Source organism: Cervus elaphus, chromosome 5 (assembly GCF_910594005.1).
Source record: "Cervus elaphus chromosome 5, mCerEla1.1, whole genome shotgun sequence".
NCBI lineage: Eukaryota > Metazoa > Chordata > Mammalia > Artiodactyla > Cervidae > Cervus > Cervus elaphus.
The window spans coordinates 11,658,443-11,797,668 of NC_057819.1; the positions used below are offsets into that span (position 1 = coordinate 11,658,443).

The 139,226-nt window shown below is 51.9% G+C and overlaps 5 protein-coding genes, 1 long non-coding RNA gene and 1 other non-coding gene across 19 annotated transcripts in view; 4 read left to right on the plus strand and 3 right to left on the minus strand.

The window, feature by feature from the left end:
* Positions 1-1,215: 1,215 nt before the first annotated feature.
* RASAL1 (RAS protein activator like 1) lies at positions 1,216-33,277 on the plus strand. Of its 7 annotated transcripts, none has more exons than XM_043901706.1 (23): positions 1,216-1,310; positions 1,762-1,972; positions 6,424-6,480; positions 7,945-8,122; positions 9,382-9,495; positions 9,653-9,714; positions 14,568-14,697; positions 16,667-16,748; positions 16,899-17,030; positions 19,725-19,813; positions 20,364-20,481; positions 20,581-20,773; positions 21,162-21,226; positions 21,524-21,636; positions 23,473-23,665; positions 25,903-26,040; positions 26,797-26,941; positions 28,367-28,539; positions 29,976-30,113; positions 30,199-30,334; positions 31,054-31,174; positions 32,133-32,209; positions 32,490-33,277. In XM_043901706.1, exons 4-23 carry the CDS (start codon positions 7,983-7,985, stop codon positions 32,627-32,629), a joined length of 2,499 nt encoding a protein of 832 aa, XP_043757641.1. In that variant the 5' UTR covers positions 1,216-1,310; positions 1,762-1,972; positions 6,424-6,480; positions 7,945-7,982; the 3' UTR covers positions 32,630-33,277. The 7 variants fall into 7 exon arrangements, with proteins under 7 accessions (XP_043757641.1, XP_043757646.1, XP_043757643.1 ...); XM_043901708.1 differs by having other exon boundaries at positions 1,217-1,310; positions 20,620-20,773; XM_043901712.1 differs by having other exon boundaries at positions 1,218-1,310; positions 9,382-9,490.
* Positions 29,123-29,193, minus strand: TRNAG-GCC. The gene has a single exon. It is a non-coding gene; the product is annotated as a tRNA-Gly (tRNA).
* Positions 33,278-34,212: 935 nt separating the features above from the next.
* DTX1 (deltex E3 ubiquitin ligase 1) lies at positions 34,213-73,165 on the minus strand. Its single transcript, XM_043901713.1, has 10 exons — positions 72,988-73,165; positions 71,471-72,489; positions 53,464-54,142; positions 38,077-38,138; positions 37,551-37,712; positions 37,252-37,313; positions 36,583-36,741; positions 36,326-36,487; positions 36,149-36,238; positions 34,213-35,492 (listed from the first exon to the last, which is right to left on the minus strand). Exons 2-10 carry the CDS (start codon positions 71,727-71,729, stop codon positions 35,268-35,270), a joined length of 1,860 nt encoding a protein of 619 aa, XP_043757648.1. The 5' UTR covers positions 71,730-72,489; positions 72,988-73,165; the 3' UTR covers positions 34,213-35,267.
* Positions 72,731-76,586, plus strand: LOC122693831. Of its 6 annotated transcripts, none has more exons than XR_006341023.1 (3): positions 72,731-72,890; positions 74,593-74,972; positions 75,103-76,586. It is a non-coding gene; the product is annotated as an uncharacterized LOC122693831 (long non-coding RNA). The 6 variants fall into 6 exon arrangements; XR_006341019.1 differs by lacking the exon at positions 75,103-76,586 and adding an exon at positions 73,737-73,791 and having other exon boundaries at positions 74,593-74,978; XR_006341020.1 differs by lacking the exon at positions 75,103-76,586 and having other exon boundaries at positions 74,593-74,978.
* Positions 76,587-87,360: 10,774 nt separating this feature from the next.
* PLBD2 (phospholipase B domain containing 2) lies at positions 87,361-107,730 on the plus strand. The gene is made up of 12 exons (XM_043901720.1): positions 87,361-87,705; positions 94,821-94,914; positions 97,085-97,243; positions 99,066-99,166; positions 99,376-99,590; positions 101,510-101,607; positions 103,934-104,094; positions 104,684-104,779; positions 105,040-105,111; positions 105,944-106,096; positions 106,607-106,769; positions 106,877-107,730. The coding sequence occupies exons 1-12, from the start codon at positions 87,416-87,418 to the stop codon at positions 107,042-107,044; spliced, it is 1,770 nt and encodes a 589-aa protein (XP_043757655.1). The 5' UTR covers positions 87,361-87,415; the 3' UTR covers positions 107,045-107,730.
* Positions 107,731-110,261: 2,531 nt separating this feature from the next.
* SDS (serine dehydratase) lies at positions 110,262-118,344 on the minus strand. Its single transcript, XM_043901721.1, has 8 exons — positions 118,157-118,344; positions 114,721-114,875; positions 114,403-114,442; positions 114,061-114,200; positions 113,871-113,962; positions 112,875-113,102; positions 111,980-112,104; positions 110,262-110,898 (listed from the first exon to the last, which is right to left on the minus strand). Exons 2-8 carry the CDS (start codon positions 114,868-114,870, stop codon positions 110,693-110,695), a joined length of 981 nt encoding a protein of 326 aa, XP_043757656.1. The 5' UTR covers positions 114,871-114,875; positions 118,157-118,344; the 3' UTR covers positions 110,262-110,692.
* Positions 118,345-131,114: 12,770 nt separating this feature from the next.
* The window catches only part of SDSL (serine dehydratase like), an 11,976-nt gene continuing 3,864 nt past the window's right edge, over positions 131,115-139,226 (plus strand). The window contains exons 1-5 of one of the 2 annotated variants that reach the window (XM_043901722.1): positions 131,115-131,288; positions 135,545-135,739; positions 136,039-136,078; positions 136,781-136,920; positions 138,413-138,501. In XM_043901722.1, coding sequence (XP_043757657.1) covers positions 135,566-135,739; positions 136,039-136,078; positions 136,781-136,920; positions 138,413-138,501 — 443 coding nt within the window. In that variant the 5' untranslated portion in view covers positions 131,115-131,288; positions 135,545-135,565. Of the gene's footprint in view, positions 131,289-131,483; positions 131,660-135,544; positions 135,740-136,038; positions 136,079-136,780; positions 136,921-138,412; positions 138,502-139,226 lie in introns of those variants that run through there. The other variant, XM_043901723.1, reaches the window with a different exon arrangement.

The following is a 139,226-nucleotide window of genomic DNA, read 5'->3' on the forward strand; positions in this document are numbered from 1 at the left end:
TTTTGGGTCCGCTCTACTGGGCCCATTTCACAGATAGGATAACTGAGGCTCAGTCTTTGGAAGTTGGAGGACTCACCAAACAGTGGCCAGCCAGGGAGAGAATTCCAGGGATGTGAATTCCTCACCAGCCTGGCTGGGGTGCTGGGTGGGAAGAAAGGGAGGGAGATAGGGAAGCAGGTCATGGACTGCTCCTGCGGCTGGGCAGGGCCCTCCCAGAATTGCCGGTCTGGGTGTTGCTTCCAGAACAACATAAATAGAGCCTACCCATTGGTGCCCAGCCCTGGGTTGAACTGATCAGAGTGAGTCAGGCTCATAGCCAGCCCTTCTGAGAACTCTTGGGCAGCTAAACAACAAACTCATGGGGAGAGACAGGGTACATATTTTTCTGTTCTAGGACAGGCCCTTCCAGTTACATTATCTCACTTAATGAGATGTACAAAAAATGTACAAACCTGGAGCTGTGGGAGCAGAGAAAAAGGAAAGAAAGCCTCTGCCTGGCATGAGAGGCCATCCTGGAAGACTTCTTAGAGGAGGTGATATTTGAGCTCTGCCTTGAAGGACAATAATAGCAAACACTTTCTGAAAAGCTTCTTATGTGCCTGTTGGTGTTCTGACACCTGTTCCTGCTTCCTTTCTACTTGCTTTATCTCATCTAATTCTCTCAAAACCCTGTGAAGGAGACACTATAATAACATAGGAACAGATGAGAAAGCCAAACCAAGGTACAGAGAAGTTAAGTGACTAGCCCAAGACCACACAGTTACCGAGTGGCAGAGTCAGCATTCAAATTCAGAAAGGCAAATCAGTTACTGACTGTAAGATCTTCCAAATGCTATGTAATCCCTCTGAACCTCAGTTTGTGTATCCGTACAATGGGGGTACCGGTACAAAAGTAAGTAGCACATAGAATGATGGTGAGGAGGAAGATGAGATAATGCGTGTAAAACGCTTAGAACAGCGCCTGGCACACAGTAAGTGTTCAAGCACTTGGGGAAGGTTTTTTATCGTCGCTGTGGTGGTGGTTATCTTCAAGCCCTCCCCTCCCCCTCCGGCCGCAGCTTCCTCCCCCGCAATGCCAGCCCGTGACGTGGAATCTGCCGCACGCACAGTCTGGATTTAATTGGGAACTAAAAGAGATGGAAGGGGATGTTCGAGGCCCCTCCCTCTCTGGACTCGAAAGGACCCCCCAGGGAGGGTGTGACTTTCTCTAGCGACGCCTCCCGGCGATCTCGGACACTGCTCCGGGACGGCGCGAGGAGCTCGGACCGAGGAGGCTGTGCGGGGCTGGCAGGCAGGGGAGAGCCGGAGAGGTGTGATCGCGTTGGAAACAGGGCAGGCAGGGGACACGCTATGTCTTCTGTGCCCAGTGCCAACTCAGCAGGAGCCTGCCGCCACGCCCATCATGGCCGTGGGCCGCTCCCCACCTGGCAGTCCCAACCTCCGCGAGCCCGGGGCTCCGCGGCGGGTGCGCTCTGGCACGCTTGGCTGGGGTGCCGGCAGAGGGCGCGCGAGGGGGGCCCGGGAACTGGCGGGAGGGGGACCCCGCGGGAGGCGGGATTGCGGGGAGGGCCGTGGCCCACCCCCCTACCGCCCGCCCCGCCTGCCCAACCAAGAGCGCCAGACTAGAAGGCAAGGGCTGGCGGTGTGTCCCCCGCGCGCTCTGCCAGCTCGGCGCCCGGCTCCTACCTGTAGAGTCCGGGGAGGGAGGCGCCCCCTCCCCGGTCACTATCGTCTCTCCTCCTTCGGAAACCTCCCGTCCAGCTACCCGCGCGTTTCGGGCAGGTGGCCCGGGGACTCCGAGAGAGGGTGCCAGGCTCGCTGCGGGTGACATGTAGACGCCCGCCCTGCCGCGGTCCAGCCTCGGAACCCGGGCGCCCTCCTGGTCGGAAAGTTTGGGGCTGGGCGCCATGGCCAAGAGCAGCTCCCTGAACGTCCGCGTCGTGGAGGGCCGGGCGCTGCCCGCCAAGGATGTGTGAGTACCCCCGGGGCCAGTCGGGGATGAGGGGCGTGCCGGGCATGGATGGGGAGGGGGTCGCCCATTCGGCGTGCCAGGGCAGGTCGTGAAATGAGAGAGGGGTGCTGATCGGAGTCCTGGGGGCTGATCCACCGTCGCGGGGCGAGAGGCCCCCTGCCCATCGTTGTCCTGGTGGAGGGGGCACTCAGATTTAGCAGATGCCCCGCCCAGTCGCCAGGAAGGGGGTGTCTTTGTTCCTGGGATATACCGAAGGGGGTCTTCCAGGGCCTCAGCTCTGGGGCTTATAGGATCAGATTCTGTCAGAGCTGGGGAGGTCATTTAGGGGTGGAGGGTTCCCTTCCTTAGTCCAGGCAGGTGTTGGAGGTGGGGTTTCTCCAGGCCTGGGTGGGCACCGGTTCAGAGGACTCTGGGAGGGGCCCCAAAGGGCCTGGGATCCAGGAGACCCCAGCATTCCTCTGCCAGCATCTGGTGTTTAGGTTTGCAGAGTGTCACCAGGTGGCCCACTGGCCAGGCCTGGGGGAAACGGTTCCTCTGGACCCAGAGCCCCTAGCGCCTCAGCCAGCAGCGCCCAGCCCCGTGGGGGGCCTTCCCTGATGCTAAGCTGCTTGGAGAGCCAACTTCCCCCTGCAGCCCCTCCCCAGCCAGGTGATGGGGTCCCCGCAGTACCAGTCCTTGATTATGCTTTCCTCCGGGCTGAGTCAGCAGTTGCTGAATCAGCAGAATGGAGGGAGGGGGTCCCCCTCCTGCTTCGGCTTGGAGCCCAGAAGGGGCTCTGAGGGTGTGGGTACCTGGAGCAGGTGTGGGATCCTTGACGGGACATTGACTGTATGACCTTGAACCTGATCCTCTCCAGGTCTGGATTTCCCATCTGGGCAAGGGGAACCCTAGACAGGGAGTCTGAAAGCCTCGTGTAGTTGTGAGGGTAGAGAACCACTTAGGATTTACCCTGGGGCCAGGGGGAGCAGGAATGTGGATTCTGAGCCTTTGCACAGGTTGGGGCTTAGCTCTGCCCTAACACCTCTGGCTGGGGGTTCTAGTGAGGAGGGTATCCTGCCTTTGACTTCATGAACCTTCCCCTTCCCCAGTCCAGGAGCTGTGTCAACAGGGAAGCTCCTTAGAACAGTTCTAGCTGCCCCCATCCTCATCAGTGACCCCCAAAGCAAGCTCCTGAGGAAAGCAGAGAGCTCCCTAGCTGTGCCAATGCAGAGTCTCGACAAGCCCCCTGTCTCCCCTCTTCTGAGATGCTCTTTCAGAGCCCCTGAGCATTAGCAATTCTGGGACTGTTGAGGCAATGAGGTCACCTGGCAGCTGCTGGGCGGTTGATATGGGAGACTTTTCAGAAACAGGTTTCCCTCTCTTGGTGCTCCAGCCCCTCCACCAGTCCTGGGTGAGGGCCATGAGGGAGGGGTGGGTGTTGTCCTTGGACCCAGACACAGCTCGCAGGGCTCCCTCTGCTTCGCCTGGGGAGGGAGTTGACTCATACTTGATCCCTGAGTCTCTTGGCTGCCTCTCTTCCCCCCAGTTCCCGGGCCAAGGTGAGCTCTAGGTGGGCCTCACCCCAGTACCAGGGTAGGGGGAAGTGACTAGGCCCTAGTGGGGATCCCGCCAGCCTGCCTCAGTTTCCCTAACTGGTGGTGCCCTTCTCAGAGGGGCTCACTCAGAGCTTGCTGAGATCTCCATGCCCATGGGGACTCTTAGAGGGGGTATGTCCTCTTTCCCCTCTCCTAAGGGAGAGGGCCCAGAATCTTCTGGAAGCCTCCCCAGGTTTGAGAGGGCTCCAACCCTGGCTTGAGAGATTTGAGTTATTTGTGTCATTCATAATAGCAGCTGTGTGTGGTTGAGGGCTTCCTATGGGCCAGGTCCTGTGCTTAACACTTCTTTGAGTCCTGTTGGCATTGCCATTTCATGAATGGGCAGACTCAGGCTCAGAAAGGCATAGTCACCTGCCCAGGGTCACACAGCTGGGATTTGAATGCTGACTGCTCCCAGGCACCCACCTGCCAAAGCAGGTGATATATGAGATGTGGGTTTGATCCCTGGGTTGGGGAGATTCCCCTGGAGAAGGAAATGGCAGCCCACTCCAATATTCTTGCCTAGAGAATGCCATGGACAGAGGAACCTGGAGAGGGCTCCAGTCCATTGAGTCACAAAGATTTGGAAATGACTGAAGCGACTTAGCATGCACACACCAGGCAACAGGCAGACGGGGCAGGCGATCGCCCGGGGGCCTGCTTTCCCACACTGGAGGTGGGGCAGGGGCCGTGGGAGAGGCCGAGGGTCTGGAGAGATCCAGGGTCTGGAGGGGCAGCCCCTCCCGCCGCCACAGCCCCTACCTGATAGGAGTCTGATAAGGCCTCTGTGCGTCAGAGTCCTGGAGCTGACGTGCTCGGCTCCCAGAGGGGCCCAGGGGTCAGGCCGGGTGAACAGGAGGGGCGTGGCTCCCAGCCCTTTTCTAGTGGATTCCAGCCTGTCTGTCCTACATCTGCTGTTGGGAAAATCGAGGGATGGGAGCCTGCCTAAAAGAGGCTCAAGGATAGAGGATGTGGAGAGAGACATGAGAAGGAGGGTGTGTCACCCAGCCATGGGCATCCAGAGGGGAAAACTGAGGCTCCCAGTGTTACTCAGCCCAGTGGGCTTGTAATAGATCCAGATGGGTAAACTGAGGCCTGGGGCATTATGCCAAAGGGAGGCCAGAGAGGAACGTGGAGGCACAGGTTGCCGACCAGACTGAGATGTTCAGGGATGGAGGGCAGACAGGGAAATGAAGGCACACTCGGCAGAGGGAGCTGAGGGAAAGCGACCAAAGAGGAAACTGAGGCCCATGGGGGGCTCAGCCAGCAGACGGGGCTGGAGCAGTTCCTGGTGCCATGTCCCTCTTTCCCAGAATCCCCGAGGCGTTTGTGGATCAGTGACAGGCTGAACGGAGGGAGGGTGGAAGAGAGAGGGCGGGAGCTGGAGTACTGGGGAAGGGGGCCACGTGGGGAAGGGGTCTTGAGTCGGAGTGCAGGTGGCGTTGGTTGGGAACATGTATGCTGAGCCCCACAGACCCGAGTTCAAATCCTGAATCTGCCAGGCTGTGGAGGGAGGGGGACGGAGGCACAGCTCCTCCCCCAAGGATCTCAGCGTTCAGAAGTGGCAGGGAGCCGTGGAGACAGACACGGAGCGGAGAGAAACACGGGAGCCCGATGACTTCACGTGCTCAGAGGGATCGGAGGGCAGTGTTACAGTCCACTGTCGGAGGACTGTCCACTCCGAGGCAGTGACTTTGTGGCTGAGGTTTGAATGAAAAGATGGAGTCATTCAAGAACAGAGTAGGTGTCTTAGGATGGTGGAACAGCAAATGCAAAAGCCCTGAGGCTGGACTGAGCTTGGTGCCTCCGTCCCCCTCCCTTCCACAGCCTGGCAGATTCAAGGGAAGCCTGTGTGATGGGATGAGGGCAGGGGTGGGGGGACCACGAGGAACCCTGGTCAGCAGCTTGGGATGGACAAGTAACTTTTATTACGAAGCAGGGATGGAACTGACTTTGGTTGGCCAATGACTCTTTGCTACTCAAGGGGTTGCAGCCTATCTTGAGATGGACTAGTAGATCTTATAATGAAGAGGGGATGGAACCGGCTTTGGTTGGCTAATGGCTCATGGCTACTCGAGGGGTTGCAGCCCATCTTGGGATGGACTAGTAACCCTTATTATGAAGGAGGGATGGAACTGGCTTTGGTTGGCTAATGGCTCATGGCTACTCGAGGGGATGCAGCCCGTGTCTCCTACTGGTTGAGTTTTGAGGTCTGGCCTCCCTGGTCTGTGCTTGCAGTGAGAGCATCCACTGAGGTCCATCCCCGCTGAAGGCTGAGCTATGCAGCGTCCCCTCCCAGGGAAACTCCCAACGGAGGGTGCAGCACATACCCCGAGGCTGGGGTTCAGGTGTCTGTGGGAAGAGCTCTGGGGTCAGCTGTGATGCATCACACCACGTGTTAGCTTCTTTAGCTCCTTCACCTGCCCTAAGAGGGGTGTGGAAATATTATACCCAACTTACAGAGCAGAGAAACTGAGGCCCACAGAGGGGCGAGGACTTGCTGGGGTTCCACCGTGAGCAAGCTTGAGGCCAGGGATGACTCACCAGATAAGTACATGCTCTGGACCAGTCCTTTGGGCTTCCTGGGCCCAGGACTCCACCTGTTCTGGTTTCAGATCTCAGTGTTCTGTTTCTCTGGGTGGAAGCCCTGGGCCCATTCAAGGAGGTCAGGCATGCAGCGGGTGGCTGCTGGGCAACCATGGCATGGTCTGATGGTCCCCAGAGGTCCTGCCTCTATTGAACTTGTTGTGTGACCCTGAGCAAATCCCCTCCCTTCTCTGGGCCTTAGTTGCCCCCATCTATAAAACAAAGATGGACTGGGATCCCCGCTCCGGTCTACCCTCTCAAGCCTGCTCCCCAAACCTTCTCCTTCTGCAGGTCTGGGAGCAGTGACCCCTACTGCATAGTGAAAGTGGACGACGAAGTGGTGGCCAGGTGAGGCGGGGAGCAGCCAGGCATGGGGTGAAGGAGACAGGGGAGTCCAGGTATAAGAATCCACATTGAAAAGAGGCCTTGGGGGCAGACTTACCCTACGGATGGACTCGCTGGCCTGATGGCGGGTGTTTGTGCCCCGGCAATGGGGCTGGATGGTGGGGGCTGCTGGCTCCTCTATCCCTCTAGTCCCACCAACTGGCCGCCACCTTCCCCCTTGTCCTGACGATGTCCCTGCCTGCATCCTGGGGCTGACTCAGCGGCTGCCAGCTTGTGCCTTCCCGGGGGCGGGAATCTCACGCTTGGCTGGGCTAGCTGGTTCTGGGCCTGCTGGGTGCTGCGGGCACTGGTGTGTGTGTGTGTGTGTGTGCATGCCCAGCTGGACCTGCTTGTGAGTGTGTATGGTGTGTGGGGAAGTGTTGGAGGGCTGGTGTGAATGCCTGTGATCACCGGTGTGTGTCCCCATGGGTGTGCAGACTCAGAGGCTTACCTTGTGTACCAGCGTGTGGGGTGTGTATGCGTGTGTGCACACGTGGGCTGCCGTGTACATGCATGTGTGCACCGATGCCTGCTTATTTGGGTACACAGGCGCCGCTGTGAACATGTGAGGATGTGAAGATATCTGGTTGCGTGAACCAGTCTCGGGTTGGGCTGGGCTTGGTTGCCGCCCCCGCAGGCCGAGGGACAGCTCTCAGCCCCCGCAGGCCTGAGGGGTGTGGGTGGGCGGGCGGCTGAAGCCTCGGTTCCTATGGAGACCAAGGATTCAGGATCCTCCTGGCGCCAGTTCTGGTCCAGATGGGCTGGGAGCTGGGGGCAGGGAGCCCATGTGGGGGAGGGTCAACCTGCAGCACCCCAGCCGATCTCTGGGTTTATCCCCATCACTCTGGGTTTACCCTGACCCCTTACCACACTCTGTGACCCCACGCCCACAGACTGACTTTCTGTGTGACCCCAGGCTGCTGTCTCCCCCTCTCTGAGTTCTGAGGTCTCTCCAAGTTCAGGGGCTTGGGAGCCTGGGGGGACTTCCAATTGGAAAGAGGGTGGGGTAGCGGGGATGAGAGTATTTGGAAAGAAGGGTGGGTCTGATGGAGCGGCTCTGGTCTGTCATGTTCACACTCTACTGGGGAAGAGTGTGGTGGAAGCGAAGTGGGGATTGAGTTCCCAGCCAGAGATTGAGGCCAGGTTGTGATGGTGAGAGCACCAGATGCTCATCTACTAGACCAGTGATCAGTGACAAGGGCCCTGGCCCTTGGGCTTTGCAGAAAAGAATTCCCAAAAAGATGGAAAGTAGTGAAGCAAGTCAAGTATTAAGAGGGCAAAGAGTACACTATGTGTGGTGGATAGGCATAAGGGCAGACTCAGAGGGCGGGTCCCTGAGTTGCACCCTTGTGGTAGTTTGAATTACTTTTATGGGGCATTTCTTCCAGGTTTTCTTTGACCAATTACTTTGATTTACCTGGTCCACAGTGTGTATTTCGTGTATCTCAGGATCCTTCCATGTGTGCATGCATCTCTTAGCCAGGATGGACTCTACTGAAGAGGCCTGTGGGTCGCCTGGCCTTAGTCAACATCGTTCCCCTTTGACCTCAAGGAGCCTTTCTGCGCATGTGTGGTCACAGAGGTCTCCTGACTTCCAGAATGAGAAGTATGTGGTCTGGGCAGGGCCCAGCCTCTCCCTTAATCATCCTGCTATTGTCTTGGAGTTTTAGTCCATAGGGAATGAATCTCCAATCGCTTTACCCTGAAGGGGGCCCATCTACCTCCTGCCTCAGAAGGAAGAAGGCAGAGGCAGGTGTGTCGGCCAGATTTTGCAGCTGTAAACTTGAGTGTGTGTTGACTGGGCAAAGTGAGTTCTCTTTTTGCTGTTGGATAAAGGGCAGTGCATCTGCAGAGGTGTTGGGATGAAGAGGTGTGTGTCTGTTTCTGGGTCTGTCTTGGTCCCCAATCCTTCTGGGGTTCCCTCTTGCTGAGAGTGCTCTGGCCCCTGCTGACTTCATGGTCCCCTGGCCCCTCACACTTTCCTGCCTCTCAGCCACCATCTTCTTGTTCCTCAAATTCACCATTCCTGCCTCAGTGCCTTGGCACATGCTCTTCCAGCCATCTGGATTGTCTTCATCCTCTGCTTTGCCTGACTAGCTCCTGCGGGAAGCCTTTCCTGACCCCTCCTGTCCTCAGCCCAGTGGGCACTGCTGGGCTCACCAATCACAGGACTTCTCTCATTGTGTCATAAGGGTTCGGGAGGGAGCCCCTTTCTGCTGGGGGAGCTCTGTGGGGGTGGGGACCTTGGCACCTCTTCCTCTGATTCCCCATAGCCCCCAAGACTTGGCACATAGTCAGGGTGAGTGTTTATGGAGTGAATGAATGAATGAATGGATGGATGAATGGAATTGTGTGTCTTGTCTGTTACTGAGGGTTTGTGTGATCTTCTCTGTGTATCTCTGCCGGGTATTACTCTGTGTATGTGAATGTGTGTCTGTGTGTCTGTGTGTGTCTCCATGTTCTGCGCATTTCTTTTGTTTGTGTTATCTGTATGAATGTTTTCTCTGTGTGGGTCTGCCTTGTCTGTATGTAGAAACATATAGTTGTATGTTTCTAGAAATTATTGAAGAGGCATATGAGTATCTGTATATGTGTGCATGTGTCTCTTTGTGTCTCTGGCTTCCTTGGTATATCTATGAATGTTTGTTTCTGTGTGTGTGTGTGTGTGTCCAGGTCTCTGGGTATGTGTTATGGTTTGTGTGTGTATCTGTAGCTCTATATCAGGGTTCTTGGGTCTATGTGAGTGTGTATGTGTAGCTGTATTTGTGTTTGAGTAGCTCTGGGTGTGTATGTGTCTGTGTGTGTGTGTCCCCAGGTATCTGCTGCCCGTGTGGCCCAAAGACCCCCCTGTGCCCCCTTTTGCAGGACAGCAACCATCTGGCGGAGCCTGAGCCCCTTCTGGGGGGAGGAGTACACCGTGCACTTGCCCCTGGATTTCCACCATCTGGCCTTCTACGTGCTGGACGAGGACACGGTGGGGTGTGTGTGCTGGGGACCCAAATCTGGGCATCTGAGGGAAGGCGGGACACCCGAAAGCACAGTACCTGTCCACCCAGCCATTGACATCTGCACCCACCTCTCCACGGGCGGGGCAGGGGTCCCTGACTTGGACCCTCACCTGCCTGCCTTTCTGCAGGCACGATGACATCATAGGCAAGATCTCGCTGAGCAGGGAGGCCATTACAGCGGACCCCCGAGGTGGGTGAGGGTTCCAGGCAGAGGGAAGGGGGGTGGCGCTTGCCGGGGCATAGCAAGCAGCACGGGGCAACTCAGAGCCTTCGGAGGAAATTATTTTGGTTGTTGCTTTTGTTATGAATTTTATTTTTTAAAAAATTTGTATTATTTAGTTTTTTGCATGTGCTGGGTCTTCGTTGCTGCATGGGCTTTTCTCTAGTTGCAGCGAGTGAGGGCTACTCTCTAGTTGCCATGCACAGGCTTCTTATTGCAGTGGCTTCTCTTGTTGTGGAGCAGGGGCTGTAGGGCACAGGGGCTTCAGTAGTTGTGGCTCCTGGGCTCTGGGGCACAGGGTTAGTAGTTGTGGCACATGGGCTTAGTTGCTCCATGGCAAGTGGGATCCTCCCGAATCGGGCACTGAACCTGTGTTTTCTGCATTGGCAGGTAGATTTTTTTTTTTTTTTACCACTGAGCCACCAGGGAAGCCCAGACTTGAATTTAATTCATTTATTGAGCAGTTAACTTTTTTACGTTCAATATTCAAGAGAGACAGTTAGCAGTGAGACTGTCCCTCTTACCCCAGCTACTCCATTCGCAGCCCCGTGTTGTCAGTATCTCGTGTGTCCTTCTAGGGACATTCTAAACCGACGTAAGCAAGGGACTTCCCTGGTGGTCCAGTGGCTGAGACTTCACACTCCCATGCAGGGCCCCCGGGTTTGATCCCTGGTCGGGGAGCTAGATCCCATATGCCACAACTAAGAGTTTTTGTGCTGCAACTAAAGGTCCCGCATGCTGCAACTAAGATCCAGCACAGACAGATAAATAAAATAAAATAAATATTAAAAAAAACATATGCAGGCAAGTAGCAACAGTAATAGCAGCAAACGTTTATGTAGTGCTTACTGTGTGCTGATCACTTTCTAAGTGCTTTACACGTATCAATTCACTTAATTATTCTAATAACCCTAAGAGGTGGGTACCCTTGTTATGCCCATTCTGTGTGCACATGCTCAGTCATGTCCAGCTGTTTGCGACCCCATGGACTGTAGCCCATCAGGCGCCTCTATCCATGGGATTTCCCAGGCAAGAATTCTGGAGTGGGTTGCCATGCTCTCCTCCAGGGGGATCTTCCCGACCCAGGGATTAAACCCACGTCCCTTATGTCTCCTGCATAGGCAGGAGGGTTCTTTACCACCAGTGCCACCAGGGAAACCCTATGCCCATTCTATAGGTGAACAAACTGAGGCACAGGGGGTTAAATAACTTGCCCAAGATCCAAAGTGACTAAGTGGGACAGCTGGGATTTGAAGCAAGTGGTCTAGTTGCAAAGTCTGTGCTCTTTCTACTATATGTGTTTTGTTTTCTGCTTATAGAAATAGGGCTTCCCTGGTGGCTCAGACGTTAAAGCGTTTGCCTACAATATGGGAGACCTGGGTTCAATTCCTGGGACGGGAAGATCCCCCTGGAGAAGGGAATGGCAACCCACTCCAGTAATTGCCTGGAAAATCCCGTGGACAGAGGGGCCTGGTGGACTATAGTCCATGGGGTCGCAAAGAGTCAGACACGACTGAGCTATTTCACTTTTTTATTTTTTATAATAGTAGGACTCTATTAAACACACTGTTCTGTATCCTGTCTTTTCACTTCGCTGTGTATCTTGGAGATCTTTCCATATTAATGTCTCAAGGGCTTCTGCATTCTTTGCTCTTAGTATGACTTCATGGCACTCCGTTTTGTGGATGTACCATCATTTATTTTGCTAAGTGCCTTCTTGATGTGCACTGGGTTATTGACAATGTTTTCCTAGTTCAAACAATGCTGCAATGAATAGCCTTGGACAAATGTGATTGCACACATGTATACAAGTTTATATTAATTAAAAAAAAAATTGGCTGTGCAGTGCTGTATGTTGGATCTTAGATCCCCAACCAAGGATCGAACCCATGCTCCCTGCATTGGAAGCAAGGAGTCTTAACCCCTGGATCGCCAGGGAAGTCCCCATATATGCCAGTTATATCAATCAGCATAATGAATTACTAGAGGTGGATTTGCTGGATCAAAGAGTATCCACATTAGCACGTTTGATAGTTATAGTCATTGTTAAGTTACTCTCCAGTTACTTAACAGTAAGTGATTTAATCTACCCTTTAACCTTGTCAACAAATGCCATACCTTTGGATCTTGAATCCGATAGGTTAAAAAATTGGCTCGTTGTGTGGGTTGTTTTGCATTTCTGTATAAGTAAGTTTGAAGACCTTTTTATATACTCAAGAGTCTCTTTATTTCCTTTTTTTGTGTGTCTATTGTCTATTCACATTGTATGTGTATTTTTCACCCACTGGGTTGTTTGCCTTTTCTTAGTTTTTTTTGTGGGGGATCTTTTTACATGAGGAAAATAAACATTGTCACATTAGCTGCAAAATTTTTTTTTCTCCTTTGTGGCTTATATTTTGACTTCACTTATCATTTTTTCCAGTAGAAAATTGGCTTCTTTTTCTGTAATCAAAATTTGCGTGTGGGGGGGCACTTGATTTTATGTAACACCTAGAAAGTCCTTCTCGGTCCTGAGATTAGGACAGATTGTTTTATATGATTCTTTCTAGCAACAATTTGTTCCCATTTTTTTTTAACAGACAAGTCTTTGATCTATTTGGAACTTACCCAGATACAAAGTATCCAATAGGGATTGAACTTTACTGCTTTGGTCTAGATGATTCTTAGTTGTCTTGACACCATTTATTGAATAATATAATAATATATTTTTGCATCAGTGAGCATTAGTTGACAGCACACTATGTGCCAACCATTATAATCATCACTTCTATTTAGTGAAGGCTTATTATGTGCCAGCCACAACGCTAAGCACTTTACATTTAGTCTAGACAATACCAAGTGAAGTGAGGTGAGATGGAACTTCACTTTTCTAATTTGATTATTGCAACAGATACCTAATCAAGTTAGAAACAGCTTATGGTATCCTGGACTTGGGAGTAACAAAAGAGATAGAGAGGTAAAGTAGAACTTATACTTCCGGCAGCATGGGGGACTAGATCCACAGAATGGCTCTCTGGCCACATACCAGTGAGATCCTGAATTAGATGCAATTCCTAACACATTATTGGAAGGATGTGAAGAGCATTCAGCATTCCTCTCTTTGCTTGCAAGCTTGTGTGCTAAGTCTCTTCAGCCGTGTCTGACTCTTTGTGACCCCATGGACTGTAGCCGCCGGGCTCTTCTGTCCATGGGATTCTCCAGGCAAGAACACTGGAGCGGTTGCCATGCCCCCTTCTATGTCTCCCTCTACTCCCGGTGAATCATGAGCTAAAACCTAACATGGAGTGGTGAGCAAGAGCTAAGGGACTCAGGAAGGATTTCCCTGAAAGTTAACGTCAATATCAGATTCACAGTCAACAGACTAAATCTTAGGCCAGGGGGAAGATGGCTATTACTGAACCTGAGAATTCCCCTTCAAAGGTCCTAAGCAACTGCCACTCCTCTCCAGGGATAGGCGTCCTCATGTTAAATTTCCCACAGAGTGAGCTCAAAGATCATCACACATACAAGGAAGTGAGCCACCAAGAACAAGGGTCAGCAGAAATGATGACCATCAGATTTAGACCTGTAAAGACTTTAGACTTTGTATTTATGATATATAAGAATTTTTAAAATTCAATAAATAAAATTTAATCACCTGGAAGGGCCAGAAATAACCATGATAAATTAAAGCAATACATTAAAAAAAATAGACTGACTTGGAAGATAACCAAATCAAATGCTTAGAGATAAAAGGTACAATTGTTGACCTTAAAAACCAAGTGGATGAGTGGCACATCATTCTTTAGAGCTGAAGTCAGAATTAGTGAACTGGGAGAGAGATCTAAAGAAATTATTTAAACCTCAGCTCAGAGAAATGAAAAGCATATAAGAGAAGCTCAAGACATAGAAAATAACTGAGAAAGTCTCTAACATCCATTTAATTGGAGTCCTAGAAGCAAAATATAGAAAAAGCTGGGGAGAGGAGATGATTCTAAAAAATTGATGACCTAGTAAAACAGGGTTTTTGTTGTTGTTGTTGTTTTTGTTTTAAATCCTTACCTAGATATACTGTGGGGAGACTGCAAAAAACATCAAAGACTTAGTCCTTAAACTTGGAAAAGATAGACCATTCATGCAAGATCAATTATTAGGCTGAAATGACTTCCCAGTAACTACAACTGAAGCTGGAAGTCAGTGGCACAGTATCTTAAAAAAATTTTATTTATTTAGTTTTAATTAGAAAAAATTTCTTGGCCATGCCACTTGCTGTGTGGGATCTTAGTTCCCCGACCAGGGATCAAACCCATGGCCACCCACCCCCTGCTGCGTTGGGAGTGCAGAATCTTAACCACTGGACTGCCAGGGAAGTCCCTGGAACAGTATCTTTAATGTGTTGAGAGAATGAGAGACAGAGAGAGAGAGAAAGAAGGAAAGGTTAAGATTGAGAAGATCAAGACTGACTTGACTGATTCAGGCCAAGAGCCTATAAGAAGTCTCAGAGATAGGAATGCCCAAGTGTTTCTTTTTTTTCCCTGAGGGGAGAGTAAATGATGGAGGGCTTCATATACTAGGATGAAGAGGTGATAGTACATGGTTAGGAGCACTGGCCCTTAGAACTATGCCACCTGCATTTGAATCCTAGCTCTGCTGTTTACTAGCTCCTTCCTTGCTGTGCCTCTTTTTCCTCATCTGGAAGTGGGGATAACTACAGTACCTATAACAGAAGGCTAATGAGAGGTCCATGACTCAATATCTTTTTAACGTTAATTGAATTTTTAAAGATAATGCAATGCCCAGATGGTGGTAGGTGCTTAATGAATGTTGGTGCCTGTGCTCTCCAGGAATCGACAGCTGGATCAACTTGAGCCGCGTGGACCCAGATGCAGAGGTGCAGGGTGAGATCTGCCTGGCCGTGCAGATGCTGGAGGACGTGCGGGGCCGTTGTCTTCGCTGTCACGTGCTCCAAGCTAGGTATGGTCATGATGGGGGTGAGGATGTGGTAGGGGGGTGGTCTGAGAATGAGCAGGAACCCACTGGACTCCTCCCAGCTACCTTGAGACCACCTCACTCCTGAGATACTTCTGGGCTCAAAACTGACATCCTTTGTAAGGCAAACAGTCCAAGCTCACCAGGTTGCAAGTTTCTTGGGTTAAAACATGAGCAAAATCTTTGTTGGGTCCCCAGTGACCAGCAAATACTCAGATGATCAGGCAGATGGGTGTGGAGATGTATTAATCAAATCATAAGTTATAGACACCCAATTTATACTGGCTTAAGGAGATTGGCTCATATGAATGACATGCAGCTTCAGGCACGGCTGGATCCAGGTGCTCCAACAGAGACATCAGGAATCTGTAGACATAGATTCCTTGGGTGTCTTTTGTATTAACTTTATTCTTAGACAGTTTCTCCTCAGGTAGGGGCAAAGCTGACCCTAACAGCTCCAGACTGGCATCCTACCAATTTGGCAGCTCCAATGGAAAAAACTATCTTCCACCATTTCCAACCAATATCCTGGGACTAATTCTTATTGACCCAGTTTGGAGTACCTGCCTATCATTGAACCAATTCCACTGACTCTGATTGGTCAGACCTGAGTTGCAAGCCCCTTCCTGGCAGAGAGGGAGGAATCAACCCACTCAAGTCATGTGGGCTGGGAGAAAGGGAGGGGCAGGTCCTGTCCCAAGGAAACATCAGAAAAAAGACGGATGCACTCCTGGGATACCCATCTTCCCTCTTGTCTATTTATCACTCCCCTCTCGTTCTCAGCTGCCCCGTCACTATTTCCTTGACTATTTCCACTCCTTTCGCCCTTCCACGTCTTATTTTGTTTTCTGCCCATGTTTTTCCCCACACCTTACTCCCCTTATTCTTACTCTTAGGCCAGTCCTCACCCAAGTTGGACTAGGTCTCTATTTCTAGTTTGCTCTGTGACCTTAAAGCCTTTTCTTGCCCTCTCTGTGCCTCTCCCACCACTTCCAGATTTCTACCCCCAGCTGGAGCTCCCTGGAGATTGACTGGAGTAGCAGGCAGGCATAGGACAGGCAAAAGGACTTTTTCTGGGGTAGGGACTCCTCACTTACTCTGTGCCCATGGCCTCCCCCCCAGCTACAAAGCTATGCAGGATCCTTGCAAGGAGGAGAGGGACCGATTGCTGTCGCTTAGCAACTAGGCTGGCTCCTAGGAAACCAAAGAAGGCTTTGGATGCCAAGCGGGGTGGGAGAGAAACAGCAGGAGGAAACAAGCAGCCCCTGGGTGTGGGGGGGAGAGGGTCCCTGGATTTGGGGGACCTTGGGAAGGAGGGGTGGGAGAGGCTGAGACTTGGGTTGTCATGGCAACCAGAGGCAGAGGGTCCCTTCCTCATGCCTTTTCTTGGTCCTAGTGTGGGTAGGAGTGTTTGTTGAGTGAATGAGTGAGCTGAGCACTCTCCACATGTCATCTCATCCCTTGGCCCTGTGAGGTCAGTCTGTTATTACTCTGATTTTCCAGATGAGGAAATTGAGGCTCAGGGAGGTGAAGTGACTTCTCCCAGTGACAGCCAGCCAGTGAATGGGAGAATCCGGGCTACGAACCCTGGCATCTGGCATCTGGTCTCCCATCCATGGGCTCCAGGGAAACAGAGGCTCCCTTTCCCTTCCTCACTGCACCTTCACCTGCTGCTTTGTGATGTTCAGCTTCACCTTTCTCTGCTTCAGTTTCCTTACCTAGAAAATGTGGGCATAGTAATGTGTCCTCGTAGGGTAGCATTAATCAAAAGGAAGATACCAGGTTTGGACGGGCCTGGTGAGGGATGCTCTTTGCTAAATCCCTACGATGTACTCTTTTGTTGTCTTGGAAATCAGCAACATTTGAATTGTCTACCCTGAACCCCTTCCCCAAGGCTTGGGTCTTGGTCCTCAAGGGTCCTGTGATCCCCACTCCTTACCTCATCTGTCCCCAGGGACCTGGCCCCCCGAGACATCTCTGGCACGTCTGACCCATTTGCGCGTGTGTTTTGGGGCAGCCAGAGCTTGGAGACTTCGGTAAGTGGTGGAGAGGAGCTGGGAGACTGGGACATTAAGTGACCTTGGGAAAGCCACTTAACTTCTCTGAACCTCAGCCTTCCCATCTGTAAAATGGAGACAAGAATGGTCCCAGTAGCTCTCTCTGTCTCTCACTCCCTCCTCTCCCAGACCATTAAGAAAACTCGCTTCCCACACTGGGATGAGGTGCTGGAGCTGCGGGAGATTCCAGGTTCCCCATCCCCTCTGCGAGTGGAACTCTGGGACTGGGACATGGTTGGCAAGAATGACTTCTTGGGAATGGTGAGCACCCCCTAGACACCCTCCATGGCTCACCACTGCCTCCAAGGGGGACTGGGGAGAAGGGCTGGGCATCCAGGGGCTCACTTGGAAGGGTAGATGTGACGTTTGCCTTATGAGGAACCTTGGCCAGGCCTGCATGACAGAGTCCCATGATCCCATTGGTGCAGGAACCTACCTAAGGTCAAGGGTGGGCCCAGATTCTTATTCCGGGATGAGAGTAGCCAGGGTGACTGTGTGCTTCACTGTGCTAAGTGCTTCTCCAGCATCACTTCATTTATATAACCTTGATGGCCACTGTTAAGAGGCTGGGACCATTGCTGTCTCTATTTTACAGATGGGAAGACTAAGGTTCAGAGAGGTGAAGTGGCTTTCCCAAGGTCATATGATTAAGAAATGGCAGAGTCAGGATTTGAGTTCAGGTCTCTCTGAATCCAGAATCTAACTCTTATTTCTGGATGCACTGGGCTCAAGGTCTTTCTGTTGGAACTTCAGTCATCCCATCTGTAAAATGGGTACTATTTTTCTTGCCTCTCAGGAGTAGTGAGTGGATGTATACTCAGCATTTTTGTTTTGACAGCTTTTTTGTTTTTTTGGCTAGGTCGCATGACTAGGGATTGAACCTGGACCGTGGCAGTGAAAGCCGAGTCCTAACCACTAAGCCACCAGGGAAATCCTGAAGCTGCCAGTTTTTAAAAGGAGGCAAGATTAGAGTAAATAAGAGGGAGACTTGGTCATGGACCTCACTTGAAATGACCACATGCTTCACCAAAGTCATCAGGGCATGTAAAATGGTGTTGCTGCTTTGGAAAAATCTGGCAGTTCCTCAGTAGTTAGAGTTACCACATGACCCAGCAATTGCACTCTTAGATATGTCCCAAAGAGAAAGGGAAACACATATCCACACACAACATTTTACGTTAATGTTTATAGCAGCATCATTCATAAATAGCCAAAAGTAGAAACAGCTCAAATGTCTATCAACAGATGAATGAAGAAACAAAATATAGTATATTTACCTAGTGGAATATTATGTGGCCATAAAAAGCAATGACATCCTGACACATGGATCCTGTGACATTCATCCTGACACATTCATCCACACAACATGGATGAATTTCGAAAACACAATGCTAAGTGAAAGAGGCCTGTCCTAAACTCCCCACATATTACATAATTTCATTTATCAGTTCAGTTCAGTTCAGTTCAGTCGCTCAGTAGTGTCCGACTCTTCGTGACCCTATGGACCTCAGCACACCAGTTGTCCCTGTCCATCACCAATCCTGGAGCTTGCTCAAACTCACATCCATTGACTCAGTGACAACATCCAACCATCTCATCCTCTGTCATCCCCTTCTCCTCCTGCCCTCAATCTTTCCCAGCATCAGGGTCTTTTCCAGTGAGTCATCTTTTTCCATCAGGTGGCCAAAGGATTGGAGTTTCAGCTTCAACATCAGTCTTTCCAATGAACACTCAGGACTGATCTCCTTTAGGATGGACTGGTTGGATCTCCTTGCAGTCCAAGGGACTCTCAAGAGTCTTCTCCAATACCACAGTTCAAAAGCATCAATTCTTTAGCACTCAGCTTTATAGTCCAACTCTCACATCCATACATGATCACTGGAAAAACCATAGCCTTGACTAGACAGACTTTGTTGGCAAAGTAATGTCTCTGCTTTTTAATATGCTGTTTAGGTTGGTCATAACTTTCCTGCCGAGGAGTAAGTGTCTTTTAATTTCATGGCTACAGTCACCATCTGCAGTGATTTTGGAGCCCCAAAAAATAAAGTCAGTCACTGTTTCCACTGTTTCCCCTGTTTCCCCATCTATTTGTCATGAAGTGATGGGACCGGATGCCATGATCTTAGTTTTCTGAATGTTGAGCTTTAAGGCAACTTTTTCACTTTCCTCTTTCACTTTCATCAAGAGGCTGTTTAGTTCTTCACTTTCTGCCACAAGGGTGGTGTCATCTGCATATCTGAGGTTATTGATATTTCTCCTGGCAATCTTGATTCCAGCTTGTGCTTCTTCCAGCCCAGCCTTTCTCATGATGTACTCCGCATATAAGTTAAATACAAGAGAATCTATAAAGACAGAAAAATTAGTGGTTGCCAGGGACTGGAGGATGGGGAGTATTTGCTAATGGATATAGGCTTTCTTTGGCCAGAGTAGCTGATAGTAAATGGTCTGAAATTAGTGGTGGTAGTTGCACAACCTGTGAATATACTAAAAACCACTGAATTACTTTAAATTGGTGAATTATATGGGATATAAATTATATATGTATAAAGTTGTTATTTAAAGAGAGAGGGAGGGTGGGACTTGACCTTCTAGACTATCTTTAAGCCTTTTGATAGATGCAAGTTTTGTCCCTCAATGGAGCTGAAAATACACTCACTCCAGACATGCTATCTCTAGTCGCTGTGTGACCTTAGGCAAGTCACTCCACCTTTCTGAGCCTCAGTTTCCTCAATTGTAGATTAAGTGTTCCCTGGAGGCCTTCAGTGCCCTGGCAAGAGCTAATAATTGGGGACTGGGGGACAGAGTGTCGACATCGTTGTGTTGATAGAACACGGTGGGGGAGGAGGAGCTGACCCTGGGTGGGCTTTGCCACCCCTCCTTGGGTGGGCAGCCCAACTCTTCTTCCAGGGCCCAGCAGGGCAGAGCTCTGCTGAGGGTCTGTGTGTCGCCCCACAGGTGGAGTTCCCCCCACAGGTCCTGCAACACAACCCGCCCAATGGCTGGTTCCGCCTCCAGCCCTTTCCCAGAGCAGAGGAGGATTCTGGGTAAATGTGGGTACAGTGGGAGGAGGCCGGGCTGGAAGCATGTTGGGTTCCGTCTTCCGCTTGCGGGCCAGGCCTCATGGGCGCCCACATCAGCCCACACGCCATCACCACGTCCCTTCGTTCATTTAACAAACGCTTACTGAATGTCTCACCATGTGTGTTTACATGTGTCCAAATGAGTTCACCTTATTCCCATCCACCTGCAAACACACCAGTTGAATCTGGTGTGTGTGCCGGATTTCTGGTCCCTCCACACCTGTCCACACACCTGTTCACACCATCCGTTCCTGTATACCTGTGTTTACACTGGCCTCAACTTTCTACATTGGCCGGATCTGTTTACACTGCCTGCCCATGTCCATTCCTGTTTATACCTGTCGATATCTGTTCACCCCTGTTTATACTGCCCACACCTGTTCACACCTGCCCATACCTGTCTTGTTTGACAATTATCCATGCTCTTCACCGGCGCTCACACCTGCCTCTCTGGGCTCTCTGCACCTGCCCATACATACTTATGTTCCTTTTCCTGTGTTCTGGCCCCGGCCAGCGGCAGCTTGGGTGCTCTGAGGCTGAAGGTGCGTCTGACCGAGGACTGTGTCCTGCCCTCACAGTACTACCAGCCACTCAGGGAGCTGCTCATGGAGTCGGTGCTGGGGCTGGCAGAGGTGAGTGCGTCACTGGGGGTGTGTGTGGGGGGGATCTGGGTCATGGCCACCCTCTGCTTTAGGGATGTCTAGCTGAGCTCTTCTGTTTTGGGGTCCCAGGGCCCCAGGCCACCTCTCCTGCCTCCTGTCCTTGTGCAGGAGGATGCCGCCAGCCCTTTGGCTGTCCTGGAGGAGTTGACCTCGGGGGACTGCCGCCAGGAGCTGGCCACCAAGCTGGTGAAGCTCTTTCTGGGCCAGGGCCTGACTGGACCCTTTCTGGACTATCTCACCCGACGCGAGGTGGCACGGACCAGTGAGTTGCCTGCATGACCACCCCCAGGCATCACTCCCCAAGGATGGGTCTGCAGAGGGTCTCTGAGAGAGAACTGGGGAGCTCAGGCAGACGGCAGGGGCTGCTGTGTCTTTGTGTGTTGGGGCGACAGGGGCTGGGAACCCCCAGCCAGCTGGGAGCATGGTCTTGGGTTCAGGACCCGGTTTTACTACTCATGTGCTGTGTGACCTTAGGCAGCTCACTTAACCACTCTGGGCCTTTGTAACGTGAAAGGAGTTGATGTGGCAGATCTCCTTGATTCCTGAGGCCGGAAAGATCATGACCACTGCCCCCTCCCAACCTTGGGTGGGGGTGGTGAGATGGATCCAGCCCCCTACATCCCAGCAAACGCTTCTCTCTGTCCTCTCAGCTGACCCCAACACCCTCTTCCGTTCTAACTCCCTGGCGTCCAAGTCAATGGAACAGTTTATGAAGGTGAGTAGGTGAAGGCCTAGGGGGCTGGTGGGCGATCCAGCGGCCGTTTCCTCACGGGGACTCCCTTCCCAGTGCTTACTCGGAGCCCAGAGCTTGGCTGGCCTCAGGTGGTCCTGGGCAGCCAAACTGGGGGGCTGGTGGCTGGCCTCGCCCTGAGTTGCACCCCCAGCACAGCCCAGGGGCAGGCCCCCCGCCTCTCTCTGAACGTCTCCCTGCATGGCCCCCCCCGCCCCCAGCTCATGGGCACACCCCGGCCTTGCCTTCAGCCCCGCCCCGTATGGTGCCCCCTGCCCCCAGCTCGTGGGCATGCCCTATCTGCATGAGGTCCTGAGGCCAGTGATCAACCGCGTCTTCGAGGAGAGGAAGTACGTGGAGCTGGATCCCTGCAAGATGGACCTGGGCCGCACCCGGTGAGCCGGACCTGAGGGGTGAACCCGCCACAACCCCCCGTCTGCCTGGCAGACCTGTCGGGCCCGGTCTGTGCCTTCTGCCACCCCACCCCTCTTCCTGCTCGGGAGCGCTAGTTCTACAGTCTCACAGCCTCCCCTGAGAGCAGCCAGCCCCTTAGACTGTGTGGTGCGGTGGTTCCAGGCGGGACTCTGAGACGTGAGCGCCCTGGGTTCAAATCCCAGCTCTGCCATTACTGGTGGGCAGGTTATTTCAAGCCTCGTGAATATCTACCTGATGGGCTATCGGGAGAATGAACTTAGTCATACACACGAAGCCCAGCACTAACCAGTACTCCGGAAGTACTAATATTTCTATTATTTTGGTGGTGGCTGAGGCCCTTGGGGGAGGGTCTGTGGAGGGGTTGGCCTGCTGCAGTGCTTGATGTCATGGGGTTAGGGGGCAGGGCAATGACGGGGTTGGGGGGTCATTCCATGTCTCCTGGGCTCCTCTTTTCTTTCCAGGACTTTTTTTTCCTCCAGCTCAGGCAGGTGGGCTTGTTCTTACCAAGCCATCAGAGTTGGCTGCTGGGCAGTCCACAGGGGACCATGGTGGAAACAGGAGAGGTTCTTTCCTTCTCTTTGGACGTTGCCCAGCAAGTGCTGCCCACCCCTTCTGACCACCCAGAAGCAGGCATTAGGACCCCTTTTTACAGACAAGGAAACAGCCTCAGAGAGGGGAGGTCACCTGCCTAAGGCTGCACAGCTGGGAAGTTGCCAAGTGGGGATTTGAATGCAGCCCCTGAATAGAAGGGCAGAGTCCATCTGTGAAACCCCAAGGCCAGGGCTTTTCCCAGGACAGCTGGCAAAGACAGTGGGACTCAGCGGGTGCCCGCAGGGAACAGGGGCATCTGGGGACTGGGCAGGGCAGGGTGCAGACAGACTCTGGAACTGGCAGCCCTGAGTTCTAATCTATGTTCTGCCACCTATTGGCAAGGGGACTTCTCTGAGCCTCAGTTTCCTCATCTGTTAAATGGGAACAATCAGGCTACTTAAGGTGACATTGGTGGCTCAGAAGAATACGCTTGCAATGCAGGAGACCTGGGTTCGATCCCTGTGTCAGGAAGATCCCCTGGAGAAGGGAATGGTTATCCACTCCAGTATTCTTGCCTGAAGAATTCCATGGACAGAGGAGCCTGGGGGGCTATAGTCCATGGGGTCGCAAAAAGTTGGACACAGTTGAGTGACTGAGCGCATCCCCCCCAACACACACACATGCATGTATGTGCCAAGCACTAGGCTGAACGCTGAGTTTGTATCAGGAAACAAATGGACACAAATCTGTCTTTTGGGGGGAGACAGGTAATATTAATAAACTAAAGAAGGTTCTTGCAGGTGATTAGTGAAATGGGGGGAAGTAAAGTGAGGGAGGGTCATGGGAAGAGCCAGAAGCAGGGGAGGGGCTTGTGATATTCCATAGGGAGGTCACAGGGACAGCCTCACAGAGAAAGGGATGTGGAGTCTAAGCTTGGAGAAGGTGAGGGAAGGAGTCGTGTGCAGGTCTGCTGGAAGATGTTCCAGGCAGGGGAAACAGCAAGTGCAAAGGTCCTGGGGCAGCAGTGCAGTCTGGCGGGTCTGCACTGAAAATGCAGGGAACCCGGGTCCGTGATGGTGAGCAGTGGGGGAGAGACGTCCTCTTTGAGGAGGTGACTCCCCGCAGCGGGAATGGACCAGTAGGAGGGGAGGCCATGGAGAAGGGATGGGAAGGTGGGTGCTCTCTGAGCTTAGTAGGGGCCAGTAGAGGGTTTTGAGTGGGCAGATGCTGGGTTCTGAGGCACAACCCTCCACTTGCTTCTCCAGGAGAATCTCCTTCAAGGGTGCACCCTCCGAGGAACATGTGCGGGAGGCCAGCCTGGGGCTGCTGACGGGCTACCTGGGGCCTATCGTGGACGCCATTGTGGGATCCGTGGGGCGCTGCCCGCCCGCCATGCGCCTCGCCTTCAAGCAGCTGCGCCAGCGCGTGGAGGAGCGTTTTCCCCAGGCGGAGCATGAGGTGGGCCAGGCGGTCCCATTGGGCAGATGGGGAGACTGAGGCTGACGAGGGGCAGTGGCTTGGCCAGGGCCGCAGGGAGAGGCAGGGGAGGAGCGGGACAGAGCCTGGGCTGCCCACCCTGAGGGGCTGTGTGTCTTGGCAGAAGTGGGGACAGTGTTCTGGCAGGATCTGGGGCCCAGGGGTGATGATAGTGGTGATGATGAGGATGATAATAAAAGCAGCAGCTAGCACTGCATATATTGGGACTTCCCTGGTGGCTTAGTGGTAAAGAATCTGCCTGCCAATGTAGGAGATGCAGGACATGCAGGTTCCATCCCTGGGTTGGGAAGATCCCCTGGAGAACACAGCAACCCCCTCCAGTATTCTTGCCCGGAGAATCCCACGGACAGAGGAGCCTGGCGGGCTACAGTCCATGAGGTTGCAAAGAGTCAGACATGACTGAGTGACCAAACAACCACCACAACAACACTATATACTGCCCTGACTAGGGGTCAGACTTTGTTTTGCATATTTATTACCTCATCTAGTCTTCACATCCACCCTGTGAGGTGGGTGCCAGTATTATCCCATTTTACAGAGGAAGAAACTGAGGCCCAGAGAGGTGAGGTGCTTTGGCTAAGAGTTGTGGACTCAAGGCTCAGCCTCCAGACTCCCAGGGGGGAATCTCTCCCTCCTCCCCTCATCCTCCTCCTCAGACCTGAGCCTGGGCCTCCAACTGGGATGAGGCTGATTTACACCCCACACTGTGGGGCTCTTGCCTGGGCCGCTGGAGGAGGTGCTAAGTGGGACACATCCGGGGTGGGGTTGGGGGAAGCGGGAGCCCAGCTCCCCAGACAGCCTGGCCCTTGTGGGAGGAGCCCCGATCCATGACACCCAAGTGTCCCCCAGTGAGCAATGGCTGCGGGCAGGGAACAGAGACTTCCTCATGCCCACGAAGATGGAGGGGGTCAGAGGGACCCAAGCAAACCCTGTCTCTGCCACTCTGACACCTGGTCCTTCCTTCTCACGAAAGGAGGAAGTTAATGAGCTGACATCAAAGGCTAAAGTTACCCAGGAATGTGGCAGGCTGAGGTGGGGGGCAGCCTGGGGGCAGTTTGGGGTTCCAGATCTGTGGGACCTCCTCCCCCATCTCTGAGCAGCTCCAGGGACCCAGCTTCTGGCAACGCTCAGTGTCAATGCAGAGGTGCCCTGGAAAGTTGGCACATACCCAGAGAGGGTATTGTTTTATGTGTGAATACAACCCCTAAATAAACGCTGCAGCATATTCTCGGGGGCTAAATATAGCTTGGTGAGTGTGATGGGTAGGTGAGGAGCCATTTGGAGGGGGTCAGTGCCCAGGAGAGAGACATGCCTCTTCCCAAGTCCCCTCTGGAGCTGGGGGAACCAGCCTTATGTGCAGGTGGCCCAGGCCTGGGTCTCACACGAAGGGGCACCATGCTTTACAATTTGTGGAGGGCAGAGGCTGGGACTGGGGGTTGTGCAGGGAGCCAGCTGAACTGGGTTTGCTACCAAGCCTCAGTTTCTTCATCTGGAAAATGGGGATAGTAGTACTACCCCATGGATTGCTTGAGGAATAATCATGACAGTGCAGACTTAGTTTTTGACACCCAGTAGCTAGTATTGAATGCAGGACAGTGTGATGAAGAGCAGAGTTCAAATTCTGCCTGGGTTCAAATCCTGGCTCGGCCACTTATTGCTGTGTGACCTTAGGCAAGTGACCCTCCCTCTCTGGGTCTCAGTTGCTTCCTCTGTAAAATGGAGACACAGAACCTCCAAGGGTGAGTGTTAAATAAGCAAATACATGGAGAAATATCTGGCCTGTTGCTATTCATGATCAGAAATCACAGATCTGGGTTTGAATCCCGCTTCCTCTGCTCACCAGCTGCGTGACCTGGGGCAAGTCAGTTGACATCTCTGAGCTTCTGCTTCCTCAGCTGTAAATCGGGAATAATGATGACTCCTCCTGTGCCCTTTGCACAGTGCCTGGCACAGAGCAGACTCTGAGGATGTTTGGCTAAGTCTGAAGGTGCAGAAATGGTATTATCACTCCATTTTCCAGGTGGGGAAACTGAGGCCCAGAGAAGAAAAGCCTCCTTGGCAGACAGGATGGCCTCCTGAGCCTTGTCCCCTTCTACTTCTTCTCCCAGAACCACCGATCCCTTGTCCTTGCTGTCCCAGTTTCCCCAACTGGGAAGTGGGTTTGGAGGACACCCCTCACCTGCTGCTCCTCTCCGCAGGACGTGAAGTACCTGGCCATAAGCGGCTTTCTCTTCCTGCGATTCTTCGCACCTGCCATCCTCACCCCGAAGCTGTTTGACCTCCGGGACCAGCACGCGGATCCCCAGACCAGCCGCTCACTGCTGCTGCTTGCCAAGGTGCAGGCAGTGGAGGGCTCCACCCCCTCCCAGATCCTGGGTGTTCTTAGCCAGGGAGGAGCGTGGGAGGACCAAACTGGGAGGCCAGACCCATGGAAGACCCAAGTGAGACCCAGAGACATCTGTTTGACGTGGCACCTTCAGCTTTTTAAAAATTAATTAGGCTGTGCCAAGTCTTAGTTGTGCCATGTGGGATCTTTAGTTGCAGCATGCAAACTCTTAGTTGTGGCATGTGGGATCTAGTTCCCCGATCAGGGATTGAACCTGGGGCCCCCCACACTGGAAGCATGGAGTCTTAGCCACTGGATCATGACGGGGAAGTCCCAGCTTTTCATCCTGAGTGTGAAGGCTTTCTTTTTGCTCTCAATTCCCTCTTTGGAATGAAACCCCTCCCCTTCTGGGGGAAGGTGGGAAGCAGGCTAGCAGTCATTTACACTCTAGTATGAATCAGACCATCATTCACAGAGGGGCCACATTTGGAGGTTCTGATGGGCTCAGGTATGTATGATGAGATCAAGCAGTCCTGAATGAGGTTATCTGGGTTCTAGATGGGGGATAGAATAAAAGCACTGGGGATACACATCTGTGCACAGAGAGGAACAGATGTCTTTTCAGGCAGGTGCTTCTATCACTTTCTCCTTTTGTTGAGCACTGAGTTGGCAGCCAGGACTCTGGGGCTCCTCTCTGGGTCCACAGAGGCCCTTCCCCGCTGCAGTGACCTTGGCCCTGGCAGCACCCCCTGCTTCTTTGCTCCAGGCTGTGCAGAGCATCGGAAATCTAGGCCAGCAGCTGGGCCAGGGCAAGGAGCTATGGATGGCCCCCCTACACCCCTTCCTGCTGCAGAGTATTTCCAGGGTGAGAGACTTCCTGGACCAGCTGGTGGACGTGGATGGGAAGGCGGGTGAGTTCCCATGGCCTTGCCACAGCCAACTTGTCACTTTACGGGACCCTCAGGACCTACCCGTCTGCCACCCCTCCACAACCCCAGCACTCACTGAGACTGTGCACCTGTGGGTCAGCTAGTCAGTCAGCGAACCCTTCCTGGCATATGGCCCAGGGATGAACAGATACAGGCCCTCCAGACTGTTTCAGCCCCTGTGGAGATGTGAGAGGGGATCATGGCATGGTACTCACTCCACTGGCAGAAATCTATTAAGTGCCTGCTAAAAATGTTCTAGACACCATTCTAGGGTCTGGGGACACAGCAGTGGATGAGACAGAAGTTCCTGCTCATGTGGAAGTTTTATTCTGGTGGAGACAACCGGCAGTAAACAAGATGAGTTAGCAAATCATGTGGTGTGTTAGGGAGAGATAAGTGCTAAGGAATAAAAATAAAGGAGGGAAGGGAATATTGGGCTGGGGGTGGCAGATCAGCCTTTTAGAGAGGGTGGCCAGGAATGGCCTCCCCAGGGTGATATTAGAGCAAAGACCTGAATGAGGACAGAGAGCAAGCAGTGAGGATCCTGGGAAAGTGTTTCGGGATGGGGACAGGATGTGCAAAGGCCCTGGGGTGGACAGTGCGGCGGTGGGGGGGGGGCAGTGAAGAAGAATGAACGAGAGGGAGTGGAGGAGCGGTGAGGGGGCAGGTCATGTGGGGTTGCTGGAAGCATTTTGGCTCTTACCTGGAGTGAAGTGGAACCACAGGGTAGTTTTATTTTGTTAATATTTAAGTATTTATTTATTTGGCTGCGTCAGGTCTTAGTTGTGATACGAGGGCTTCTCTCTAGTTGTGGCATGTGGGCTCAGTAATTGTGGCCTGCGGGCTTAGTTACTCCGCGGCATGCGGAATCTTCGTTCCCCGACCAGGAATCCAGGTTGTGTTCCCTGCATTGGCAGGTGGCTTCTTAACCACTGGACCCCCAGGGAACTCCCCATGGGATGGTTTTAAGCAGAGGAGTTAGGGACGAGTCTATATCATAATGTGGGGCCAGGTCATGAGATACTTGGGTCTGAATCACCTAGGAGCACCCTGTGGGAATGTGGGGGCCTGGTTGTGACCTGGTGGGGTCCCTGTATGCCGGGGGTGGGAGGGCCTGTGTCTGGACTCCCTAAGGGTAGCTAGATCCAGGGCCCTTACTCCCTGGACTGACTCCTGCTGGTGCCTGTACACCCCTCAAGTTGGAAGGGGATCACCAAGGCCAACTTTGGGGCTCCCACTCCCTGCCACCCCCATTCCCTACCCCAGCCCTCAGTAATACCATTCCCTATGGAGAAAGTACAGTCCATCTTACTCATCCTCCCGCCTCTCGGGGAGCCGAGAATCCCGCTCCTCCAGGAGACCCTCGGAAGGTGGAAGGGTTCTAAATCCCCCCTCTCCACTTTCCAGAGGCTGGGGGCCCAGCCAGGGCCCTGGTCCCGCCTTCAGTGACCGTCCGAGAAGGCTACCTGCTCAAGCGCAAGGAGGAGCCCGCCGGCCTGGCCACACGCTTTGCCTTCAAGAAGCGCTACTTCCGGCTCAGCGGGGAGATGCTCTCCTACTCCAAGAGTCCCGAGTGGCAGGTGGGGCTCCAGCCCGCGGTGGGGGGACTTCCACAGTGGCCTCCCTCACAGAGCTGCCTCTTTGTACCCAGGGGGATACGGAGGCCCAGGAGGGGACAAAGACTTGCCCAAGGTCCCAAGGCAGCTTAGCAAACTCAAATTCTAAGGCCAGGCTCTGCTTACACCTGTGGGTCCAGGTGGGCACAGAACAGGGACAGGCAAACACCTACAGGCACCATCAGACAGTCTTCAGCATGTGCATCTGTGGTGGCTGGGACGTACCCGCCCAGATGTGGACACTCCCAGGGCAGGGACGATGCTTAGCCCTCCTCAGCTGTTTCCAGGCAGGTCTCTGCCCTCATACCATGCATGCTAAGTCGCTTTGGTCGTGTCCGACTCTTGTGTTAGCCTATAGACGGCAGCCCGCCAGGCTCTTCTGTCCATGGGATGCTCCAGGCAAGAATACTGGAGTGGGTTGCCGTGCCCTCCTCTAGGGGATCTTCTTGACCCAGGGATCAAATCTGAGTCTCTCTTGTTTCCTGCATTGGCAAGCAGGTTCTTTACTACTAACCCCACCTGGGAAGCCCAAAGGGGATGCTGTGGCTGCATGGGCTGGGAATTGAACCTGGGCCTCCCGCGTGGCAGGCAAGAATTCTACCATTGAACTACCCATGCACCTACGTACCATAGAGGCTCATAGAAAATTGGATCTCTCATCCAGAGGTATATGCACTCATGTCCAGGCATTCATTCACCCATCCATTCACCCATCAAGCACTTATCGAGTACCTACTGTGTACCATGCAGTGTTCTAGTGCTGGAGATAATGCAATAAATAAAACACAAACTCCCTGCTCTCATGGGGCTGCCATTCAAGTCTAGCTCAAACTGAGACACCCACGGGGATCTACCCATTTCTGTGTCTGCACACCCGCAAATCATAAAAGCTACCACTGGAGATGGTGCCTACACTTATTCTTTCTACTTTATCAGCAGAGTGTAGATTCTAGAGTTCAACTCCCTGGGCTCCATTTCTGGCTCCACCAGCTGAGTGGCCTCTGAAGGGTCCTTTATTCTCTTATGCCTCAGTTTTCTCATCTGTAAATTGGGAGAAATGATAGACCCAGCCTCAGAAATCTGTTGTCATGATAAAATAAGTTGGTAAACGTAGAGCGCTTAGAACCACATCCCAAGTGCAGTAGCAGGGGTTGCCATGGTGATGGTGGTGATGATGGAAACTGATGCCCAGAGAAGTTATCACTGAGAATGATGGGCCAAGACTGCGGGACTCACAGGGCCGCCAAGTGGACACACACATAGGACAGATGCACAAAGCTGACTGTCCCCATGCCGGAACACACCGCCGGAGGCACACACCCACAGGAAAGCTGTCCCCGAGCCCGGTCTCCCTGGCCCCTGTCCCTAGCCCGCCCTGCAGCGACAGTCCTCTCTCCCAGATGCGCGCCTCCATCCCCGTGTCGCACATCCGAGCCGTGGAGCGCGTGGACGAGGGCGCCTTCCAGCTGCCGCACGTGATGCAGGTGGTGACGCAGGACGGCGCAGGGGCGCTGCACACCACCTACCTCCAGTGCAAGGTGAGGCGCCGCCAGGATTGGGGAGGAGAAGAGGGCGCCTTTGGGCTCCCAACCCATCTCTGACTGCTCCTCCATCTCCCCGCAGAATGTGAACGAGCTCAACCAATGGGTGTCGGCCCTGCGCAAGGCCAGCGCCCCCAACCCGGACAAGCTGGCTTCCTGCCACCCCGGTGCCTTCCGCAGTGGGCACTGGACCTGTTGTCTCCAGGCCAAGCGCTCAGGTGAGGAGGCAGGGCGGACTCAGGCTCCGCCCTCCACACCTGTCAATCACAGGGTGTCCCACCTCCGCCTGGGCTGGCCCTGCAGCCTTGAGCAAGTTACTTAACCTCTCTCTGCCTTAGTCTCCTCAAGTGTAAAATGGGCCTGATGATAATGCCCACCTTGTAGGGTTGCTGTGAGGATTAAATAAGTTGATATATGCAAAGCAATTAGAACACTGCCTGGCACACAGATACTTTTTTTCAAGTGCCTACCAAATGCCAGGCTTGTTCTCAGGAAAATAAATGAATAACCAGACAATTGTAATACAGTGTTACAAGTGCCAAGATGAGGCTTTTGAGATGCCAGTGAACCCCTCTGGCCCAGCCCCAGGGTAGGACAGCAAGAAGGGCTTCCTGGAGGAGGTGCGGCTCAAGTATGACCTGTGAGAAGAGTAAGAGTTAAGTAGTGAAGTTGGAGAAAGGGACGAGGAAGAGTGTTTCAGGCAGAGCAAAGACAGGCTGAAGGATCGAGAAAGGTCTGTGTGGCTGAGCCTAGAGTGTGGGAGGGGCATGGAGAGAAGCAAGGCTATTGCTCTGTTGGGTGAAGGCAGAGGCAGTGTGGCTGGAAGGAAGCAGTAGGTTTGAAGAGTGGTTTTAGAAGTCTAAGGGGCAGGGCTTGGCCATGGAGGCTTCTGGAAGGGGAATGCAAAGTTACAGATGATGTCGCTGTGTCGCCCCAGCTTCTGGCTGCAGCCGCACGCATTCGGCCGTCACCCTGGGGGACTGGAGTGACCCACTGGATCCTGATGCTGAGACCCAGATGGTGTATCGGCAGCTGCTTCTGGGGCGGGACCGGCTCAGGTGGGTCCCATCTCGCAACCCACGTCACTGTGTCCTCTCCATGATCACCGGTTCATTCTTCCCATGTGCCTCTGATGAGCTTCTGGGTGGGGCCAGGCTCTAGGGGAGGACTGTTTTCGTCCTCAGGTGGGCTCTAATACAGAACTAGATCTTGGGACCTTTTTTCTTTTTTTCCACTTTGGCCATGCCACATGGCCTTAGTTCCCCGACCAGGGATTGAACCCTTGCCCCCAACATTGGAAGCTCAGAGTCTTAACCACTGGGCTGCCAGGGAAGTTCCATGGATCTTGAGATCCTTTCATAACCAGGACTCCTGAGACACAGGCATCAAGTGTGGATGTGTGTCCCCAGCCCCTCTTGGCTGACCTCAGGATCACTGTAACTCAGCGGTGGAGATTTGTTCCAGCTTACAGTGTGAGTGCTAAAGCTGGCCTGCCTGGTTTCAAGTTCTGGACTGGCTGTGTGACCTTGGGCGAGTTGCTTACCTTCTCTGTACCTCAGTTTTCTCAGTCTGGAAAATTAGGGTACCAACAGTCCTTACCTCATGGGGTTGTCCTGAGGACCGAATGAGCTTATACAGGTAAAGCACTTTGTAAGTGCCTGGACACATAGTTAGCTTTCTATATAATAAAAACATAAAATATAATACCCTTTCTAATAATAAAGGGTAACAATTATTATGCTGTGCAACCTTAGGCAAGTTACATCTCTCTGTCTCAGCAATCATCTGTGTCATGGAGCCACAAGTATCCACCTGTGTTTTGTGCTAATTAAACGAATTTATACATGGAACAGGCTTGGAATAGCATCAGACACTCTATGTTTGCTGTGATGATGATGGCGATGATGATGGTTTAGTGGGAGCCTGTAATGTCTCCTTCAACCAGCAGAATCTCTGGGTTCGAGAGCAGGACTGGGACTCAGGGACCAGCCTGGTTTTCTCCCTCTTAACTTTCAGGATGAAATTCCTGGAGGATTCCAACATGCATACAACTCTGGAGGCAGACCCAGAGCAGGGCTCCAGGGCCATGGAAGGTAAGGGGATAAGGAAATCCCTTTTCTTTCTCTTCTTTGATACCTCCCACAACTTGCCAAGGACCTCCGACCCCAGTCTCCGTGCCCCCTTCCCCCCACCCCCACCCCACTCTCCAGTTTGCAATCCACCAGCAGGTTGGGGAGCTGCACGTGCGGCTCTGGCACATCTTAGGATTCTCGGGGCCCTAGGCACATCCGGAGCCTGAGGCAGCCACTGGATCTGAACTAGAGCAGCCTGCCATGGCCTGGCTGAAACCCTATGGCCTCTTCTCTCTCCCAGGGGCCTGTACTGATGCCCTGGCTCGGCAGAGGGAGGCAGCTGCCCGCCTGCTGGAGGTGCTCGCAGACCTGGACCAAGCCCATGAGGAATTCCAGCAGCAGGAGCAGGGGAAAGTGGTTTGGGGCCCCCTGAGGCCCTGAGGGGATGCCAGAATCAGCCTGGAAGGAGGAGGAAGGAGCCAGTGGGCCCTTCTCAGCATCCCCTGGCCCAGGAATCTCCTCGTGGCTGTCCTGTACCTCACTGATGCTGTGGCTTGCAGGTTCCTAGAGATATCCTAGTCCCATGTGTCCTAAGCCCAGAACCCAGGCATGGAACTCTTTTGGCTGGGAACCAGCCTTGCACTGAATGAATCTCACCCTCTGGGTTGAGGCAGACTGGAGTGGATGGAATAAGGACTCTGACTGACTTGGCTCAGCTTGAGGTCTCTGCTTCACTGGACTGGCCTCTACCCACACTGACAGGGGCAGCCTGGCCCTGAGCTGCTAGATACAGCTGTACCCGAATCCCTGATGCCCATGTGGCCTTGTTGCCCCAGATAGGCACTAAAATGGGCTCAACCCTTCCTATTTTCATGCCTACCAATCCCTGTAACCTCATCGATCCTCCTGAACCCTGTCCTTGGCCAAGAATCCTAACCACAAGCTTCTACAATCAGGAGCCCTCAGGAATAACTGAGGCCAAGAGCCCAGTATGCCTGACTCAGACCCTTGAAGCCTGAGAGACCTCAGGCCAGACTCTTTCCTTCTCTTTGAGCCTCAGTTTACCCTGGATAAAATGAGTGACTGAGTTGATATGTGTGATTTTCAAAATGGGTTCCATGGCGATAGTGTAGGAAACAGGGAGGGATTTCTCAGACTGTGGTCCACAGCCCATCCTCAGGGTATCTACTGGAAATGCAGCTTCCTGGATCAACTGAATCAGAATCTGAGGGAGCATGAGGGCAGGCATCGGGGTGTTCAGCATGTTCCACAGGTGATGTGGATTGCACGTGAGATTTGAGGATCACGGGGCTGGGCAATTTTATATTGAGGTGAGCTTTTGTTTGAGAATGAGTCACAGAAGGTAAAATGTTGGGGAACACCCAACTGGCAGGATTGGAAGGGTCTCCAAATATTCACTTCCTGTTTTGTGTAACTAGAGGGTAGGACAGAAACGTTAAGGACCAGGAAAGATGCGGTGCTATCCCAAAGGTGCCCAGCAGGGGTCGCCTGGAGCTGCAGCATCCACTACAGCCTCCCAGCCTCCTGGGATGTGAGAGGTTGATAGGAGACTTGCTGCAGATCCGGGACAGGTCCTTGTCTCTCCCTAGACAGAACCTGGTCCTCCTCCCCGAGGGCAGAGACCGGGGTTCTGAGGTTCCCGCAAGCCATTTCGGCGTCTCCCAGCTCCCCCATTGTTTCCTGGAGGCTCCCAGCCTGAGTTCCTCATTCCTAGTCATTGAACCCAGGAACTGCGTGCATTGCCTTGCACCTGTGCTGGAGAACAGAACTTCAACTTGTACCCTCTTGGGGACTAGGATTGGGAGGGTCTGCCTCCGCCACCATCACACCCCCAGCCCACCCCAGGACAAGAGAAGCGTGGGGACCCTCCATCTCCAGCTGCCCGAGCCTGACAGGGACAGTGGGCCTGGGTCACCATTTTGTTGCAAGCTCCCCCATGGGATGGACTGAAGTCCCCCAGAAACAGAGCCACCCACGCCCCTTCTTGACAGGAAAAGACCCAGTTGAGGAGGAGAAAGACCATTTATTTCTCCACCCACAGTGGGACTGGTAAGATTTTCAAAAGAGCAATCGCTGGCGTCCCTTTAAATCTTGGCTGACTTCCACCATGGCAGCCAATCAACAGAGGCGGAGCTGGTGAGTTGCCTGAGCAACAGGCCCCTGGTTGGCCGAGGCTATCAGCCACCCCACTGCCCACTCCCGAGGAAAGGGAAATGGACTCTTTGCTGTCTGGTCTGCTTTTTAAACCTGCTGGCCTAAGCCAGGCCTCTTTGTCTCGCTCCTGAAGCCAGAAGCTCCAGCCTTTGGATCTTGATGTTGGGAGTGATTTGGTGGAGAGAATGGGGTGGGGAGGAAAGGAAAACAGTGCCTTTATCAGGGACAGACATAGGCTTGGGGATGGGAGGGGAGGAGGTCAGGGTCCCAGAAGGATGAAGAGACATAAGCACAAAATAAGATTCTTCTAGTCTGTCTCCCTGGCCTGCCCTTTTGCAAAACTGCTGAATAATCTGGGGGCTTCCACCCCGTGGGCCATTAGTGGGTGGCAGAGATGGGGGGAGACTGAGCTTCCCAAATGGCCCCTTTTCTCCTGGAGCCCCATTGGGCCCCCAGGTGCTAGCCCTGAGCCCCTGCTTGCAGACAAGCCTATGCAGATGCGATAGAGACACAGATGGGAATCCACATGGGGTATCACAGGGGTCTTTCTGTCTCTTCCCCCCCAGTCTGGGGGTAAGTAGAGGCACGTGGGTGTGCGTGCATGTGTTCAACAGGACACGTGTGTTTGTGTGAGGGGGTGGGGCTCTGTCTTTTTAGTAGGGAGGTTGCTATGTTTTCCGGTAGACCCTTGCGACACTCTCAAAGAGCTAGGGTCGAAGCCGGCTGGCCTGCCATCCTCCCATCATCCCAACTGCTACCAGCCAAATCCCCGGAACGCTCCTGGCTCCTCCTGCAGGCTCCTCCCCAGCCCTGAACCTGGGCCGCCAGGACACACCCGGCGGGCGGAGGGAGGCATGTGCCGGACCAGGGGCAAAGCAGGAGGGAAGGTGGGTAGCCTCGGACCTCAGGCCTTGGCCACAGCCTCAGACACACCCTGGGCTGTGAGCTCCGCCAGCACGTTGTCTAGGTAGCTAGCGTCCGGGTAGCCATGGCCCGTCAGGTTGGATCCAAACTCGGTCTTGTGGTGGATCTCATTCCACACCACGGTGTCCGACTCGCCTGTGGTGTTGGACGTCCCTATGGTGAAGATGAGTCTCCGTTCCCAGGCGGTGATGAGCAACCTCAGCACCTGGAGGGCGTGGCAATGGGCGGGGCAAATGGGGGCGGAGCGAGCAAGGGTCACAGGCAGCCCGGCAGGCCCACGGCTTGAGTCCCTCGCCGTCCACCCTGAGGTTACCCTGCAAGATTCTCCGTGGCCACCCAGCGTGCTCACTTCCTTCCCTAGACTGACTCCCACTCTGAGCTCCCCCAGTAAAACCACTTTCCATGTTATCAGCCTATTTCTTTGGGGTGAAGAGTCTCAAACTGATGACCCTCAGCTGTGTTCGGTTTGAACCTCACGCTGTATTAAATAGCCGCTTCGTTCCTTCGTTGGCAGTATTCAATAACCTGAAAGTTTCACGTGAAAATCAGAATTTCTGACTTCTTTTGAAAAACAAAAAGTAAAAGCCGACACTCTTCTGGTGCGGCAGTGAAGAGTCTAGACTACTTGGGTCAAATCCAGGCTCCTGTGTGACCTCGCTGTGTGACCTCGGACAAATGACTTGCCCTCGCTGAGGCTTTGTTTGTCTCTAAAATGGTGTTAAGACCTTGACCTCAGCGGGCTGCTAAATGAAATGAGGTTTTGAGGCCACTGGCAGGGCTAGACACACGCACACTAGTTGGCTATGCCCAGTGCTGGGGCCCTGGCCTGCTCCCACACCCCCTTGCCCTCGCGGCACCCACCTTCCGGCCCTTCTCGTTGTTGGGCAGGTAGCAGTGGCGTGGGAAGCCTCTTGCAGTGAACTTCTTGCCTGGGTTGGGGTGCTCAGGGCCCTGTGGGGAGGGGCAGCAGGGGGCTTGAACCTCAGACGGCAGTGGGGAACCGCTGCCGAGTTCAAAGTCAGGGGCCTGAGGGCTCACCTGGATGCCGGTGGGGATGTCGTAGACGATGCGGATGGTCTGGGTGTCAGCGAAACCGGGCAGCGAGTGAGGGATGAGGTGAAACTCCATCTTCCCGGGAGGCTGAGTGCCCGTCTTCTCCCCGTAGATGGCCTTGCAGGTGGGGCACTGCAGGCTGCCATCCTGGGGCGGGGAGGGGGCGTGGCTGTGAGGTTCCCAGGCGTCCGGGCCCCTCCCCAGCCCTCCTGCCTGTTCCCCCCCCCCCCCCGCCAGCCCACCTTGTTGCCATTGGAGTACATGGCCACGAGGCACAGCAGGTGGTACATGTGGCCACAGCGGCCCAGGCGGCCCACGAGCTCAGGTCGCACACCCTTGTGCCGAAGCACGCCCTCGTAGCCAGAGGCCGTGACCAGCCGCTCCATGCAGATGGTGCAGTCCTGGGGTCAGGGGGAGCACAGAAGGGAGACTGAGGACTGGGGGGGGCAGGACACCCCCAGGTCAGCACTGCCCCTCAGCAGGGGCCAGACCCTCACCCCACCCCCAAGGGCAGCAGGCCGCCCCCTCTCTGGCCTCCATCTGTCCAAGGGAGGGGACACTCCCAGGTACTGAATTCAGGTGCATGGCAGAAGAAGAGATGGCTCCCTCACACCCCCTCCAGACAGATTCAAGACTTAACTGTTGAAAACAAAGCTTAAATACGTTTGTTGGAAAAATATGGGTAAAAATAAGATGCAAAAACTGTTATCAAAAGGTTGATAAATGTGAGTCTGTTAAATGTAGCATTGGTGTTTATCAAAAGATGCTGTAAAGACAGTGAGAAGGCAAACCCACAAACTGGAAGAAGAAGCTGTAACACATAGAACCTCACAAGGAGTGGGGTGCTGGGGTCTTCATCTCTGGAGGGGAGGCTGCCTGCCCTCCGCCCCCCTCCTTGCTCAGGGGCTCACCTCATCAGGTGGATTCTTCACCTTCTGCATGTACCTTCGAACCACATCTTCAGGGTTCTTACCTGCAAGGACAGAATTGAGCTGGGCTTGACTGTACCCCGAGTCTAGCCCTGAGGGCATGGCTCAGGACAGGGTCAGTCAGAGGGATAGGGTCAGAAGCTGTAAGAGCTGGTGGGAGTCACATGTCAGGGGTTGCTTGAGGTTTTATGTAATCGGAGTTGGTGGTGGATGGGGCCAGAAGAGCTCAGATGGGTTAGCAAGGTTAGTTCAGGGGTCAGGGTCTAGCTTAGGAGGCCTACTCTTCTTCAGGTGCTTCTTCTTGGTCTTGCGGCACACCCCGGGCACGCCAGGCACGGGCTTGACGTCGCTCTTGCTCACCGGCGGTGGGTGCAGGATGGGCTTGGGGGCCCGGGTCAGGCAGACGGGCAGCCCCGCGGCGCAGAGCAGGATCCCAGTCATCCCTGCGGGACGCCGGGCAGCGATAGTCAGGGGGCGGGGTGCTCATCCAGGCCCTGTCCACCCTGCTCTCCCATCGTCGAGAGGACCCTTAGGGTCTCTCCCCAGACTCCGCCAACCCGGTACACCCAGGAATCCTCGGATGGGTGGATGGGGTGTATCCCATGGACGGTGCCCACTCAGCCCCACCCAAAGTTGGAGCCAAGTTGAGAGCCTTCTGCGGGCCCCGCCCACCCCAGAGTTATAGCCCAATGGTAGGGGATGTGCTATCTGGGCCACGCCCACCAAGGGGCGGAGTCAGTGGGCAGACTGGTGGGGCTGCCACCTTGTGGGCCCCGCCCTTCTTTTCCATCCTCCACTGGACCTCACCTGCCAGGGCTGGGTGGACTGGCCCTGTACCATTCAAGTTCTTCACCGGGAGGGCGGGGACCCTGAGAGGAGAAGAGAAGAGACTGTAGCCTCCCCAGACCAGATCAGGGGACCCTTCTTTGCCTTCTGTCTCTGGCTCACGGGCATGCTCTGATTCCTTTCTGCCTGTCCCACTCATCTAGAATGACCACTAGAGAATTCCATTCCTACTCTGAAACCTTCTGTCAATATTATGGGGTAGGGTGTGGCCAGGACCTCTGCCCCCCGTGATAATGTAATGAACCCCTAGACTTCGTACTGACCCTCTCCCACTCCACAGCTGACCTCTTCCCAGGTGAGAGAAGTTGGCTCCCAACTGTTCCTTTTCATTGACTATTGTGTCTGAAACCCAACTATTCATGACTTAGCCAAACTTCTCTCAAAGTTTGCTGACGATACCCATAAAAGTTCTGGGAAAGAAGGATTTAGGGATCACCAAGGATCCACTTCACTGTCTCCCACTAGGACATTCACAACGTATGTGAACGTATTAAAGGCTCTGATAAGTCCTGCATAAGGAAACAGGTTAGCTGTGGCTAATCCAGGTTTTCCAGAGACATTGGATGATGAACGTTCTTCCCCCTCTGGAGTATTTACTGATGTCAGTTCTGGTGACTAACGCATTATCCCCTCTTCAAATGAAAAGGTCTCAGGAAAATGTAGCTTGCCTTCCATCTTTGCTCTTCCTTCTGAAGAGATCTAGCTTTTGGAATCATTCAGAGCTGCTTTCATATTTCAGCTCAACCATTAAGCAGCTGGATGGAGAAGGAAATGGCAACCCACTCCAGTACTCTTGCCTAGAAAATCCCATGGACAGAGAAGCCTGGTAGGCTACAATCCATGGGGTCACAAAGAGCTGGACACGACTGAGCGACTTCACTTCATCACATGGCACATCACCACATCTCTTATAAATGTGCTTCCTCATCAGTTAAATGGGCATAATATGGCACCTCCCTTTCAAAAAGATCCCTTGGAGAAAGGAATGGCTACCCACTCCAGTATTCTTGCCTTGGGAATTCCATGGGCAGAAGAGCCTGATGGGCTACAGTCTATGGGGTCACAAAGAGTCAGACGCAACTAAGCAACTAACACCTTCACTTTTTTTTTTAATGGCACTTCCCTTACATATGCTATGGAGAGTCAGTGAAATTCTACATGTAAAAGGCTGAGCACATTTCCTAGTACCTACTAGAGACTCATAGTTTCAACCATCATCACTACCATCATTGGGCTTCCCAGGTGGTGCTAGTGGTAAAGAACCGGCCTGCCAACACAGGAGACACAAGAGAAATGGGTTCAATCTCTGGGTTGGGAAGATCCCCTGCAGGGGGGCATGGCAACCCACTCGAGTATTCTTGCCTGAACTGCAAAGAGGTCAAACCAGTCAATCCTAAAGGAAATCAATCCTGAATATTCATTGGAAGTACTGATGCTGAAGCTCCAATACTTTGGCTACCTGATGTGAAGAGTTGACTCATTAGAAAAGACCTTGATGCTAGGAAAGATTGAAGGCAGGAGGATAAGGGGACAGCAGAGGACGAGATGGTTAGATGGCATCACCAACTCCATGGACGTGAGCTTGAGCAAGCTCTGGGAGATGGTGAAGGTCAGGGAAGCCTGGCATGCTGCAGTCCATGGGGTCACAAAGAGTCAGACATGACTGAGCCACTGAACATCAAGCACCATCATATCACCATCACTGTGTAATCCTGGTTAATTTCACCTCTCTTGCACCTCAGCCCACTAAGTCATGGTATAACTTCTCTCCATCTTGGAGAGGAAACCACAAAGGCATTGCAGGGATAAGCTTGGGAGAGTCACTTAACCCCTGTGCTCCTCAGTCTCCTTATCTGTAAAATGGGGATGATAATACCTGTCAGGAGGGTTAAAGGAGGAGGCCTGCTGTGATCTGTACAATGTGCCCACCTGGGTCCAGACTTCAGGGTTTAGCTTTGTGGGTGAACTGGTATCTTGCTGTGGATGGGCATGAAATCGGATGGGGAAGTTTTGATAAGGAGGAGTGTCATGAAAGCCAGGGACCAGGGACTTCCCTGGTGGTCCAGTGGTTAAGATTCCATACTCTCAATTCAGGAGTCCTGGGTTTGATCCCTGGTCAGGGAAGTAGAAGGAAGATTTCACATGTGGCAACAAAGATTCCCCATGTTGCAAGTAAGACCTGACACAGCCAAAAAAAAAAAAAAGCCAGGGGCAGTGTGAAGGCCTGGGGTTGCTGCAGGAGGAAGTGCAGAAAGGGGTGGGGGCAGGGACAGCTGGGGAAGGCGCTGCAGCAGCCCCCTTGGCAAGCCTGCTCAGGTCTGACCCGGTCAGTGCTGTTTGGACACCTGCCCCCCAGGCACAGTCGGCACCAGTGAGCTGGGGGGAAGGTGTCTTTAAGCCAATGGTACACTTGGCAGGTTTGCGTGCCGCTCCAGTGGGTCCAGAAACACACACACACACATACCCCCTCGGAACGTGGGCTATATATGCATGCACATGTATAGGGAACATGCCAAGTGCAATAGAACACAGATTTATGCACACATGGAAAACACTGCACAGACCGGCACACACCCCTGCAAACGTGCCCCTGGCTCCATGTACACACACACTCCAGGGATCACATGATAGTTACACGCACACACAAATGTGCCCACAACCCAGGAGGCCCCCTTCCTGTGTAGAGATACAGACACAGATACACGTATACTTGGGGAACGTGCCACACACTCTTGCACGCAAACACACAAACGCACACACACACCAGGGAATACACACCATGCACACATACACACAGACACACCTCAGGGAACACACTCCACGAACACACACAGGTCTGGACATAGACACACACTTCTACACAGAGAACACCACAGAAACATGGACACACACACTCCAGGGAACACAGAGCCCAGAGAGATACCCACGTGCAGACACCACAAAGACATTCATTTGGACAGGAGAAGCCGGGTGGGACAGACTGGTCCACACACTCTGACCTACACTCCCCCACACTGACATGCAGACACTTGGCTGGGAGGCTCCCACTTTACACACACAGTAACACACATATGCACGGCACACAGCCCTCATTTTGTGCCTGCCCAGCGTCACAGGCTTATACCCAGTCAGCCAGGATACCCCTCCCAGACCCCTCCCCTGAGGAAGGTGGCAGCATCTGGAGCAGACATCGGGGTCCCCAAACACTCTGGTGACCTGGAGTCACTGAACACAGCTCCTGAGGGAGGTGCAACAGAGGAGAGGTACCATGGAGCCCCCAGGCTTGGGTAGCTGAGGTGTGACAGGGGAAAGATGCTGTGCCTCAGTCTCCCCATGTGTAATGGGAATAGAGTCTTGCAAAGGTTCAATGGGATAAAACATGCAAAGCTCATAGTCTGTTGCAGGGGTGAGAGTGGGCATGTCTTGAGTTTCTCCTCCTTGCAGGCTTCCAGGACCCAAGGGATGGGGGATCCATCTCCCCCTTCCTGGCATCTGTCATAATCCTCCAGGACATTCCTGCAGGGAGACCATCACCCTAATCTCATCCCCCCTACATCCTCTTTTTTTGTTGTTCTTGGCCACACTGCACAGCATGTGGAATCTTAGTTCCTTGACCAGGGATTGAACCCACACCACCTGCACAGTGGGAGCAGAGTCTTATCCACTGGACCAACAGGGAAGTCCCCCAATCCTCTTATAAGATAGCATGGAGGCACCTCTGGCTTCTCCTCTTTCTGCTGTCCTTTGAAACATTTCCCTTGTATCATTGCTGTTAATATTATTGGCATGCAGATCTTAGTTCCCTGACCAGGGATTGAACCTATGTCCCTTGAAGTAGAAGTGTGGAGTCCTAAGCACTGGACAGCCAGGGAATTCCTTAAAACACTTCCAGTATAGACACACTGTTAAGGTCCTCTCTATATCCAGGGCTTCCCCATCCCCTTCTTCCTTCCTTCCTTCCTATCTCATGAGAAAACAATCCTTCCTTTTCTCCAGGGCTATCTGTAAAGTGGGTGGAAAGAAAAATATTTAGCATGAGGACCACCACTTCTTGTCTCCTACCTGTGGCAGACATCACTAATCCATCACAGCCCTCTCTCGAGCCAAGTAGAATCATCAGCACAGATTTCTAGGGAGCCTCTACCAACCAGCAAGGACAGTTGGCTGCCTCAGGTCTATATAAAGCACAAAGTCTGGTCTGGCTCATGACACTGGTCATGCTGAGCCTTTGGCCAGGGAGTTAGGGAAGGGGCTGAGGGGACCCCAGAAAGGGACTATTTTAGATCTTAGCAGTCCTACAATCTCTGGCACCCTTTAAAAGCCACAGAGCTCTGGGTTACAAAGATGTCTTGCTCCTGGGAGGAGGGTTGTGAGTAAGGTGTGATGGTGGGGCTGTTTTGTATTTACCCATCGGCAAGCTGGGGGACAGTCCCCAGGTGGCCCCCAGCCTCTCTCAATCTGCAGGCCCCCTGCGAGAACCCAGGGTAGCAAGGTTCCCACGATGCCGGAGCGTGGGAACCACCCAGGCCCCCTTTTGATGTGGGATGCACTGTTTCCTCCCAGTCAGTCAGTGAGAACATCCTCCTGCCCTGGACAGGAGACCGCTGCCCGCAGGCCTCCGGGAAGGAGGGGAGGGCTTTCGCCCTTGGCTCCGCCCTCCCCCCTCACCCACCTCAACGCCCCCACATGGCAAAGGGTCAGAGGAACCCTGCAGGCCTGAAAGCTGTTCTGACCAGAAGCTGTCCCAGGGCAGGGCTGGGTCCGATGCCTTGCCCATCTCTGTGCCAGATCCCGTTCCTCCTCTATCCTCAGTCCCTCCTGGCTCTTACCTTGCTAAGAGTAAATTCCAGCCTCTTTACTGCATGGGCTTTCCCGGTGGCGCTAGTGGTAAAGAACCCGTCTGCCAATGCAGGAGAAATAAGAGATGTATTTTTGATCCCTGGGTCAGGAAGATACCCTGGAGGAGGGCACGGCAACCCATTCCAGTATTCTTGCCTGGAGAATCCCCATGGACCGAGGAACCTGGCAGGCTATGATCCAAGGGTGGCATAGAGTGGGACATGACTGAGCAACTTAGCACGCACACATTACCGTATGCAACACAGCCAGTACCGATCCCTTGAACTCTACTTTTCCTGTGCTCCCCCCTCATCCACTCCACCCCAGCCTCCTGGTTTCCCTGGGACTCTGCAAACAGGCCAGGCACATCCTCACCCCAAGGCCTTTGCACTAGCTACTGCTCTTCCAGAATGCCCAGTTATCCTCATGTTCTAATCCCTCACTCAACATAGGTTTCTGCTCAAATGTCATCCTACTGGAGACCTTCCTTGCCACTTTAGAGAGGCCTCTGCCTTTGCTCTTACCTTACTTAATTTTATAATATGATATATAACTGATATAATATTAATATTATATTATACATAATTAATATTATATATATATATATAATACCACAGTCTGATATAAAAGTCTATAAAAGACTTTATAAAAGTCTCCCATATAACCAGACCTTCCCTGGCACTGTAACCTCATCTCTTACTCTCTCCATCTCTGTACTCTACATGCTTCTGCTGCTGCTCTAAAATGCTGAGCCCTGCGACTTCCCCGGAGGTCCAGTGGTTAGGACTTTGCACTTTCACTGCAGAGGGCATGGGTTTGATCCCTGGTTGAGGAACTAAGGTCCTGAATGATGCACAGAGAAGCATACACACACACACACACACACACACACACACAATAGATGAGACATTGTTATATATATATAATAGATGAGATGTTATTCTCTCTATGTATAAAATAACAGTGTCTCATTGATTAAAATAATAATAACAAATGAACTGCTGATCCCTTCTGAGGCGTGCGCACTTGCTGCGCCCTCCGCCTGAAGGCTTTTCTCACAGAGGCTGCTGTGATGCTGCCTCAGCAGGAAGACTTTGCTCACCACCCACTGTCTCCGCTAGAACATGGCATGCAGTAGATGTTCAAGAAAGACTTGTTGCATGAAAGAAGGAAGGAAGACTGGATTTTTCGGGGATGTTCCGAGGCGATGCTCGGGCATAATCTCCCAGTGAATTTTTTTTTTTTTTTTTTTTTTGCACACATTGGAAGTGAGCCTTGAAGCAGATGCCCAGAGAAGCCTCTCTGTAGCCTCTGGTCCCCTCGGAGACTCTCTGCCAATGTCCATTCGAAAACGAGCACACTGGAATTCCCTGGTGGTCCAGTGGTTAAGACTCTGCCTTTCCAAGGCGGGGAGTGTGGATTTGACCCCTGGTCAGGGAACTAAGACCCCACAAGCTGTGCAGTGTGGCCAAACAATTTTTTAAAAAAATGCTGTGAAGTGAGCACGCTTTGTGGGCATCCGTGGGAACAGCCCGAGTAAGCTTTCTCTAAGAAATTTCCAGAAATGCTTCGCATCCTTCTCAAGGCAGAGATTCCATGGCCAGGCTTTGAGGAACCCTGACCTTTCCTGGAAACTCTCTCAGGGAACACGACTCACAGAGATGGCCTGGGGAGGGGGCCAATAATTTCAAGAGCTCGCTATGTCCCAGACTTGGCTATATATCCTCCCTCCGTCACCTGATCGTCCCATTCTATAGAGGGGGAAACTGAGGCACAGAGAGGTGAGGTCACTGGCCAGTAAGTGGTAGAGCTCAAATGTGAGCCCAGAATGTCAGATTCTAGTCTGTGCTCTTCTCCACACACACAAAACCAAGTTCTCTTACCCTGGTTCAGAGACTAAGACAGGAGGCTGTATTTGAGAAAAAAAATCTCCCCAGAATGAGTCTGGAAAAGGGCATTTGGCTCCTCTCTCCTTCTTTTGTCAAAAGACAAGCAAAGAGAGATGCCTTCTACCTGCTCTGGCTGGGAGGGCAGTGTTCAAAGGCAGGATGAGATACCATGGGGAGGGTTTCCTAGATGCTGTTCCTCACACTGTTCCCTGCCTGTTCCTATTTGGCTATCTTTGCCACACTGTACCCACTGACTGTCCATATTGTCTATTCTCAATTCACCTTTTCTCTTTGAAGACAAGGTCACCAGCTTCAGGAGGCTTTTCTGATTTACCCCCAGTGAATACATAACCACTCTTTTTTTTTTTTTTGCCACACCATGTTGCATGATGGATCTTATTTTCCCAACCAGAGATTGAACCTTGTGCCCCCTGCTTTGGAAGCCCAGAGTCTTAACCACTGGACCACCAGGGAAGGGAATGGTTAGGGAAGCCCTAACCATTTTTAATTCCCAGGGGAATGCGTTTGTCTTTTCTTTGAGGACACAGACGTATCCTGTCTTCCTTTCTAGCTGTGGAATTCCACCCCATCTCTTCTACCAGACTACAAGCTTCTGGAAACTTGTCTAACCTGGCTCTGTGACCCCGGGATTGAGGATGAAACTGGGCATAAATGGGTTCTCAGTAAGTATTGAATACAGGAGTTGAGCCAACTACGGAATAGATCTATTTCTTCTGAGGTATCTTCAGAGGGAGGCCTGGTGTCCTTAGAAACAGTAGCTCTCATACCAAATGTGCTCCCAGAGACAAGGTTGGAGCAGGGATGGCAAACACATGACACGTGTATTAATGCTAGTACTGCACCCATGGCAGACATCACCAATCCATCCCAGCACTCCTTTCCGCTAAGCTAAAGGACTCCAGAAAGTCATTCCCATTCAAGCAGAGACGGCACATGAACTGAAATCTGTTTGTCATTTATCCTGCAGATGATGGAACTGAGGCACAGAGAGGGGAAGTGACTTCACGAAGGTCACCCAGCTGGTTAGCAGTCCTGGAGTTTCTGAGTCAGAGGCCAGGGCTGAGCCCACCAGGCTGATATGTGGGGCCATCTGGAGGTGGGCCAGCCTTCTGAGTCCTCTGTGCCTAGAGGTGGGGCAAAGCCTTTGACCTGGACCCTGGAGCTGGCTCAGGCCTAGGAGGGCGCATCGGGGGCTGCACGAGTGGGTATATTTGCCTGCTCTGGTTGCTCCTTTCCGTCCCAGGCAACAAGGGGGTTCAAGACCCCAGGGACGCAGGAAACCACGCTGACACTCCCTATAGTTTCCATCCACCTACCTAGGCTGGCCTTCCTGCCCTCTCCCTCCCCTCCATGTCTCCGGCAGGCTCCAGACACGTCACAGTCTCTGATGGTGGTTTCAGGTCCCCCGATGGGCCTCAGGCCCTCCCTGGACACCTGGTGCTTACGCCATGACCCCTTGGGGAGCCCCTGGAGGTTCAGGCCTCAGCTATTTGGGTCCAGGTGGGTGAGGACAGGGCAGGAGTGGGAACGCCACATCGTGGGGAGAAGGGAGTTAAATAACACTTGGCACCTACCTCCCTGGACCTGCTCCTGTGACCTGCCTCCCCATTGAGTGCCCACTCCTTATGTACCTGAACTCTTGTCCCCCACAGTCCGGGGTCAACCAAGTCCCCACCCCCACCCCCCACAGAGCCAGAGGGCTGAGAACATCACAGCAAGCTCCAGGGAGGTGCCCCATGGGGCCAGCCAAAGCCACAGACCATCAACGGCTGCCCTGGCCTGGCTCGCTTCCCCTTTGCTCGCTCGAGCACCCCTCGGGCTGCCTGAACAAGCCGCTGACCTTCTACGGGCCTCAGTTTCCCCCTCTGTCAAATGGGTCCCCTCGTCCCTGACCCTGTCCACTCCTAAGGATTTCAACAGTACCAAAATCCCCTGGAGCGATATTTTGAGGGGTGGTAGTCAGTTAGGGCCCAGGTTTATCTAGAGGCCTGGGGCTCTAGGTCACCTCCCCCACCCTCCTGGTCTCTAGCCCGCTTTGCTTGCTTGCTCTGGTGGTTGGGGGGTGGTGCGGGGAGCCCAGGCAGGGGAAGGGAGGGGAGGGGAGGGCTGGCGGTTCCCACGGCCTGGGGCAGCCACTGGGGCAGCCGTGTGCTGACAGGAGTGTGTGGTTTGGCCTCCCAGGGAGCAGGGCAGGAAGTGCTTCAGGTCTGGGGGGGCAGGGTGGGAGGGTGGGGGGGATGGGGGTGTTTGGTTTGACCTTGGGCGAGGTGCAGGAGGAGCCCAGCAGCCTCGAGGGAAAAAGCAAGGTTACAGCCACTGCCCTCCAGCAAGGCCAGGAAGAGGGGGAGAGTGGGCAGCCCAGAGACCCCACGGGGGGACACGGTGTGGGAGAGACTTTTCACATGGTGCCTTTGGGACTGCTGTTTTCTGAAGCATTAAAATGTAATATCTAGTAAAGAACCGGAGAAACAAAATGTGAATGCTTTCAAACGTAAAGGTAAAATCACTGCAGGAAATGAAAAGAAGAAGGAAAACACCCAAACACACCAGCCACATCAAAGCCCACCCCCCACCCCCCCCCACCTATCCTCCATGTCCAGAGTGAACCTGCGACAGCAAAGTCATCCCGGCCTGTCTCCAGCTCACAACACCAGCTGGCTCCCATTTCCCACAGAGGAAAAGCCAAAGTCCTCGACACAGCCTTCAGGGCCCTACAGGACTGGCCCCATTTCATCTCTGACCTCCTCCCCCACCGCACACCCCCGGTTGCCTCTGGAGCCACACTGGACTTCTCACACAAACCACGCCTGCTCCTGCCTCAGGGCCTTTGCACAAGCTGTTCCCCCTGTCTACAGTGCTCTCCCCACCCCCACACCCCAATGCAGTTCTCTGCATAGCTTGCTTCTTAACCTCCTTCAATCCTTGCTCAAACATTATATTCTCAGTGAGGCCTTTTCTGACCTCTTCATTTCCAATTATATCCCTCCCACTACTCCCTACACCCCTTCCTCTCTTTATTTTTCCTTGGTAGTCACTACTACTCTCTATCACATACTAGTATTTATTTATTTTGTTTATTGTTTGTCTCTCTCTAGAAATGTGAGCTTCAGGAGGGCAGGGATTGTCTATTTTGTTCATGGCTAGATCTCCAGGGCCCCCAAAGCATCCTTGGCATATGGTAGTTGCTCAATATTAATAGAAGGATTAACTAATTAAAAAAACAGACCAGCATAGGCTATAGAGAAGGTAAAAAGAGGGACTTCCCTGGTTGGTCCAGTGGTTAAGACATCACCTTCCAATGCAGGGGATGTAGGTTCGATCTCTGGCTGGGGCACTAAGATCCCACAGGCCATGGGACAGCCAAGCCTGCATGGGGCAACTGCTGAGCCCAAGCCCTCTTGCTCTGGAGCCCATGCACTGCAACTAGAGAGAAGCCTGTGAGCTACAAGGAAAGAGCCCTCATGCTACAGCAGAAGGAGCCCTTGCAGATCAATAAGAAAGCAGGAAACAGCCCTAGAGAAGGAGAAGCAAAAGAAATAAACAAGTGATTGGTAAAAGAAGCAATCACGGGTGGCCAGTAAACAGGAAGAAGTTCTCAGGCTAAGAACCAGAGGTTTGAAAACGCAAGCAGCATCTCAATGACAGCATCTTACCGGTCTGATAGGGATGTGCTCGTGGCGGCGGGGTAAGCCCCTCTCCCACTGCTAGGGGGTGGATTTGAAATGCAGGCAGTTAGATATGCCCCCCTCTTGGCCTTTGTTGCCAGCCCCACTGCACAGGGTGCAAAAACTGAGGCCCAGAGAGGGCAATGGGCTCCACTGGGGTCACATAGTGAGAGGAGACAGGGAAGTTGGCCCCAAACTCAGCTGCTGCGGGTCCCCCGACCCCTTGGACCTCCAAACACCTTGGGACCCTGGTCTGAAACTTGGAGTGGGCAGCCAGGGGGCCACCCCAATACCGTGACCGACTGGGATTTTTGAATCAGAGTCCTAATTGTGTGACCTTGAGCAAGTGCCAGGCTTTCAGAGCCTCAGTTTCCTCATCTGAGAAGTGGGGATGTTAGGACCTACCACCGTTTCTGTGCACAGCAAGAGAGGCGATGCAGGTAAAAGCCGTGAGACAGAGCCTGGGACATTGTGAGCGCTCAGTAAATGGAAACAGGCCTGCAGCTGTTCCCCCCTCCCTCTCCCCTCCACCACGTGGGCTGGAAACTCTTAGTCTGACCCACAGCTGTGTTCCAAAGTGCTGGACACTGCCCTCTCAGGAGACAGGGCGGATCTTCCCCACCCCTGTGTCTCCGTCCCCCAGGCATCAGCTGCCAGCTGGCTTCCCACCTCATCACATGGGGGAGTGGAAAAAAACCCCAGCCAGGGGGACACTGTAGTCCCGCTGGCTGTGTGACCTGGAGACAAGTCAGTGCCGCTCTCTGGACCTCCGTCCTGAGCTGGGGACGGGAGGTAAGAAGGATGACAAAGAATGATGTCTGAGTTCACCCCTCCTTTGTGCACTGATCATGTGTGGTGATTTTAAATACATCTGCACACCCATCAGTTCTGATGAGCCAGCATACATGGACTGGGGTGATTTTAGCTCCATTTAACAGATGGGGAAACTGAGGCCAGGGAGGAGAAGCTATGCACCTTTCTCTGCAGGGGAGATGAAGGGTGGAGAAAAGGGAACAGAGAAGAAGAGAGCTGCTGAGAAGGAAAGAAAAAGGCAGGAGAGAAGGAGCAAGAGACAGACAGAGACAGAGAGACACAGTCACAGAGACAGAGACTGAAAGAGAGGCTAAGACTCAGAAAGCTGTAACAGGAGAGTCCCAGACACACTGCTGTGTCTTCAATTGTGTCTGGCCCTGAAACTCACACATTGGAGTCCTATTCTTGTTATTCAGTTGCTAAGTCATGTCTGACTCTTGTGACCCCATGGACTGTAACCCACTAGGTTCCTCTGTCCCTGAGATCTCCCAGGCAAGAATACTGGAGTGGGTTGCCATTTCCTCTTCCAGGGGATCTTCCTGACCCGGGGATCGAACCTGTGTCTCCTGCATTGGCAGGTGGATTCTTTACCACTGAGCCACCAGGGAAGTCCCCGCTGGAGTCCTAACCCCTCTCCAAACTCACAGACACTTGGAGACAGGGTCTTTGCAGAGGTGATCAAGTTATGAACGAGGTCATTGGAGCAGGCTCTAATCAATAAGCCTGGTGTTCTCATAAAGAGGAAATTTGGACACAGGGATACAGAGGATAGATGATGTGAAGACAGGGGGAAGGTACCTGTCTGTAAGCCAAGGCCTCACAGGAAACCCACCCTGCCAACACCTTGATCTCTGGCTTCCAGCCTCTAGAACTGAGACAATGCATTTCTGTTGTTTGGGCCTCCCCAGTCTGTGGCACTTTGCTATGGCAGCCCAGGCACACTGAATGACTTAAATACAGAAGCAGAGAGACTGTGGGAAGGGCCATGAAGGGCTCTGGGTGTTCAGGAGGCCAGGGCAAAGATGGGAGGCCTGGTTCCTCAGAGACACTGTCCCTTTCCCCTCATGGGCTGCACCGAGACCTCAGTTGCCTGGGCAATGGGAAGCTTCACTCTGGAGGAACTAGGGTCTGCCATCCCCATGCTTCCTTCCTCCCATGCCCTCCCTCAGCAGCAGACTCCACGTGTCCTGGGCCCACCCCCCTACTCTGAACCAGGGCTATTTTTAAAAAATGTGTTTGGTCACAACCTGAGACATGCAGGACCCTAGTTCCCCTGCCAGGGATCATACCTGTGTCCCCTGCATTGGAAGGCACAGTCCAAACCAGTGGACCGCTGGGGAAGCCCCTGAGTCAGGGGTATTCTTAGCTGATGTTCCTTGGCTATGCACCTCCTCCGCAGGGTCAGCCCTGACTACTCCCAACCACACCATCCTGTCCCATCACCTGTCTAGTGCTTCCCTGTCTCTCCAGCAACTGTGTTCATGTACTCATTTGCAGGCTGTATGTCCAGCAGTTTGGACCCCATTTATCAGGCTCTGTGAACATGACCCACAGTACATATTTAGAGAATTGATACTGAGCAATAAAAACTGAGCAACCCCCAGCTTGCCCTGAAACAGCCATTTTCAAAAATTTCATCAGTGACTGAGAAATTCATTTCACCTGGCGACCCATGAAACGCATGTAGAAATCATGCAAAAGGTTCCCAGAGCAATTCTTACTGCGTATGACACATGCCAATATTTTCTCTTCTGTTCTCTTCATTTGATTCTATTCAGCTCTATTCCATCCCATTCTCAGAAAATTTTGGTTACAACCTTCTGACTTCATAATCCACTAGTGGGTTTCAATGATACAGCCCTGGAGAGAAGGTTCTCGAATTCTTGCTGCAAAGGCACCTGGGACTTTTCTGCCTCTGTCCCCTCGCACATCTACTCTAATCTTGTTTTCTACTCTTGTCATCCTAGGGCCCTCCAGCCCGGCCAGAGCCAGGTTGTGATCTGCAAGGAGCCACATGAATACCCGTCTGTGATTCCCAGATGGGTGAGTCCCTTCTGCAATGTTTCCCCAAAATGCTCTCCCAAACCTCCACTGGCCTCCTCCCTGTGGGCACTGGGATGCTGGAGAGGAATGATCTGGAGGGGAAGGGGGAGAGGAAGGGAGGGCTAGGCGGGCAGGTGGCAGCTGCTGTAGTCCTTCCGGTGGAAAATCACAGCTCCCCTGCCCCCTATACCAACCCTCCTCCGGAATAACATTAGTAGTCCTGGCTGCCACCGAAGGACCATCTCAATATAAGCTCTATGATCAGGCACACAACTCCCACTTGACAGATGATGAAACTGAGGCTCAGTGAAGGAGAGGGACTTGCCCCAGATCTCACAGCTCAGAAGTGGCTGCCAAGAGGGCATTGGAACCCAAGCAGCCAGATTCTCAAAAGTTCGGAAGCCAGAGAGATTCAGAAAGTGAAAGAAAGTGTTAATCGCTCAATTGTGTCTGACTTTCCGACCCCATTGACTGTATGTAGCCTGCCAGGCTCCTCTGTCCATGGGATTCTCCAGGCAAGAATACTGGAGTGGATAACCATTCCCTTCTCCAGGGGATCTTCCCGACCCAGGGATCAAAACTGGCTCTTCTGCATTTCAGGCAGACTCTTCACCGTCTGAGCCACCAGGAAGCCCAGAAAGATTTTGAAGGGCAGCCTAATTCAGGGCCCCAGGCCTCAGTTTCTGTTGGTGAAAGGGAAGACCTGGATATGGTGATCTCAGAGGTTGCCTCCACATCTGACCTTTGCATGACCACTCTCCTGGGTCATGCCAGAGGGACGCGAGCAGAGTTGACTTTTGGTGCCCATTCCTGGTTTTGGGCACCACAGCCTACACCCCACCTGCCCTTTTCCCTTCTGGTCTATCTCAAGGTCAAGGTCTCTGCCCCTCCCTCATTCCAACTCTTCCAGGGTCGGGTCCTCTGCTGAGATCAAGTGAATCTGGACTCCTGGGTGGGAAGCTGACATGCTCACTAGGTCCATATCCTGGGGCATGGGTGCCTTAACCCAGGCATTTCCAAAGTTGGTATGATCCAGGTTCCCTTCCTCAGTGAAATCCTGCTCTGAAAACCAGTTAGCAAAAGAGATTCCAGAAAGGGCTGATCTCTTAAAATGAAAGCAGAGGCTGGCTTCTTGGCCAGCCCCCCTCCTGCCACTAGGCCGTGTTGTCCCAGGGGTCCCTAAAGCCCGGCTTGAAAACCATAGAATTAGCCCCATGTAATGGTGATATTTCAGGTGTGGCCTTTAGAGCCACAGATATTTGGACAATATTGGCTTGCTTGAGCCTCCACATGAGATGGGTATGGCCTGGGGCAGGGTATGGAAACCTTTACAACTTCAAAGACAACACCGCACAGACTCCAGGAATCCTACAGGTCTGAATTTCAATCCTTGCCCTCCACCCGGGTGGCCCTCAGAAAGTATCATACCTCTCTCAGCCTCTGCCTCTCCATCTGTAATAGGGACATGATAGAATTGGGGGGGGGGGGGCGGGCGGGTAATAAATGAGATGGTACAGAAAAAGAATTTAGTAAATAGCAGACATGGACTATACACCATTGTGGCTTCCCAGGTGGCTCAGTGATAAAGAACCCGCCTGCCAATGCAGGAGATCCAGGTTTGATTCCTGGGACTGGAAGATCCCCTGGAAGAGGAAATGGCAACCCACTCCAGTATTCTTGGCCGGAAAATCCCATGGACCGAGGAGCTTGGCGGGCTGCAGTCCATGGGGTCGCAAAGAGTCGGACATGAGTGAGCGACTGAGCACGCGCGCGCGCACACACACCAGTGTAGCTGGGGCTATGGCTCCATCATTTGTGAACAGCACAATCCGGGATGTGTTACTAACACTCCCCGTGCTGCAAATTGTTTGTTATCTGTAAATTGGGGCTGATGACGCTCCCTCCCTCATAGGGTCCTCAGTCCTGGAGATAAACGAGCGTTAAGGTGCTTAGTTAACTCTTGGCACAAAGTGAATACTTAATAGACGCTAGGTATTACTTATGATTTTTATAATTACTGTAATTCTTTGTTCCTAGCCCTAGTGGGCTGCCACCCCTGCGCCCAGGGCCCGGCTTACCCCGGCGGGATGGAGGCGCGTGCGCTCACGCTGGTGGCGCGCTGGGGCCCGGGCCGGTTGAGGTTGTTCTGCCCCGGGGTGGGCGTGCCGCCGGGGGCGCTCGGGCTCCGTGGGGGCGCACCAGGGGGCTGCGCGGGCTCGGCGGGGCCGGCGGCGGGCGCGGCCCAGAGCGCGGCGCCGGCGAAGGTGGCGCTGGGGCGCACGGCGAGCGTGCCCGCTGGTCCTCCCGGAGGCGGCTGGGGCGGCGGGGGCGCGGGGGGCGCCTTGCGGCGCTGCGAGGCCAGGATGGCGTTGGAAGCGGCGCGCGTGCTGTTGACCAGCAGGCACTGCTGGCACGAGCAGGGCTGGCCCGAACTGGCGCCCACAGGCCACGACTGCGACTTGGGGATGGAGCCGACGGTGAGCGGGTAGGCGAGGTCCAGGCGGCGGCGCAGGCGGCGCCGCCGGCGCGTCTGGCGGTTCATCTGCGACATGCTGTTGAAGTAGATGAGGTAGCAGAAGCCGAGCGACGAGAGGTCGAGCCACGGGTGCTGCTTCTCGTAGGCGTTCTGGATGGTGATGCAGATGTCCATGTCGTAGGCCGTCCACGCGCCGCCGTCGTTCTCCCATTCCCACACGATGCCCTTGCCTGGCGCCGACGACGGGTCGTAGAAGTTGCGCCGCACTGGCCGCATGGTGCCTGTGCTCACAAGGGGGGCGGGAGTCAGGACGCCAGGGCGGTGAACCTCCGCGGCCGGGCCGGGGCGGGGTCGAGGTCGGGGTGGGGGGTGGTCAGGGCAGGCCAGAGGGGCGGGAGACGACCCGGGGGCGAGCTTGAAGGTCAGCGCAATATGGGCTGGGGCCAGCGGAGCGCAGGGTGGGGGCGGAAGGCAAGCAAGTGGGGTATCAAGACAGCACGGGGATGCCAGTCAGGAAGGGGAGGAAGGGAGGCAAGCGGCCCCACCTTTCAAGGGTCGACACAGGCACCGAAGCAGTGGCCATCACAGGCTGAGGGGTGGGAGAGGGGGCGGGGAAGAAGGGCGAAGCCGGTGTGGGATCTGTTTAGACCAGGGGGGAGCTGGGAAACAGAGTCAATGCCTGGGGTGAGCGCAGGGATAACAGAGGCCACCACCGTGCAGATACCAGTGGCCCTTTTTTCCTTCATCCGTCCACTCATTCAGTCATCAGTCCATCCATTCGTTGATTACTTCAAGCACAAATTCATTTATACATTCTTTCATTCCTTTATTCATGTCTTGGTTCACACATTCATGTATTCCTCAGTTCATTCGTTCAATAATTCTTTCATTAGCCCAATCACCCATGCCTGCCGCCGTTCATACCTGCGTTTATTCTCCCCCGTCAACGTTATCCATGATTTCAGTCATTTCTTCACTTACCACCATCTTATGTAAAAATGTGCACCACCTCTACATACCATCTTTCCCCTCTACATACCTTCTTTCCCCTCCCCTTCCCTGCTCGGGTTTTCTCCATCTGGTATACTTTATATTTTACACATCTATCTTGTTTTCTGTTTGTCTCTTCCCGCTAGAATGTCATTGCCACAAGGCAAAGACTTTGTTTTATTCACTGCCGTATCCCCAGTGCCTGCTCACAGTAGGTGCTCACTAGATAGTTGCTGAATATATGAATGAATTCATTTAGTTCAGACATTGATTCATTCGGGATTCAGTTATTTTAATCAGTCATGCCTTTTGCTATCCTTGCATTGATCCATTCCTTCATCCACTTATTTATTCCTTTTTTCCGTACATCAGTTGATTTGTTCGTTCTTTCAACAAACACACTACCTGTCTGCCCTGCAGAGAGCTCCGCGCTGAGAGGTCATTTAAAATGAATATAACCATATAATAACCTCAGCCAGGTGGGTATTCGTGCCCCCATTTAAAAAAAAGAGGCCCTGAAGTTTGGCTCCCAACCTTTGCTCCATGTTTCCCAGTTCTAGATGCTTCTGAGAGCAAGGCTCCGTGGATACTGGGTTAAGCAGCAATGACCATCCAGGCTGCAGGACTTCCCAGTGCCTTTAGCCTGCTCTGTGCCTTGCGGCCAGTGTGGAGAGATTCTTTTGCATGGTTCACGTGACCCACTGGCAGGAAGGCTGCACCCTTGACTGCTCCTCAATTGTGGGCAAATCCCTTCAGTCTCACTAAGTCTCGGGGGCCTCATCTTGAAAATGAAGGTGATATTAATCCATAAGCCACCCCTCCCCTCTCAAACCAGCCTGCTGGGAGGATTCAGTGAGAATAGCCACAGAACACAAGGTCTGAGTGGGGCCCCAGGGCTGGGAGGCAGGCAGACCTCATTTCAAATCCCAAATGCCTAACCTCCCAGCTCTGTGTCTGTGGTCAGGTGATGCAATCACTCTGAACCTCAGTTTTCTCATCTCTAAGATGGGCGCAAGCAGATGGTCTTAAAAGAATCCATCAAGACAAATACTGTCTGTACTCTGATGATTCCAATATCCTCTCTCCTGAAAGCCAGACTTGTGTCTCCAGCAGCTCCCTCAGCAGCTTCCCGTACAGGTTCAACAGGTTTCTCAAACTCAGCTCGGCCATAGCACAGCTGTGATCTTCCTATCCCTAACCCCAAACCCGTTCCTCCTGAAATCTTCCTTGTTGCAGTTAAGCAACTTCATCTTTCAAGCTGCTCAAGCCCCAAACCCCCAATCCTTGGACCCACACCTGACTTCTCATGTCACACCCTAAATCCAACCCAACTGGATTAGTAAAATCCTGTCATCTCTGTCTTCAAATACATCCCACACCTGACCACTTCCCCCTCTCCCCAGCACAACAAATCTATCTGGTCTAAGTCACTATGTCCCTTCTGTCTGGACCATGGCAGTAGGCTCATGACTGTTCTCCACTTCTGTCCTTGCCTTCTGTAGGGTCTGTTCCCTACACCACAGCCAGAGGTATCTCATTCAAGTCAGATCACATCTTCTTTGGCTCAAAACTTTCCCACGGTTCCCTGCTTACTTGGAGTCAAAGTCAAAGTCCTGGCCATGATCTACAAAGCACGGCATGGTCTATAAAGCTCCTGCAAGGCCCCGTGGGTCTACAGAGTGCCCCCTCACTCACTCCCCGGTGTGCTGCTCCTCAATGACCCAAATCAAGGTCCAGCCTCAGGGCCTTTGCATATACTGTCCCCTCCACCTGGAATATGACCTTGCGACTTCCACACATTCTTACAGTTTCCTCCCGCCTTTCTTTTAGGTCTCTGTTGGAACATCCCCTCTTTGGAAAGACCACCCTTCCATTGCCCTCCCACTGCCATCCTTTTCCCTTTCTCAGTGTCTCTTCCTGGCACTCAGGGCTGCCTCGTGATACATTGATCTACAGACGTGCTTTACTCTCTGTCTCACCCCCGAGGTGAGGGATCCTGCCTGCTTTACTCCCTGCCTCACGCAGTGCCTGGCACGCAGTGGGTCCTCTCTATCTTGAGGGTGTTTCTACTGTTAACTGGCACAACCCCAGGGCGCCTGGCCCTGGAATCTGCAGCCAGATGGATGAGGGCCCATCATGGCCCATCCCGAGGACCCCTTCCTCCCCGTGCCTTGCTCCGGTTTCTCTCTTCTGGCTCAGACTATGCCCGACCTTCAGTGGGTCCCTACCCAGGGCTGAAAAGGCTTCTCTGCTCTCTCCTTTGCTTGCATCCCAAGGGCTATGGATGACCCATGGCCCTTGCCAAGCGCCCAGAGAGCTGGGGAAGTCGAGGCAAATTGAGGGGGGCATGGTGGGCATGGGATCCCCAGGCTCCTATAACATCTAGTCAATTACATGACAATTCCCCCCCTGGGCCTCCTCTTTCTCCTGTCTGCTTTATCATTTTAATTGAGTGTTCGAAAATTGATTTTTTTCCTTGACAATGGGCAGGCCTGTGAGGGGATTAGTTAGAGGGAAAATCCGGGATCCTGCTCTGGCTCTGCTCCTGAGGCCTGGTCTTCCTCTCTCAGAGCCTCAGTTTCCCCATCTGCAAAATGAGAGTTCATGACAGATGACCCTCATGTCTGATGGGGCTCCCAGTAAGGGTTAAGGCGCTGTGTTACTCGGAAGGTGTAACCCCTGGATGGGAAGGGAAGGGAAGGGGTGGGAACTTGCCATATTTAAGCACCTCTGTGTGCCAGGTCTTGAGCTGGGTAGGGCGGGATCAGGGGCAGAAGATGTGGAGTGAAGTGGTTGAGAGAAACGACTCAGACGTCTCACAAGCCATGTGCAAATTCTGGCTCCACATTTAGCCTCAGTGTCCTCATCTGTCAAATGGGGGTATTAATACCTACCCCCCCCCCCCCCAAGGAATTACTGTGGGACAAAATAAGATAATGCATACTATAGGTGCTTGGCAGAGAGCTTGGCTACAGTAAGTCCTTGATGAATGTTAGCTAAGATGCCATTATTATTATTTACATTACCACATTCACCCTTTCCCACCCCTCAGTCACTTGGTAAACTCCTATTCACCCAACAAAACCCTCCACATGCCCACCTCCTCCAGGAAGTGCTTTTCCATTCTGCTGTTACAGCTAGCACATGCTGCTTTTTATTGTGTGTCTGTCCTTGCACTGTCAATAAGCTATTTGTTTTTGTTCTTGTTCTTAATCTCTCTCACTGGTTGATGACTTTCAGGAGGGCAAGGATTTGGTCACATCTATGTTTTTGTTCCCAGCACTAGGCACAAGGCATGTCCAAGGACACGTCTGCAACTGAAACAAGCAACCTACTTGGCACAGGTCAGGGCTCAGAGGGAGTGGGAAAGGGGAGGGGCTGGTCTTGATGGAGAGGGAGTGCAGATGTGGAGGGCAGGAGCCAAAGTGCACATGGGGTCCCGGGAAAGGCGGGGACAGGGTTCCAAAGGTCGGCGTTGGCCAGCTCTGCAACAAAGGACTCCGGGAGCTTCTCCCAGCCAGGTCAGGACCAGCCAGCCCAGGCATCCCTCTCTCCAGGGCTCTATTTACCAGGTATCGATTTTCCTGCCTGTTTACTGGTAGTTATTAAAGGCTGCGTCCCTGGAGTCCTTTTCAAACGAGATCGGAACCTGGCGAGCTGGAGTAATTAGGGCAGCTGCCGTTCACCCCGCCTGGCCCCGCACCCCGCAGCGCCCAGTGCTGCCTGCCCATCCATCTATCTCCTCAGCTCCCACTGGCCTTGGACCAGGCCGAGGGGCAGCGGGGTGCCAGCTGGTTCCCTGGGGACCTGCCTGGGCCACGATCTTGAGATGTGCAAGGGAGCAACTGCGGAAACACCCTTTCTCCTCCCCAGTGGCCTTGGCCTAGATTTTTGGCCAGAACAATGGGTCTAAGATGAGAGGCTGGAGGTTCTTCAGCCTGGGAGACGGGAAGGGCCTCAGACTAGTGGGCTGGATGCACGGCTGATCTATCTAACACCCACCAGCTCTGCTGGGTCCACTCCCCCTTCTCTAGCCTCCCGGGCACCCAGCTGTGCTGGTCACCAGGGTCTGTGTCCCCACAGTGGTGAGGAACCTGTGTCAAGCACGTACTATTTCTGGGCCGGTTTCTGTGTCTGCTTTTGTTCCCCGTCCCCCCACACCCCCTCCTTCGTTTCTCAGGAATGTTTGGTTGAAAAATTCCAATCTTGTTCCAGCTGAACTGAGAGGAAAGGGGCTTTGGCCAAATGTCAGCTGGAGGATTGCAGGAGCTGGGCCCCCAGAGACGGGGTGTGGGGGCGGCTGCGGTCACTGCAGCCAGTGACCAGTTCGTGCCTGGGACAGAGACAACCAAAGAGAGATGGAAACACGGGAGGAAGCAAGAGAGGGAAGGAGAGAGAAGCTGGGAGAAACATACGTGCACTGAGGGCCGAGATCAAAATGGGACGTGCAAAGGTAGACACAGCAGAGTCGGGGGCAAAGAGACATAAAGAAACAGAATCCTGAAGCCCAGAGGCAGAGGCAGTCATGGACAGTCGGGGAGAACCAGAAAGCCAGGCCAAGAGACAGGGAGGAGCAGAGAGGGGAGGCAGTGGGGGTAGCCAGCAGCTACGGCCATAACAATAAAGCTAATGTTGACTGAGTCCCCACTGTGTGCCAGAGGATGAGTTCAACACCTTCTTTGCACTAACTCATTTTATCCCCATATGGTTCCTTCCAGGGAAGAACTAGAATTGTTCCTGTTTTACAGAACACAACTGAGATCCCAGAGAAGTGAAATCTTGGGAGACTTGGGGAATGACACCTTATTCATGGAGTAAAGAAAAAGCCAGGTTAGACTGGTTCTAAGGCTGGCTTAACTCAGCCAACTGAGAGTCCAGTTTAGGACAGCTCCAGCGATGGGAACTCACTACCTGTTTGTGCTCCGTTGTTTCGCCATTGTGAGAGGCTTCTGCCTGGAGAACGTGGTCCTGATCTGACCCCCCTGCCTGAAGGTGGGGTGTGTGGGTGTCTCAGCCCCCAGATTTTGGCTTTAAGAAAAAGCTGACTCTGTAGAGAGTGGGGTGGGGCGGGGGGGAGGTTCTAAGCCCTCCTGTCTGTCCCTCTAGCCTCCAAAGGGTTCTACTCTGGGCTGGGCCAGTCCCAAGGCCCAGCAATGAGCCCCTCCCTCTGGGGGTGGCTTCCCGGAGGGAAGTGACCTCAGTTTAGGGGCACCCAGACCCTGACGGGAAGAGGGGGCCTGTGGGAGGCAGTCATGGGACATCCTGTCAGGTGGCGGGGAGGGGGGGGAATCCCACTGCCGACTGAGGTCTATGACAGAGCGGGGGGTGGGGGGCAGCGGGTTAAGCATGAGTTCAACACCCAGTGGATGCTGGGCCTGATGAGATAGTTCACTGAATCCTCCACCAACCCAGAAGTCACCATAGTAACATTCACACTCGGAGAATACACTTTTGTGGCCAGGCTCATAACTCATTTAATCCTCACAATGGCCCTATGAGGTCGGGATATTACCATCCCAGTTAATTTTATTTATTTACAAAAAAGTTTGTTTTGGCCGAGCCCCACGGCTTGCAGGATCTTAGCTCCCTGACCAGGGATTGAACCCGGGCTAATGAAAGTCGCAAGTCCTAACCACTGGACCACCAGGAAATTCACCATCCCGTTTTAGAGGTGAGGAAAAGGAGGCACAGAGAGGCTTAGGAACCCCTGAGGTCATCTGCAAGGAAGTGATCCAGTAGGAACCCACCCCGGGTTGCTCGACGCCAGCTGTCCCCTTCACTGCCCTACTCTTACCAGCCTGTGTTCCAGGGGAGGGGACTGAGGCATGGAGGTTTACACAGCAAGTAAGGGACACAGCTGACGTTCAGACCCAAGCTGTTATACGGCCTTCTGGAATAGCAGCTGCCTCCCTGATGCCTCGACTGATTATCTGAGTGGCTGGCCAACTCCCTGACATCGACAGCGAGAGCCATCCTGGTTTATTGAACGCCAGCTATTGTGCTAAGAGCTGATGTGTACCGATCAGCCCTTGAAAGAGCCTGAGAGGTTTTGTGCACCGTAGTTAGCCCCATTTGGCAGATGGGGAAACTGAGGCTCCTTGGGAAGATTTGGAGGTCCACCCGGGGATGGTGGCTAAGCTGGGATTTGAACTGCAGTCTGTGGACCCGGGGCGACTCCCCCTCCCTCCCTGTGATCAATATTCCCGCCGTGTTCTGTTTCCCTCCAAACTCTCCCAGGGGACTCGTCAACTGAGCCGCGGCCCATTAGCGGTTTCTGCACGTTTGAAGCTGGCCCAGTCTCCCTAAGCTCTGTGGCAGGGGAAGGGAGGGGGTCTCCAGCCCTGCCTGGAGGAGGCTGAAGAGCTGTGGCGCATTTGGAGAGGCTACCACCCTTAAATTGGTTTCAAAAAGCCCTCCCTCCGGAGGCTGCCGGCAGCTGCAAGCTGGCTGTGCCCACTTTATGAGCTGTGTGTGTGGCTTCCCGGTCACATGGCTTCTAAGACACTCAGGTTCAGGACCCCCCGGCACAGCAGCAGCAGCTGAGAAAGGGAAATGATGGGGTAGGAAAGAGAAGAAGCAGAGAGTCATCTGTCTCCTGGAGCGCTCAGTGCTGTGGGGCCACTGCCCTGTCCCTTCCACGCCTCTACTTTCTCATCTGTGAAATTGACATCTTCCTCTTCATCCTGACTATAAACACTCACAGAAGACCTACTACGTGCCAGGTACTGTGCTAAGTGTTTTACATGTTAATGCTTAATCCACATAACACTCTACAGAACAGGTACCACTATTATCATTGCCTTGCACAAATGCCAGAGAGGTGAAGTGATTTACCCCAAATCACACATGTAAGCTATTAAGCTGGGATTCAACCCGGCCAGATTTGAACTTCTCCTCACTTCCATCACCACCACCCTGGTCCAAGCCACCATGACTGCTTACCTAGCTGACTGCAGCAGCCTCTGTCCTGTGTCCCAATCTGCACCCTTCACACCCTGTAAGGCATTCTCTTGCCCAAGGCGGCCAGAGGATCTTTCACAAACTCAAGTCTGACCACATTACTCCTGATCTACACCCATCAGTAGCTCTCTAGTGCCCTTCAGAATGAATCAGTCTAAGTGCGTTAGCTCATCTTCGAAGCCCAGCTGTCTACACAGCCCCACACCCTAACAGCACCAAACTCCTAGTTATTCCCTGAACACAACATACACAGCTCTGCCTCCGTGTATTTGCCCGTGCTGTTACCTCTGTCTGGAATGTCCTTCCACCCACACCACTCCATGTCCCTCTCTGGGTTCCTGCATACTTGTCAGGGTTCAGCTCAACCAGCGTCCTCTTAAAATCTCTGCCATCCTCAGGGAGAATCACTACCTCCTTGGGACTCACAGCATCTTGCACCTGCAGAACCGCCGTTAAAGTACAGAGCACAAGCTCTAAATGTTGAGGTGTCTGTTCTCTCCAGCCCAGAAGCCTCTCAAAGGCTGGGGGACTTTCAGCCACCCTAACATCCTTCCATAGCCAGGAGCACAGGGAGGTGGGCACTGGGAAAATGCTAGCTAAATGAATGAATGAATGAATGAGTGAACGAATGAGCAAATACACACAAGTGAAGCCACCTGAGTACTACAGATGACTAGGCTGGAGATTGCAAAGTGGAGGGTGATGTGACTTTGTTTGCTCACCACACTATTTACATCTTCTAAGTATAATGACCAGGCATTTAAAAATTGGGGTGGGGACTTCCCTGGAGGTCCAGTGGCCAAGACTCCGCTCTCCCAATCCAGGGGCCCGGGTTTGATCCCTGATCGGGGAACTGGATCCTACCTGCCGTGGCTGGGAGTTCAAATGCCGCAGCTAAAAGATCCCATGTGCCACAACCAAGACCCAGCACAGCCAAATAAATAAACATTAAAAAAAAAAAAAATGAGGTGGATTCACTCAAGTCTGGATTTCAAAAAAATCCCCAAATATCCAAAGAGGCAGTGACAAAGATTGGCTTTCTTGGCAACGGTTAGCAGAAGCTGAGTCACAGTCACCCTGTTCATGTTTTCAAGTACTTATTGAGCACCTACTGTGTACCAGGCAGTAGAGAACAACAGTTAAACACCGTTGCCTTCCCAGCCACTGCACACACTTCTGTTGGCTGCCCCAGCCCTGGAAGCATCCAAATTCTCAGCCTCTTTTCTAGATGGGGAAATTGGGCCCCAGAAAGAGAAAGGGACTTGGTCCAAATCACCTACAGCATAGAGGTAGATCTTGACCCCTGGCTCCTTGACTCATATTTTCATGGCCCCAGGTGACTAACACCTTGGCATAAATGAACCTTTGTTCCCCTTCTAGAAGAGAGGAACCTGGGGAGGGCTCCATATCGGTGCCATTTCAGGTGAACCCCATGCGTCCCCTGGTGTGCTCCACTTGCAGTCGGCGGGAGAGGTGACAAAGGCTCTGTCACGGTGGAGCTCAGCTTGTCATCAGCAGAAGAGGTGGCTACGCTGAAGCTGCTGGCAGGACTGTCCTGGCCGCCAGTGCCGCCTCCTTTGATTGCCTCCTCCTTTGTTCTGCATTTCAGGGCATTCAGCTCTAGGGCCCGGTGCCAGACTCCCTCCCATAGCCCATCACCCGCCTGCCACTACCGTCCGGGCAGGTGGAAGCGGCAGCCTGGAGCAACTCCAGAGGGATAACGGGAGGAGCCCAGAGAGAGGCACTTGGCTAGAGTGGCACAGCCAGGATGCAGCTACACGGGACCCAGGGGAGACTCAGCCTCCAGCCTGGCTGCTCCTGGGGCCCCCAAATCAAGGACACCCCCACATCCCGACCTCCTCAGTGTCTAGCCTCCTGTACTAGGCCCATCACTCCTACCAAAATAGAAGGGCTCTGAGGGCAGCCATTTGTATGTGTCCTGCTCACTGCTGCCTCCTTAGTGCCTAGGACAGTGTCTGGCCCATAGTAGGTGCTCATTAAGTTTCTGCTGAATGAACAAACTAATACTGATCAAACTCTTATGAGATGGGGACTGTTGTTGGGCCCATATTACAGAGGAGGAAACCAAGACTCATGCAGATAGTGTGGTTTACTCAAAGTCACAAGTCAGCACCCCTTCCCATCCTTACCCCATCCCCACAATTACCAGAGAGCTGCGAAGAAGGAAATTTAGAGCCTGGACCTCACCAACAAGGCTCCCCGAGGTAGCCACTTCAAGATTGGGGGCCCCATGCTCTCAGCTGGTATCAGTCAAGGGTAGCTGGGGATTGGTAGGGTACCTGCATTGACTGGGAGCCTGAGTGGGTTCATTGGTCGGGGGGTGATGGCTGTCTTGGGACCTGGAGGTTGTCCTGGAGTGGCTACCACTGGGTGTGATGTAGGAGTAAGAGGGAGGCCCAGGGAGACACAGATATGGGGGGGGGCGGCGGGGAGCCTGGGAAGGCCCCAGGCACCCTCCATACCCTGGGGAAGGACCTAAGGATCCCATTGCTCACAGCCTGAATGGGCTGCTCCTGTGTGACCGGTCATCACCTCCCCATCCTAGCCCCTCCTCATTATCCTCCCATCATGTCTTCCATCACCCCCTCTTTAGAACCCTTATGCCTCCCCCTTCACTCCTTATCACCTTCTTCACCACCCTTCATCACAGTCCGCCCAGCACTCCTATTGCTCTCCCTCCATGACTGCTGCTATGACCCTCCCCATCACAGTCCCCTTTATCACACCCCCCCACCCTACCCTTAATAGCTCCAATCATAGCCCCATCACCTCCCTGTCCCCTCCCCGCCCCCATGGCTCTCATCACCTTCCCTATCACCTCTCCTATTCCAGCCCCCACACTTCCCCATCACAGCTTCCACCACCTCCCTCATCTCTAGGTCAGACTCTACAGCTCCCTTGGACTGATGAGGATGCGGGGTGGGGGGAGGTTGGGAGAGAGCAGGAAAGGACGGAGAGGGGAGCAGCAGGGGCAGGGTACATGACAGTGGAGAGAAGATGCTACGAGGAGGACGTGACCCAGCATCTCTCACCCCCACTTCCCACAGGAGTGGTCCAGCCATGGGTGGCGCTGTCCAAGGTGCTGGGGCAATCAGGCCTGGCACAGGGTGGGCGCTGCAGGCCACCGGATCTGAATCTCTGATCCACGTCTTCCTAGCTTGGGCAGGTGGCTCTCCACCCTCTGAACCTCACCTTGGCTATGTATAAAGAGGGCTAATGCCTGCTGGCTGGGAGGAAGGAGCCCAGCCGGACTGTTGGGAAGGGCCTGCATCAGCCCCTGCCCAGCGGGCTTCACCTCTGGCCTCTGAGGGCCTGTGATTAATGAGGCTGGTCTTGCAATGTGGCTCTGGGTCCCCTGGGGCCTGGCCACTAAAGGATGACAGCTGGAGGCCCAGTCATGCCCGGTGGGACTCAAGAGGCCTCCCTTACCCTCCCTACCTCTCCTGGCTTCTGTCATTGCCTCCGTCTTCCACTCAGGCCTGGGCTGCCTCCAGCCAAAAGTGTTCCTCAAACCATACAGACTCTTGGAGAACTCCTCCTCCAGGAAGTCCTCCCTCTCAGAGGCCCCTGGCACACACTGTCCATATCATCTGGCCGGGCAACCTGTACCTCTCCTATGAGGTATTTAAATCTTTTTCCTACTTGAACATGAGTACTATGTGCAAAGTAGTGTTCTCTATGCTTTTACCTACATTATCTCATTCAATCCTCATGATAATAATCCTCTCAGGTAGGGACTATTCTTATTCCCATTTTGCAGAATAGGTATCTGAGGCTCAGAGAAGTTAAGGGGCTAGCCCATGGTCATACAACCAGCAAAGGGCCAAGCTGGAATCCAGATCTATATCTGAATCTGAGAGTTTGGCTGCCATTCCCATGATATGTACCTGCCTTTGCCTTGACTAGACTCTGAAACCCATTTGGCAGGGGTCTTGTCCATCTTTCTGAGTTCCAAGGAACCAGCCCAGAGCCTGGTACTGAGTAGGCACCAGTGATTATCAAATAAAAGTGATGATGAATGTATGGTACCAGAGGAGACTCCAGGAGCCAGACAAGCAGCCGGAGGCAAAAGGATGGATCCGTCAGGGTGGAGATGCAGGCAGTGCAACAGGTGGTGGTGGGAGACACCCTTGGATGAATCAGCTGGAGCTGCAGCCACCAGCGGACAGACCCCCTCCCAGTCCAAACACATATCATCCTTCCTGCCCCTGGTGTCAGGCCCAGCCCCCTGGGGGCCCTTCAGGTTGCCTGGGAGAAGGTCCCAAGAGGTTCTGTAACCAGGGAGCTCGGCCCCGGAGGCCTCTGGGGTTGCACAAGGCTGTTTCTACTTTGGTACAGAATAAGGCAACAAGCCCCAGCAGAGCGCTCAGGGAGGCGGGGAGGTGACTCTCTCGGCAGGCTTGTTGGATGTAACCTTAGTCTCCATCCTTGAAGCCTGTGTGAGCGACCTGGTTCCAGAGGAGTGATCAACTGTGTTACCTTGGGCAAGTTACACACCCTCTCTGGGCCTCTCTTGCTTCATCGATAAGACAATTTGCCTAGGGGTCTAAATTCTGGCGGTGCTTTCCCTGGTGACGGCTGCTCCTTTCTCTGGGCAGCCCCACCTGGTCTCCGACAGCCTCAGTGTTCAGACGGGATGTTCCATCAGGGCTCCCGGGCTGAGTGGAGCACCAGCTACCCAGAGAAGGGATTGAGGTTGGCTTGGGAGATGCTGAAACCAGGCGCCACCTGTCACTCCAGCCTGACAGCTTGGGAGTGCCAGGCACAGCCGTGCTCTGAGCTGTGGGGACAGCAGTTGTGGATGGTCCCCAGGCTGGCCTCCCCCAGCCTCAGCTGTCCCATCTACAGAATGGGCAGAAGGTGGCCAGGAGTGCCCCCAGCAGCAGAGGGAGAAGAGAATGGGTGTCACCTGTCAGTTCATCACTCCCCCAGCCCCTACTCCCAGCCACGTGAGCTCAGAGAGAAATCTGGAAATGGCCTGGGGAGTGGTTAGCTCAGATCTCTGTCCCATGAGAGGACCAAGAGAAGGATCCAGGGTCTGGGTGAAGCCCTCAGTGGTGGCTGCCTGCCTCCACAGCAGCAGGGAAGTGGCTCTCAGCAGGTGACCTCTCATGGGGGACAGGCGGGGTTCCCACATCTTTCTCCCACTGCTGGTGGGAGCCAACACCTTCCTCCGAGAACCCCTCTGGCTCCTGGACCCAGCTCCGCCACCAGCTGCTCTGCCCACCTGGGCCAACCCCTCCGCCTTGGTTTTCCCATTTGTGAAATTCTGGTTTGGTTGGCTCAAGACAAAGGAAGACTGGGAAAGCTATGGGGGACCAGTGCCACGCTGGCCCATTATCACCCACAGCGCAGCAGACGTGCCTGTGGAAGGAACGCCAGGGTCCAGGCATCCCTGCCACGTGGGTTCCAGATCTGCGGGGCTTCAAAGGGAAACTCACCCCCCGTGGCGAGTGATGAAAACAGCCCAGCAGGGGAGAGGTGACGGGGCACCGGCTGAACAAACAGCAGCCCGCATGGGACCAGGGCTGGCCCTTCCCCTGTGGTCCAAGCCTGACACCTGGGCTTTCTTTCCACTGGCAGCACGACAGGCTTAGAGACAGGGCACTTGGGTGTCAATGATGTACAGGCGGGGCAGCGCTGTGTGTGTGCACACACACGTACACCTCGGCACACGCCAGGAAGCGAGTATTTCATACAGGCCACACTGAGCATGCCATGGCATCTGCAATGTCCTACTCCATGGGCAGGCTAAGAATATATTAGGAGTAGGTGAACTGCGGCCCACTGGTCCAGTCCACCGGCTGCCTGCTTTCTCACAGCTTGTGAGCTGAGCGGTTCTTAAATTTTCAAATGGTTGGTGGATGGGGGCCAGAGGGGGGAGAGAAAGGAGAAGAATATGTCATGACCCGTGAAAATGATATGAAATTCAAATTTCAGTGGCTGCAACTAGTTTTACTAAGGCACAGACCCATTCATTCATTTGCATACTGTCTGGCTGCTTTCAAACTAGAGCGGCAGAGTCAGGCTACAGCGGCAGTTACGATCCACAGAGGCTAACCTATTTCTATCTGGCCTTATCAGAGAGTCTGTGGTGCCAATGTCAGGGTCACTGGGGCATGTTGCTACCTCCCACAAAAACTTAGAGTTCTGCTGCAATGAATTTGTCAAGAATCTTACAATTAGAAAATCTAGGGGACTTCCCTGGTGGTTTAGCGGCTAAGTCTCTGCGTTCCCAATGCAGAGGGCCTGGGCTCGATTCCTGATCAGGGAACTAGATCCCACATGCCATAAAGAAAAGACCCCGCATGACTCAACAATGAAGATCAAAGATGCCATGTGCTGCAATGAAGACCCAGAGCAGCCAAGTAAATAAATAAAAATAGAAATTAAAAAGAGAAAAATCTAAAGAGAGGCTGTATTCATTTCAATACATACATGCGAGCTTTGGGTTTATAACACAACTTTATATTGTTTTCTGTGTGTGTGTGCCACAATCTTCAAGATTTAGGATCTCCTCCTCATCTCTCAGGTATCTGTAGTGTTCAATACATGCTGGATACATGGTGGGTAATCAGTTAGTTAAGGTCTGTGGGATAAAATAAGGTGTGTGATTCTCTCCACCAACTCAACAACCATGCTGGCAAAACGATACTCTTGGGCATCTCATGGATGTGGAAACTGAGGTCTGGGGAGGTGACAATGGCTGCTCCAGGCTCTTCCCTGAATCATGAAGGGTGAGGACCAGATGTCCTCCCTTGATTTTGTATTGATCCTGGGAGAAGTGGGCAAGCACATTATAACACTCCTGGTGGGAGACATCTTGCCCCTCCCTCTAGCAGTTATCCAGGCATCCTAGGTCTCCTGCTGGCCCCAGAGGTTTCCAGGCTTTCCTCCCTCGCTGGGGGGTCTTGGCAGGCTCCCAGGAGCCTGTGGAGGGCTGAGTGGGTTTTTTCTTTTTCTCTTTTCTGGCAAATAGGGGGCAGGTGTGGAGTGAGCAGCTCCTGGAGGGGGCAGTGGGAACATGACTGACACTGAACTTCTGGGGGATCCAGCAAGGCTGACCCATAAAAGGAATGCCATTAAGAATAAGGGGCCCCTGAAAGGGGGAATGGAGGGAGTTTGGGGCGTTGGGAGCCCAAGTGAGGGGGTGGGAAGGGAAAAGGAGCCCAGAACAGAGGTGTGGGGATCATAGACAAGCTGGCCAACTTGGCGGCCTCAAATGGGGCAATTCCTGCTTCTGAGGACTACCTGTCAGGCCCTGGAAAAGTCTCCCCATGCCCAGCACTAGCTCTGAACCTGTAGAATGCTTTGTCAGATCCCTGCCCTCCACCAGAGATGGTTCCAGAATAAGCCAGAGTGAATGGGGCAGGGGATGCCCAGCAGTTCTTCATCAGGGACTCTGCCTCTCTGGAAGGATTGGCACAAGAGCTCGACGGTGACTTCTACCCTCAGGATAAAATCCAGAGCCCCTTTCATGGCTTTCCAGGGCTATATGTCCAGCCCCTGCTCGACCTTCATCTTTTTTTTTTTTTTTTTAAAGGTTTTTATTTTGTATTGGGATATAGCCAATTAACAACTCTGTGATGGTTTCAGCAAAGGGACTTAGCCATACATACACATGTATTCATTCTCCCCCAGTCCAACCTTATCTCATACCACCTCCCTTCATCCACCGCACTCCAAATGCAATGGGTCTGAACGTACTCTGCTCCTTCCTGCCACAGGGCCTTTGCACTAGCTGTTCCCTCTGTTGGGAAGCTGTTTCCCTCAAACATTCTTTAGATTTCTAGTCAAACCTGACTTCCTCAGATGAGCCTTCTGTGACCACTACTCGACCAAGTTTATTCCATGTTCTGAGACCTGCAACTGATTATCTGTGTGGTTAATGTGTTCCTGTGCTTGCCAACTAGACAGGGGTCTCCTGCATAGGCCCTCCACAAATAGACCTCTACTCTGGACCCCGGCTGTATTTCTTTCTGGTTGTGCCACACAGCTTGCAAGAATTGAATCCAGAACATGGCAGTGAAAGCTCTGAGTCTTAACCATTGGATTTCCCTGACCCTGGCGGTCTTGCCCCTTACAGTATTCTAGCGCTCAGCATGGGGGTCTGACACACAGGAGGTAGGTAAGTTGATGATGGCATGAATGAACAAATTGTACCACCAGTGACCGCTGCCAATTCCCAGAGTTTGGGGACACAGATGTATGGAAAAGTCACAACAAACCATTTGTCAAGAATTCACCTGCTTCCACATGTGGGGACCACCCAGTAGGCACCAAGCGATGTTCTAGAGTGGAGCTAGCCACTTCAACTCTCTTCGATGGTGGCAGTGTTCTGGACCTATGCTGTCTAGTATAGTCGCCACGAGACACCTGTGGCCACTGAGCATGTGGATGTGGCTAGTGGGAGCAAAGAACTAAATTTTAAATTTGATTTGATTTTAATTAACATAAATTTCAATAGCCACAAGGGCTTAGTGGCTACCATATTGGACAGTATAAGCTCTAGAGAGATGGAATGTGTTCTATTATCCCTAAGGCTGTTACATGCAGTTCTATCATCTAGGAAGTCATTGTAGCTCCCTCAAACCTCCATCACTGGATTCCTGAGGGTGATCATGTCAAGGATTCTTGGCAGCTTCTAAGAGGCAGGACCTTGCCATCCATCACTGCCCACCAAGCTTTTCATACAGACCACCAGGCAACAATGACTCAGGCAGGTCTCCACAGTGATGGCAAACAAATGCTGTTTTTAATCACATCCTCATTTTTATCACCATCATCACCTATCACACAACACCAAGACTGCCATCAGCCTCATTCTCTCGACCATGACCACCCCATCACACCACTCCAAGACCACCACCAACACAACCATCACCACCACCACCAGTTTCACAATCACTACAACCAGTGACATCACCACCAACACTATTTCCTCCATCATTACCACCCTTCCACCATTAACACCACCAACCCCCCTCAACTGCCACCACCAACCCCCCTCAACTGCCCCCATCGTTGCAACCACCACTACATCTTCCCAACAACACCAGCTCTCAGAGCCAATATGAGATTCTGGTTAAGAGTTTCAGCTCTGGAAACCCATTGTCTGGGCTTAGATCTCAGCTCTGAGTTTAAATCGCTCAGCTTCTGTGAGACTCAGTTTCTTCATCTGTAAAATGGGACAGCTACTACTACCAGGACTACCACGAACATGGTAAGACTGACCGTAGTGGTTGAAAAACTATCAGTTGAGGAAGTGCACGAAAAGCCCTTTCACTCTGATGATTGAACGCTAATGATCTTCTAGGCTCTGTGCTCAGTGAGCACAGTTTTATTTAACCCTCACACAGCTGTGAGAGACACTGGCCCATCCATTTTGCAGAGGGGGAACCTGAGGCTCACAGAAGCGATGTAACTCATCCGCAGCCCTACATAAGAGGCTGGATGGGAAGCCAGGTCTTCAACTGGACTAGGCTAGACTGACCCGTTTAGGGGGAGGGGGTTGGAGCAGCAGGTGGGCCTTCTGCAGTTCTGGGTTCCCTCTTCAGGGAGGCTGGGGGCATTTCAGCATCCTGCCACGATGGTGATGGTGGCAGTGGTGGGGAGGGGAGGGCCGCGAGTCCACTCACCTGTGTCCTGGCGAAACTGGTGCATGGACTGAAGGTCAATGATGTAGGGCACCAGCTGGGCGTCCACTTGTCCCAGGACCACGGAGCCCCGGGCATCCTCCTTGAGCACGTTCTCAATGTGGTGGCACACGGTGGCCGTGTAGGGCCGCCAGCGGCTGTGTTCATTCAGCCACTCCCACACCACCACCCGGGCCACGTTCTGCGGTGGGAAGCCCAGCCCGTTCACCGGCATCATCACTCCCTGGCCTGGCCGTGACATGGCCGCTGCCGCCGGAGGGGCCAGGACCCCCTTCTTCCCTACCCAGCTCCTCCTGGGCCTGGGAGCTGGCGGCAGGGGTGGAGGGGAGCTTCCTCTCACTCCAGGGAGGGCAGCAAGGACTGTCCGGCCTCCTTTACGTCCTCCCGGCCCCTCTCAGGCCCGCAGGCCTCAGTTACAGGAGTGTTCCGGGCTGGGGGTGGGGGGGAATGTTCCAGGCTCCAAGATCCCTTCCCCTCAGAGCTGTCTCCGGTTAGGTGTGTTCTGGCAAGTGTCTTTCTTAGGAGGGGGAAACGGTGCTCTCAATCCCGGGCTCCCTCCAGGCTCAGACGAGGGGGTGAGGCAGCCGCCTCTACTCTAGGTCCGGGCTCTTTCCTGCTGGTCCCCCCGTTCCTACTGGCCGCGGCAGGGCCTGTCACCCCCGGAGGAGGCCGGGCCCCAGCCTGCCTTCTCCGCAGCGCCCTGCCGGCCCTCTGCGCTCGCAGACCCTGCGCCTGGCTCCAGGGGGGCTGCTGGCCTTGTCTCAGGTCCGCCCCCCCCGCCCCCCGACGGCTCCCGCTGAAGGGGGCGTCCCTGTCCCCGTTGTCCACCCCCCCACCCAGGTCCACGGCGTCCTGGAAGGCCCCGGTGGCTCGAAGAACGCACGGGGGAGGGGTGCGGCGGTTACTCCCGGCCCCGATCCGGGCTGCGGCTCCCGAGCTGGGCTGGGGGACGAGGGGGGCGGGGGCCCGTGGGCACGCCCCACCCCACTCGCGCTCGCCACCTGCCAGGAGACAAGAAGGGGAGGGAGAGGGCCCTTTAAGACCAGAGCGCGGCACCCCCTCCCCCCTTCCCCGGGAGAGCGACGGGCTGAGAACAATGGGGAACCGATGGGGGGGCGGGCAGCGAGGGGGGCTAAAGGGGGTCGCCCGGTCGCGCTCCCTTGGGGCAGGCCTCAAGGGAGGGCTGGGGCTGGCGGCGCGATTTTCCAAGACCCCTCGCCTGCGGCGCCCCCTCCTCAGCAACCTGAGCGCTCCCCCTCCCCGCTCCCGGCCAAGGGATGCGGGATGCGCCGGGAGGTGCCAGGATGCGCGGCGCTGCAGGCGCGGCCCAGGGCCCCTCAGGGGTCGCGTCACCGAGCAGGCGAAGCCGGGAGCAGGATCGCCTTTGCCTCCCGCCCTGCGGGTAACAACCCTCCGCCCCCAGGCCAGACCTCCCCAAAGCGCGCGCGGGCCTCCCGAAGGAGCCGGGGGTGGGGTCCCTGGGCACCCCGCGCTCTCACCGCCTCTCCCCGGTTCTGCCTCCTTCTCCGGCTCACGCTTCAGCACCGCCGCCTCCTGGGCTCCCCCCGGAGTGGGAGGGAGCCGCGGTCCCGCCTCCGCGCCCTTTCCCTCCCTGGCCGCGCGGCGGGGCGCTGGGCTCTCCGCGCGCGGACAGACTACCCAACCGACCGACGGACGCGTGAGCCGGCGGCCGGACGCCGGGATCCCGCGGGTGGGAGGCGGCCGTCGCTGCGCTCAGGGGAGGGAAGGGGGAGGGGGCGGAGAAGGAGGAAGGGGAGGAGACAGATCGCGGCCCTAAGCACCGCCGGCGCTGACACGCGAGTCCTCGGGCGCCCTGTATCCTGGGCTAGGCCCACCTGGGACCCCCGGAGGCTCCCTGACCCCAGCAGGATTCAGGCCATGGAGTGGGGTGTCCATTTGGTCACCTGCTTGAATCTGAATCATTTTTACGTTCCAGTTGCCCAGTCCAGGGCCTGGTACACAATAGATGCTCAATAAATGCTCTAAGGAATGTATTAGGATCCAGAGGTTGTTTAAAGAAAGATCTTAAAGCGTTCTAGGGTAGGCTTCTTTTCTCCTTCCACTCTTCTGGGGGAGGGGAGGGAGGAGGGGCTGGCAGAGGGAATCATGAAATCTGAAGTGTACATATGGGCCCACTGAGGCGCAGAGAGGGTAAGCAATAAGCCCAGGATCACACAGCCGCTTAGAGCAATGCTCAGACACCACTCAGAGCTGATTCTCCTCCCAGTACCCAATTAGCCAGCCCAGAGCCAGCTTCCCCCAAGACAACTAACCCGCTCCAGGTAAGTGGGGGTAGCAAGAACATCTTGCCTTCAGGAGAGTGGGGGGACCTAGGCCAGGAGGCAGAGACCTCGAAGGAAGGTAAGGGTAGGTCCTCTGTCGTCTCATTCAGGGATGCCTGCCAACAACAGGTGCTCAATAAACGCTAGGCAAGGGCAGGCTGGATGGACAGGGAGGCAGGTGGCCTCAGCAGCTCAAGTGTTAATGGGAGGGCCAGCTCTCCCTTGTCCAGCAAGCTGGATGCAACTGAGAACACAACATCTGGGCGGTGGGGGGTGGGGGGTGGGGGGGGGGCGGGGATGGACCACGCGGGGCCTGCGGGTGTTTAGATTAGGGAAGATGAAGGATGCGTCCGGGAACTCCAGCCTGGGTGGCAGACGGGGGTCAGCGGCCTGTTTGGGAGCCTGCCCAGAGCAGCCCACGCTCCTCTTCCTCTCCAGGGCAGATGGTGATAAACTAGGCAAGGTCAAGGGCAGACGGCTCAGGGGAGCTTTCCCAGAACGGAACTCTGGTTCCCCAGCCAGCCGGAGTGACCTCCCCACCCCCCCACCCCCGCCAGCTCCCCAGGGCCCTGCTGTCTCCTGCTGTCCAGTGCTTGGGGGGCTTTTCCAGATCGGATCATGATTGTTTGCTTGTGCCTCCACAGACTAAAGACAGAGGCTGTGTTTGAGGGCAGGGCCAGCTCTGAGGTGCTACTGTGCCAACGGGATGGCTGAGCCCTGGAGTTGTAGCCTAGGGTCCGCTGATGGCTCTCCTGTCCTCCCATTACAGACTTACATGTCTGTGCTTTTTTTTTTTCCTAGAAGGGCTCTGGCTTTCTGCAGATTCTTCTCAAGGGAGGCTGTGACCCATAAGATTTGGAGCTGATGCTGAACAACCTTATATTACAGAGGGGGCCTGGGGATCTCAGAGTGGAGAAGAAGCTGGCTCAAGGTCACCCAGAAATTTAGCAGCAAGTTGGAAAGAAGAACTCAAGACTCCAGACTGTACGATGCTATTTAATGTCTGACTGAAGGTCATCTCCTCCGAGAAGCCTTCCCTGAACTCATCCCATCTTCTGCATTACATCGCATATACCTTGAAAGGACACCCTTTATTGCAACAAGCCACTTCAGTGGAATCTGTCCCTGCTTGAGTGAGACATCCTTGAGATAAGGGACTGTGTCTTATTCACCCTTGTGTGGTATGGCTGGTGTTTATTACATAAGCATTGTCATTTATTGAGTGTCTATTATGTGCCAAGGCGCTTATGTAATGCCCACTCCCCTTCACAATTGTCCTACAAGGTAGGTAATATTGTCTTCATTTTACAGATGGAAAAAAAAAAAAAATCTCCTGGAGCTCAAAGCGACTTGTCCAAGTTCCCCCAGGGAGTGAGTGGCAGAGCTGGGATTTGAATCCAAAATGCTTTTGCACCTCCTACACCACCAGTGCTGCCGTGGTGTTTGTTCAGCATCCAGCTGAAGGCAGCATGGCCCTCACGGTGGGCCCTCTCAACTGGGCTGTGGAGCAGCCGGAGTACAGAGCCTGGCTCCCCCACCATCCTGGGAGAAAGAAATTACAAAGAGGGGAAAAGAATTTGACCTTCATGGAGCTCACAATCCACTGGGGAGATGGCTCAGACACCAGTGGAGGAGCCAATAGAACAAACGCAGTCCATCATGAACTCTTTTTAAAATGTATTGTGTGTAGGAATGACACCCCTCATAGAAGAATCCCAGGATTTTCTCTTCTGTGTGTTTCTGTTTCACTTCCTTGCAGCCATGATACTAGCTTAGGTCATCGGTGCAATGAGATGAAAGAAGATGATTCTGTCACTTCTCTAGATCTTTGAGTGATACGTCAAATTCAAGGCTAATCACACTTACTTAACCTGCGTGAGTTTCGCAATGATGTTCTTGCTCTATGATCATCAATGATTTCCAATTCACCTGTGTAGCCATGCTTCATTGTCACAATAGAAATCATATAAACCTTTCAAGGAAAGTCTTCCACTACAAACAAGCAACAATTAGAAGCCAGATGATGACTTCGGAGCATGGCCTAAATGAACCTGGAGTTTGTCTTTCTTCTCAGCATTATCAATGTTCTTAAGGACATTCATGTGCACTATTATAGCAGCATGGAAAGATGGCAGAAAGAAATGACTTATGTTTTGTTCTCATATCCATCCATCCATCTATCCATTCATTCATTCATCTACTCATTTATGTGTTCAGCTGGATAAGTACCCTCCCTTTCTCTACCTACCATCCCTCCATCCATCTAGCCACTCATTTATGTGTCCAAAATATACTGAGCCCAGCGCTTAAGCCAGGCACTAGGCTATGCAGGGAGACACAGGAGGTAACCCAAACAACATGGTTCTGGCTCTTCTATTTCTCAGGGTCTAGTGGCCGTGTGAGCCATGAATCAAAGAATCATTTTAAGTATGATTGCAAAACTTTGCAAGAGCTATGAAGAAGTTCAGGATATTATGAGGGCCTCTAACAGGGGTCCAACGAGGTCTAGGGATTCAGGGAGGGCTTCTCAGAGGAGGTGACATTTCAGCTACTCGCCAAAGGATCCACAGTGGTAGTGTGGATAAGCCAGTGGGCGGAGGAGCGGGGATGTGCAAAGGCCCAGAGGTGGGAAAGAGTTTGGTGTATTAAAGCAGCAGAGAGAGGAAGCTGGAGTGACCACTGAGAATGGATCAGGGGTGAGCCTGGGGCAAGTCGAGGTGGGCAAGGTCCCCACGCAGGGCCTAGCATGGGTTTGAGGTTTTTATCCTGAGAGCCATGGAAGTTACTGAAGGGAGGTTTTTTTAAAACAAACTTTTAAAAAATTTATTTACTTCTTTTCGGGTCTTCCTTGCTGTGCTGGGTCTTCATTGCTGTGTGTGGGCTTTCTCTAGTTGTGGTGAGTGGGGGCTACTGTTCATTTTGCTGCTCGGGCTTCTCCTGGCGGTGGCTTCTCTCATGGGAGCTCTAGGGTGCTTGGGCTTCGGTAGTTGCTGGCTCCGGAGTGCGGGCTCAGTAGTTGTGGCACACAGGCTTAGTTGCCCTGCGGCATGTGGGATATTCCCGGATCAGGGATTGAACCCATTGCTCTAGTGGTGAAGAATCCGCCTGCCGATACAGGAGACGTAAGAGACACGGGTTTGATCCCTGGGTTGGGAAGACCCCGTGAAGGAGGGCATGGTAACCCATTCCAGTATTCTTGCCTGGAGAATCCCATGGACAGATGAGCCTGGCAGACTACAGTCCATAGGGTCACAAAGAGTTGGACACAACTGAAGTGACTTAGCACCCCTATATTGATTGACAAGTGGATTCTTAACCACAGGAGCACCAAGGAAGTCCCTGAAGGGAATTTAATACAATTCAAATTGTGTATGAAAGAGTCTGAAAGTAACCAGACTTTACTGAGCAACTACTGGGTGCCCAGTGCTGGGCTAAATCCCCTGGAGTGGGAAGTGAAGGTGTGGGAATTGTTCTGTGGGACACAGAACAAGATGGGTGACCCTGAAGACCATACCAACGTCATGTACAATTGGGGCATGAGCCCTGGGAGGCAGATGTCAGCCCTCCCCTTCACCCCAAGGAGCCAAGTGAGTTAAGGCCCTTCTGAATTCTTCTGTCCGGCTCCCTACATCCTGGCCCGTGGACCAGCTGTGGCCTTTCCCTCAGCAGTAAGGGGAAAAGTTTAAGTGGGAAAAAAGAAACAGAGCAAGAAAGACTCTGTAGATGTCTTGGGAACTGAAACAGGGCCCCTGGAACTCAGAGCATTCTACTGAAAACAGGAGACTACCTCGGGGCTGCAGGACGTGAGTAGGGTGGCAAGTGATAAAAGGCCATTCACTACCTGCTGAGAACTGGAGGTAGAGTTAGAAAAATGCCGGAACCGGAACATCACAGCTGGCCCTGGTGGGCGAGGAGCATCCACAGGCACCGAGGCCTGGGTGGGACCTGCTCTGATGGCTATGTGTCCAGATCATGAGGTTGCAGATTCCTGAGTCTCACCCTGAAATTCGGGTCCAGTGGGACTTGCACTGGGCCTGAGCATCTCTGGGTGAGATGAACGGCTTCCCTTTGAGCTCTGGGTCTCACTCTATTTGCAAGGGAGAATCTCCAGGGGTGGGCGTGAGGTGCTTAAAAACTATCTATGTCCCAAGCCCCACCCTCAGGAACTCTGACTTAATTGGTCTGGGGGTCCCGGCATCAGTACTTCTTGGCCAGTGGTCCTTTCCTGGATTGGAGTGAGAGAGAGAGGGTGAAATCAGCCCATCCCCACGTAATTGGACTGATAATACATCATAGGAGCTCTCAGCTCTTGTTTGGGGCCATCGACTTGTTCATCCAACCAGAAGATGTTTATTGAGCATCTACTATGTGCTACACACTGATCCAGGCACTGGGAATGTAATAGTGAACCAAAGAATTAAAAAATCTCTGCCCTCCTGGTGCTGACCTTCTAGCGGGGTGGAGGGCAGAGATAGGTGGTAAACAAAGACATAAGTAAAATACATGGTATATCAGAAAGTGTAAGCACTGTAGAGAAAAAGAAAGCCTTCTTAACACGTCTGGTGGGGATGTGAATCGGTGCAACCAATTCACAATGTGGAATTTACTCTGGCTTTCTCTCCCAAAGCTGAGCATGTCCGTATCCTATGACCCAGCAATTCTACACCAAAGTATAAACCATGGAGAAATGCTTGCCCATCTACACCAGGAATTACATGGAAGGATATTCACAGGGGTGCTGTCCACAGTGGCCAAAACTGGGACACACCCACGTGCCCATCTATGGGAGAGCAGATGAATAAATTCCCACTGCGAAGTACTACTTGGCAGTCAAAACATAGGAACTACAGCCATAATACATCGCAATGTGGATGAATATCTGAGGTCGAATATCCCACGAAAAACGCCCTGTTACATAAACACCAAATCCTTTCTATTGAGTTGAAAGCAACTAAAAATATATACACACATATGCAATAATGAACTATAAGAAGGAAACAAGGGAAGAATAACTAAAGGATTCAGGATGAAGACTATGGTGAGGGGATTATGGTGGGAGGGAGAACCATCTGGTTAGATGTAGGTTATTGTCAAGACTGTAGCTTTTGTTTGGATTCGGGCGGGGTTTTACATAATTAAATTTAGTAATTAAACACTGGGACTTCCCTGGTGGCCCAGCAGTTAAAAGACTCTGTGCTCCCAATTCGGGGGACCTGGGGTTCAATCCATGGTCAGGGAACTAGATCCCACATGCTAAGTAAGACCTGGTGCAGCCAAATAAATAATTAAAATTTAAAAAATAATTAAATGCTGATGAGAGTGGGCTATAAATGAAGGATTATAATTACCCCTCTCTTTATTTTTTGTGAACTTAGGTTAAAGAAAAAAAGCAAGAAAGCAGGAGAGGGGCTGAAGCATGCTGGTGGTGGAAGACTGAGCCAAGACTAGAAGCAGGGAGGTAGCGACCCATAGGAGAGAGCTAGGATGTCCTAGGCAGAGGGCAACAAGGGTGCAAAGGCCCTGAGGTGGGAGTGTGCCTGGCATGCTCTAGGAATAGCAGCAGGGCCCGTGGGCTGGTGGCAGGGCATGGGGGGACATGTCCTGTGTGGAGGAGATGAATAAAGCAGACTTTGGGGAGAAGATGGTTCAGGGTCCCCAAAGAGCCCAGATCCTGGGTCTGCTCTTCTCAGCACTTTGCTGTTTGATTTGATTTTATTTTTTCTTGGATTCCATGAGGCACTTTCATTTCCTTGAGGTAGTCTCAATGGGTTTCCATTCATTGCAACACAGTGAGTCCTGCCTGGTTAAATCACTGACCCTGTCTGGTCCAGAGGATCATGATGCGAGTTTCTTCAGGAAAGGATCCTTAAGTAATAAGTGCAAAGTCGAGAGGTAGGCGATGGGAGATCAGGCCAGCATCAGATACAGGACAAGGAATGGTAATTAGCCCATTGGTTGAGCGCTTTTCTAAGCCTCAGGGATTTTTATTAACTTCTTCCCAGCCTCCTGGGTATTAACATAGATTTTACAGATAAGGAGACTCAGACCCCCAGGAGGTTATGACATACACAGTGAGCAGGTGAGTGGGCAAACCCCAGGGCTGGTTGACTGGGAAGTCTCTGCACCAGGAATAGGAGGTCTCTGACCCATGTCAATTTCTGTGTTCCCTTATCTTTGGGTAACCTGGGGGCATGTGAGTTCTTACACCTCTTGGTCTTCTCCAGCCCCTGGGCAATCTGAAGACTGGCGGGCAGCTAGGCAAGGTGGACGCACTCTATTCAGGACCGGCGGTCTCTCCAGCAAAGAGGGAAGAGACCCAGAGAAACCGCGGGGTTGAGTCGGCTGTGGGCCGGCATGTGATGGGGGTGCCATGCAGCCCTGGGGCTTCTGCTGGGCTGGTGTATCTGGCAAAGGCGGGGAGGAGAGAGATGCTCTTAACTTTCTCCAGGATCCTAGGGCATTCCCCCCGCCCCGCCCCCTTCCGCTAGAAACCGTCAGCTGGCTCCACTGAGTGGAAAGGGCCGAGAGGGCCGTGAAATGAAACGGGAGCATAGCGCCCCCTGGTGCCCATTGTCCAGCTATTGTTCTAATGCCGAAGGATTTCCAGGTAATTCATTTTAATTTACTTTTATTGTGGTAAAAAAGCACAACAGAAAATTTATCATCTTACCCACTTGTAAGTGTACAGTTTAGTCGTGTTAAGCATATCCAAATGGTGTTCAACAGATCCCAGAATGTTTTTATCTTGCCAAACTGAAACTTTATACCCAGTAAACAATTCCCCACCCCTCCCTACTCCCAGCCACCAGCTATCACCATTTTACTTTCTGTCTCTATGAATCTGACTACTTTAGATACGTCATATAGATGATATTATATAGTATGTCTTTCTGTGACTGGCTTATTTCACTTAGCATGATTTCCTCAGGATTCTTGCTCCTTGTAGCATGCATCAGAATCTCCTTCCTTTTTAAGGCTGAGCAATATTCCATTTTTTGCCTTTTCATACTGTTCATGGGGTTCTCGAGGCAAGAATACTGAAGTGATTTGTCATTCCCTTCTCCAGTGGGCCACACTTTGTCAGAAGCAAGATCAAACCAGTCAATCCTAAAGAAAATCAACCCTGAATATTCAATGGAAGGATTGATGCTGAAGTTGAAGCTCCAATACTTTGGCCACCTGATGAGAAGAACTGACTCACTGAAAAAGCCCCTGATGCTGGGCAAGACTGAGAGCAGGAGGAGAAGGGGGCGACAGAGGATGAGACGGTTAGATGGCATCGCTGACTGAATGGACATGAGTTTGAGCAAACTCTGGGAGATAGTGAAGGACAGGGAAGCGTGGAGTGCTGCGGTCGATGGGGTCACAAAGAATCGCACACGACTGAGTTTGGTCTTCCCAGGTGGGTCAGTGGGTAAAGAATCCGCCTGCAATGCAGGAGGCCAGATTCAATCCCTGAGTCAGGAAGAGCCCCTGGAGAAGGAGATGGCAGCCACTCCAGTATTCTTGCTTGGAAAGTCCCATGGACAGAGGAGCCTGGCAGGCTACCTTACGTAGGATTGCAAAGAGTTGGATACGACGAGGCAACTGAGCATGCCCGCACTCAAGCTTTATAATCATGCTTGAATGTGTAGGAAGAAGTACGCTTGGGTCTCCTTTGCAGGTGTAGTGTTCTTGGCTTGCCCAGTGCCCTTAACACTTAACAGGCTTTCTGGGAGACCCTACTTAGTCAGGTAGAGCAGCCTAGTTGCAGAGGAGGAAGTAGCCACCACCAGCCATTGTCCTCTCTGATGAGACAATCTGGTTCTGTCCCATGGCCTCCCAGCCCAGGCTCTGGCCAGCCCTCTGACACTGGGACTGTCACCTGCTGTTCTCAAAGCTGAGTCTGCAGGGGAAGACCGTGGAGATCTCCCCAGCAAGGAGGGGGGTGGGAGGAAGAAGGAGGAGGAGGGGCTCTCAAAAAAGCTAAAAGTCAGAAAGAGAGGTCAAGGGTATGCTGAAATGGGTTGGAAAATTCAGTCCTCATTTATAGGACACTTGCCAAGCCTTTTCACGTTTATTGTCTTGTTTAAGTATCCCACGGGCAAGGGAGACAGATTTCATTCTTCTCATTATGAGGATGAGGCTCTGGATGCCCAGAAACTCAAAAGGCTTTGCCCAAGTCCACTTCTGTGCATTCCCCATTGCTGTCGTAACGAACTTAATGGCATTAAACAACACACATTTTTACAGTGCTGGAGGTCAGAAATCGAAAAGTCAAGGTGTCCGCAGGTCCACGTTCTTTCTTTCTGGAGGCTTCAAGAGACAGTCTGTTTCTTTGCCTTTTCCAGCTTCTAAAGGCCAGCTGCACTCCTTGGCTTGTGGCCCCCTCCTCCATCCTCAATGCCTGCAGCGTAGCATCTTCCAATCACACATCTTTCCTCACTCTAACTCCTGCCTCCCTCTTCTAAAAATGCTTGCGATTACCTTGGTCCCACCATCTGTGTAATCCAGGACAATCTCCCCATGTCAAGATCCTGAATCACATCTGTAGTGAATCCCCTGGTGGTCCAGTGGCTATGACTCTGAGCTCCTAGTGCAGGGGGCTCGGGTTCAATCTCTGGTCAGGGAACTAGATCCCACCATGCTGCAACTAAAAGAAAAAAAAAAGATCCCGCATGCCGTGATGAAGTTCGAACATCCTGAGTGCTGCAACTAAGACCTGGAGAAACCACATACATATATACATAAAAACCACATCTGCAGGGTTTTCCTGGTGGCTCAGTGGTAAAGAATCTGCCTGCCAGCGCAGGAGACAGGGATTTGAGCCCTGATCCAGGAAGATCCCACCTGCCCTGGAGCAACGAGGCCCATGAGCCACAACTGTTGAGACCACATGCTGCAGCTACTGAAGCCCACCCACCCTAGAACTTGTGCTCAGCAACAAGAGAAGCCATTGCAATGAGAAGCCTTCGAACTGCAGCTGGAGAGTAGCTCCCTCTCGCTGAAACTAGAGAAAAGCCCGCAAGGCAACGGAGACCCAGCACAGCCAAAAATAAAGGAAATAAATAAGTAATCTTATATTTTAAAAAACCACACATGCAAAGTTCTTTTTGCCGTGTGTTGTAATGTATTTGTCAGTCATGGGGATCAGGACGTGGACATCTTTGGGAGGATGTTATTCAGCCTGTTGTGGTTACCAGCTGAGGAGTGACAGACCTTCTGAGCCCCTGTGTTGCTTCTCTGTCCTCCTCAGCAGTTCACTGTGGCTGTAGTCACTGATAGATCCTGTTTGTGCCTTGCACACCCCAGGGGCAGCATTTCAGTGGATACTGCATTTGCCATTTTTTAGATAAGGAATGAACATGTGGGACCCAGAGTCTTGCTGTCTGAGTTTAAACCCTAGCTTCAGATTTTCCAAGTGGTGCAATTTTCTGGCAAGTTACTCTTCTTTTCTCTGGCTCTGTTTTCTCATCTGTAAAATGGGAGTGATGATATAGATACCTGTCCCCTGGGTACACAGTATGAGGATTAAATGATCTAATGAATCTTGAGTTCTTAGAACAGTGTCTGGTTTATAATAACTTTAGTACATATTAACTTGCTTTTTTGTCTTTAAAAATTTTTTTTAATTTATTTTATTTGACTGTGCTCAGTCTTTTCTTGCATCACACAGGATCTTTAATTGTGGCATGTGGGATATATATTCTTATCCCTCAAGGAGAATCTTTTTGTTTTTGATGACCTGTGGCCATTTGAACCTTTTCTCCATGCAAGCTGAGATCCACAGTGGTTCACTAGCTCCCAAAGCTGGGTTTACAGGAATCCACATAGTTAAGGAATTAAATGCTTAGAATTTGGAGGCAGAGAAGCCCAGGGTAGAATCCAACTAGCCCACTTACTTGCTGCAGGCCCTAGGGATATGACTTCACTGGGTCTCAACTCCCTTATTTGTAAAGTGGGGATTGTTGTTGTTAAGTCACTCAGTCTTGTCCGACTCTTTGCGACCCCATGGACTGTAGCACACCAGCTTCCCTGTCCTTCACCATCTCCCAGTTTTTGCTCAAACTCATGTCCGTTGAGTCGGTGATGCCATCCAATCATCTTAATCTCTGTCATCCGTTTCTCCTCCTGACTTCAATCTTTCCCAGCATCAGGGTCTTTTCCGATGAGTCAGCTCTTTGCATCAGGTGGCCAAAGTATTGGAGCTTCAGCTTCAGCATCAGTCCTTCCAATGAATATTCAGGACTTATTTCCTTTAGGATTGACTGGTTGGATCTTCTTGCAGTCCAAGGGACTGTCAAGAGTCTTCTCCAACACCACTGTTCAAGAGCATCAATTCTTCAGTGCTCAGCCTTCTTTATAATGCAACTCTCACATCCATACATGACTACTGGAAAAACCATAGCTTTGACTAAATGGACCTTTGTTGGCAAAGTAATGTCTCTAATTTTTAATATGCTGTCTAGGTTTGACATAGCTATTTTTTCCAAGAAGCAAGTGTCTTTTAATTTCATGGCTGCAGTCACCATCTGCAGTGATTTTACAGCCCAAGAAAATAAAGTCTGTCACTGTTTCCATTTTTTCCTCATCTATTTGCCACGAAGTGCTGGGACTGGGTGCCGTGATCTTAGTTTTCTGAATGTTGAGTTTTAAGTCAGCTTTTCCACTCTCATTTTTCACTTTCATCAAGAGGCTCTTTAGTTCCTCTTCGCTTTCTGCCATACAGGTGGTGTCATCTGCATATCGAGGTTGCTGATATTTCTCCTGGCAATCTTGACTCCAGCTTATGCTTCATCCAGCCCAGCATTTTGCACGATGTACTCTGCATATAAGTTAAATAAGCAGGGTGACAATATACAGCCTTGATGTACTCCTTTCCCTATTTGGAACCAGTCTGTTGTTCCACGTCGGGTTCTAACTGTTGCTTTTTGACCTGCATACAGGTTTCTCAGGAGGCAGGTAAGGTGGTCTGGTATTCCCATTTCTTGAAGAATTTTCTACAGTTGGTGGTGATCCACACAGTCAAAGGTTTTGGCATAGTCAATAAAGCAAAAGTTTTTCTGTAATTCTCATGCTTTTTCTATGATCCAGTGGATGTTGGCAATTTGATCTCTGGTTCCTCTGCCTTTTCTAAATCCAGCTTGACCATCTGGAAGTTCTCTGTTCATGTACTGTTGAAGCCTAGCTTGGAGAATTTTGAGCATTACTTTGCTAACATGTGAGATGAGTGCAATTGTGCAGTAGTTTGAGCATTCTTTGGCATTGCCTTTTTTTTTGGATTGGAATGAAAACTGACCTTTTCCAGTCCCGTGCCCACTGCTGAGTTTCCTAGATTTGCTGGCATATTGAGTGCAGCAATTTCACAGCATCATCTTTTAGGATTTGAAATAGCTCAACTGGAATTCCATCACCTCCACTAGCTTTATTCGTAGTGATGCTGCCTATGGCCCACTTGACTTAGAATTCCAGGATGTCTGGCTCTACTTGAGTGAACACACCATCGAGGTTATCTGGGTCATTAAGATCTTTTTTGTGTAGTTCTTTGTGTATTCTTGCCACCTCTTCTCGATATCTTCTGCTAGTACCCAAACCAGAGGGCAATTTTTAAACATTATTTCATCTCTTGATTTTTGGCTGTGCCAGGTCTTCGTTGGTGCGCACAGGTTTTCTCTAGTTGCGGCAAGCCGGGCTCCCTAGTTGCAGTGTGCAGGCTTCTCATTGCAGCAGTTTCTCCTGTTGTGAAACACAGGCTCCAGGGCATAGGCTCAGTAGTTGCAGAACAAAGGCTTGGTTGCCCCACTGCATGTGGGATCTTAGTTCCCAGACCAGGGATCAAACCTGTATCCCTTGCATTGACAGGGGGATTCTTAATCACTGGATGACCAGGGAAGTTCCAGAGGGCAGTTTTGAGGATTGAAAGAGATAAGGCACTTCATCTCTCTCAACATCCTTCCCAACCCTCACAAACTACATCCCCCACAAATCAAGGCCTGTCTCCTGCAGGTGCTCCAGCCACCAATCTAGTTCCCTTTTGCCATCACTGTCTTTCTCTCTTATGGTAAATGAAGTAGGGATTTTCCATGTTTAAAGATTACTTTAACATCTTTTTTCATGAATCGTCTGTTCATACTTTTTTGTCCATTTTTCTATCTGGTTTCCACATTTCCCCATCAAATTTAGAGAGTTACTCATTTATTACTGAGAATGCTCCTTTATCCATTATGTGTGTTGTAAATATTTTCTCCTAGTTTGTCAGTTGTCTTTCAATTTAACTTATGGTATTTTTCACGTGTAAAAGCTAATGAAAATTTTATGTAGTCAAATTTACTAATCTTTTTTTTTAATTAAAAAATTAAAACTTTTTGGCAGCACTGTGGCCTGTGGGATCCTAGTTTTTGGCATGTGGACTCCTATTTCCCCAACCAGGGATGGAACCTGTGTCCCCCGTATTGGAAGCATGGAGCCTTAACCACTGGACCGCCAGAGAAGCCTCTGTACTAATCTCTTATGGCATCTGGATTTTGAATCATAGTTAGAGATCTTTTTTCCACACACAAGTTATGGAGGAATTCACCCATATACTTGTATACTTCCCTGGCGGCTCAGCGGTAAAGAATCCACCTGCAATGCAGGAGATGCAGGAGATGCGGGGTGGATCTCTGGATCAGGAAGATCCCCTGGATGAGGGCATGGCAACCCTCTCCAGTATTCTTGCCTGGAGAATCCCATGGACAGAGGAGCTTTGGGGGCTACAGTCCATAGGGTCTCAAAGAGTCTGACATGACTGAAGCAACTGAGGATGCACTCACCTACTGGTAATTACAGTTTCATTTTTTACATTTAGATACTCATCATTTAGGACTTTATTCTTGTGTATTGAGTGAGGAGTGGACACTGGGTCAAAAGTAGAAAAAAAGACGAAGTATTTTGGAGACAACTGGTAAAATTTGAATAAAGACCCTGCATTAGACCATCATTAGTAAATGGTAAATTTCCTGAATGTTATAACAATACTGTGGTTATGAAGGAAAATATCTTTTCTCTTATATGATCATCTGTAGTTTTTAGGATGGCTCGGTCACTATATCTTCAGTTAACTTGCAAATGGTTGAGCAAATATATGTATATATTTATAATAATAATAATATATTTTTAATATATATTAGACAAAATTAATAAAATGTGACAAAATGTTAGCAATTGATGGCAGGCATATGAGTATTTACTTCACTATTCTTGCAACTTTTCTTGAGGTTCAAAATTTTGAAAAATAAAAAGTTGGCGGAATTGCCTGGTAGTCCAGTGGTTAGGGCTCCGTGCTCTCACTGCCAAGGGCCTGGATTCTATCCCTGGTTGGGGAACTAAGATCCCGAAATCTCAGAAAAAATTAAAAAAAAAAAAAAAAAAGTTGGGAGGAAGAGTGTTACGGCAAGGTTTGAGTAGGCAAATGAGGTACCTGGCCCCTTTAAGATGGCCCCGCCCTTCACGTCCCGCCCCCCCCAGAGCACCGCCCACCCGGGAAGGCTAGGCTCAAGCCCCGCCCCTCTGCTGTATCCGGCCCTCCCCAGCCCGCCCAGGCCCCGCCCTCCGCAGAGGAGTGCTGTCACGTGAGCCAGGCTGCGGCGCCCCGCTCCGCGCCGTCATGGTGGCCCCGATGTATGGCTCCCCGGGCGGCCGCCTGGCCCGGGCAGTGACGCGGGCGCTGGCGCTGGCCCTGGTGCTGGCCCTGCTGGTCGGGCTGTTCCTGAGCGGCCTGACCGGCGCGATCCCGACCCCGAGGGGCCAACGGGGACGGGAGATGCCGGTTCCGCCCGCCTCCCGCTGCCGCTCGCTGCTCCTGGACCCCGAGACGGGCCAGCTGCGCCTGGTGGATGGCCGCCACCCTGACGCCGTAGCCTGGGCCAACCTTACCAACGCCATCCGCGAGACCGGGTAAGGGTTGGCCGGATCTCGCGCGGGCCGGCCGGGGGAGGGAGTTGCGTGGGCGCCGGGCCTCGCCTGCCCCTAGGACGGGCCTCTTGCTGATGACAGAGTCCCTTCCTTGTCTCCCTGAGGGTCAGTTTCCCTCCTCTGAGGCTGCAGCGCCGTGGTTGGGTGGGGCCAATGCGGCCTCCCTCAGCTCACAGGGCCAGCCCCTTGCCTTCAGCCAGGGATGGGAGGACCTCTGTTTCCCTGGCGACACAGTAATCCGCACATAGGCCAACACTTTCCTCCTCCTCCACACCCGCCCCTCTCAACCCCCCCGCCCCCCCCCCCCCCCCGCAACGTCTCACTCCCAGGAACCGGAGGGATTGTACTACCTCTCCAGGAGAAATTCTCACTTCCTTGGTTGTAGCTTACCCTGTGGATGCTAGCCCCACCTGCCTCCTTTCTGGAACCAGAGCAGCAGGACTGAGCTTGGATTCTAGGCCAGTCTGAAAACAGAGTCCCTAAATTCACAAAGACCCAGATGGTATCCTTGCTTGGCTTCTGCTCCCCACTTCCCTCCTCTCTCCTGGTCCAGGGGAAAGTCGCTTGTCCAGATGCTTAGTATGGAGCCAAGGACTCTGTCTTTGGCAGTCACTGTCCTTATCACAGGGGTCTGGGCTGTCATTCTGATGTATAGCTCTTACCTGACTCCTCTGCCTGTCTGGGCTCTCATTTCCCCATCTGTGGCTTGGAATTTGAGGATATGCTATGCCTGGGAAGTTGGGCGGTGCCTTTCTCAGGCCTTGTACCAAGGCTTGTGCCCATTCATTCATTCATTCACTCACCTGGTGTGCTTGGCCATGGGGACACAGAGTTGAGGGGGTCCCCACTCAGTGGAGCATCTGCCTCAAAGGCTTGTCAGCATGGCCCAGGCCCAGGACCCAGGCTGTGTTGGGGGTCTTAGGGAACCCTTTGTGTCCCCTGGACCCTACCCACACTAGCCCATCCTGGGCTCATCCAGTTTGCTGGAATGCATTCATTCCTGCAGGTGTTGGGGAGACACAGGACACCGAGGACGCCCCAGTTCTGGGGCTTTGTGGCAGCTGGGAGGGTGTTAGATAGACAGACCGGAGATCGTGGGAAGAGGATTTACTGCAGACACAGGAGCTGAGTGGGGCTAATCTGGGAAGGCTCCCAGGGAGAGGAAGCCACAGGGTAGGCTGGCATCTACAAAGGAAACCAGAACTCTGTGGGATATGACTCTAGAATCTGGTGACCCAGTCTCTGCTGACTCATATATTTTTGGCCCTGCTTAGCAGAGCTAAGAGAGCCTGACAGTCTCTGCCTGGATATCAGCTGGGAGGAGGCACAGAGATAAGGCTCAACATGGGAGAGGGGCTTTGGCCCCAGCAGTTCCCCACTGGGCTGCGTTGCTGTCAATTATGGAAAACAGAAAAGTGGGGAGAGGATTCCCATGATTGTGCTGGATGGAAAGTTCTTCCAGGCTCAGCTCTGGTGCTGTGTGACTTGGGCTAATCACTTCACCTCGCTGAGCCTGTTTCCTCCCTTGAAGGTGGGGCTTGAAGGAAAATTCAGGGGGATTCAGGTACACAGAAAGTACCTCTGTTTATTTACTAAAGGAAGGAGTGAATGAAAGAGAAAAAGAATGGGTGTCTTCTGCCCCCGTTTTACAGTTGGGGAAACTGAGAAATGAACCCTGTTCTCTTCTACACTCCTTGCTCTCACTTCACTGTTCCAGCATCTTTTCTGTCCACTCTGCCCCTTTCCTTCTGGGTCTGACAGCACTTGGGACTCTGATGGAAGGAAAATTGCATGGGAAGCCCCCGTTTTGTAAGCTGGGAAACTGAAGCCCTCAGACACCCCCTTTTTTTTTTTTTGGCTGTGCCCTGCAGTTTGTAGGATCTCAGTTCCTGGACCAAGGATTGAATCCGGGCTATGGAAGTGAAAGCACCGAATCCTAACCGCTAGACCGCCAGGGAATTCCCCCCAAAGACACTTTCGTGGGAACTCAGAAGTGAGACGTAAGAAGGACAGCTGGGGCATCCTCTTTACTAAGCACCTGAACCTCTCATCTGGGGTCAACTGACTTGTCTCAATTTTTGGAGAGTGGAAATCATGATTTGACTCTTCTGTTCACCTAGAATTGACATCTTTCCCTCCTTTCTGGCCCTGAGTTTTCACCAGATCCTGGAATTTTCAGGATAACTTGCATGGTCCTTTCACCCATAATCTCTCTTCTTTCAGTTGTGCTGTATCTGACTGGCTCCCGTGAAGCCTAAAACATTTAGGACTTGACACTTGGGGGATCAGAGATGCCCCCAGAGTCAGCGCCTGCCCCAGCCTGGCTCTGGCCTTGGTCCTGGGGAGGCTGACCCCTCCAACCTTACCTTTTCCTCCTTTTCTGATCTGATCCCCCCCAACCAGCTGTTTGATCTAAATTGCCTTCAAGTTGATAGAGGAAGTAAATACTAATAAGAGGGAATTAACCTAATAGGAAGCTGGGAAACAGCCCAAATCTATCACCCAACAAGCAGAAACACAGCCCAGTAAAATGGCTAATTATCACCCGACTCTTTTTAAAAAAATTTTTATTGAAGTATAGTTGATTTATGATGTTATGTTAGTTTCGGGTATATAGCAAATTGAATCCACTATACATATTCATAAATCCATTTTTCTTTTTCTTAAGATTCTTTTCCCATATAGGCCTTTAAAGAGTATTGAATAGAGTTCCTTGTGCTCTACAGAAGGTTCTTATTAGTTATCCAACTGTTTCTTTGAAAAGTCACAAAAGATCAACTTATACCATCATGAATGGAAAAGGAGTGATAGCCACAGATAAGGCAGTACATCCCACATAGTAGAGGATGTCCAGGGCACACCATACGCTGAAACGGCAGTGATGGGAAAGGGAGATTTGTAACCTGCTCATGTCACGGGCTTCCCTGGTAGTTCAGTGGTAAAGAATCCACCTGCCAATGCAGGAGACACTGGTTCGATCCCTGGGTTGGGAAGATCCCCTGGAGAAGGAAATGACAACCCACTCCAGTATTCTTGCCTGGGAAATCCCATGGATAGAAGAGCCTGGTGGGGAACAGTCCATGGGGTTGCAAAAGAGTCAGACACAACTGGGCAACTGAGCATGCACGCATGCTCATTTCACTAGAATGGTCCGACTTTTCCCAAACGTGGCCTCTTCATTAAACCCTGGCGTCATCTCAGAGGTATTAGTTGCCCCTGACATAAAATCACAGTGTGGGCCATAGACTTTCCAGAAAAAAAAAAAAAAAAGATTGAGGAAATAGATTCAGTGTAGCTGACTTTCTATTTTTGTCAAGCAAGTGCATTAGAAACAAACCAGAACAATATTTATCGATCTCTTCCCTTTTCATCTTCTAAAGCGGTCAGCTATTTTAGAACCAAACAAGCTGGAAGGCTATGATCTCTGAATCAAGAATAGTCTAATGGGAACATTTTTCTTTAGAAACACTCTTTTCTCAGTAGTTTGTTTTTTGTTGTCATTGTTGTTGTGTTTTTGTTTTTTTTGTCCAGGGACTGGGATAGTGTCTCAGAGTTGTCAGCCAGCATGGCAGTGAGGTATTCCAGAAGTCATTTGCTGATGTCCAAACCTTCCAGTTTTACAGATGGGAAAACCGAGGCTGAAAAAGTACGAAGGTTTGGTTTGCAGCAAGGTTTCAGGTTTAACATCAGAGAGATCTAGGTTCAGATCTTTGCCCGGACACTTACTACAGGTGATCATCAGCAGCTGCCTCACTTTCGTGATGAGAATGGTGCCAGCCTTGCAAGGTTCTGCAAAAGAATCATTTGATAAGGGCTTAGGGCCTGAAGCAACAGGGGGATCCTCAGAGATCAGCCTCAGGGGCTTCAGCACTGAAATCCCCTCTCTCTTTCTAAGGTGTTCTGGAAAGATAGGCTGAAACCCACCTGACCAGGTTTTTTGAGGACTCTGGTGAAGTAAATAAACCCCATCCAAGTGGAATCACCCCAGTTGCCCTTTGGAATAAGGCAGCCCAGGGAGGAATTCAGGAGGCACTATCTTGAACAAGGGGAGTGACTCATTCCTTATTTACAGTACCATGGCCTGGCTGGGAGTGGATTATTGCTGTCCACTCATTCTTTTCCTTTTCATCCAGCTTGAAAGAGTCACGCTGCATTCTTTTATATTTTTGTGCTTAATTATTAGTTAATAGTTAATAGTACTGAATAGTTAAGAGTACTTAACTATTCAGGGCTTCCCAGGTGGCGCTAGTGGTAAGGAATCCACCTGCCAATGCAGGAGACTCAAGAGATATGAGTTTGATCCATGGGCTGGGAAGATCCCCTGGAGAAGGAAATGGCAACCCGCTCCAGTATTGCCTGTAAAATCTTATGGAGAGAGGGGCCTGGTGGGCTAGAATCCATGGGTTTCAAAGAGTTGGACACGACTGAGCACACACTTAACTATTCATGGTAAAAAAAATTCTAGCCGTTTAGAAAGGTGAGATGGGATGTGGAAGATAAACCGTGCCCTCATTCTTTCTTTTTATACATAAAACCACTGTGAGTTCTTTCTTCCAGAATTTTCTATGCCTAACAGGCCTAAACATACATACATACATGTGTATGTGTACTGGTGTGTGTCTCTGCTTGTGTAATGCTTTTGAACATGAGGTTATCCCGAATCTACCATTTGTCCTTCTCTAATCCTTGGGGTTTTTTTTGGAAATAAAAAAAATCTAATGTCTGACGCCTCATTACACGTGGCAGCCTGCCACATGGTTCTCTCCGCCCACTGCGTCTATGGGTAGGTTATTGTGTTAGGCCCCAACACCAGATGTTTTGAGAGGGTCCAGGTTTCTCCAGCTCTACTCAGAAATGCCAGGGATTTCCCTGGCAGTCCAGTGGTTAAGACTCTGAGCTTCTACTGCAGAGGGCATGAGTTCTATCCCTGATTGGGGATAAGATCCTGCAAGCCAAGCAGTACAGCCAGAAAATAAAAGGCTGCTGTGAACAAGGACCCTCCTATGCCTCCAAAAGGGCTGTGAGAGTCCGGGTCACATGGTGAGTTCTCAGCCACCGCCTGAGTCCACGGACTCGGCACCATGGCCTGCTCCTCGCCAGAGAGCTTTTAAGGAGGGGCTGTCTGGAGGAGGGCCACTGACCTTTCAGTTATCACCAAGACTTAGTATCTGAACAGCTTTTTTGGTTGTAGGTAATTTGTATACATTCTTTCTTGATTCCCTGTGCTTTTTTTTGGTTTTTTTTTTGGTCATAAGAGAATCTACATACCGGGCCTTGTTTGAAAAATTTCTTCCCACCACCAAATCTACTGGATCACTCCAAACCTCCTGTCTCAGCTTCATGATAAGACATGTATTTAGTGGCTGTAAAACGTGAGTTCTCTTCTGGCACCTGCCATGGCAACTCTCTGGAGTGGGAATCACTTTGCCCATTTTACAGATGAGAAAACTGAGGCCCAGAGAGGGTAAGCAATTTGCCCAAAGGTACACAGTCAGGAAGAGACAGACCTGGGGATTCAAACTCAGCCTGAGGGAGCCACAAGCCCAGGCTCTCTTTGTCTTCTGCTCTCCTTGAAATTTAAGACCTTTATTCTAGGCTCTTGTGTTTTCCTGTCCTTATCTGTGATTATATGTGAGTCATTAGCTGGAAGTCCCTGGCTCTCATATTCCTTTGGTAAGAACTAACCCCTTTACCTTTAAGGACAAAACAGTTGCCCACAAAACTCAGTTAAGTTAGAGGCTCAAAGCGCATGCTCTGCAGTGCTAGTCTCAGCTCCTTCACTTACTTGCTGTGTGACTTCAGGCAAGTGGCTTCACCTCTCTGAGCCTCGGGTCCCACATCTGTACATGTCAGAAGAATTTAGAGGGAGAAGTAAACGTGATGTGCTTAGCACTGGGACTTGTTATCCACTGTGTCGGGGCCCCATACCAAGTCCCCACAGCTCCATTTTATCTTGTGGCTCAATTTCTTTGCTTTAGAACTTTCAGAGCTTGGCCTTCTTTCTTTTACTTTTCCTCTCCTCCCTCTGACCCCCTTCTTCCTGCAAGCTCCTACTTAAACTTCAAAACCCAGAGGAACTATCACCTCTTCTGAGAAGCCTTCCTAGATTTTACTCAGTAGCAGCAGGAGTGTACCTCCTCAGGGTGCCCATGGCACTTTATTCCTTTTCTCGTCACGGCAGTTGCATTCTTTCTTGTACCCTTGGTGTCTGGCGCCCATAGGTGCTCAAGGAAGCTTGATTGGCGAAACTTCGGGGTGTGAACGTTCGATAGTCACTATCTCTGCTGCATCTTCTCTCGGACAGAGCTGTCCTTGTCCTGGAGCTCCTTGGCGGCTTTTCAGCCGGCTCTCCACGGGACCGCCCTGGCTCCGCCTGGCTCTCCTGGCACGTAACGTCCTCAAGCTTTCATCGGTGTCTGCTGTTGCCCTCATTTTCTTAAAAGAAATTCCCTTCACAAATGTTTTCCTTAGTTACAGAAGTCACCTGGGTGAATATTTCTGTGTCCTTGGAGCAAGGATGAAATCCAGAACCATAAAGGAAAGATAGGACAAAGCTGAAAAGCGCTCTATGGCAAAAACAGAAGCAAAGATCTATTAAAATACAGGCATTTTCCATATCAGTGACAAGCCAATGGGCTCACATGTATGGAGAGAATCTAACCAAATGAGACGTCCATATGCTGCAACTAGAGAAGCCCACTGCAGCAATGAGACCCAGTGATGCCAAGAATAAATAACTAAATGAATTAAAAAAAGAAAAAGATATGGAGATGACTAGAAGAGTGCCTGGCACAGAGGAAGCCCTCCCTAGGTAGTAGCTGGTGTTATCCTGGGGGCGGGGTGGGGAGTAAAGATTAGTATAGCTCTGTCTATCAACATCTGTTAAAAATAAAAATCCACGTATCCTTTGACCCAGCAGTTCTGCTTACAGGGACTCAGCCTGAGACATGTATGGAGGCAGATCGACAGACATCCACGTGAATGGCAGTTCGTCACTGAGTTGTTTTCTGTAGTTGCAGATGGCTGCAAGCCAAGCCGAGCGCCCGTTCCACGCGCACCCCCCTCACTGACCAGGTGTCCCCCTCTCCTTTCTGCAGGTGGGCCTTTCTGGAGCTGCACACGAACGGCCGCTTCAATGACAGCCTGCAGGCCTACGCCGCGGGCGTGGTGGAGGCTGCCGTGTCCGAGGAGGTAAGGGCCTGGTCGGTCGGGGAACCCGGGACTCCCCCCACCCAGCAGCTGTGTTCCCTAGGGAGCTTCGGAGGGGTCTGAGATGTGTGTAGGGGGGTCTCCCCCATCCCCGGCCTTCCATTCAGTTGGGAAGAAAAAGCTCACCTGTTTTTGTTAAACATTTACCCTGGGTACTCTTTGAGGCATGTGAAAAACACTCAACGTGTTTCAAAGTTACGAAGCTTAATAATAAAATAAATGCCCAAACTAAACCCTGGAATGGTACTAATATTAATTGAAACCCCTTTCTCAACACCATTCCCCTGCCTCCCCTAGCCCAGAGACACCCACCAAACTGCACAGGGTGGCTGCCATTCCCATTCCCTTTCATTCATTCATTCATTCATTTTTATTGAGATAGAATTCACATGCCATAAAATTCACCATTTTAAAATGTGTACACTCCAGTGGTTTTTACTATATTCATAACGTTACACGACCACCACCACTATCTAATTCCAGAACATTCTCATTACCCTAGGAAGAAACCCCATACCTGTTAGCAGTCTCCTCCCTTTCTGCCCCTCCACCCAGCCCCTGGCAACTGCTAATCTACTTTCTGTCTCTACGGATTGGCTTATTCTGGACAATTCCTATGAAAGGAATCATACAACATGTGGCCTTGTGTGACTGGCTTCTTTCACTTGTTTTCAAGGTTCGTCCATGTTTTAGCATGTGTTAGAACTTTATTCCTTTTTATGGCCAAATAATACCACATCTTAGGGACAGACAGTTTTATTTACCCACTCATCAGTGAGTGGACTGAGTTATTTCCACTCCCTTCCTTGGGTTAAACTGGTTTTACTACACGTGATGAAACCTTAAACAAACTTTTGTGTTGCTTTAACTGCTTTGGGGCTGTTTAAAAGTGGTAGTCACCCCTTTCAGAAGGCATCAGGAATGGGTGAGGCTGTGGTGTGCCGGCCACGCTCCCACAGGGTGGGTGGGGCTGTGACACCCCCACTGGACAATAACTCGGCATTAGCTTGTAGAATTGAACACACACGTGCCTTAGGACCCAGTGGCCCCACTCCTCAGGCATGTACCCTAGAGGTGACCCGAGGATGCGCGTGAGGGGTTCAGAGCATCCCCCGAGGCGGGAACACTGAAATGCCACCAGCAGGTACCCCCCGGGCAACCGGCTTGTGGTACCCAACACAGTGCAAGATGATAGAGCCATGAAAATGAACGTGCAGCGTGGATGGGTCTGAGATGCGTAGCAGTGAGGGGGACAGAGCCCATCACAGGAGACGGGGTATGACCCGACAGCCTTCTGTAAACTCCCTCTCCTCTTTCTGACCCCCAGTTGCAGTTGAGATCCCCTCCTGGGACCTCAGTGTCTGGGGAGAGGTCAGACACTGGGTCAGGCCCTCATGGTTTGGGGTGCCCAGTGGTAAATGAGGCACGATTCCATCTCTCGTGGTCCTCGTAGCCTGAGCCAGGAACAGGAACACGGAGGCAAGGCCCGCAGTGGTTCTCACATGAGAAACTCCAGATACACGTGCCAGGCGCTTTGCCCACGTTATCTCCCTCAGCTTGCACACCAGCCCCCAAGGGAGGCTCTGGATCAGCTGGGGTGACGGAGGCGACTGGGGTCACGTGATCTTTGACCCTCCAGCCTGGCCCAGGCTAGTTCATGTGACATCGGGGGCAGGGAGGTGGGAACAGCCTGTTGATGGCTGGTGGAACTGGCACACGATTCTCTTGCCAAGTTCACTGTTGTGTCCTCAGTGCTTGAGACGGGACATAATAGGTGCTCAGCAACATTGGTCATTGACCGATTGACTACATGTAGATTGCGGTGAGGGCGGGGGTCCCCAGTGGCAAAAGAGGCTTCCTGTAGGACAGACGGTGAATGCTGAAGGCTTTCAGAGGAGGGAGGCCGCCAGGGGCATTGGGCCATGACCGGAGGGAGTCAGAGCTGGCTGGGTGAGAAGGGCCCTTGGGGACAGAAGCCGGCGTGGGCGAAGGTTCAGGGGTGTCCCCACCAGGGCTCCTGGACTCTGGAGACCTGGACGGGAGTAGGGGCTCTGAGCCCGAGTGGGGGGCCAGGGGGTCCTCAGGGAAGAGAGCAGCCCTGCTGCCCCACCCCTGCCCTCGCCCGCCTCACGCCCCCCACCTCCCGCCCCAGCTCATCTATATGTACTGGATGAACACGGTGGTGAATTACTGCGGCCCCTTCGAGTATGAAGTCGGTTACTGCGAGAGGCTCAAGAACTTCCTGGAGGCCAACCTGGAGTGGATGCAGAAAGAGATGGAGCTGAACAACGGCTCTGCTTACTGGCACCAGGTGGGCGCAGCCCCCGTGCTCAGAGGGCTGGGGCGGCAGGTTGGGTCAGCTTCAGGGACCTGCTGCTACTGCGGCTGCCCCTGTTCCACTGGCCAGCCTATGTGTCACCCACTTCTGTCAGCCAGCCCTTTCTTCCTCCCTCCCTTACCCATCCATCCACCCACCCATCTGCCTACCTGTCCATTCTCACATCTGTCCAGTCTTCCTTCCCCCCATGTCCACCCTTCCCTTTCTCTCTCCTATACATCCATCTGTCCATCCACCCACCCATCCATCTCTCTTTCCACCCACCCATTCTTTCATCTGTCTATCCAGCCACCCACCCACCCATCCATCCGTCTGTCCATCCATTTACCCATCCATGCATCCAGTTTGTCAGCTCATTTGTCCACCCCCCACAAGCCTGTCCATTTTTCACTCTTTTCTTACTCATCCATCTGTCACCTACCTGCCCATCTTAGCCTGGTTGGCAGGATCTTCTGTCCATGCACCCTGTTGCTATATCCTGTTTGGTTACCTGTTACGGTTCATCATCTACCTGTCTGTCCATCTGCCCTCCCTTCTACCTGTCTAGCCATCATGCTGACTGACCACCTTCCCTGCTTCATTCCTTATCTTTCTGATCAGAGTCTTGGCACTCATCTGTCTGTCCATCTGTTGACCCATCCCCTTGCACTGTCTTGGCTCTTTGTAAAGCTTACCAGGGGCTGCCTTGTTGTTCCGGGGTGATGCCACACCTCATAATGTGGCCTCAGCAGCCCCTGGTACCCTCTCCCTCTCCAGCCTCATCACCTGCTGTCCTTGATCTGTGCTCCGGCCTCTGGTCTCCTCCCAGTTCCTTGAACAAGATGTGTTACCTTTTGCCTCAGGACTTTAGAAAGTGCTGTTCCTTCTGCCTGGAACACTCTTCTTCCCCCCACTCTGTCCGGCTCACCCCCACCATCCTCACGGCCGCATGCCCTCTCTGCACTTCCTGGTAGCACTCTTACAAGGCATTCAGTGCCTGTCTTCAACCGGACTCAGGCCCCATGAGGACAAAGCAAGGACCACATCTGCTTTGTCCGCTGTGATAGCCCTAGTACCTAGCACAGGGGCTGGCATATTGTCGGTGCTTTATAAGTGAAGGTTTGTTGCATTTTGACAGATGAGGGAATGAGTCCATCCTGTCCTGTCCATCTACTTCAACACCTGCCTGAACATCTGTCCTTCTCTCCACTCTCCTGCCCATCTAGATGATTGCCTTTCTCTCCGTCCTCTTGTTTACCTCCGCAGCCACCATCCATCTATCAGTCCTGCCTGTCCATCCATCCCTCCATCTATCCTTTTGTCCATCTGTCTTACAGATGCTTGCTAAGTGCCTGGTGTATGTCCAGCCCAGGCCAAGGCCCCATGGGGGACACAGTGATATACTCCGTGGTTACAGAAGAAGGACAGTGACAGTGGGGAGAAGTCAGCCACATGAGACCAGTGCCCCGAGCCAGCAGCATAGCCAGTAACAAAACTCAGAACAGGGAGCCGTCCACAGTGGGCCAGGGCAGGCTGGGAGGCTTCCTGGAGGAGGTGGCTTTGAGCTGGGCCCTTATGTGGGGGTGATTTGGGGTTGACACGGAATGGAGACATGCAGTTAGGTGATGGCAGGAGGGTGCTTAGCTTGGAGGGGTGGCTGTGGTTAAGGAGGGGGTCAGGGCTGGCTGGAGCCTGGAGGGTGCATCTGAGCCTCTTTTGCCAGAGCCCCTCCCATTGCAGGAGAAGGTGTGAGCCTGGGGGAGAGGCCTCACCCTCCCTCTGCCCCCTGCCCTCTGCCCCTTTCCCCTCCCCCTAGGTGCGGCTGACCCTCCTGCAGCTGAAAGGCCTAGAGGACAGCTATGAAGGCAGTGTGACCTTTCCAACTGGGAAGTTCACCATCAAACCCTTGGGGTTCCTGTAAGTGCTACCCCTAGAGTGCATAGGGCAGGGGAGAGGGCCACACACCTTACAGTCAGACAGGCCTGGGAGCCAGTACCAGCCCTGCCACTTCCTGGCTATGTTGCCTCGGACCGGTTGCCAGACCTCCCAGTGCCTCAGCTTCCTCCTCTGTGAAATGGGTACATAATGCAGGCGTGGTAACCCTCCAGCACCCTGGCCCTCCACAGCCTGTTGCAGATCTCTGGGGACCTCGAAGACTTAGAGGTGGCCCTGAATAAGACGAAGACCAACCATGCTATGGGCTCTGGCTCCTGTTCTGCCCTCATCAAACTGCTGCCGGGCCAGAGTGACCTCCTGGTTGCCCACAACACCTGGCACTCCTACCAGTACATGCTGCGCATCATGAAGAAGTACTGGTTCCAGTTCAGAGAAGGGCCCCAAGGTGGGTAGATGTGGGTGGATCTGTGTGTGTGGGCATGTCTGTGGGTACACAGCTTGCACAGTGCTAGGAGGGGTGGGCCTTGGCCCTATATACACTGGGGTCACTGTAAGGCCATGCTAAAAGTTCATGTTATTGTTAACTAGTTTATTTCCTTTTAATTTTTATTTTACAAGGTGTATCAGCAAGCTACTGCTGTGTAACAGATCAACCCAAATTTAAAACAAAGGTTTAAAATAGCCATTTGTTTTTACTCACAATGTCTGTGGGTGTCTGTGGGTCACTGGGTGGTTTTGTTATTCTGAACCAAGCCTGCTGATGTTGGCCAGGCTCACCAATGCTTCTGTTTTCAGCTGGGGTGAGCTGGCTGACCTAGGGTGGCCTCATCTGCATTTCTGGGGGTTGCTGTCAGCTGGGATGACATGACAGCTGGGCTACATGGGCGTTCGTCCTCCCACAGGCTAGCTCAGGCTTGTACCTGTGACATCTGGGCAGGGAAATGTGGAAGGCCTCTTGAGGGCCCACTGAAACTGGCACAACATTCTGGTGCTCAAAGCAAGTCAAGTGACCAATTCAGATTCAAGAAGTGGGGAAATAGGGACTTCCGTGGCAGTCCAGTGGTTAAGACTTCACCTTCCAATGCAGGGGGTGTGGGTTCAGTCCCTGGTCAGGAAGCTGAGATCCCACATGCCTGGAGGCCACAAAACCAGAACATAAACGGCAGAAGCAATATTGTAACAAATTCAATATAGACTTTAAAAATGATCCACATCAAAAAACAATCTTAAAAACAAAGCCTACATAAGTTGTACATGTATGTTATGGAAAATTGGAAAACACAGCAAAATGATACACACACAGTAAAAGTCATTGGAACACTCTGCAACCCACAGGGGATCATTTAGTTACTTTTTTCCCCTGGACTTTTAAATAAAATGTACCTCATCATTCCATTTGTTTAAACACTTTTTTATACTAGTAATGTGTCAGTATGTTCTCACTGCCACATACTCTAGCACTAGAGATGGAGAAATACATCTCCCTTGATGCCCTCCTCCAAAATTCCAGACCTCTCCTAAGAGGATAGCACTGATGCCATTTTGGTTTGGATCCATCCAGATTTGGGGGGATGCATTTATACGTGTGCATCTATGGACCTCCTAAAAATTAATAGACTTGAGACTGTCCTGGTGGTCCAATGGCTAAGACTCTGCACTCCCAGTGCAGGGGGCCTGGGTTTGATCCCTGGTGGGGGAACTAGATCTCACATACCACTATGGGGAGACGTTGATCAGAGAGGACCAGCTCCCAGTTAGAAGACAAGTAAGATTTTTAAAGTCTACTTACCCTGAAGCACACCATGGTAACTGTGGTTAACAGCACAGTATTGTATACTTGAAGCCTGCCAAAACAGCAGAACTTAAGTGTTTTCACCACACACACAACAAAGGTAACTGTGTGAAATGATGGATGTGTAATTTAGTTGATGGTGGTTATCCTTTCACGGTGTCTACAGCTGTCCCATCATCACAGAGTGCAACCTTAAGCACAATTTTTACTTGTCCGTTATACCTTGGTAAAGCAGGGGATAATCACCACCCCCCCCAAAAAAAAAACCACGGAGTGTGTACTCTGAGACTTCTGGGTATTTGCTGTCTGAATAACCTTTTTTTTTTTTGCAGTAGATTTTTGCAATAAAAAAGGAAAGCCAAAAGTATAGTAATTAAAAAATTATATATCCATTTTGCTACTAGCTTTTATACAAATGGCCTGGTTTGCTAACTCTCAGAAAGAATGGAGTGGGGGGCTTCCTCTGATGCCTGCTGCCCCACCTGGTTGGGTGGAGGTGTGGGGGTCCTCATATGGATTTGTCTGACCAGCCCCCACCCCACCCCAACTTGAGTTCACTCTTGCCCTTGCAGCGGAATCTACCCGGGCTCCTGGCAACAAGGTGATCTTCTCATCCTATCCTGGTACCATTTTCTCCTGTGATGACTTCTACATCCTTGGCAGCGGGCTGGTGAGTCATCTTCTGTGTTACCTTTCTCCTCCCCCCGGGCAGCTTCTCACCTGGCAGCTCAAGTGCAGCAGGTGGACACCCCCACAACTGTGGGGGTGAGTCCATCCTCCACCAGGGGGCGCTCTCAAAAAATGTAGATCCGAGGCCCCAGACCCTGTGGTTGGTCCGGACCTCTGCATTGTCACCCAGCTCTTGGGAAATTATTGGTCTGGGCCCTTTAAAAATATCCTCTGCCCCAGTGACCTCGTTTTGTGTTTACGTATTTAGGACAAGCCATTTCTCTCTCCACCATGACTCTGCTCTTCCTTGTTCTGCTTTTCCTCTTGTTTTTCACAAAACCCCCTCTAAACCTGGCTGGGTTCTCTGAATAAATGTTGTTTATTACAGTGTGTTGTTTTTATCGGTTTTCCTGGCTGGGTGCCAGACTCTCAGAAGTCTGTTCCTGGCACCCCTGGTGGATTTCAGCAAGCCCTGTGGTCACCAGGGCAACACTGTAGAGGAGAAAAAACATCCCTTAAAAAACAGCCTAGATGGAGAAGACGCCAGTTCCTGGGGACAGGGATGGAAAGCCTTTTTTGTTTCTATTAGTCTTATGTGAGGAGCAGGGCATTTAGTCTCCTTAGATGTGGGAACAAGCCTGAGAGGGGCCAGGCAGTGGGTGAGGGGGCCCCCTTGCTGCGGTTTGGGGCTGGGAAAGCAGAAGTGAAGCCTGGGGAAGGACAGTGGATCCTTGCAGGATTGATCCCGGTTTGATTCTGTTACCTGGAAAGTGTCCAAACAGGAAATTTACCTGCCACTGGGGTTCTTAACAAAGGTTCCACGGGCTCCTTTGGCCGTCTGGGGAGCTATTAACCCCCTCTCAGAATAATACTTTTAAATGCATAAACCAACATGTAGGGTTATAAAGGAGACAAATTACATTGACATGCATTTATTGAAATAGTATGTAAGCTTTTAATGTAATATACAGACATACCTCGTTTTATTGAACTTTGCAGATACTGTGATTTTTACAAATTGAAGGTTTTTAACAACCCTGCAAGTCTGTCAACACCATTTTCCCACCAGCATTTGTTCATTTCATATCTCTGTGTCACATTTTGGTAGTTCTCGCAATATTTTTCATTTTTTCATTATTATTATATCCATTATGGTGATCTGTGATCTTTAATGTGACTATTGTAATCATTTTTTTGTTTTGTATTGTTTTTTTCTTTTCTATTTTTAAATTAAGATGTGTACATTGTTTTTTAAGATAACACTATTGCACATTTATATTAGATTATAGGTTAGATAGTATAGATTAGATAGCATTTGTTCATTTTGTATCTCTGTCACATTTTGGTAATTCTTGCAACATTTTTATTTTTTTCATTATTTTCATTGCAGTGATCTATGATCAGTGATCTTTAATGTGACTGTTGTAATCAGGTTTTTCTTTTCTATTTTTAAATTAAGGTATGCACAATGTTTTTAAAGACATAATACTATTGCACATTTATAGTAGATTTATAGTAGATTGCACACTTACAGTAGATTATATAGATTATAGTGTTGTGGAAAGGCTTCCCAGGTGGCTCAGTGGTAAAGAATCCACTTGCCAGTGCAGGAGACACGAGTTCAATCCCTGGGTCAGGAAGATCCTCTGGAGCAGGGCATGGCAACCCACTCCAGTATCCTTACCTGGAGAATCGCATGGACAGAGGAGCCAGGCAGGGTGCAGTCCATGGGGTCACAGAGAGTCAGACTTGACTGAGCAGCTGAGCACACACACGCACGGTATCATGGAAATGACTTCTCTGGGAGCTGGGAAGTAAAAATTCACGTGACTTGCTTCCTTTCAATATTCGCTTCCTTGCGGTGGTCTGAAACAGAGCCTGCCGTTTCTCTGGGGTCTGCCGGTAGGTGCTGCTTTATTAGCAGGTTAAATAAGAAACTGGTTGCAGGTGGGCTCCCTGCCACAATTTGGAAGTTACAGGGAGCATACACAATCTGAGTTGTGTGCAGTCCTGTTGTATGATGGGAAAACATCCGTGACATCTGTTGGTGGCTGTCTCAGGTACTGCTGATAACATTGGCAGGTCGTCCACATTATCAATGGAAGATGCTGCATTTCGGTTTGACAGTAGTGCAAATAAAGATGTACTGTTTCCCCACCCACGTCTGTAGACTGCCTGAGTACGGCTTCTGAGGCCAGTTTAAAAAAAAAAAACTAGTCAACAGTTCGGAGCCACGATTGGTGTAACAGTGCTCCCCCTAGGTGGCAGCATGCCCCAGCGGTGAGTCAGGTGACCCTTCAGTGCAGCGGCCCCGGTCTCTCCCGCAGGTGACCCTGGAGACCACCATCGGCAACAGGAACCCGGCCCTGTGGAAGTACGTGCAGCCCAAGGGCTGCGTGCTGGAGTGGATGCGCAATGTCGTGGCCAATCGCCTGGCCTTGGACGGGGACTCCTGGGCCGACATCTTCAAGAGGTTCAACAGTGGCACGTGAGTGGGCACCGTGGCCTCTCCACCCAACCTCCCCACCAATACTCAAGACCCCGGGGGGACCTGACGTGGCACCGGGGCCACACACACCACCCTCTTAGCAGAGTCCTCTTGTTTCATACGTGGGGAAACAGAGGCACGGGGAGGAAAGGGTTTACCCCTCTCTCGCAGGCTCCTCCACCCGGGGAAGGCTCCCAGAGAAAGGCCAGGAAGAAACGTGGAACTCAAGAGCTCTGGGGACAGTAGGGAGGGCCGTCCGAGGAGGTGGATATGGGTGGATGGGGCCCCTGTGAGCCAGAGACACTGGAACCGGATTGGACAGGGTCTTAGGAGGTTGGGCAGAAGAATCCACCTTTGTTCCATTAAGCACTAGGGAGCCACAGACTCCTCCGGAGCAGGTAAGCAGCGTGATGAGAGAAGAGTGTGAGGAAGGCTGGGCAAGCCACAGTGTCCAGGTGATGGTTGAATGGCCGGACACTCCCAGAGCACCCTGGCCACATGATTCCTGGCTGTGTGTGGCCCGGGGGACAGCGGGTGGCTGGGGCAGCGGTCCCGGGTCTGTTCAGCTCTCCCTCCTGGGGCCTGGCAGGTACAACAACCAGTGGATGATCGTGGACTACAAGGCGTTTGTGCCCGGCGGGCCCAGCCCTGGGAGAAGGGTGCTCACTGTCCTGGAGCAGATCCCGTGAGTACCCGGAAAGGGGCAGGGTGCCCCAGCAGGGGGAACCGCCTCGGCGGAGTCCTGGAGGCCGCTGAAACTGTGTGGGAGGGGAGACCTCAGGAAGGCAAGCCTGGAGGAGAAGGCAGCCACGGACTGGGGCTCAAGATTTGGGACATAATCTCCCCGTGGGCAGTGGGGAGCCTTCGGGGGTCCTTGAGCACAGCAGCGCCTGCAGGAGCCTTTCTCTCTCACCACTTGCACCCCGTCTCTCTTCCTGGTCGCAGGGGCATGGTGGTGGTGGCCGACAGGACCTCAGAGCTCTACCAGAAGACCTACTGGGCCAGCTACAACATCCCGTATGTCCTGCTTCCTGGTGTTTCCCACCCTTTGCCCAGTTTTCCATGCAGGGGAGGGGTCGTTCCCCGGTGATTCTTTAGTTCCCCCAAGCAACCCACCCTGGGACTTCGCTGGCGATCCAGTGGGTTCAGACTCCGTGCTTCCACTGTGGGGGGTGCAGGTTCGATCCCCTGGTTGGGGAACTAAGATCGCGCAAGCCATGTGGTGTAGCCAGCAGGGGGGAGAAAAAAAAGAAACAAAAGTAAAATCATTAACAAAAATAAGAAAGAAACCCACCCCATCCCCTTCTTCACCAGGAAAGCCCTGACAGTTTTGGGGTACAGTTGTGAGGTTGGCATCTGTAGGGGCCCTCCAGTCTGCACCCGCCGCAGGGTGGTGGGGAGCGGCCTGGCTCAGGTGCCGACCCCTGCCGTGGGCCCCCAGCTGGAGCTGCTTTAACCGACTGCACAGCCAGCAGCCTTTACCCCTCACAGTGCTTTACCTGGATTATCTCCTTTGATCTGTATAACTACTGCACGTGGTAACCACGGCTCCTGTACCCACTTCACAGATGATGAAACTGAGGCCTTGAGAAAGTACCTAAAGTTCCCGAGGTTCCATAACTGGTCAGTAGTGAGGTCAGAATTTGAACCCCACATCTCTTATTATAAGAGTCCAGAACTTGGCCACCCCTCCAAGCCTCCCAGCAGCACTAACAAAAGACATGATTATTGTAATCCCGACCGTCGGGGTTGTTGGTGTTCATGTCCTGGCACGACCGCCCTCTTTGCCTCCGAGGCCATGGCCAGGTAGTCAGTGGGGGCCGTGAGTGACCATCCTCTTCCCCGGCAGGTCCTTTGAGTCTGTGTTCAATGCCAGTGGGCTGCCGGCCCTGGTGGCCCGCTATGGGGACTGGTTCTCCTACGACGGGAGTCCCCGGGCCCAGATCTTCCGACGGAACCACTCGCTGGTACACGACCTGGACTCCATGATGCGGCTTATGAGGTGCGAGGGGGGCACCGGGAGCCCAGAATCGTGTGGTGGAGCTTTATAGTAACTCATTCTAGCCTCCTGACAAGCCGGGGGGCGGCAGAGGGTGATGCATCCATGACAGCAGGACTGAGGCGTCAGCAGGACCTTGGACAGCCAAGAGCACAGAACATGCCCCCGTGATCCTCGGGGAGCACGCTCTCCCTCAGGGGTTGCAGAGATCCATCTCGTACTCACAGTGATGTTGATGAGTAACGAGGACTGTCTGAACTCCAGGAAATGCTGTGAAGGGACAAAGCGGGGCCTCTAGCCTGGCCTGGAGTGGGGGCCCAGAGGGACACCCCGAGGAAGGGATGGCAGAGCCAAGGGCTGAGTGATGGTTGTGGAATGACCAGCAGAAGGGGGTAGGTGACGGAAGTCCAGGTTGGCACATTGAACGCAGGTGGCCGGCTTATGGGGCTGCTGCTTGGAGTCCAGTCTCCCCCCACCCAGCACGACTGGTGTTTCCTCTCCTTCCGCGTCCAGGTACAACGACTTCTTACACGACCCCCTGTCACTGTGCAAAGCTTGCACCCCCAAGCCCAACGGGGAGAATGCCATCTCTGCCCGCTCCGACCTCAACCCAGCCAATGGCTCCTACCCCTTCCAGGCTCTGCACCAGCGCTCCCACGGGGGCATCGATGTGAAGGTACCGGGCTTGGGGTGCTGTGGGTGGGGGGCGGTCAGAGTTGGTGGGGAGCCGCAGGGCCTCCTGGGCCGGGACGACTTAGACACCTGCCCTCCCCTCACCCACAGGTGACCAGCGCTGCCCTGGCCAAGGCCCTGCGCCTCCTGGCCGTCAGCGGCCCCACGTGGGACCAGCTGCCCCCGTTCCAGTGGAGCACCTCGCCCTTCAGCGGCATGCTACACATGGGCCAGCCTGACCTCTGGAAGTTCTCACCCATTGAGGTCTCTTGGGACTGAAGCTCCATCTCTGCTCTGCTGCCTTCTGCCCCCGCTGACCCTGGCGGGGACCACCCAACTGGCTGCCACCCTGCCCTCCAGCCTGCCTCCTCTGCAGGGGAGGGGGCATTGTTGCCCTGCTGTGCCTGGATGGGGACCTGGGCCGGTGCCAGCTTCACTCTCGTCTGGGCGGCCTCTGGGGTGGGGAACGGAACCCCAGGGGGTGTGGGACTGACTGTTTCCCCTGCCTGGGTGATGCTATCCCTATCTCCCTCTGCATCTCTCTCCTTTTTTTCTCTACCACCCTCGGGTCCCAGGACCCGGTTCTGCAGGAGAGGCCCCAGTGCCTACATCCCAGCGCCATTCCTGCCTGTGGCTCTGGAGCTTTGGCTCCAGGTCAGCATCACTCCTCCCATCCCCACCCCAGCCCATCCTCTCCTGGGGAAGCAGCTGCCCCTGTTTCTCCTCCTGGAGGACGGAAACTGGAAACACTATGAAAAACCAAAGTTTCTGGCTACCTGTGGCTGGAGGGGCCCAAGCGTCCTGCTCTCCCCAGGGCCAAGCAGGAGTGTCAGCCCCTTGGCTCCAGCCTCATGGCCCCCGCCCCCCAGCGCCGGCCTGCCCCTGGCCTCCGGGCAGGACCCTCAGGCCCCCTGCTACAGGAACCACACTGCAGGCTGTGCTGCCATTAAACAAGAGAGGCCGAGGCCCCTGTGCTGTGCTTCTTGGGGCCACGGGGACAGCAGGGTCAGCATCCTTTCTCTTCTCAGGTTTGAGTTCTGACCGTTCACCCATGCACCCTCCTGTCCATCCTTCTGTCTGTCCATCTGTACAGGCATTCACCTGCCAACCCACCCCTCGTCCATCCGCATGGTCATCCATCCGTTCATCCACCCATCTTCCATTTATCCATCCATCCACATATCCATCTATAATCCAACTGTCAATCCATCTACCCATGCATCCATCCACCCATATCTGTCCATCCATCTATCCATGTGCTTATTGAACACCGACTTTGTTCTGGGTCCTGTTGTAGGGCTCTCTTAACCACCAGGTCCTACCCCCACCTCCCCGAGTCCTACCAAGGGTGGCGGTGGGGGAAGACAGATCAACGCAACACAGAGCCCCTCCCCATCCGATCTCGCCCAGAGCCTCCACTGGAGACAAGACTCGTGCCGTGCTTGGGGAGAGGAAAGCACAGAGCCCTGGAGTCAGAGGCCTGGGTTCGAATCCTGTCTCCACCTCTTACTGGTTACGGTACTTAACTTCTCTGTGCCTGCGTTACCTCGACTGTTAAATAGGTAATGATGTGAGCAGCATTTCCCTGCGTGCGTGTGTGTGTGTGTGTGTGTGTGTGTGTGTGCTGGAGGAGGGTGAGATTCACTGCAGTGGTGGCTATGACATTGCCCACATGGGGCCTTACACACTCAACATTCATTCATTAGCAAGAATTTATCAAATATTTAAAACATGCCAGGCACTGTTATAAGGTCCTGGGGATACCTCGTAACAGGTACCAAAAAAAAGAAAAAAAATCCCATGATGTTGACATTGAGGAAGTAGACAAACACAGTGTGTATGATGTTGATAAATGCTCTGGGAAAACAAGCACAGTTGAGGGGTGGGAGTGGGTTTGCTATATATATGTGTATGTGTAATTTTTTTCAGGGCACATTGCTTGCACTCAGCAGCTTGTGAGATCTTAGTTCCCCAAACAGGGATTGAAAACATGCCCCTTGTATTGCAAGCAAGTGGAGTCCAAACCACTGGACCACCAGGGAATTCAGCTTTTTTAAGTTCCACATATAGGTAGAAGCTGCAAAGACCCCTATTCTGGGCAGGCTTCTCTGAACTGACTGATACTTTAGACTCTATCCCTCCAGGAGCAATTCTGGGGCCAGTCGGCTGGTGACCCCCCATCCCTGCCTGCCCTTTGCGGAGTCCTGTCTCCTGGATTTTTTTGTGTAATACTTTTAGTTTTGTATTGGGGTATTGCTGATTGACCAACAGTGCTGTGATAGTTTCTGGTGAGCAGTGAAGGGACTCAGCCATACACGTGTATCCATTCTCCCCCAGACTCCCCTCCCATCCAGGCCGCCACATACCATTGAGCAGATTTCCCTGTGCTGTAGGTCCTTGTTGGTCACCCATTGTAAATATAGCAGTGTGTGCATGTCCATGCCCCACAAACCCCCTAACTATCCCTCCCCCCTCCCCGTCCCTCCCCTGTCTCCTGGATTTTAGGTACCTGTTCTGTCTCTCCCGGCTGGAAATCAGCCTGTATCCCTCTCACTAGGGTGGGTTTTCCCTGAAATCTCACGGTACCTGCTCTTTGTCAAGGTGGGGGTGGGGCTTCCCCTCTGCAAGCCCATGTGGATCTGTGTGGTAACCCGAGGGGTTAGGGCGGTTCTCAAACTTGGGGCTCCAGGTGTCCCAGGGGCTGCTATAGGTGGTGCAGGGGTGTTGGGGGGGCTCCCTCCAGGACCAAGACAGCCCCGGCGGTTCCTCTTCTGTCTGGTTTACAGACTGGCTTCAGTATGTACTGTCCTTGAAGACAGGGTTCTGTGTTTGAGAGGATTGGCTTGATGTGGACCAGAGGTGAGTGTCCGTCATTGGTTCACACCCCCGGGGCTTCCCAGGTGGCGCTAGTGGCGTAAAGAACCCGCCTGCCAATGCAGGAGACATAAGAGACTCAAGTTCGATCCCTGGGTTGGGAAGGTCCCCTGGAGAAGGAAAAGGCAACCCACACGGGTATTCTTGCCTGGGAAATCCCATGGACACAGGAATCTGGCAGGCTACAGTCCGTGGGGTTGCACAGAGTTGGACACGATTGAAGTGACTTAGCGCGCAGGAACAAGGGGCTCACTACCCCGCTCCCAGTGGTTCTGCGATACAATTACTCTGTTTTCAGGAAGGACTTCCCAGTAGAATGATTTGCGTTCCCGGCTGGTTCTGCCTTCCCAGCTGGTCCTGCCTCCTCTAGAGGCCCGTGTCCCATCCCAAGCCCCTCTCCTTCAGCACGGCTGCCCCTCACTGGCTCCCTGACATGCAGGGATGCCCCCTCCTGGCACACACTCCCAGCAGGAGTTGGGGTCCCGGCCTGCATGTGGGGCCCCAGGGTTCCCAGGGGTAGGGGGCACGGAGGATATTGAGAGCCGGGGATGACAGCAGGCATGCTGGGGTGGAAGGGAGGGAAGGAGGGAGACAGTCATGATAGAAGAACTCAAAGAGGAGCTTTGTTTCAATAAAAAAGCACTTCTTACGAAAATGAAAATTTGCACAACAGAAAAGGGAATTCCCCAGTGGTCCAGTGGCTTGGACTCATGCCGTCACTGCTGAGGGTGCAGGTTCAATCCCTGGTCAGGGAACTAAGATCCCACAAGCCACAAGGCACGGCTGGGGGTGTGGGTGGATTTAAGAGAAGTGAGTAAGGGTAGGCTTTGGGCTTCCTGAGAAACAAACACTCAGAAGAGTTCTGCTCACAGCCTTGCTGGCTGCTGCCTTTCCGGCAGCTCCACACACAGTGGTCTCAGGAGAACCAGGTTACCAGCTGGCGCGGGCCACGGGCTCCCAGCAGACACGGGAATAATGTTTACAATGAGGCGCTGGGTCATGCTGCAGAAAACTCCACTCCTTCCAGGGTGCATCCCGGGTAGGGGAGGCTCCTCACTGGGGCAGCCCGTCCATGCCCAGCTGTTTCTTGAGTGCCAGCAGCTGCGCCAGGCTGATGTTGCTGCCCCCACAGACAATGACCACAACGGAGGACAGAGGGGTGCAGAGTTTCCCCTGTCCTTGCAGCTTCTGAATCACGTTGCTGTAGACGGCGGCCAGGGCGGCCCCACAGGCGGGCTCCACCAGGATCTTCTCGTCATCTACCAGAACAAGGGGATGGTGGGGGTGGAGCCAGGAAACCACCGGGTCACTGGCGAAGCCATCGGCTATCAGCCCCAGCCACAGACTGGTCCTGGACCACCCCACCCCCACCCCCCCATCGTTACCCTCCATTGACCTTCTAAGGAAGGCCTGAGTCAGGGCTGAATTTCAACATCAGAGCTAACAAGTTGCTTTGCTTGTAATTTCCTGGGCACTGTGTTAACATCATCTGAGCAAGAGTGCCAGCACTGACTGACCAAACTAACTCCCAGTACGGGAGACTTAAACGGCAGCATAAGTGTGTGCGTATGTGTGTGTGTGTGAGGTCCCTGTTCCAGGGTGAACCCCGTCAAAGCCCAGCTTCAGGACTTCCCCGGTGGTCCAGTTAAGACTCCGCACTTTCACTGCACGGGGTGCAGGTTTGATCCCTGGTTGGGCAACTGAGATCGCACGTTGCTGCTGCTGCTGTTTATTTGCTAAATTGTCTCTGACTGACTCTTTGCGACCTGATGGACTGTAGCCCTCCAGGCTCCTCTGCCCATGGAAGTCTCCAGGCAAGAATACTGGAGTGGGAAGCCATTCCCTTCTCCAGGGGATCTTCCTGACCCAGGGATCAAAGTCTCCCCGAGTCTCCCACATCGCCTGTATTGGCAGGTGGATTCTTTACCACTGAGCCACCTGGGAAGCCCATGCTATGTGGCAAAAATAAAAAAGCTTATCTGGAAGAGTAAAAAGAGAATCACAAGGATATTTTAAAAAGAGTCCAACGTAGTCGCAGACTCACCTCTGTGTCCAACACTGAGGCCCATAGTTTCCTTTTTCATCCTGACTACATTGCTCAGAACCAACATTTTACACACGCAGTTATTTTCCCCTGCTCTTACATTATCTGACTTTTATCATTTGTCCCCTCGGTCTTTCTGTTTTAACCCCTGGACTGCAGTAAGTTTCAGTAATGGGAAGTTCCACAGAGGGACAGGAGACAGAATTGCGAATGACATCCCTTGGCATGCCAATCGGACAGCCACATAGTCCTTAGCCAGCAGGGTTGGGTCTCAAAAGGACTTAGCACATACATACCCACAAACTTCTCAAGAGCAGCCACAGCCTCCTGGTCCGAGACAACTTCAGAGAAAATGGGGTGTTCCCGATACACCTTCATAGCCTGCGCCGCCACAGTGGTCACGCCCAGGGCTTTGGCAACACTGGGAGGGACAAAGACGGAGAAGAGGGGAAAGAGACAGGAGAGAAGAGGGAGGCAGACCAGGTGATTACCTTCTGGACAATAAGAGGTGAGTGGACATATCCATGTCTTTAAAGGAAAAGAGTCAGCTTCTGCCCTGACTTCTTCCTGCCAGATGGAGCGTGGGTGTGATAGCCAACACCTAAGCAGCTATCTTGGGCCATAAGTCTATGCAATGAGGATGATGGAGAACAAAATCAAGGGTCCTGGGCACCTGGCTTCGTGGAGCTAGACTTTTTTATATGAGAGGAAATAAAGTTCAATTTTGTTTAAACCACTGTTATTTTGGACTCCTGTATAATGTGGCTAAACCTAATGCTAGTCAAACACCATCTGGGAAAGGTTTGGGGCTGGGATATGAACCCCTTGGGAACAGGAGCTGTGTTTATTCACCACTGTCTCCCCAGGATCGGCCAGTGCCTTGCACATATTAGAGGCTCAATAAATGGTTGGTAAGTTAGTGAGGTGTGTTAAACCCTACCACAGAGGAACCCAATAAAGGATCAGTGTTAGCCTTTTCATGCGAGGAAGTGTGGTGTTCTTGGTACAGAGTCACACAGACTTCATTAATAGCCATACCACTCACTGGCTGCGTGACCCTAGGTGACCAAAGCCTCAGTTTCCTCACCTGCAAAATGGGGCTGGCATGGGGATCTACCTCGCCGCCAGCACCGAGCGGGGAGCTCCCCACAACACTCGCTGAACATAGTGACAGCCTCCCTGGCTGCTTACCTGGTAATGCGGGGCAGGGTGACGAGCTTGCCGGCCTTGGTGGAAGCGTGGAAGCTCTCGGCTCCAATGGTCTCCATGGTGATGATGGGCACGTCCCTCCAGCCCACCTCCACCAGCCCCTGGACCACTCCACACAAGAGGCCTCCACCCCCTACTGCCAGCACGATGGCCCCTGGCTTTTCGGTCATCGTCTTCTTCAGCTCCTTCACGATGGAAGAGTGGCCTTCCCTGGAGGAGGTGGGTGGGGAAGGGGGGTGCAGGTCAGGGCTGGGCTGCCTGGAGACACCAGGCAGGGGTCTTAAAGATGCCCCTTACCCCCTGTTTGCCCTCATCCCAGGCAGCTGATGGGCCTTGAGGCTGGTGCCCTCAAACCTGACTCCACCCTATTTCTAGCTGCCAACACCTGCATCTCTGCCTGTCTTCCTCTAGCCTCTGGAGCATGGTGAATGTGGCAGCTGGTGGTGCCAGGAAATGAAACCCCCGGAAACAGCCCTCAATCCATTATAGGAATTAAGAATTACGGGAATTGATGCACAGACACTCCTTGCCCAACATCCTCTACCACAACCCTGGTTCATGGTCCATGCTGGCTCTCAGGGGCCCCTGAGGGATTAAGCTCCTACTGACCACAGTGGTCACCAGTCCATCAGCACCCTTCCTTCCTCATCTCGCTTCCCCAGTACTCAAATGAGTCACCCCCCAAGTCAACCGCTTTCTCTGAAATCTTTGTCTCAGGTTCTGCTTCCGGAGGCCCCAATGACACATACACACACACCCCTGTGTATCTGAGCCCAAGCATTCGCCCATGGTCCAGGAGAACGGGCACTGACACAGATAGATGTGGGCACCAGCGGCCATGCCTGTGTGTGTGCTTCTATGTGATGTGCACACACGTGTATGCTGCTGTGTGTGATGGTGTGTATTGGGGAAGGTGTCCACTCAGTGATGTAGAGGCATGGTCACTACCCACCCTGGTTGACTGGGGGCTCCACATACCAGATGAGGGGGTCATCAAAGGGAGGGATGTAGACCCAGCCTGAGTTGTTTTTCTCAAGGTCCTTGGCCACCCTGATGGCTTCATCCAATGTCTGCAAGATCACAGAGAAGGCGCGAGGGATGAGGGGCCGGCAGACTTGGCCCTGTGCCCCAGTGCCCTCTGTGGCCCCGGCTCCAGGTTGGTACTCACCTCACCCACCACTTTGACCATGGCGCCCTCATTCTTGAGCCGCTGGATGGTGAGGGCAGGCGTGGTGCTGGGCACAACAATCGTGGCAGGGATGCCCAGCTTCCTGGCCGCATAGGCAGCTGCCATGCCTGCATTGCCCGCTACCAGGGGTGGAGGGTAGACAGTGTTAGTGCGGTTGAACCCTCCCTGGGTGAGGGCTGGCCTCCCCCTGGAATTCTAAACTGGGACTTCTACAGATGTTTGCAACGGCTCATTCATTGCTGGGGAAACCGGGGCTCAGAGTGGTGGAGCACCTGACCCCAGGACACACCGCAGAGGACAGGAGGCGTGCAGGCCACTTACCTGAGGAGCAGACGAAATGTTCACAGCCTCGTTCAGCCCACTGTGGAGACAGACAGGGGAGAGGATCAGGCCTGACATCTTTTCTCCCCAAAGATACTAACTGGTTCAGGGAAAGATGAAGGAGAGGAAGGTCACTGATGGCTCTGGGATCAGTCCACGAGGGGACCGTCTGGGCTGACACCCTTTAACCAGGGGAGGTGCCGATGGAGGGTGCCTGTGGGGAGTCAGCAGGGCCCAGCCTGGAACTCCGAGGATGTCACATGGCAGTGAGTGGCCCCGCCCTGTCCACAGAGGGCATCTGCCTGGATGAGGCTGTACCGTTGTGCAGAGGTGTCCGATGCCCCGAATCTTGAAGGACCCAGAGGGCTGGGAACTGTCTATCTTGAGATAGACTGTGGTGCCGGCCACTTTGGACAGAGTCATGCTGTCACGGACAGGGGTCTCCTCGTGCAGGGGTCTTCGCGACATCACCGCTGGGAGAAAGGAAAGAAACCCAGAGGGTCAGGGGAGTTGGCCCTGGCGTCAGCTGCTGCCACTCAGTCGCACTGGGGCTGGGAAGGACCATGTCCCTAACTTCCCAGGAGGCCGAGGACAAGTGCCAGATTATAGCATCCTGGACACCTGAGTTCAAATCACAACTCAGCCACCAACTTGTTATCGGACAAGGAATCTCCCTTTGGCCTCAGCTGCCTCATCTGTAAAATGGGCAGAGGTCATCTTCTCTCCCCCTACCCCTGCCCACCTCCTACCCACCCCAACACACACATACATTATGCTGGGAAGCTATTAACATCAGAAATGACATCCAGGGAATTCCCTGGAGCTCCAGTGGTTATCACTCTGTGCTCTTATTGTTGAGGGCCTGGGTTAGATCCCTGGTTGAGGAACTAAGATCTCACAAGCCGAGAGGCATGGTCAAAAAAAGAAAAATAACATCTAGACCTTGCAGCTTTTGAAGACTATGAGGAAGAAATAGACTTGTGGGTGTTGACTCAGAATGAGCGGCAAGATTATGGCTAAAACCCAGGGGCAGGATATCAGGTCTAGTTTGTGCAAAAACTGCAAGGATACGTATGCACACCCACAATCCATGTGTACGAGACATCTCAGAAAACACACAAGAAACCCGTCAGGGTGGGGGGGCCCTGGGGAGGACAGGCACATGGCACCTGCTTCTGTACCATTTCAATATTTTGCTGTGTGCCTGTTTATTACATATTTAAATTACACATCTTTAAAAACTAATCTCTGAGAGTGAAGTAAGTCAGAGAGAGAAAAGCGAATATCATATATCAACGCATATACACGGAATCTAGAAGCACGGTAGTGATGAACTATTTGCAGGGCAGGAATAGAGACTCAGACCCAGAGAGGACTTGCGGACCAGCAGGAGAAGGAGAGGGTGGGATGAACTGAGAGAGCAGTGTTGACATATATACAGCACCGTGGGTAGAATAGACAGCTAGTGGGAAGCTGCTCTATAACATAAGGATCTCAGCCCAGTGCTCTGTGATGACATGGGAGGGTGGGATGGGGCAGGGGGGTGGGACGGAGGTTCAAGAGGGAGGGGATATATGTATACATATAGCTGATTCAGGTTGTTGTAAGGCAGAAACCAACACCACATTGTAAAGCAACTATATTCCAATAAAAGCTTAATAAAAACAACTAATCTTTGGAAAACCCTGTACCCATTAGGGGAAGCTTTTTATTATTGTTTTTTTTTTTGTAACAACTATTATATTATTTAACATTCACTTATAAAGTGATTACCAGGACTTCCCTGGTGTTCCAGTGGTTAAGAATCTGTCTTGCAAGGCAAGAGGATATAGGTTCGATCCTTGGTTGGGGAACTAAGATCCCACATACCGCAGAGCCGCTCAGCCGGCACACCACAACTAGGGACTACAAGCCACAAGAAAAGATCCTGCATGACACAAAGATGCTGCGTGCTGCAAGTAAGACTTGAGGCAGCCACACAAGTAAACACATAAATATTTAAAGTGATTACCATGTGCCAGGCGTTTTCTTAAGTTTCACAGATATTAACTCACTTAATCTTTCTACCAGCCCTAGGAAATGCCCAGGATAATTGCCTAATGTTATTGTCCGGTTCTCCTGTTGAGGAAACAGGCTCTGATTGTGTTTTCCAGATTGATCGCTGAGCAATTCCTACCCCTCACACACCGCTTATGATGCAACACTGAGGCTTTTCTAGGTGGGAGGTGGGGTCAGGTCTACACTTCCTTCCCTTGAACCCTGGGTGGGGGGGGGGGCGTAGGGGGAGGGACTGTGACTGCAGGGAAACGAACACTAAGTGACTCCCTCCAAGCAGTGACGTGCTGGTGAGTGTCTAATGATAGCCTCGCCAAAGGGGAAGAAACCTTGACTTCTAGTGTCTGCACGTCTGTGACATTTCAAGCTACTAACAGGAGGCCACTGAACAGGGAGTCGTGAAGAGATGGACACTGTCCGTTACTGACAGCCCTGTGTCATCTGGCTGTAGCCCAGCATGCCTCTCAAGGCCGGGTCATACAAGGCGACCGAGCTGCCAGGCAGCTGGGAAGCTCCCTGTATGAGCCCAGCTGCCAAGATGGGAACAAGCCCTGGCGGCATGCCGGGGGCCCCCAGGGAGGTGCCCCACCTAACATGTCCAGCTGATATCCCAGCTGACGGGCAGACATGGCGCCTGACTTAGGGAAGACTCCAGCCCAGCTACCGTTATCACAGTGCAGCCCCCGAGAAGAGACCCAAGTGAGAACTGCCTGGCTGAGTCCAATCAAGCCCCAGCATCATGACAGAAAGAATCCACCTAGCATGGGTTCGATCCCTGCTCTGGGAAGACTCCACATGCCGAGGCTCAACTAGGCCCCTCTGCCATGACTGAGCCCGAGTGCTCCAACTACTGAAGCCTGCCTGCCCGAGAGCCCATGCTCCGCAACAAGAGAAGCCACCGCAGTGAGAAGCCCGCACACGGCAGCTAGAGTAGCCCCCGTTCGCCGCAACTAGAGAAAAAGTCTGAGTGCACCCAGTGCAGCCAAAAACAAAGAAACTAATTAAAGCTTTTTTAAAAAAAGAAACTGCAGTATTGGCTTGTCCAAGGTCACACAGGGAGTGACTAGCAGAGAAGGGATTCTTTTTTTTTAATGGCCATGTCTCAAGACTTGTGTGATCTTAGCTCCCCAATCAGGGATTGAACCCGTGCCCTCAAGCAGTGAGAGCGTGGAGTCCTAACCACTAAGTCGCCATGTAATTACAAAGAGAAGAGGTAAGCTTTGAACCAGGCAGCCTAGGCCCAGAGAGAGTCCAAGCTCTCTCCAGGACACAGTAGGTGGGGGGAGGTCTGTCTCCATGGATTCTGGGTGAATGAGAACCTGAGACCCTGCATGCCGCAACTAGCTAGAGTCCCTGGGAGATCCCCACGTGACACAAAGATCCTGTGTGCTGCAACTAAGACCCAACCAGCCAAATAAATAAATAAAAATTAACTCTTATTAGGACTGGGATTGTGGTTAAGACTCCCCGCTTCCAATACTCACAACCACCTTAAGAGGAAGATTCTGTTATTATTACCTCCACTGTACAGATGAGGAAACCGAGGTGCAAAGCTGGCAGTGAACCCAGCAGTCTGGCTTCAAAGCTGGGATTTTACGCTTATCTGACTCTCTCTCCCTCTCTTGCCCAGGGAAAACGCAAGGTGGCCGCAGATACCCCAGTCCTGCGGATGGAGGTGTGGATGGATAGGGCGGCTTACCGGAGAAAGGTGAGGAGCTGGGTGTCTGAGCGTCAGGCAAAGGAGGAATAGACTGGAGATGGTCTAGATGGACCAACTGGATAGCCGGTCCACAGACTTGACGAGTAGGAGGGGTAGAGTGTCTTCAGAATTGTCCCAGGTACTAACGGGTCCAGGCTTTATTCCCCTGGGGCATCTGAGCAGCCAATGGGACACCAGGATCGGCCACACCCCCGCCAGGCCCCGCCTCTTGGCTCTAGGGGCTTCCCGGAAGGGAACGCCCCTCTCTATAGCAGGGTCTTTCCCAGTCCCGCTAGCCACGCCCCTTCTCCACCCTCAGCTTCCTTTCAGGACAAACACCTACTTCACCACAGCTTCTAGGAAGCTGCCAGATAAGGATGTGAAATAAGGCACTTATCTTTGCAAGCACTTGCTTGGCCCTCAGTGGTCAAGAATCAAACCAGGGAGGAAGTGTATGCTATTATTATCCCCATCTTACAGAAAAGGAAACTGAGGCATACAGTAAGAGGGATGAGCTAGCTCCTGGACGCAGCAGGGGAAACCTTAAATCTGCAATCTGAACACAGGTTTTAACTTTTATTTATTTATTGAGTTTAGAAACTCACACGTTTGTTTGTGCTGTAAAGCAAAAGAAAAATGATGAATAATCACCCTTATGATGCAAGAGGACTGGTTCTTAACCATATAGAGAAACACAAAAGTGCTTTTTTCACCTGCTTTTAGTTTCAATTTCATAACAGCTTACCAGAACTTATTTCGCCATACATGCATGATTAATATTCTTCAAATTCCAATGACGTTAAACTATTTCATGCCCAGGTCATGGGTTAAGAATGGAACCATCATGTCAATGTACATGTAATTTAAAAGCTTTTGGCTGCTCAGCAGGGCACGTGGGATCTCAGTTTCTCGACCAGGTATGGAACCCACACCCTCTGAATTGGCAGTGTGGGGCCTTAACCACTGGACCATCAGGCAAGTCCTGTGTCAGCATATTTTTAAGCATTAAAAGGAGAACTCAGAAAAATCCCAAGTGTCATAAGTATTGGGGATATAAAATTTCAAAGTGAAATTCAACAGGAATAGGGACATGATAAGCCACTGATATTACTTAATCACAAAGGCTGAACACAAGTTTTTAAAATTGCCATCCCCTGTTATCCTTTATAACTCTCTTGTCCTAAAGAGGCAATATAGGTAAGACCTAGAGGGGTCAGGGTTCCTGGCTCTGCCCTTCACTAGATGTGTGGCTCCAGGTGAGTCATGTTGTGTCCTGGGGACTCTGTTTGCTCATCTGTAAAATGGGGATAATATTAGTATCACCCTTATAAGATTAGATGACACCCTAATATATTTATGTAACAGGCCTGGGGTCCGGTGACTGTTCAGTAAGTGCTGGCAGCCATCACTACCCTCATTACCATCATCTTCATCACAGAAGTGGAAGATTTTGCCTCCTGGCCCCGTGCCAAGCCTCAGTCTGTCTCTGGCTGTGTGCAGGGGTCTGTATGTGGTGCGCATGCATGAACACCACACCCACATGCATCCCGCCGGCTTTCTTCCTGGCCCCTTCAGCAAAGGTTTCCTGTCCCACTAGCCAGGACAAGAATATGGGTGATATAGAAGGCAGTGTGCTGTGCTTCGTCACTCAGTGGCGTCCAACTCTTTGCGACCCTGTGGACTGCAGCCCGCCAGGCTCCTCTGTCCATGCAGCTTTGCCAGGCAAGTACTGGAGTGGGTTGCCATGCCCTCCTCCAGGGGATCTTCCCAACCCAGGGATCGAATCCAGATCTCATGCATTGCAGGTGGATTCTTTCCCAGCTGAGCCACGAGGGAAGCCCAAGTATACCGCAGTGGGTAACCTATCCCTTCTCCAGGGGATCTTCTTGACCCAGGAATCAACCCGGGGTCTCCTGCATTACAGGAGGATTCTTTACCAGCTGAGCTACCAGAGAAGCCCATAGAAGGCAGAGAGAATACAAATAGCCTGCACATTTGTCTCCGTGGGACAGGCTGTCCCCTCTTGCGGGCCCCCTCTGACCTTCCACAGGTACTTCCAAGCCCCCTCCCTAGTGGAACATTCCCGGGTGGGTGCTGGGGATCCAGGTTGGCGGAGCTGAAGGGAGTGGGCATCAGGAGGCTCACGTGTAGCCCCTGCCCCCTGAGTGTATACAGCTGGTGCTTATCTCACCCGAGCATCTGCTTGTGCCTGATTCCATGTCAAGTATTTCCTATGTGATGTGGGGCTTCACTTACCCCTGAGACAACCAGGTGAGTGGGCATTTTGAGTCCCATGTCACAGGTGAAGAAACAGGCTCAGAGATAAAATAAAATTGCCCAAGATCGCCCAGGAGGCAAGGATGAAATGTGTCGACTGAAATAAAAATGTACAAGGTGAGAGTTGCAAGTTTCAGTTTTATTTGGGAACTTACTGAGGACAATAGCCGGGCAGATACCCTCCCAGGAAGCTCAGAGGAACTGCTCCAAAGAGGGTGGGGAGGTCAGTATATATATATACGGTTTGGTGAAAGGGGTATACCTCTCAGTAGAAGGTTGCTGCTGATCACCAGGATCAGAATTCTCCATTAATGATTTTAGTGCCTTTCTAGATGTGAGAAGATACAAGAAATCGGGTTCCTAAAAACTTCTCCTGGAAATATCCAACTGTCCTAAGACCTGTTCTGTTGGTTTTCCCAGAGCTCAGAGGGCCTCATTCCTGATGGCAGCCCTGATCTCCTTTTGGGCAGGGTGTGTCAAACGTCAGCGAATGCAATGGCTAGCAACTTCATTCTTCGAGAACCAGGAGACAAGTGACATTTTTTAGTTGTCAAAGGCAAATTTAGGAATTCTGAGTCCTTTATGGACACAAAGCTGATGGGGTGAGAGGGAGTGGGTTGGGGATGCGAGTTGGGAGGGCATCTGGCCACAATCAGATATCCCAGATTTAGGCTTTTGAGGCTACCTTTGTACAAGGAAAGCTTTCCAGGTGGTTCAATGGTAAAGAATCCACCTGCTAATGCAAGTGACATGAATTCAATCCTTGGGTCTGGAAGATCCCCTGGAGAAGGAAATGGCAACCCACTCCAGTATTCTCACCTGGGAAATCCCACAGACAAAGGAGCCAGGAGGGATACAGTCCATGGGGTCGCAAAAGAGTCAGACAGAACTTAGTGACCGACCACTAACGCCACGAGAAAGGCAACTGTTTTAAATGCTGGATTAATCACCATTCCAATGGAATAGCTCCCTGTTTAGGGGGTGGGAAACAAGATGACTAAATCTTTCTTTTGACCTCTAGTACTGTTCCATTTGCTTCAACAAGTATGAATCACAAGGACTTCCCTGGTGGTCCAGTGGTTAAGACTTTGACTTCCAGTGCAGGGGGTGCAGGTTCACTCCCTGGCTAGGGACCTAAGATCCCCCATGACTCGTGGCCAAAGGGACCAAAACATAAAACAGAGGCAATATAGTAGCAAAATCAATAAAGACTTTTTTTTTTTTTTAAAAAAAGAAAGGATAATGGCTATGATCTGAAAAACACCAAATTAAAGAAATCAATCATATAAGAACCAAAAAGAAAGAGACAAAATGTCTGTCATTGTTGACATCCTGTCTGGGCATTTTTTTTAGAAAAGTGACTTTATTGAGATATGATTCACGAGGCCTACAATTCACCCATTTACAGAGCATCAGTTTAGAGTACTCTCATCACCCTGAAACCTAGCAGGGCCCTGTGGGGTTCCCAGATATGGAGGCATTTCTGTCCCCCGTTTTAAGACTCCAGCCATTATGACCTTTCCTGAGTTCCAAAGGGCGATTTGAACAGTTACTAATCAAAAGAGGAGTAGCCAAGACATCACCTGCTGCGAAGTCACTTCAGTCGTGTCCGACTGTGTGACCTCATAGACGGCAGCCCACCAGGCTCCCCCGTCCCTGGGATTCTTCAGGCAAGGACACTGGAGTGGGTTGCCATTTCCTTCTCCAATGCATGAAAGTGAAAAGTGAAAGTGAAGTCGCTCAGACGTGTCCGACTCTTAGCGACACCATGGACTGCAGCCCACCAGGTTCCTCCGTCCATGGGATTTTCCAGGCAAGAGTCCTGGAGTGGGGTGAGAAATCATCTGAAGCAAGGTTAAACAGACCAGGAAAGTTCATCAAGATTAGAAGACCAACTGAGACTTAAGGCACTGCAAGTCCTGCTCACACTGTAATCTTGTTAGAGACCCTACCTTTGACCCATGATTATAAAAACCCTCATTAAGTTCTTTGGAATTGTTGTTCAGTCACTCAGTAGTGTCCGACTTTTTGCTACCACATTGACTGAAGCATGCCAGGCTTCCCAGTCCTTCACCATCTCCCGGAGCTTGCTCAAACTCACATCCATTGAGTCTGTGATACCATCCAACCATCTCATCTGTCACCCACTTTTCCTCTGCCTTCAGTCTTTCCCAGCATCAGGGTCTTTTCTAATGAGTCGGCTCTTTGCATCAGGTGGTCGAAGTATTGGAGCTTCAGCTTCAGCATCAGTCCTTCCAATGAATATTCAGGGTTGATTTCCTTTAGGATGGACTGGTTTGATCTCCTTACAGTCCAAGGGACTCTCTGGAGTTGAGACACATAGTTTTCCGAGCCAGGAACCTGGAGTGTCTCCCTTTGCCTGGCAAAGCAATCTTTTTCTACTTCACCCAAAACTCTGTCTCTGGGATCTGATTAGACATCAGTGTACAGAGAGGCTGAGCTTTCAGTAACATTATGAGGATTTTATGGCCTAACTGAGGTAAAGTTGTAGGCAGTGCCTAGCACATGGCAGGCACTTCACAGAGGATGGCTATTTTCATGTTTTGGTACTCAAGAGGGCATTTCTGTCCCTAGTTCTGGGTAATCGGATACCAGGGCTATCCTCTCCCATTTAGTCCTTCCTTGAAAGGTCTTGAGAAGCAGGGGAGGAAATTGAAAGTCCTCTTCCCCCATTTGCCCTTTGGAGGGTGACTCAGACTGTAAAGAACCCACCTACAGTGCAGGAGACCCTGGGCTCGATCCCTGGGCTGGGAAGATCTCCTGGAGAAAAAATGGCAACCCACTCCAGTATTCTGGCCTGGAAAATCCCATGCACAGAGGAGCCTGGAGGGCTACAGTCCATCAGGTTGAAAAGAGTTGGACATGACTGAGCGGCCAATAGTTCCTCCATTTGACAGATGGGTAAACGGAGGCCCAGATATATCTAATGTAGGAAGGTGAGGGCAGAGCCGGTGGCCCCAGGAGGAGGGATGAGAGGCTGGCTGTGAAACTTAGGCAAGTTGCCTCCCTTACCTCTGCCTGCTGGCTCTGTTACATCACACCAGATCCGTGTGTCCTTGGTCGTGGGAGCTAGGGATGCTGACAATTGTTTTCACGGTCCCAGGGGAGGAACAGACAGCTCTCACTTCTGTTTACCCTCCCTGGTGGTGTGCAGCCAAGCCCGAGCGTCTCCTGATTAGTTAAGGTCTCTGGCTCCTGAGTCCATCAAACCTGGGCTGAAACTGCCACCCAGCTGTGTGACCTCGGGATGGTCATGTGACTTCCCCTAAGTCTGTTTCCTGCCCCCAAGAAATGGAAATGATGATGCCTACTAGGAATTGTAAGACAGAGATAGCAACAGCCCAGTCCCAGGGGTAAGAGCTCAAAGAATAGTAGCTGCTGTTATGATTATCTTTGGTAGTGTTATCATTACCTAGGACTTTCTCACCTCTCTGGTCCCGTTTTCCTGAGCCCTCCCTGTAAGCCTGGCTCCTCATTCGTGTTTATTCCCCATCAAATCTGGGTTGAAGCCTCTTTGAGATTCTGCAGCCTGGCAGCCCCTGGGACTCTTCCCAGAAGACCATGAACATCCTGAGGGCAGGTCTGTACTAACTTGTCCCCCACTGGATTTGTCACTCTCCCCTCCACTCACTCAACATCCTATAGTGTACAGGACAGCATACCCCCCACCCCCGACAAAGAATCATCAGGCCCCAAATGCCAATAGTGCAGAAGCTGAAAAATTCTGCTTGAGAGTATTATAGAATGCGACTGTGTCCTCCCTTGTTCTATCTTCTTTACTTTTATTAACATGACCACGTGATCTTGTGTGGGTGAAAGACATGTGCTGTGTGTTTAGCTGTTCAGTCGTGTCCAACACTTTGCAACCCTGTGGACTGTAACCCACCGGGCTCCTCTGTCCATGGACATTCTCCAGGCAAGAATGGGTTGCCTTGTCCTCCTCCAGGGAATCTTCCCAACCCAGGGATCAAACCTAGGTCTCCTGCATTGCTGGAAGATTCTTTACCTTCTGAGCCACCAGGGAAGCTGTACTTTATCTAAAAAACTGTTGTTCTGGGAATTCCTGGAGGTCCAATGGTTAAGACTCCGTGCTTCCAGGGTTTGATTCCTGGTCAGGGAACTAAGATCCCTCAAGCCACTTGGCTCAGTGTTAAAAAAAAAAACAAAAACCCAAAACCCAAACAAAACAAACAAAATATCTGTTGTTCTATGTCTAGCTGCTACTCAGTCAACCCCCAGAGAAGTTTAAGTATTTTCTTGATGAGATTAATACAGTCGAATCACACTTCACTTGTTTTGGGTTTAATTCATTTAACCTCTGTGGCCCTGGCTGTAGGACTTGGCAGGCAGCCCTCTTTATTTTCTTTCACCTGGCTTCAGTCCATCATTCGATTTGACCCAGACCTTTTGGAACCCTCCTTGAGCCATTTGATGGCACTGCATGTGGTGATGCTGTCCGGGTTTGCGTCATCCCCAAACAGGACAAACAGTCCCTTGGTGGGCCCTGTGGCTCAAACTGGACACACTGGCCACCCCCCCTTGGGGTTATCATTACCCACCCATTAACGTGTAAGGAGTTGACTAAGACTAAATGACCTGTGACTGATTTTGTCCAAAGTTCACCAAAAAAACAAGATATTTGCAGAGTTTCAGCCTCAGAACACAAGACCAGTGTGCAACAGATGACTTCTTTATTTTCCTCTAAATCAGCTTAATTTTTATTTCAAGCAGATAAATCATTGGATACAACGAGGGGTTTTCCCTCCCCACCCTGCCCCTGCCCAGGGATGGCAATGACATTCCAGGATTGAGATGGGGTGGAGAGGCTGCCTGGGCCTCCCTTGGTCTGTACCCTGACCCCACCCGACTCCAGCTTGTAGGGGGCACCCTTCCTCATTTCCAGCCACGCGGATCCTTGCCCCATCGTCTGGGGGTCACAGGCAACCACTTCAGAGAACGGTACAGGAGTGAAGGTGTCTTCACTCCCTTCTCTGTTTTGCAAGAAAGTGTTAGTTACTCAATCGTGTCTGACTCTTTGCGACCCCACGGGCTGTAGCCCACTAGGCTCCTCTGTCCATGGGGATTCACCAGGCAAGAATACTGGAGTGGGCTGCCATTCCCTCCTCCAGGGGATCTTCCTAACCCAGGGATGGAACCCAGGTCTCCAGCATTGCAGGCAGATTCTTTACCGTCTGAGCCACCAGGGAAACTCTCTGCTGGGGCAGTATTGATACCATGAGAATTAGCAAACGCTACAAGTAGGACCCTTTCTTTCTTTCCTTCCCTCTTTTTTTCATTTTCTCTTGCTCTTTCTCTGTTTCTGTTTCTCTCTGATCTGTCTCTTTGTCTCTTACTGTCTCTCTGCCTCTCTTTCTGTCTCTCTGTCTCTGTCTGTCTCTCTGTCTCTCTTCTCCCCAGGGGAGTGAAGCAAGGGGGAAGCAGTGATAAGATAATATTCTTAATATATCATATCTCCATCATGGGACTTCCCTGGTAGTCCAGTGTTTAAGACTCCACGCTCCCATTTGCAGGGGGCCTGGGTTTGATCACTGGTCAGGAAGTTAGATCCCACATGCCACAACTAAGACTGGGTGCAGTCAAATAAATAAGTATTTTAAAAAGTTAATATTGTAATAAAGACTGTTTCCAAACACACAAAAAAGCGTATAGAGTTGTACCACATCCTTCTGTTGTTCAGTCGCCAAGTCGTGTCCGACTCTTCATGACCCCATGGACTGTAGCACACCAGGCTTCCCTGTCTTTCCCTCCCTGTAATCACCCCCTAGAGTTTCTGATTACTTAATATATTGTACAATATTTAATACATCGCACCCTAAAAGCAGTCTATCCATTTATCTTTATTTAGAAAAATCTGAACATAGGGCCAGAACGGTTTCCCATTTTCCTCTGGGCCCCATCTTTGCCATCCACAGTAAGGATGGGTTAGATGCCCCCTACAGATACTTCCAGGTCAGATATCATGGCTGTGAATGTGTATGCCTCTTGGGACAAGAGCATCCATGTTAGATGTGGTATCTCTCAATGATTGGTCCTGTGGGCTATTTGCTGGGCAATTGGGGGCAAGTCACAGAACCTTATCCTGTGCCTCAGTTTCTCCTTTAATAACTGACTCCTTTCCTTTTCAGGGGCAAGAAGAGAGAGGAAGAGTTCCTCTGCCCAAAGGTTCCCAGGGCAGGCAAACTCAAATAACTCCAGGGACCAAGTAGGAGCCTGCTGGGTGTTGGGAAGGCAACAGAGAAAGATGGGGACAGTGGCAGATAGAGAGCCGTGTTCCTCTACGGAGGACAGAGTGAATCAGCAACAGCCTGCAAAAACATCACCCCCTAGTTTAAGACCCTCTCTGCTCTGGAATGATTTACCATCTTGGTGAGTGTCTGAGACGTTAGCTCAGATGTACCAGATGCGGGTTTGATCCCTGGGTTGGGAAGATCCCCTGGAGGAGGAAATGGCAACCCACCCCAGTATTCTTGCCTGGGAAATCCCATGGACAGAGCAGCCTGGTGGGCTACAGTCCATGGGGGTGGCGAAGAATCAGACACAACTGAGCGACTAGACCAGCACCACCGGGTGTCAGAAGACGCGGGGCCACATCCCGCTGGGGTGGCTCCCTAGCCGGGCTGCTTGCTTGACTGTCCGAGCCCCTGCTGTTTCACCTGTTAATGGAACTGAGCCTCAGACTTGGAATATGTACGACACGGAGCCCAAGGTTGACCCTGCAAGTCCCGAGGGCCAGACCCTCGTGTCCAAGACTCCGTCCCTCCTCTCTGTGTAGTTCCCCTGCCCTGGGAACAAGAAGGCCAGCTGGGGTTGAGGATGGTGAAATGAAGCTTAATGAATAATCCAGGAAGCTGGCCAGGATGAGCGTTCAGTGGCCTGAGATGTCAGGGATAGGGACCGGCTAATGAATGTGGCTTTGGGGCAGGAGGGGGACGGGGTGTGGGGGGGAAGGGTCAGTGACCCGGACCCCTCTCCAGCCTCCTCTGCTCTCTGATATGACCACTCTGGCTTTCCCACCCAATCCTCTTCCGGATCAGGAGCTCTGGAGCCTGGCCCCTCTGGGTGGGTCTAAGCCCTGGCTTGGCCACAGCTGTGTGACCCCAGGAAAGTGACTCGGCCTCTCTGAGCCACGTCTGACTCCACGATGCGGCGTTCACTACAATGCCCACCTCCCCCTAGGTGTTGTAATCATTCTGTGATAGAGTAATGTCTTGCCATGTCATGGGCTGCTGGTGCAATTGTTACCACACTCTTGTGTCACACCTTTCATCATGGTGACAGCAGCAGCAGCAGCAGCGAACACAAAATTCTTCCTACTGTTCTGTGTTTTTCTTTGTTTGGCCACGCCGAGCAGTGGGCCTGCGGGATCGAACCTGCAGCCCCCTGCATTGGAAGTGTGGCTTCTTAACCACTGGACCACCAGGGAAATCCTGCTACTGTTCTCAATATTTCACATCCGTTAACTCTTTTGATCTTCACATCAACTCCACAAAGGAAGTTGTATTTAATGCTCACCCCACATTTGAGAATCCTGGGTCTTGTTCTGGTAAGCAGGGCCCTGCTCAGTAAATCTTTAATCCAGTTGTCTGCTGATGGGTGGGGCTGTGCTCCCTCCCTCTTGTTGTTTGGCCGGGTCCTGGAGTCGACAGGCTCCATGGTAGGGCTAAAGGCGACCTCCGAAAGCACTTATGCCAACACAAACCTTCCAGGACTGCTACAGCCAGTGTCCCTGTCCCCAAAGCAGGCTGCTGCCGACCCACACCTCGAAATATCAACAACCTCAGACATGCAGATGATACCACTCTAATGGCAGAAAGTGAGGAGGAACTAAAGAGACTCTTGATAAAAGTGAAAGAGGAGAGTGAAAAAGCTGGCTTAAAACTCAACATTCAAAAAATGAAGTTCACGGCATCTGGTCCCATGACTTCATGGCAAATAGATGGGGAAAAATGGAAATAGTGACAAATTTTATTTGGGCTCCAAAATTACTTTGGATGGTGTCTGCAGTCATGAAATTAAAAGACCCCCTCTCCTTGGAAGAAAAGCTATGACAAAACTAGACACTGTATTGAAAAGCAGAGACATTGCTTTGCCGACAAAGGTCAGAGTTATGGTTTTTCCAGTAGTCATGTATGGAAGTGAGAGTTGGACCATAAAGAGCACTGAAGAACTGATGATTTCAAATTGTGGCGCTGGAGAAGACTCTTGAGAGTCCCTTGGACTGCAAAGAGATTAAACCAGTCAATCCTAAAGGAACTCAACCCTGAATATTCATTGGAAGGACTGTCATTGAAGCTGAAGCTCCCATACTCTGACCACCTGATTCGAAGAGCCAACTCGTAGGAAAAGACCCTGATGCTGGGAAAGATTGAGGTTGGGAGAAGGGGACGACAGAGCATGAGATGGTTGGATGACATCACCGACTCCATGGACATGTGTTGGAGCAAACTCTAGGAGACCGTGAAGGACAGGGAAGCCTGGCGTGCTGCAGTCCATGGAATCACAAAGAGTCGGACATGGTTTAGCAATTGAACAATAACAACGCTTGAGAAAACAAGGCACAGAGAAGTTAAGCAACTTATCGAAAGTCACACAGCCAGTAAGTGCAAAGCTGGTATTTGTACTAGAGCCTGGCTTCAAGGTTATTTGTTATTGTTATTGCCTCTTCACGCCAGAAACTTACTGCTACTACTTCATATTTTTTAAAACCACAAACTCCATTTAAAAAGTTTAATACCTGCCTTAGCTTCTTTCTAAGCGATAATATCCATAAAATTCTGGATATTACTTTATGCACACCCACACAGAGGCTATAAATACTCAACTATTAAAATAAACTTTGAGAGGGAACTAAGACCCCACATACTGCAGGGCAACTAAGCCCTTGCACCACAGCTGGAAAGCCCACACACCCCAGTGAAGAGCCAGTGGAGCCAAACAAACAAACAAGACAAACAAAAGCCTATGGGACTCTCTTGTCAACACAGAAGGGCTGGCATGCAGTAGACCTGCAGTAAATGTGGCTGTCATGCTTCTTGTCTGAGCATGTATGCTAAAGCCCCCCTCCTCCAGGAAGTCCTCCCTGATCACCCCCACCCTCAGCTGCCCTTTGGGGACCTTCTGTTCTGTGTCCTCTTAGGGGATGTAAGGGTTGTCACTGAATTGGTATCTTCCTCTCCCCCTCAGGCTGGGGGCCACCTCAGGGCATAAATTAGGTTTTACCACCTCCGTGTCCCCAGTTCCTCGTCCAGGACAGGACACCTGACAAGGATGGCATGTGCTTAGTGTGAGGAGGGGATGAAACTGCTAAAGTCCTTATGAAGAATCATGACCAAGCAGTTCCCCTTGACCCCAAAGGGTTGGGAGTTAATCATCAAATCCGGGGAGGTCACACTCAGGCCAAGAAGGGCCCAGACCATCTGGGCTGTCACGTGCTTCCTGGACCTCACATCCAGTCTGACACAGAGGAAAACTGAGCCTGCTTGCCCCCATGGATGTGACCAGCTCAGAATCCCCCAATGAGATGGTGATAGAGACAATACAGGAATCTGATCATGTCATTCTCCTGCCTAATGCCTTCCATGCTCCCCAGTGCCCTGGGTGAGGTCCACACCCTGCATTGGTAGGGGCATCCTGTGGGCACTGGTCCCTGCCCACCTCTCCAGCCCCAAACCCACTTCCTCTCCCACCCTTGCCTTTTCTGTACCAGTCCTACGGCACACATCTGTTCCTGGAACACCCCATTTTTTTTTAGTTTCAGACCTTTGTTTTCCGTGTTCCTGACTCCTGGTTTCACTCAGTCTCCTCCTCCAGGAAGCCTTCCCGGCCTCCAGGGGCCAGGTGAGGTGCCTGCTCTGGGCACCCACAGCCCTGGCCCTCCCCGCTTCCCGCCAACATCTGACAGCACTGATCACAACTGCTCTTCAGTGGTCCCTTGGGGCTTACTTATTCTATTTGGCTGTATCGGGTCTTAGTTGCATTATGCGAGATCTTTGGTTTCGGGGCATGGCCTCTCTAACTGTGGCACACTGGCTCCAGAGTGTGCAGACTTAGTTGCAATGAGGCAACTACTTACTTCCCTGATCAGGATTGAACCCATGTCCCCTGCATTGCAAAGCAGATCCTTCACCACTGGACCACCAGGGAAGTCCCCCTTTGGGGCTTCTTGAGGGCAGGGTACATGCTGTCTTGTTTGAGGCTAATGGTCCCAGGGCTTGACCTAGAGTCGGTGTCCGATAAATATTCTTAGAATGAATGAATCGATTGTCAGAATTATTCATTTGAACAACAAATAATTGTTTGAGTCCCAATGTTGGGCATAAAATATCAGAGGTGAGGAGGAACTTCAGAAGGAAACATGCCTTTCTCATGTGACAGATAGTAATTGTTTCTTTATCCTTGTTTTCTCTTCTCAGACCTAAGCTGACCTTGACAGTGGTCCTGGGGAAGTGGCTTGCCATTTGGGACAAGCACTGGACTTGGACGTGTCTGTGTCACAGCAGAGGCAATCCAGAGGGAGGGGTAAAGGGTGACCCTTGCTGGTTGGGTGGCCTTGGCCAGGTGAGTTTCCATTTCTGGGCCTCAGGTTTTTTATCTGTGAAATGGGGCTAGGTCATCACATGTCTGGGACACCAAACTGAGAAGCAGTGAAGGCTGGTCTTGTCCCCTTTTTCCTCCAGTGGAGAGCTACTCCTTTAACACGGGGGGAGGTGCCAACACCACGGGAGGCTGCAGGGAGTTGGCACAGCTGGTGCCCAGGAAGGCTGATGGGCAGTGGACTGGGCCCGAGCTGGTCTGAGAACTGTTGGGAAGGAAGGTAAGTGGGTCTGGGCCCAAATAGGGCCCTGGGACTCTGTGTGCATTTGTGAATGTGAGTAGAGGTTTGCTTGGAAGGTTCTGGAGCCAAGTCCCAGGTGGTTGGACAGAAAGTGGGAGAGTGAGGCTGTCCGAAGTCCTCCCAAAGGTTCAGCTCTGGGCTCTTGTGGCCTGTCTGCCTGGCAGCAGAAGGCTGGGGGCCCAGGACCCTGAAGACTGGGGAGCCCACTCTCCTCACAGGGTGGTGGGGCTGAGCATTCTGGCAACTAAGAGGTGGTGAGGTTCCCCAACCCTGGCATCGAGGATTTGGCTGTGGAGTGTCACCCAGGCGGCCTCTGGAGAAAAGCCTGAAGGACAAAGGAGGTGGGAAAGGTAGCTAGTTGGTCTTTACCCTAATTCATAGGTGTAGCAGGTGTCCTCATGGGCGTCTGGGCTTGATAAGGCTGTTGGCAACTTGGGACTCGTTCATTTAACTGATGCCTGCTGTTCTTTCCTGGGCAGTCTAACCAAGAGCACTGGGGGAGCCTGAGGACTGAACCAGGAGCATTTGCTTCTAAAGACAACCGGTGGTCAAGTGCTAAATGCTCACATCTTTAATCATAAAAATAATGCTACTCTAAAAGAGAAAGTACAGCATGGTGGGAAGGGCACAGATGCCAACTTGTACTGCCTGACTTGGAATCCTGGCCATGCCATTTCTAGCTGTGAGACCTTGGGCCAGTTATTAATACTTAAACTCTCTGAGCCTCAGTTTCATTGTCTATAAAGTAGAGTTAATAACTGAACCTATCTCAGAGTTGTTGTAATTACTATAAAGTGCTTGGCATAGTACCTGGCTCACAGTAAGTCCCATATAACTATTAGCTGTTATTGTGGGTCAGGCAGAGTTGATATCTTTATTATTTAATATAAGGCCTCGCTTAACCCTCACAGTGATCCTGTGATGCCCAAGTTCTTCTCCCAGTTTGTTGTGTGGTTAGTTCATTCTTATTTTTTTAGGTGTCAGGTTAAAAAAAATTTTTTTTAATTAACTTATTTATTTGGCTGCACTGGGTCTTAGTCGCGGCATGTGGGATCTTCATTATCCCTTTGTAAGACTATAAAGTCCCCTCCAAAAGTAGATGTCTATTTTGTTCACCATGGTATCCCCAGTTCCTAGGTTCGGGCTTTGTAAACATTCTAGAGTAAGGATGAGCATATTAGCATTGTTAAAAGACCCCAAGGAGTGGACACCTCCAAAAGACTCAGCCAATTTCTGGCACATAATAGGGACTCAACAAAGGATATCTGTTATTATTATTGTGCTGAGCCGCTCAGTCATATCTGACTCTTTGTGACCCCATGGACTGTAGCCTGCCAGGCTTCTCTGTTTATGGGATTCTCCAGGCAAGAATACTGGAGTGGTTAAATCTGCACCCTGCGATTCATGGGGTCGCAAAGAGTTGGACACGACTGAGCGGCTGAACTGAACTGAACTGAACCTGTGAGTTGGGATGTTATTATCCCCATTTTAGGAGGGGAAACAGGCACAGAGACGTTGAGACACTTGCTTATGTTACACAGCCAGGAACTCATAGCTAGTTTATAACTTTGCCCTCTGATTGACCCCAAACTCAAATTACTGGGCTCTGGAGCCAAGCTGAAGCCCAGGACTGGGTCTGCTGGATTTGGGTGGCCCACAGGCTGCTCTCCCCCAATGCCATGAATTTCCCTGGATGGAACTGGGTGGAAGTGTTTCAGGCTTTGCCCTGCCTGGGGAATCTCAAGGCCATCCCAGCAAGGACTCAGAGTCAAATCCAGGGATAAAAGACCCAGGACCCTCTGACGTGCAGAGCCCAGCCCTGACTTAGTAAGTGTGGACTAGAAGCTTTGAGCTGGCGGTAGCTGATGGAGGTTGATGCGCTCCTCCTAGTGGCAATTAGTGGAACTGCAAGGAGGCTGCCCAACGCTTTTCCCTCCCAAAAGAAAAATAAAAGGGACACAGCGTTTGCTCCTTAAAAAACAAAACAAAACAAACCAAACAAACAAACAAACAAAAAATCCTTCTACTTTCCTTCACTTCTAACTTCCTCCCTCTCTGCTTCTTGCCGTTTCACACTGGTTCATTCACTCACTCACTCACCCGCATCTTAGCTTCAAACCTCCCAGCGGCTTCCCATCTGCAAGTAGAAAGAATAATATCCCAACTCCTCACTGTGGGCTGGAACGCCCTCCCCAACATCGCTGCTCACCTCTCCTTGTTCAGTCCCTCGGTCTTGCCCGACCCTTTGTGACCCCTTGGACAGCAGCGCGCCAGGCTTCCCTGTCCTTCATTATCTCCTAGAGTTTGCTCAAACTCATGTCCATTGAGTTGGTGATGCCATCCAACCATCTCATCCTCTGTCGCCCCCCTCTCCTCTTGCCTTCAATCTTTCCCAGCATCAGGGTCTTCTCTAATGTGTCGGTTCTTCGCATCAGGTGGCCAAAGTATTGGAGCTCCAGCTTCAGCATCAGTCCTTCCATTGAATATTCAGGGATGATTTCCTTTAGGATCAACTGGTTTGATCTCCTTGCAGTCCAAAGGATTTCTCAAGACTCTTCTCCAGCACCACAGTTTGCAAGCATCAGTGCTTTGTTGCTCAGCCTTCTTTAGGGTCCTGCTCTCACAAGACTAAGCACCTTTCTTTGTTGCCTCGTTTTCTTACCTCTACCCAGTCCCTTGTCTCATCAGCGCCAGGAACGCTCCAAGTCCATGCCCCTCAAGCGGTGTTTCCATCTGTTGTTCCCTCTGCAGGAATGCTTTTCCCTTGCTTCTCTCCTTGTTCATCTCAAAGTTTCCCCTTTGTTGTTGTTGTTGTTGTTTAGTTGCTAAGTCGTGTCTGACTCTGCCACCTCATGGTCTGTAGCCTGCCAGGCTCCTCTGTCCATGGGATTTCCCAGGCAAGAATACTGGAGTGGCTTGCCATTTCCTTCTCCAGGGGATCTTCCTGACCCAGGGATCGAACCCATGTCTCCTGCATTGGCAGGCGGATTCTTTACCACTGAGCCACCAGGGAAGCCCTTCCCCTTTGAGAAGCTGCAGATCAAAAGAAAATTAAATTATCTCTCGACCAACCAAAATGCACAGCTCCTGTCTGCAACCCTATTCAAACTGTTAAAAACCTTAAACTGTCACCAGCTGCAAAACCGACCGTTAATCACATTTAGTGAGATGATTGGAATTTTGAACACTTAGCAGATATTTGATGATGTTAAGAAATGATTGTTAATATTTTTAAATGTGATAATGGTATTGTGATTACATTTTTAAAAATGAACATCACTGAGGTATAATTTCCATGATATAAAATTAGCTTACTCAAGGTTAGAATTCGAAGAGTTTGGACAAATGTATACTGCTCTGAAACTGTGGCTACAGTGTTTAAAAATAGTTCTTTAATTTCATAGCTATATGCTGAAATATTTACAGATCAAATAATATGGGAGGAAAATATAATAATAAAGGTGGAAAAAATAATAATACGGGAAGGGGGATGGGTACAGATATGAAGCAAACAAGGCAGGCATGAGCTGATGACTCTTGAAGCTGAGTGGTGGCTACATCAGATGCTTCTTAAATTTTCCATAGTACAAGTTTTTAATTTTTTTCCCCCCGAGGTATATGGGCTCTTTGTTTGCCAACCAGTGGTAGAACCTGTGTCCCCTACACTGGAAGTGCAGAGTCCCACAAGGGAAGTCCCCTTAATACAAATTTTTTAAAAAATGTTTCTTTCCTGGGAAAGGATCTTTCCTGACCATCCTCTATAATAGTGCCCTCCCCACTAGGTCACTCCAGGTTGCAATTCTTTGATTCTGTATCCCCAACTAAAACATGGGGCTGCCTCTGACCTGTCCACTCCTGGGCCCCTAAACCTGAAACTGCCTGGGACACAGCAGGTGCTCAGGAATTTTTTTTTTTTTTTTTGAATCAATGAATGATGACTGCATGAATTCTCCCAGTCTCATTCATTCATCACTGCTATTGGCCACATTCTCCATTCCTGCGCTGTAGCATGCACATTAACAGAAGAAAAGTGCCCTTAGTACAAATCTGCTTGACCGGATGGTCAAACTGAGGCCCAGAGAGGTGCAGATACTTGCCCGGAGCCTCACAGCTTGGCAGCCACCTGGGATGAAGGGAGCCAGGCCAAGGTGCTTCTCCCCTCCCCCTCCACGGTCCTAGTTAGAGGGACTCTGGGCTGGAGCCGCCTGGGCTATGATGTTTCCGCCCTCCTGCAGGCCCTCCAAGTGGTTGCCGAGATGAAGAGCCCTCTGGAGGAATGTGCCAAGGGTGAGCCCTTCCACATCGTCACCCCTCTGCTGGAGAGCTGGGCGCTGTCCCAGGTGGCAGGCATGCCTGTCTTCCTCAAGTATGAGAATGTGCAGCCGACAGGCTCCTTCAAGATCCGCGGTATCGGGCATTTGTGCCAAGAGGTGAGGGCAGGAGGGGAGGAGTGAGGTTGCAGAGCTGGGAAGGGAGTGCTGTGGGCAGGACGAGGGATGGCGAGAGTTGGAGAACGATGTGGTGCGCTGTGCTGTGCTTAGTCACTCCGACTCGTTGCAACCCCAAGGACTGTAGTCCACCAGGCTCCTCTGTCAATGGAATTCTCCAGGCAAGAATACTGGAGTGGAGGACAATGGGGAGAATCCAACTCCATCCCCCCCCCCCCCCGCCCCAGGGCTCCAGGACATCTGTTTGGGTCAGCCCCCTCCCACTTTCCTTGTCTTCCTAGGTGGCCAAAAAGGGATGCAGACACCTGGTGTGTTCCTCAGGTGAGCCTGCCCCCTTTCTACTTCGTGAGGATCCTCGGGGGCTGGGTGTGGTGGAGGGGGAGGAGTTGGAGCTGCAGGAGGTGTCCAGGGCTTGGCCTCTTCTTAAAGGTCCAGTCTTATCAAGGTCATGGCAGATGGCTGCTTTGTATGTTCTGCTCCCTTCCCATCATTCAAGCCTCCTGGTAGTAAGTTGATAGAAACCTAATTCATACAGGTTTAAATTACGGACTCCCAAGAACCAAAGAATTCTTGGGATAATGTGTTTCAGGCACAGCTGGATCCGGGTGCTCTCCTCTGTATCTCCACTTTTCTTGGTTTGCCTTCCCTCTACACTAACTCTTCTCTCATATAGACTGCCTGATGGCCATCGGGAGTTTTAAGCTTGCCTCCTACCATCCTGCCAACCATAGTGAAAAGGGAGGATCCCTTCCCTGTGGCCTCCTCGATCTATGAATTGGTCTTTTTGGCCCAGCTTGTATCATGCACTCATCCCTGAACAAATCATGTTTCAGGTGGTTGAGTTCTCTGATTGGCTCCACCTAGATCACGTGTCCACCTCTGGGGCCAATGAGGGGCATGCAAGCGTCGGGAGGGCGTGGCTCCCAAAGGAAAATTGGGGGGAGGGGGTGGAGCGGGCAGGAGAATAGTGTGTCAATAGACTAATGCAACTGCCCAGAGCGCCCTCGTCTACTGCCTCTGCAGGGGGTAATGCGGGCATTGCTGCTGCTTATGCCGCCCGGAAGCTGGGCATCCCAGCCACCATTGTGCTCCCCGAAGGCACCTCTGTGAATGTGGTGAAGAGGCTGCAGGGGGAGGGGGCCGAAGTTCAGCTGATTGGAAAGGTAAGGACCCCAAGAAGGGCAAAGCAGCTGGAGGGGCTGTTCCTCCCTCGCCCCTGAGAGACTGTCTCTTTTTCCGTTTGGTGAACTATGCCCTTAGGATGGCTAAGCTGAGGGGTGCGTGAGACGTGAGGGGTGAGTGAGACGTGATGTATATTAAGGGCTGAGATCTGCTGACTTGTCTCTCTGCATCTGGAGAAGACTTCCTGTGTGAACCCAGGAGAAACAGGAAGCTGGTGATTATCAGGAGAGTATCTGTCTCCCTGTGTGTGTGCATGTGTGTGCTCAGTCACGTCCAACTCTTTGCAATCCCATGGACAGCAGCCCACCAGGCTCCTCTGACCATGGAATTTTCCAGGCAAGAATACTGGAGTGGGTTGCCATTTCCTACTCCATCTGTCTCCCTACCTCCTCATTAACCCTTGGTATGATTCACTATACATTTTTTACCATTCAATAAGACAAGAAAATGTAAAGATCATGATAGCATCATCCACCGCTCTGAGGCCACCTGATATGAAAGGATATCATCTGATGAGGATGTCACTGGCTCACTTTGCTACCAAAGAAACAGACTTAACATGTAACCCTTCTCCCTTCCTGGGAAGAAGGAAAAAAAATCTATCCATCCAGCCAGCTGGCTGTCATCCCTAGAAAACAGATTTTATCTTTAATTAAGTAATAATTAACAATTAATTAATTATTGGGCTTTCCTTGTGGCTCAGATGCTAAAGAAAATGCCTGCAATGTGGGAGACCCAGGTTTGATCCCTGGCTTGGGAAGATCCCTAGGAGAAGGAAATGGCAACCCACTCCAGTATTCTTGCCTAAAGAACTCCATGGACAGCGGAGAGCCTGGTAGGCTACAGTCCTTGGGGTCTCAAACAGGTTTTATCTTTAATTAATTAATAATTGGTGGTGGTGGTGGTTTAGGAGCTAAGTTGTGTCTGACTCTTGGGATCCCTTGGACTGTAGCTTGCCAGGCTCTTCTGTCCATGGGGATCCTCCAGGCAAGAATACTGGAGTGGGTTGTCATTTCCTTCTCTAGGGGATCTTCCCAACCCAGGAATTGAACCCAGGTCTCCTGCAATGCAGGCAGATTCTTTACTGACTGAGTTAGCAATTAATTAATTGCTAAGGCTTTTCCCCACAACATGTGGGATTTAATTTCCTGACCAGGGATCCAACCCATACCCCCTGCTTTGGAAGCTCAGAATTCCCCCTTCCCAGCACCGAAGGTTGGTGGGCTTTGTTCTCATCCAGGCTGGCAGCTGAATGGGTCCCATGCAATTGCGGAAATCACGTGGCATCTTTTTCTCCACCCAGAAGCTCTGCTGTTGTCCCAGGAGGCTGTCGGGTCCACCCCAGCTCTGGTCTCACCCTTGGGGGTCTCCCCAGTCTGTCAGGCCCTGGAGTCATCCAGGAGACCTCAGGCACTGCTCCAACCTCTGTAGCTGTCTGATTCCCATCTTCTGAGGGTCTTGGTTTCTCTTTAGAACTGGGATGAGGCCAATCTGAGGGCGCAAGAGTTGGCCAAGAATGACGGCTGGGTGAACATCCCTCCATTTGACCACCCCCTGATATGGTAAGGCTGGTGTCCCTTCCCCTATGGAGGTCAGTGCTGGGAGACCCTCATTGAGTCAGGGTCCTCCCATTGGAGAGAAGGGAAAATTGAAGCTAAGAGAGGAGAAGAGGCTTAGAAGTCAGGCACACGGAGGTCCAGACCCCACCTCTGCCCCTCCTGAGTTGTTTGACCCTGCAGTGTCTTAGCACCCTGCGCCTCAGTTTCCACATGTGTAAGATGGAAATGCTAAGAATAAATCCCCTTGACTGAGTGTGTACTTTGGGACACATTTAATCCATTTATTCCTCCCCAAGAGAGATGGATTTTTTATGTCCATTTTACTGATGAGGAAATGGCCTCACCGGTCCATTTTACCGGTGAGGCCCAGAGGGATCAAGCAACTCGCTGAAGATCACACAGCTAGTAAGTGGTGGAGACCTTGGGTCCCAGACCCAGGGCATGAGTTGGCCTGATTCCAAGTGATACACTGGTCTGCCTTTTAATTTTGGCCACACCGTGTGGCATGCCGGATCTTAGTTCCCTGACCAGGGATCGAACCCATGGCTCCTGCAGTGGAAGCAAGGAGTCTTAACTACTAGACCACCAGGGAAGTCCCATGCTGGTCTGCTCTTAACCAGACACACAAACGCTGCCTCTTTCCAAAGTTGTGGGATGGATGAAATGGATTGAGAAAGTGCCTGGGAGGCTGACAAAGAGGAGAAAGAATGAGTGGATGGATAAACTGA

What these genes read in the sequence shown, in the direction of transcription:
- RASAL1 (XM_043901706.1), top strand. Translation starts at nt 7,983, where the DNA reads ATGCATCTCTTAGCCAGGATGGACTCTACTGAAGAGGCCTGTGGGTCG. An exon ending in CTGGGGCGGGACCGGCTCAG is followed by an intron (nt 31,175 to 32,132) that starts GTGGGTCCCATC and finishes CTTAACTTTCAG; the next exon opens with GATGAAATTCCTGGAGGATT. An exon ending in GGGCTCCAGGGCCATGGAAG is followed by an intron (nt 32,210 to 32,489) that starts GTAAGGGGATAA and finishes TCTCTCTCCCAG; the next exon opens with GGGCCTGTACTGATGCCCTG.
- DTX1 (XM_043901713.1), bottom strand. Translation starts at nt 71,729, where the DNA reads ATGTCACGGCCAGGCCAGGGAGTGATGATGCCGGTGAACGGGCTGGGC. An exon ending in CCAGTTTCGCCAGGACACAG is followed by an intron (nt 54,143 to 71,470) that starts GTGAGTGGACTC and finishes TTGTGAGCACAG; the next exon opens with GCACCATGCGGCCAGTGCGG. An exon ending in ACATCCCCACCGGCATCCAG is followed by an intron (nt 36,239 to 36,325) that starts GTGAGCCCTCAG and finishes CCCTCCCCACAG; the next exon opens with GGCCCTGAGCACCCCAACCC.
- PLBD2 (XM_043901720.1), top strand. Translation starts at nt 87,416, where the DNA reads ATGGTGGCCCCGATGTATGGCTCCCCGGGCGGCCGCCTGGCCCGGGCA. An exon ending in GTTCAGAGAAGGGCCCCAAG is followed by an intron (nt 99,591 to 101,509) that starts GTGGGTAGATGT and finishes TTGCCCTTGCAG; the next exon opens with CGGAATCTACCCGGGCTCCT. An exon ending in TCCATGATGCGGCTTATGAG is followed by an intron (nt 106,097 to 106,606) that starts GTGCGAGGGGGG and finishes TTCCGCGTCCAG; the next exon opens with GTACAACGACTTCTTACACG.
- SDS (XM_043901721.1), bottom strand. Translation starts at nt 114,870, where the DNA reads ATGTCGCGAAGACCCCTGCACGAGGAGACCCCTGTCCGTGACAGCATG. An exon ending in TGGTCAAAGTGGTGGGTGAG is followed by an intron (nt 113,963 to 114,060) that starts GTGAGTACCAAC and finishes GTGATCTTGCAG; the next exon opens with ACATTGGATGAAGCCATCAG. An exon ending in TTTGATGACCCCCTCATCTG is followed by an intron (nt 113,103 to 113,870) that starts GTATGTGGAGCC and finishes CACCTCCTCCAG; the next exon opens with GGAAGGCCACTCTTCCATCG.